At 49.8% G+C, this 135,887-nt stretch overlaps 8 protein-coding genes and 1 long non-coding RNA gene across 20 annotated transcripts in view; 4 read left to right on the plus strand and 5 right to left on the minus strand.

Moving 5' to 3' along the window:
- Positions 1–7,360, plus strand: part of TJP3 (tight junction protein 3) — an 11,309-nt gene extending 3,949 nt beyond the window's left edge. For both annotated transcript variants that reach the window (XM_068661843.1, XM_068661844.1), the window contains 19 exons: positions 432–488; positions 567–691; positions 846–948; positions 1,192–1,660; positions 1,896–1,999; positions 2,635–2,797; positions 2,887–2,977; positions 3,245–3,309; positions 3,417–3,495; positions 3,620–3,776; positions 4,000–4,108; positions 4,567–4,786; positions 5,058–5,254; positions 5,356–5,451; positions 5,736–5,806; positions 5,938–6,249; positions 6,393–6,617; positions 6,841–6,890; positions 7,009–7,360. In XM_068661843.1, the coding sequence (XP_068517944.1) occupies positions 432–488; positions 567–691; positions 846–948; positions 1,192–1,660; positions 1,896–1,999; positions 2,635–2,797; positions 2,887–2,977; positions 3,245–3,309; positions 3,417–3,495; positions 3,620–3,776; positions 4,000–4,108; positions 4,567–4,786; positions 5,058–5,254; positions 5,356–5,451; positions 5,736–5,806; positions 5,938–6,249; positions 6,393–6,617; positions 6,841–6,890; positions 7,009–7,108 (2,793 nt within the window). In that variant the 3' untranslated portion in view covers positions 7,109–7,360. The remainder of the gene's footprint in view (positions 1–431; positions 489–566; positions 692–845; positions 949–1,191; positions 1,661–1,895; positions 2,000–2,634; positions 2,798–2,886; positions 2,978–3,244; positions 3,310–3,416; positions 3,496–3,619; positions 3,777–3,999; positions 4,109–4,566; positions 4,787–5,057; positions 5,255–5,355; positions 5,452–5,735; positions 5,807–5,937; positions 6,250–6,392; positions 6,618–6,840; positions 6,891–7,008) is intronic.
- Positions 7,361–7,584: 224 nt separating this feature from the next.
- On the minus strand, positions 7,585–14,117 carry APBA3 (amyloid beta precursor protein binding family A member 3). The gene is made up of 10 exons (XM_068661850.1): positions 13,080–14,117; positions 12,701–12,740; positions 12,122–12,267; positions 11,922–12,008; positions 11,210–11,368; positions 10,695–10,874; positions 10,254–10,466; positions 9,654–9,773; positions 8,699–8,839; positions 7,585–8,567 (listed from the first exon to the last, which is right to left on the minus strand). The coding sequence occupies exons 1-10, from the start codon at positions 14,115–14,117 to the stop codon at positions 8,496–8,498; spliced, it is 2,196 nt and encodes a 731-aa protein (XP_068517951.1). The 3' UTR covers positions 7,585–8,495.
- On the plus strand, positions 14,092–15,547 carry MRPL54 (mitochondrial ribosomal protein L54). Its single transcript, XM_068661859.1, has 3 exons — positions 14,092–14,217; positions 14,901–15,057; positions 15,279–15,547. The coding sequence occupies exons 1-3, from the start codon at positions 14,142–14,144 to the stop codon at positions 15,409–15,411; spliced, it is 366 nt and encodes a 121-aa protein (XP_068517960.1). The 5' UTR covers positions 14,092–14,141; the 3' UTR covers positions 15,412–15,547.
- Positions 15,548–16,329: 782 nt separating this feature from the next.
- On the plus strand, positions 16,330–25,182 carry LOC137845033 (mucosa-associated lymphoid tissue lymphoma translocation protein 1-like). Of its 4 annotated transcripts, none has more exons than XM_068661847.1 (17): positions 16,330–16,477; positions 17,290–17,434; positions 17,634–17,800; positions 18,379–18,509; positions 18,610–18,763; positions 18,893–19,071; positions 19,426–19,522; positions 19,756–19,803; positions 19,891–19,926; positions 20,143–20,346; positions 20,499–20,676; positions 20,930–21,004; positions 21,421–21,548; positions 21,626–21,772; positions 21,992–22,149; positions 22,247–22,381; positions 24,624–25,182. In XM_068661847.1, exons 2-17 carry the CDS (start codon positions 17,298–17,300, stop codon positions 24,648–24,650), a joined length of 2,001 nt encoding a protein of 666 aa, XP_068517948.1. In that variant the 5' UTR covers positions 16,330–16,477; positions 17,290–17,297; the 3' UTR covers positions 24,651–25,182. The 4 variants fall into 4 exon arrangements, with proteins under 4 accessions (XP_068517948.1, XP_068517946.1, XP_068517947.1 ...); XM_068661845.1 differs by lacking the exon at positions 24,624–25,182 and adding an exon at positions 22,475–23,646; XM_068661846.1 differs by lacking the exon at positions 24,624–25,182 and adding an exon at positions 22,478–23,646.
- A 208-nt stretch (positions 25,183–25,390) lies between these two features.
- Positions 25,391–32,694, minus strand: RAX2 (retina and anterior neural fold homeobox 2). 3 transcript variants are annotated; one of them, XM_068661858.1, is made up of 4 exons: positions 32,609–32,694; positions 29,867–29,893; positions 27,845–28,095; positions 25,391–26,182 (listed from the first exon to the last, which is right to left on the minus strand). In XM_068661858.1, the coding sequence occupies exons 3-4, from the start codon at positions 28,085–28,087 to the stop codon at positions 25,739–25,741; spliced, it is 687 nt and encodes a 228-aa protein (XP_068517959.1). In that variant the 5' UTR covers positions 28,088–28,095; positions 29,867–29,893; positions 32,609–32,694; the 3' UTR covers positions 25,391–25,738. The 3 variants fall into 3 exon arrangements, with proteins under 3 accessions (XP_068517959.1, XP_068517957.1, XP_068517958.1); XM_068661856.1 differs by having other exon boundaries at positions 31,261–32,689; XM_068661857.1 differs by having other exon boundaries at positions 29,867–31,422; positions 32,609–32,680.
- Positions 32,695–35,368: 2,674 nt separating this feature from the next.
- On the minus strand, positions 35,369–36,980 carry LOC137845048 (complexin-3-like). Its single transcript, XM_068661871.1, has 3 exons — positions 36,720–36,980; positions 36,097–36,184; positions 35,369–35,767 (listed from the first exon to the last, which is right to left on the minus strand). Exons 1-3 carry the CDS (start codon positions 36,869–36,871, stop codon positions 35,549–35,551), a joined length of 459 nt encoding a protein of 152 aa, XP_068517972.1. The 5' UTR covers positions 36,872–36,980; the 3' UTR covers positions 35,369–35,548.
- A 718-nt stretch (positions 36,981–37,698) lies between these two features.
- Positions 37,699–46,902, minus strand: MATK (megakaryocyte-associated tyrosine kinase). Of its 5 annotated transcripts, none has more exons than XM_068661536.1 (14): positions 46,753–46,902; positions 44,994–45,224; positions 42,265–42,321; positions 41,939–42,052; positions 41,672–41,787; positions 41,180–41,399; positions 39,989–40,082; positions 39,824–39,889; positions 39,565–39,664; positions 39,371–39,455; positions 39,175–39,248; positions 38,892–39,087; positions 38,409–38,495; positions 37,699–38,301 (listed from the first exon to the last, which is right to left on the minus strand). In XM_068661536.1, the coding sequence occupies exons 3-14, from the start codon at positions 42,271–42,273 to the stop codon at positions 38,119–38,121; spliced, it is 1,344 nt and encodes a 447-aa protein (XP_068517637.1). In that variant the 5' UTR covers positions 42,274–42,321; positions 44,994–45,224; positions 46,753–46,902; the 3' UTR covers positions 37,699–38,118. The 5 variants fall into 5 exon arrangements, with proteins under 5 accessions (XP_068517637.1, XP_068517639.1, XP_068517638.1 ...); XM_068661538.1 differs by having other exon boundaries at positions 42,265–42,345; positions 46,753–46,897; XM_068661537.1 differs by lacking the exon at positions 46,753–46,902 and having other exon boundaries at positions 44,994–45,581.
- Positions 46,903–54,453: 7,551 nt separating this feature from the next.
- LOC137844876 (uncharacterized) lies at positions 54,454–80,475 on the minus strand. The gene is made up of 6 exons (XR_011090035.1): positions 69,718–80,475; positions 69,014–69,155; positions 63,600–63,732; positions 63,050–63,168; positions 61,636–61,741; positions 54,454–59,062 (listed from the first exon to the last, which is right to left on the minus strand). It is a non-coding gene; the product is annotated as an uncharacterized lncRNA (long non-coding RNA).
- A 169-nt stretch (positions 80,476–80,644) lies between these two features.
- Positions 80,645–120,960, plus strand: ELAVL1 (ELAV like RNA binding protein 1). Of its 2 annotated transcripts, XM_068661769.1 has the most exons (7): positions 80,645–80,774; positions 91,683–91,866; positions 107,501–107,604; positions 108,468–108,621; positions 112,078–112,303; positions 117,971–118,084; positions 119,385–120,960. In XM_068661769.1, the coding sequence occupies exons 2-7, from the start codon at positions 91,695–91,697 to the stop codon at positions 119,707–119,709; spliced, it is 1,095 nt and encodes a 364-aa protein (XP_068517870.1). In that variant the 5' UTR covers positions 80,645–80,774; positions 91,683–91,694; the 3' UTR covers positions 119,710–120,960. The 2 variants fall into 2 exon arrangements, with proteins under 2 accessions (XP_068517870.1, XP_068517871.1); XM_068661770.1 differs by lacking the exon at positions 117,971–118,084.
- Positions 120,961–135,887: the final 14,927 nt, after the last annotated feature.

The raw sequence follows: 135,887 nt of genomic DNA on the forward strand, positions 1-135,887 counted from the left end.
CAGCTATGGGGAAGGGTCCCCAACCTACCTGCTCTGCCTAAAACCTCTCTTTCCGTGGCGACACGTCCAAGGGGACAGAGCTGGATGTCCCCGGCGCTCACTGGATGGGGTTTCACTCTGCACAGAGCCAGCTCTGGGTTTTGGGCATGCTCCTGCATGGGGAGTGTCCCAGCCACCGGTCCCAGTGCCCTGGGTGGGTGCCTGGGCACCGCGGGGGGCTCTGTCCCCCTGCGCCCTTGTGGTCCCCGGTGTCTGCAGCTCAGCTGATGCTGCAAGCGCTCGCCTCACCTCTGTTGCAGCCCAAAGTGGGACTCGGGAAGGGGCCGGCGGCTGCGGAGAGGAACTGGAGCCAATCCGAGCCCCCAGCCCCCGGGCAGGAGCAGAGACATCAGTCAGCCTCAGTGCTCACCCCCCCTCATTTGTGTTGGCAGGTGGCCGCCATGGAGGAGATGGTGATCTGGGAGCAGCACACCGTGACGCTCAGCAAGGTGAGCGTGGCCTTGGGACGGCCACGGGACGGTGGCACGGGGTCAGGGTCTGATCCCCTCTCTGCTCATCCCCGCTAGGACCCTCAACGGGGCTTCGGTTTTGCCGTTTCGGGAGGCCGGGACCGTCCCAACAAGGTGACCGGGGACACCGCGGTGATTGTGTCCGATGTGGTGGCTGGGGGACCAGCGTTCGGCCAGCTCCAGTGAGTTCACAGGGACATGGGGACACAGGGCGTCCTCACTGGAGGACTGGAGGATGGGGTCCCCCTGGGGCAAAGCTGTCCTTGCTGCCTTGCCAACGCCCCCCGGGCTGAGGGTTGCAGCTGGGGCAGAGCCGTGGCTGTGTTCCCTTCGCAGGAGGAAGGATCAGATTGTGATGGTCAACGGCCTCTCCATGGACAACGCCTCGTCCTCCTTCGCCATCCAGACGCTTAAGACCTGCGGCAAGATCGCCAACATTGTGAGTGTGCCCTGTGGTGGGACTGCTCCATGCCTGTCCCCACCTTGCTGTGGCTGTGTCTGGGGTGGGTGGTGGTGCTGGGGGTGCTGGGCAAAGCCCTGCTCCTCTTGCAGCCGCTGCAGCACCGTGCTCTGCTCCCCCGGGGTGCCCAGGGCTCCTGTTCTGGGCTGGGACATTGCTGTAGGAGCATGGGGCAGAGACAGCCTCATTCACCATCCCTTCCTTCTCTGTTTCTGCCTGCAGACGCTGAAAAGACAGAAGAAAATTCACCTTCCTGTGAGCAAGAGTGGCCCTGGGTCCCCCGCGGTGCAGCGGCGCTACGACTCGGATGAGGACGACGGGATGCGTGGTGGGGATCTGGCCCTGCGCAGCACCCGGCGGCACCGCTCCCGCGATGACCTGGACCACAGCCGGGGCTATGACGGGGACTCGTCCAGCGAGAGGAGCTCTGGGCACCACCGGGACGACCGCCGCCAGCACAAGTCGGTGTCCCGCAGCCGGAGACGAAGCCAGGACAGCGGCCACTGGAGGCAGAGCCCCGACAGCGGCTCGGATCGCAGGGGCTACAGCCGGCGCCGCTCCGCCAACGGCTTCGGCCACGAAGGGGACACCAACGGGCTGGACCTGGTGTCGGGGTTCAAGCGGCTGCCGCACCAGGATGTGCTGATGAAGCCCATCACGTCAGTCCTGGTGAAGAAGAAGGAGAGTGAAGGTAGGGCCTCCCTGACCCCTCCGTCCCTGGGTCATCACCTGAGCAGTGGTGGCCACATGCTCTGGGGGCACTGAGCCCGCCTGGCCTGCCCCAAAGGGTGGCAGAGCTCAGCTCTGGGGCTTGCAGATGCCCATTGGGAGCTGGGGTGGGCTTGTGGGGATGGTGGCAGGAGGAGCCCCCGGTGGGTCCTGCTTCTGCCCGGCTCCAGCGCTGTCACGGGCTCTCTGTGGTGCAGAGTACGGCCTGAAGCTGGGAAGTCAGCTCTTCATCAAGCACATCGTGGAGAGCGGGCTGGCGGCGAAGGGCAGCTCCTTGCAGGAGGGAGACCTGATCCTGAAGGTGCGGGGTCCCAAGGGGAGCACAGGGACTTGTTTCCCCTGGGTTGGGTGTCTTGTCCCTGAGCAGTGTCTCCGCGGGGGACAAGGTGAGGGCATGCTTCTCCTGGCCAGCTGTGACAGCTCCTGGGCTGGAAGCAGCTCCATCTGGTGCCCACATCCTGCCCCAGTTGTTCCCTAGGGCCAGGTCCCCAGGATGCTGAGGTTGTTTGGTTAAAGCAGTGGTGTTCAGCTGGGGACGGCGGCTCATCCTGCTGCCACAGTGGGGTCACCAGCCTCCTCCTGTCCCCGTGGCGCTGGTCCCGTGCTGCGTGTGGGTGTCCCTGCTGGGAGAGCAGTCAGCAAGCAGCTCGGGTGTTCAGGGCGTGCCAGGTGAAATGGTGCTTAAGGAATTTGGGGAGGATAGAACAGAGGGATGGAGGTGCTTTGTTCGCACACACAGGCCAGGCAAACCAGTGGCCACTGGGAACCAGAGCCAAAGAGACTCTGAAGGAAACAAAAGCTGGGGATGGGTCCAGCAGGGATGGGAAGGGACCTGGGAGTGTGGTGGTGGGAGTGTCCCCATAACAAGCGGGGTTTTCCTGGGAACAGCTTTCCCAGGAGCAAGTGCACTGAGGCCTTCTTGCTCTGCCCCTCCAGATCAACGGGGTGGCCAGCGAGGACATGTCCCTGGCCGACACGCAGCAGCTCATTGAGCGGACGGAGGGGACCCTGACCCTGCTCGTCCTCCGGGACCACCGGCAGTTCCTGGTCAACATCCCTGACATGGAAGACATCCAGAGTGACAGCTCCCGGATGGACGGTAAGGGGACAGGGTGACAACACCAGGGTCCCAATGCTCAGCGTGAGGACCGGATGGTCACCAGTGTGTCTCCCCTTCGGTTGCTGCAGATATCTCTGACATTGAGTCTGACGTGTCCCACCCGCCATCCCCCCAGACCTCCCCACGACTTCCAGCTGCTGCCAGGATGAATTCACCACCGTAAGCTCTGCCTTGCCCCTGTCCCTGCGTCCCCATCAGCCCCTCTTTCCCTCACTGACCACCAGACCCCCCATGCTCTCTGCCCATCTGGAGTGGCTTTTTCTCCTCCATCCTGGAGCCAGCTCACCATGAAGGTGGCACTGCATTTTGGTCCCCAGCTTGCCCCGCTGTCCCTGCTGCCTGCTCGGCACTGCAGGCTCTGCCTGCCTGTGCTGATCCAGCACCCACCTCCGTGGCCACCCTAAATCCTGCCTGACTTTGTTCCAGAGAGAGGAGACGAGCGAGCAAGAACGCTGCAACCAACACGAACACGCACGATGCTCTGGGCCATGGTGGGTGAGCTCGGATCAGGCTGGGGGGAGCTGAGGGCACTGAGCGGGCTCTGGGCTCTCCAAGCACAGCCACCACCACCTCCTGGACGTGTCCTCCTTCCCTGCAGATGTGCTGGAAGCTGTGGAGGGGGACGGCCACCACAGCCCCCGCACCAGCCCTGCTGCCCAAGCTGCCTGCAAGAACGGGTGCGTCTGCAGGGGCTGGTGGGGAAGGGCTGGGCAGATGGGAGCTGCGCCGGGACAGGGTTGGGGTCTTGGAATCAGTGACCACCGGCGTGTCCCTGCCTCACTGCAGCCTCCCCCGTGGCAGGTACAGCCCCGACACCAGGATCGTGCAGTTCGTGAAGGCCAAGAGCGTGGGGCTGCGGCTGGCTGGCGGGAACGACGTGGGCATCTTCGTGTCGGGCGTGCAGGAGGGGAGCCCGGCCGACAGCCAGGGCATCCAGGAAGGGGACCAGATCCTGCAGGTACCCAGTCCTGTCCCCAGCACTGTGCTGGCACCCCGCAGGGTGCAGGTGCCACCCAGAGGGGCTGTCCCCAGGGTCACCCAGGGCTTGTGGCAGGCACTTGGGTGGCACGGAGCAGTTCCCTCTCCCACCCTGCCCTGGGCACTGCAGTCCCCAAGACCTTGCTGGAACCCCATCCCTCTGTCCTACCGGTGGGTCGTGTCTGAGCATTTTTCCACGGCAGGCGAACGACACCAGTTTCCAGAACCTGACCCGCGAGGAGGCCGTGCAGTATCTCTTGAATCTGCCGCCGGGTGAGGACATCACGCTGCGGATCCAGAGCAAGCAGGACAGTGAGTGACAGCTGCTGTCATCCCGGGCTTCTCTCTCTCCATCCTCTGTCTTCTCTCAGCAAGCATCAGAGCTGCTCGATGCCCCACGGCTCTTTCTGCCCCTCAGGGTGGCCCTTTTTCCCCACACCCTTCTCCTCCTTCTGAGAGGTGATGGGAGGGGACTGGGCCATCCTGGTGTGCAGTTTGTGCCTTGGCATCCAGGAGCACGGGGCTTTCTGGCGCCGTGGCTCAGCCCAGAGGGGCCAGTGTGTGCTGGGGGGTCAGGTCCCACTGTCCCCAGCATGCCCAAGAGCACCACACGTAGATAAGGTGCCCCCACTGCCCTCTTTGGCATCAAGGGCTGCTGTGGAGGATCCCGGCCAGCCCAGCTTGTACCTAAATCCCTCTGGCACCTTCCTGTACCCCTAATGCCTCCTCAACCTCCTCTTCCCTGATGGTCCTTTTCACCCGGGCTCCAGTTTTCAGAAAGATGATCTCGTCCAACGTGGGTGACTCGTTCTACATCCGGACACATTTTGACTATGAGAAGGACACGCCGTCAGGGCTCAGCTTTGCCCGTGGGGACATCTTCCACGTGCTGGACACCATATACCGGGGCAAGCTGGGGAACTGGCTGGCCGTGCGCGTGGGCAGGGACCTGCAGGAGCAGGACAAGGGCATCATCCCTAACCAGAGCAGGTAGGCACAGAGCCAGAAACGGGCCCAGGGTGAGCAGGGGGCAGGGGGTGAGGGGAATGTGGATGGTGGGTCCAGTAAGAGGCAGGGCAGGGGCGGATGGAGTGGTGGTGGGAAGCACTAGCTGGTGAAAAACCTTCTTGGTGCCCAGGGCAGGTTGGCGTGGTTGATGCTCTGCTTGTCTGAGGTCCTGGAGGGAAGGGGCCTCCACAGCCCCATGCAGCCAGGCTACCGAGTAAATCCAGTCAGAATTCTGAGCCCTTTCCCCTCCCAGGGCCGAGCAGATTGCCAGCCTGGAGTCAGTGCTGAAAGCCTCATCCGGCAGCAACCCCTCAGGGGCACGGGCCGAGTTCTGGAAGCTACGAGGCCTGCGGGGAGCCAAGAAGATGCTGCGGAAGAGCCGGGAGGATCTGTCTGCCCTCACGAAGCAGGGCCACTACCCCCCGTACGAGAAGGTGGTTCTGAAGGAAGGTGGGCACAGCACTGCGTCAGCCAGACCCTGCCAGGGGTCATCAAACCCGGGGCTGCCCGTGCTCCCAGCCTCCCTGAGCCGCTCTGTGTTTACCCCACAGCCAACTTCAAGCGGCCGGTGGTGATCCTGGGCCCCATCGCGGACATCGCCATGCAGAAGCTGAGCACGGAGCTGCCTGCACTGTTTGAGATTGCCCGTGAGTGCCCCCCACACCGGGGTGAATTGTGCTCAGCAGCTGGGCCCTTGGTGCTGGTGGCCGTGGGAGCTCTTTACTGATTGCTCAGATCCTGCCTCGTTGCCCCCTTGTGACACCCCAACTCCCTCCTGGACTCAAGCACCCTCTCCCCACGCAGTGTGGGGCAAGCCAGCTGCAGACATCCCCCTTGGAGGGTCAGAGCCCCATGGCCAAACCCCGGCTGGGACTGTAGGGGGTGTCACAGCTGCCCCAGCTGCTCTCACGCCTGTCTCCTTGTCCTGCAGCAAGCGTGCCCCGAGACGGGACATCATCCAAGGTCATCAAGTTGGACTCGGTGCGGCAAATCGCAGAAAAGGTGAGAGCCTGGGGGATCTTCCCCACGTCCCCAGGGGCCGGGTGGGCCAGGGCCAGGCAGGGGGAGCCCTCAGGGAGCCCCCTGCCTCCAGCACTGCCCCCAGTGGGCTGAGTGCTGGTGTCCTGCCCCAGGACAAGCACGCCCTGCTGGACATCACCCCCTTGGCTGTGGAGCGCCTCAACTACGTGCAGTACTACCCCGTGGTGGTGTTTTGTGAGCCGGAGAGCCGGCAGGGCATCAAGGCCATGCGCCAGTGGCTGGCGCCCGAATCCAGGAAGAGCTCCCGGCGCCTCTACGCCCAGGCCACCAAGATGAAGAAGTACTGCAGCCACCTCTTCACTGCCACCATCAGCCTCAGCGGCAGCGGCAACGCCTGGTACGAGCAGATCAAGGACATCATCAGGACGCAGCAGAGCCAGCCTGTTTGGACGGCAGCAGAGCAGGTACGGGGCAGGGGGTCCCTCGGGGCAAGACTCAGCCTTGCAGGGGGGCAGGCAGGTGGGTAACAGTGCCAGGGCCCTGTGGGGCTGCGTGTCCGTCCTCTCCATGCCCAGGGTCCCAGGTCTCCTTCATCCCCTCCCCACAGGTGGACGTGGCTCTGGAGGACAGCCTGGACCTGCTGAACCCACCAAGCAGGGCGGCCTCGGGCTACCTGACCTGTGACAGCCACGCCAACAGCGACTACGATGACACGGATGGCGAGGCGGGTGCCTACACCGACGGTGAGGCAGAGGACGCCTACGACCAGCCCGCCCTGGCCCGCTCCTCGGAGCCGGCACAGACGTACCCCAGCCATGGGCTGAGCGAGCAGGTGGGCACCCCAAACCTGCAGCAGGGGCTGGTGGGGCAGGGGGGCCCAGAACCCACCCGTGGGGGTGAATTCCTATCTTACTGCGGTACTGGTGGGAGAAGGGTTGTCACCTCCAGCTCTGCAGGGTGCCTTGGAATGTTTTCCTGTGGGGAAACACAGCCCAGCCCTGGACTGGGCACAAATCATGCCTGGCCACCTCTGATGCCTGTCTCTTTTTACACAGGTGACAGAGCAGCACCCGCAGGGACAGTGGACGCAGCACAGCAGCATCAGGTACCCCACACCCCAGGGGGGGGATCGGTACCAGCTCTGCACAGCCTGGTCCTGCACGGCGGTGACCGTCTCTGCTGACCAAGTCGCAGAGGCATCACTGCAGCCCCTTGTCCCCCAGGGAGTACGAGCACGAGGCTGTGAGGAAGAGATTCACGCGAGCCAGAGATGACTCGGACCAGGACGAAGGCTACGAGTGGGGCCCCGCTACGGACGTGTAGTGGAGCAGGCTCAGCGCCTGCCCGGGACCCCCCCACGCTGCCGGGCCAGCCTCTGCCCTGCTGGGCAGCCAGGGCCCCTTGTGCCAGCCCTGCCACAGCCCCAGGCCACCAGGGCCGGGTGGCAGCCCCAGCAGTGCCACGCAGCATCCTGCAGCTGGGCCAGGTTGCGCCCGCGCCCATCACCAGCCACCACCACCAAGTGCCTCCTTCCCCCTTTCATCCGCAGCTGAAATAAAGGGGACGTTTTGAGTAGGACGGGCTGTTTCTGTGTGTACTGCGTGGCAGCCTGCAGGGGAGGTGTACAGCAGGGCAGCTTTACTGGGATCCGCACACCTCTGTGGTCAGAGCCCCCTCCTGCCCTGATCCCTGTCCCCAGTGGGTGCAGGACCAGCCTGGGGGCAGCGGGCTCACGGCTGCACCCCCCAGCCTGAGCTTCCTCCACTGCAGCCCAGCCACGGCTCCTGAAACACAGCCTCCAACGTGCCCCCAAACTTTTATTTTTACATCAACCAAGCACACAGGCAAAGTCACGTCAGGCTGCCTCAGCCGAAGGATCCCAGCTATCCCCTTGTGAAGGACACGGCCCCACGGAGCACTCAGCTGCAGGCTGGCCCTCGGGGCTCGTGTCCCCACGCTCCCTGGGATGTGGCAGTGCCGTGTTCCCTTTTGCTGTGCCGAGGAGCAGCCCCGAGGCTGGGACCCAGCTGTGCATGCAGAGCAGATAAAGGCAGCACTGGGGAGGCAGAGGTAGTTTCCCAGCTTGGTGCAACAGAGAGGTTGTTTGTGTCCCACCAGGCCCCTCGCAAAGCCCAGGGGGGGCAGTGGGTGCTGAGGGTGCTGCTGCCCTTAAGGCTGAGCCTGGGAGCTGCCGGCTCTCCCTTGGGTGCCGGCGTGAGCCCACACCCTGGTGTGCAGGGGCAGCGCCGCTCAGGGCCCCAAGCTGTGCTCAAATTCCATCCCCAGCTAGGGAAAGGCACCGGCGGCAAGTGTAAGAGCACGATCTGCGGTGACTGGAGGGGGGTGGCCCTTCACAGCGGGTCCCTTCTCCCCTGCCAGCACCGAGCCAAGGCGAGGGACCCCGAGGAGCAGGGGGATGGCGCCGCGCAGGCACTGTGAGGCAGGGAGGGGTGAGCAGAGGCAGAGAGGGAGTCACGGGCCTGAGCTGTGCACCACAGGCCCTAACACTGCTCGAGCTGGGCATCGCCCCCCCGTCTCCCACTGAGTCCTGAGTAAAACCAAAGAGGTGCAGGATTAGGCCCTGCGGGGGGCCAGAGGGTTCTGATGAGAGCCCTGGGGCAGGAGGCAGAGCCTGTCCCACCCCGGAGGCCCCGGGCTTGCTCCTGCCTGGCCCCAGGCACACGCAGCGACAGCTGGGCACGGCCACTGCTCAGAGGAACACGGGCTGCTCCTGCCCCGTCAGCAAGCGGTACGTGGAGGCTGGCATGGTCTTGATGTGGACCTAGGCAGAGACACGTGGATCAGCTGGGAGATGCCAGCCCCAGGCTGCTGGGGCAGAGCCCCGAGCCCAGCCCACAGCGTCTGCAGGGAGCACAGGGACCTCGGTGGTCCCCCAGCCGGGGTCTGCCTTACCTCGCTGACAGCCTGCGTGAGGATCTGGATGATCTTCTCGTGCGGCGTGGCCACCACGCTCTGCCCGTTGATCTCGATGATGCGGTGCCCCACACGGATGCCGCCTTTCTCTGCGATGCCCCCGCGCATCAGGCTGCAGATCTGGGGAGCAGGGAGTGCTGCTGAGATCAGAGCCGTGCTTGTACCCCGGGGAATGCACCACGACCACCCCAAATCCCCTCCTCCAGCAACAGCTCTGGGCTTGGTGCTGTCTCCTCCAGCCCAAGGGTCTGCAAACGAGCATAGGGACGGCCCCTGGCACTGCTGTGGTGGGATTCGTGCTGAGCTGCACGGCAAGAATGCTCCACAGGCTTTTGGCCCCCTGGCCTGCACAGAGCTCCTCTCCCCACATCCACACATTGAACCTCATGCTCCTGTCCCTTCTCCCTGGGGCAGCAGCTCCTGCGTGCTGGTGGGGTGACCATGTCTCAGTACGAGCAGGAGCATGAGCTGGTGGGAAATGCAACCACGTCTCTGCTGCCCACCCACCCCATCCTCTCCTGCTGATCCTGGAAACGCTCCTCTCTGCCTTCCTTCTCTGCCTTCCCGGGGCGTTTCAAACACAGCCACCGTGCAGCTCAGAGCAGGGAGTGGCCAGGGCACCGGGGACGGTGACAAATGTCACAAAGGACACGTCAAGGTAGTCAGGAAGAAACCACCACCCCGAAACCAAACAGCTAAGGAGCTCCAAGGAGACAAACCCAAACAGCAGCACCACAGGAGAGCTACGAGGAGCCTTTCACCTCGGCACTGCAGACACCCTTGAAACCTCAGCCCCAGCAGAGGCCGGGAGCATCGGTGCTGTGTGCTCGTCCACGCAGACACAGCCAGAGCCACGCGTCCCCCTGCCAGATGGGCAGCACAAGCCCTCGGCTGACCCTGGCCTGGCTCGGCTGCTGTCCCTGCCAGCACTCACCACGCCGTTCTCAACGCAGAAGCCCAGCTGGTACTTGGAGTCGGGGCGCCGGATGACAGCCGTGGTGACGGGGGGACAGTGCACTATGTTCAGTGTCACCTCCGTCTGGTGCTTCAGCTCCTGGAAGATGGGATGGGGGCGCGTCAGACTTCAGAAAGCCATTTGGAGGGGCTGAGAGGGGCGACACGGCCACGCTGCTCATGGGGTGCTGAGGATTAGCGCCCTGTTTGCAATGGGGAAACTGAGGCACGCACAAGAATACTGCCGTGCTCAAAAGGGGAGAGGAACTTACAAACCCAGCCCAAGACACCCCACTCTGTCCTTGAGACCACGCTGCTTCCAGCTCAGGAGGCTGAAGGCGCAACAGGATCCCCCCAGGGTATTTGGCCACCTCCCCACCTCCCTGGGCAGGGCCCTGCCCACACCCTGCTGCAGGTTCAGCCCCAGCTTTGTCACCGCCTCGTCACATCTCCACCTGCCAAACGTGCTCCTAACACCCACCCATCCCCTCCCCGGGAGCATTTGGGGGGACACCCAAATATCAGACACCGTGGACGTGTTCAGGGCTCTGCCCTGGCAGCGGGGGCACCCCGGGCTCACCCGGATGATGCTCTGGCAGGTGGTGAGGGGCAGCCCCACCAGGCTCGTCCCGTTGACGGACATGAGGCGGTCCCCGATGCTCAGCTCGCCCGAGCGCTCCGCAGGGCCCCCGTGCATGAGGTTGGCGACCACCACCGTGGGCAGGATGGAGCCCCAGCCCGACTCCACGATGGCGATGCCCAGGATCTCCCCCTTCTGCTTCCGGATGCAGACCTGTGGGGGTGGACACGGGGAGGTGGTGGGCACGAGAAGAGGGGTGCTGGGTCACGGGGCACGTGTCACAGCCCCAGCACGGGGCTCAAAGCAAGCTGCGAGGGGGCCCCGTTCTGTAGGGAACACCTCAGCTGCTCAGGGAGCCACTGTGAGGTGCCACAGAGAGGTGCCAGCAGGCACCGTGCTGATACCCCAACGCTGTCTTCACCCCTCCAAAGCAGCTCTTACATCCTTGCAGTTCTCCTGCCGGGAGAAGTGGGTCAGCTCTGCATTGTACTGCTCCTGGTCCTCAAGGGCACGGCTGTACTGGCGAGGGCTCAGCTCACTCGGGTCGATGCTGTTGGCCTCCAGGAAGCGCTGGTAAGCCACACCAAATGCCTGCCCGATGGCCTGAGCGATGATCTGGGCCTGGGGATAGAGAGGGATCGTTGGTGCCCATAGTTTGGGGCCACAGCCTCATGCCAAACTGGGCCCAGCAGCTGCCAGCACCATTCTGCCCAGCGCAGACGAGGTTTGGGAGCTGCAGAGCATCCTGGCTCCTGCCCCGCACCTTTTCGTGGTGCCAATCCCATTCTTTTCTCACCGGGACCCTCTACATGGGGGTGGTGCCCAGGCTCCCTCCTCCTCTCTCTGACTGCATCAAAAGCCCCCAGCGCAGACACCAAGCACCCGGTCACTACAGCAGGATGGGGACCAGGACCCCAACGCCACCCTGCCCTCCCGAGGGTCTCGCTTCCACTCACATCGGCCGAGTGGAAGACGTGGCAGATCATCTTGTAGAGCCGCTTCTCCTCCGCCGCCTCCGCTCGCCGAGGCAGCTTGCGGCGTGCCATGAGCACCACCAGGGAGCCGATGTCGGCAATGTAGGAGATGGTCTGCAGGGAGTGATCCATCATAGCCTCCTGGCAAGGGGGACACAGCAGAGACCTTCAGCCCACCCCTCCGGGCAGCCCACGGGCCCGCCAGGCACCGCTCCACGTCAGAAGGATTTGGGTGAGGTCTGGTTCAGCCCCCACACTGCTGAAACGTGGCTCAAGAGCCTGGGAGAAATCCACGTATTTGCTAAAAGCTACAAACAGCTCCTTCAATCGAGGGCTCGCTTGGGTCTTCAGGTTTAGTCAGGGGACAACACAGCTTTTTGACCTCCTACTGTAAGGCAGAAAATTATCCTACAGCAAAGAGCTGCAGAGACTTTAAGACCAGCTGCCCTGGAGCTCAGTTTGCTCCCGCGAGGCGTAGTTTGCATGAGAAGCCTCATGCAGCCAGCTGAGGGACGCACGGCACGCGTGTGTGGGATGGCTGTGGAGTGACACGTCTCCTCCCAGCTTCACGGCATCGCCCGTGGGCCATCCCTGTGCATGACCCCACTGCCATGGGCAGGCAGAGGAGATCCCAAAGCGGATGGGAAGGTCTCAGCAGCCCCGGGGCCACGTGGGCATTCCCATTTCTTCTCACCTGTGTGTCAGCCGTGAGCACCTTGATCCTCTGCGTGGAGACAAACAGATCCACCTCTGTCATGGGCTGGGACTCCCCCTCCGGTGCCTGCAAAGTGCCCCAGTGAGGTCCCTGCCCCACAGCCGGGGTTCCCCCTGTGCACAGCCCCGGCCTGAGCATTGCCCCGCACCCACGAGAGGCCAGGCTGTGCCCCCACACACCTTGATCCTGTCCACAGCCTCCTGCGCCTGCGCCATGCGGACGCTGGTGGGGGGGTTCCTCTCGGAGACCAGCTGCGTGGAGCCCAGGTACTTTGCCCCAAAAATCACCCCGTCCAGCAGATCCTCTGGGTCGCAGGGGCCTGGAACTGAGATATTGGGAGGGATAAAGCAGGGGCTGGTTTCCTCCTGACTCTGAAGGCTGGGGGCTGCCAGCTGCTGCTGTGTTTGCTGTGCTCCTACACGCGGCGAGGTGGCTCAGTGCCTGGGAGATGGGCTCCTGGCACCACAGGGGGACCAACGCTGACCCCAGGGCTTCCTCCTCCTTCACTGGGCACCACCCCAGATCCTTGAAGCACCCCACTCACATAGCAGAAGGTGAGCTGTGAGCAAACCAGCCACCCAAAGTCTGCAGCCATATTCTCCAAAATGTAGCAACAGCGCCTCTGCCCAAGGAGCCCCTTCTCCTGGGCGCAGAGCCGAGCGCTCCTTCCCCAGCTGGGACCCCCGGCCACCCCATGTTCGTGTCGGTGCAGGAGGCGATGGCTCAGGACTCCTGGTTCAAGCAGAGCTGCTACTCACCATCTTTGAAGGCTGGACAGGAGGAAGAGGACTCCTTGTTCTGCAAAGCAACGAGAGGGGGGGTGAGACCCTGACTGGGAGCCTGGGGGGCACCAGGAGAGTGTGGGCACAGGGTGCTGGGGCTGAGGGACCCGTTCAGACCCACCGGCCTCCTCCCCAGGGCGTGCACGCCTCAGGCAGGTGTGAACGTCCTGCACATTCAGCAGGAGCCAGAGCTGACACTGAGGGTCTTGTCCAAGCACCTCAGCAACGCATGGCTCCGCAAGCCCCAGGGAAAAGCCCTCCCTTGCTCCCCTCTGCCCCCCCCCAAAACCCCACGAGGAGGCAGAGCCTGGGGGCACATCCCGGCTCGCTGCCACCCCATGGGCCGTGCACTCACAGTGACGCTGCCTTGGGGCAGCCGCTCTTTCTCCGGGGCCGCAGCAGGAGACAGGGCCGCCCAGGTTGGCTCTGGCGAACTGTCCCGGTTGCCCTCGCAGGTGGGGTCAACCTCGCCGAGCCCCTCTCCATAAAACCATCCACCAGCAGGTCCCCCCTGCGAGCCGCCCGGCCCTCCGGGCTCCACCACCGCCGCCACCGCTTCCTCTGGAGCCTGCAGCATCTCCAGGCTGGTCCCGGCCAGCACGTCGGAGCGGGCCAGGGGCGTCTCTTCACCAGCTTCGGGCAATCCCCCCTCGTAGCTCAGGAGGCTCAGCAGATCCTCCCGGTCGGCCTCGGCGAAGAGCAGCCCGTGGCAGGGCCGGGAGCAGGCCGAGTGCTGGGAGCAGCAGGGCCGCGTCGCCAGGCCCCTGCCCGTGGCCACATGCAGCGGGCACGGCCGGCACCCGCCCCGACACCCCGCGGAGCCCCTCGGCTGCCGCTCGCCCACCGCCGGGGCCGTGCCGGGGCTCGAGGCCAACGGCGGCTCCGGGGCATCGCGGAGGCTGGGGTCGAGGGTCTCGAGCTGTGCCAGCAGCCCCTGCATCTCCGCCGCCTCCGCGTCCTCGGGGGCTTCGTCCAGCTCCATGTCCCCGCTGCTGGGGGCGCGGGGCGGCCCCGCTCCCCGAGGGGCTCCCCCCACGCCGGGCTCCTCCACCTCCTCTCCCCCGTCTCGTCCCGAGGCCTCGGCGGTGCCGGTGCCCGGGGCTGCTTCACCCCCTCGCCGACCCCCGGCGGTGCCGGTGCCGGTACCGGGGGGCTCCACGCCGGGCCCCGGGGCTGCGGGCTGCCCCCCCGGCCCTTCCTCCGTGTCCATGGCCGGCGGCTCGGGGGCCGAGGGCTCAGCCTGGAAGTCCATGCTGCTCTCCATGGCGGCTGGGGGGGGGGGGCAGGGGACGGGGAGCGGGGCACGGAGGGGCCCTGGGGGTGGCGCTGCCCCGGGCCCGGAGCGGAACGGAGCGGGCCCGGCCGGGGCGGAGCGGGACGAGGCCGCCGCCATTTCCGGGCCCGCCCCCCCCCCGCCATGGCCGCGCGGCTGCTGCTGAGGGCGGCCAGCGCCGTGCGGCACGGCCCGGCCCGGGGGTACGCCAAGAAACCGGGTGAGGGCCCCGCACCGCGCCCCGGCCCCGGCCCCGGCCCCAAGCCCTGCCCCGGCCCCGTCCTTCTCCTATCCCGGCCCCGTGTCCCAGCCCCGTGTCCCAGCTCTGCCCCATGCCGGCGTCCCAGCCCTGTTCCAGTGTCCTGGCCCCGTGTCCCAGTCCTGTCCTATTCCAGTGTCCCATCCCCATCCCAATGTCCCAGCCCCATGTCCTATCCTCACCCTGTCCTGACCCCATCTCCCAGCCCTGTCCCAATGTCCTGGCCCCGTGTCCCATCCTTGTCCCGTCCTAGCCCCATGTCCCAGCCCCATGTCCCAGCCCCATCCCAGTGTCCCAGCCCCATAACCCATCCCCATCCCAATGGCCTAGCCCCATGTCCCATCCTCATCCCGTCCTGACCCCATCTCCCAGCCCTGTTCCAGTCTCCCGGCCCTGTGTCCCAGCCCCATTTCCCAGCCCCATTGCAATGTCCCACCCCCATATCTGATCCCCATCCCAATGTCCCAGCCCTATATCCCATCCCCATCCCAATATCCCAGCCCCATGTCCTATCCTCATCCCAGTCCCGGCCCCCAGTCCTCCATCCCCTCACCCCGTGGCCTCCTCCTCTTGCTCCTGCCCCAGCCCCGCTCCTCAGCCCCATCCCCGTGTCCCCCTGCCTGACCGTGCCCCCGTCCCTGCAGGCACGAAGGTGAAGGGTAAGAGCGTGCCGAAGGAGGAGCTGAAGGGGCCGGAGGTGTGCACGGACCCCGTCAAGCTGGCCACCTATGCCATGGGTGTCAACTACCACAAGGACAGCCCCGACGTGGCCCTGAAGCCCGACTCCGAGTACCCCGACTGGTAAGTGGGGCCCTCCTGAGGTGCCTGGCCCCAAAAACCCATCCCGAGGACACCATCGGGATGGGAACTGCTCTCCTCCTTGGGGCTGGGGGCTCGGGGACCTGCCCTGGTAGCAGTGGATGGGGTGGGTGAGGGATCCGTGCCCTGATCACACCCTACTGCCCCTCCATCCTCCTTCGTCCTCCTGGTTGCAAACTCACGTCCTCTGCGTTCGCCCCCAGGCTTTTCCAGATCCACCTGGGGCCCCCCAAGAAGCTGGAGGAGATGGACCCCGACTCCATCGAGTACTGGAGGCGCCTGCGGAAGTACAACACGTGGCAGCGCAACCGGCTGAAGAAGGGCAAGAAGCTGTAGGTGCTGCAGACCTCACGGCACCGCAGCTGCCCCGGGTGCCGCACGGACGGCACTGGGACCAGCTCCTGTTGTTGGTCTCTTACTCTTGCTGTGAACTGGGAATAAATCTCTGGCGAGGCTGATGCCTCTTCCTGAAGCTGTGGCAAACCCACGTCCTCCGCAAGCTCAGTGTGGGCCTCCCCTCCTGCCCAGGGTTGGTGGAGGATCGAGGCCCTGAATTCTTGGTGTTTTTGCTGAAGCAGAAGCTCTGTTTATTGTTCACAGAAGGAGCCCAAGCTGCCAAACCCTTCCCGTTCCCTCTGTCAGTGTGCGCTGCAGTGACGGGGAGTACAGGCAGTGCTGGGTGGTGGCATGGGGTGGGAGTGACTCCACCGGTGTCACTGTGTCCCACAGGAGGGAGGTGTCAGGGGGCAGCCAGCACCCCTGGGGACGAGAGGAGGGAGGTCGGGGTCTGGGGGTGCTGGTGGGTGCAGTGAGCAAGTTGAGGGGACACCACAGCCCCTTCTGCAGCAGGAGGGCTCGCAGCGCCATCCCCACCCTGTGTTCTCACCTCCTCCTCTGGCTCAGCATCCCGAGGGAGCGGGCTGGGCTGGGGGGTGCAGCAGAGGGGGGCACGTCTGTCCTGCTCAGCTGAGCCCCTTCCCCTTGGGGAAGTCGTGGCTTCCAGCCTGCCCTTCCAGCAGGGTCTGCAGCCACATCTTCCCTGAGCATGGGGGGCTTTGCTGCCCCCTCCCCACGTGTCCTCAGCCTGGCGGAGTCCAGCATCTCCCCGCGGCCCCGGTCCTGCCTGTTTGGTGCCGTAGGGGCAGGACGGGCAGTGGGGCCGCTGCCACCCCGGTACGGGGCCGTGCCCAGCTCCCTGCAGCTGTGACGCCCACGCTGTGCAGCACAGGAAGCGGTGGAGGAAAGCAGAAGTGCCATGCCGTGGTGCTGGGGGGGGAGCTTTTGTTTTTAACCTTCATTTCCTCTGCGTGGGGCTCGGTGCACGCCGAGCTCAGAGCTGACGGCTCCAGGCAGGCTCCTCCGGCAGGAGCTGCCCCGAGGCTGGGGCCAGGCCGTGCCAGAGGTGAGTGCCCTGCGCCTTCCAGGCCCTGTCCTCTCCGTGCCCACCCCGGTGCTTGTCCCCATGTCCCCCGTGGCCCCGTGCTGAGCCGGGTGGATCATGCACAAGGGGCAGGGCGGTCGGTGCTGCGCTCCCTTCGCTGCCAAAGCCCCGCGTCCCCGTGCACGGTGCCCAATTCCTGCTCCCAGGGCTCAGATTCTGTGCTCCACTCCCCTTGTCGTCCCCCGGGGCTCCTCGTGGTGGCCCAGCAGGGTTCAGGCCACCTCCAGAGCCACCACCACGGGGTGACAGCGAGGGGGCTGCTCCCCACCCCTGAGGTGCAGACGCCACGCGGTGTCTGTGCAGGAAGGAGCGGGGTGCCCAGGCTGTGCCGTGCCTTGTCCCAGCCCTGCTCAGCCTCCCACGATGGGACATCCTCTGTGTCCCCTAAAGGGATGGGAAGGTGGCAGGGGACATTCCCCTTTTCCAGTTCCTTGGACCCCATCCTGCCAAGGTCCCGGGGGCTACCCCACTGCGGCCCTGGCCCCTTGCCCAACACCAGAGGCGGAGCAGGGTCCCGGTGCCACTGTCACAGCTCTCGTCCTCTGGGCTCAGAGGGGGATCTTGGGGCATTCTTGGCTGGTGGCCGGATCCTGCAGACCCCGGGATGGGGCCGGGAGGTGACACAACACCAGCGGGCTGGTGCTGGTGCTCTCCATCCCCGTGCCAGTGTTGCTGCATTGGGCCACCAGCCAGCAGCTCCCGAGGGTGCCCAGTGGGGCACGGGCACCGTCACTTTGTCACCCGCTGATGTCCCATCCCCTCCACACCCCCAGGGGACGGAATGGGGGACTGGAGCTTGCCCATCAGCTCTCTGGGCGAGGAGGTGGTGGCCCGGCTCTGTGAGCTCCTGGACAACGCCAGCCGGGGCTGGCGCAAGCTGGCCGAGGTGGCCGGGGCGGAGAAACGCTTCAAGTGCAGGTAGGAGCAGGATGGACCCTGCGGAGGGCACAGCTGGGCTTCTGTCCCCTGCTGGGTGACAAAACACAGAGACGGGGCAGGAGATGGGGCAGGGCTGAGCGGGGGGCACCCCCCACCCCGCTGTGTCCCCGTTTTCCCGTGTTGAGCCCCGGCCATCCCGGGGGTCCCCATGGTGCTGAGCCCTGCGGGCGCTCCGCAGCGAGGAGGAGCTGGAGGTGTGCTCGCTGAAGGTGCTGGAGCCCCGCGGCAGCCCCACGCAGTGCCTCCTGCAGCTCCTGGCCGAGCGCGACTGCAGCCTCAAGTACCTGCTGGGCTGCCTGGACAGGATGGGGCACACGCAGGCCTGCCAGGTCCTCAGCAGTGCCGGTAGGGACGGGCTGGGGGGCATGGGGAGGGGCACCGGGGGAAGGGGGATCAGCGGGAGGAACGTGGGGAGGTGAGGGGCAGCTCTTCCTGGGGGTGGGGTGGGATGGGATGGGATGGGATGGGATGGGATGGGATGGGATGGGATGGGATGGGATGGGATGGGATGGGATGGGATGGATGCAGCAGGGTGGGATGAGGTGGCATGGGATGGGACGGGGTAGGGAAGGATGGATGGGACCTTGTGTGATGAGGGGGGGCAGGGGGGGCTGGGAGGGGACAGGCTGTGATGGGATGAGGTGTGATGGGTTGGGACGGCACGGGGTGGGCTGGGGTGGAGCAGAGGGGATGGTACGAGGTGCCACAGGGTATGGTGGGACAGGAATGGTGCAGAACGCCAAGTGACAGGACAGGATGGGGTGGCATTGAATGGGACGAGGCAGGATGAGATGGTCGGGGTGGGACGGAGCAGGCTGCAGTGGGATGGGGCACAACGGGACAGGACAGGACAGGGCTGGGTGTGACGGGGTGGTGTGGGATGGGGCTCTCGGCCAGCCCGGGTTCTTCTCCCTCTCCCGCAGTCCATGACATGATCCGCATCACGGTGCAGCCGGAGTCACAGGTGGTGGCAGAGGGGGCACGGGTGTCCCTCAACTGCTGGGCCACCGGCCCGCCGGGGCTCGCCTACCAGTGGTTCTGCGGGAAGCAGGAGGTGAGTCCCACACCGCCACATCAAGCTGGTGCCCCAGGCCCCCTCCCTGGCTGAACCCCCACCCTGAGCCCCTGTCCAAGCCCCCCACCTCCTCCCGTAGGTGCCCGGAGCCACGGCCCCGGAGCTGGTGATCGACACGGCCGCCCCGCCGGGCCCACCCCGGTGGTTCATCTGCCGCGTCAACTGCGGGGCCGCCTTCGCCTTCTCCAGGTGGGCCCAGGTCCAGGTGGAGAGGAGCAGCAGCCCCAGCTCAGGTGGGCCCCCAGCTCCCTGTGCTGGCACCCACGAGGTGTCACTCGCCTGCGGGACCAGGGGGGCTCGCAGAGGGCGTCACTCAGAGCCCGGGGGGCCCCTGTCAGACCTGCTGCCTGTCTGCTCCCCAGCCAGCGGTTACTGCCCCACCATGGCGGGGCTGCAGATCCTGCGGCAGCCGCAGCCGTGCTGCCTGGCTGAGGGGGACACGCTGCTGCTGGAGTGCAGAGCCATCGGCAACCCGCCGCCGCAGTACCAGTGGTTCAGGAACCGGCGTCCCGTGGAGGGTGCACGGGCACCACAGCTCCAGGTACTGGGGGGCCCCCTGCCTGGTGCAGCACGGCACGGCATGGCATGGCATGGCACGGAGCAGTGCAGCATGGCACGGCACAGCATGGTGGCATGGTGCAGTGCAGAATGGTGCAGCACAGCACAGAGCAGCATGGCACAAAGCAGCACTGCATGGCACGGCGTAGTGCAGCATGGCACAGCACAGCATGGTGTGGCACGGCACGGCACGGTGCACTGCAGCCTGGCACAGCATGGCACAGCGTGGTGCAGTGCAGAATGGCACGGCACAGCGTGGTGCAGCACAGCACGGCGTGGTGCAGCATGGCACAGCGTGCCGTGGTGCCCCTAGCTCCTCTCTCCATCCCGCCGCCAGGTGCAGCTGGTGACGACGGCCGAGCGGGGCAGCTACTCCTGCCACGTGTTCAACCTCTTCCACGAGGTGTGGAGCCAGGAGGTGGACGTGGAGATCGGTGAGGGGAGGGGGGCAACCTCCATGTCCCCTGTCCCCCACCCCGTGTCTTTGTCCTGGCTCTTCTCACCCCCACAACCCCCTCCCATGGCCTCTCTACTTCCTCACATTTTGGGGGGCTTCAGCACCGCGCTGTCTGGGCGCTACAAAATGGGGTTCCCTCCAGCCCCATAGCCCCCCTGTGCCCCTGCTCCCCCTCTCCTGACCCCCCACCCCCCCTTTGTGCTGCCCCAGGCCCACGGCTCTTTGCCTCTGGAGGCTCCTGGCAGGATGGGGACAGAGGTAGGTGCAGGTGGCGTGGCTCTGTCCCTGCTGCTCTGCTCAGGGCACCGCACTCAGGGCCATGCCACCACGCTTCTCTCTTTCCAGCCCCCCCAGAGCCCGGCAGTCCTGACCAGCTGTACGGTAAGAGCCCATCCACGAGGGGTTGGGGACCCTGTGGGGCTGTGACCGTCCCCATTGTCACCCCCAAGGCCTGCTTTGCTTGGCCAGGCTCGAGCATGGGTGCAGCACCCTGGGGAGAGAGGCAGGGGCTGGTGTGCGTGGTGACACCGGGAGCATCGGGAGGGGTGGCAGGGACAGCAGGAGCATCCTGAGCGTGCCCCTCTCATGTCCCGGCAGCCACGGACAAGGTGGCCCTGCTGATCGGCAACATGCACTACCTGCACCACAAGCACCTGCGGGCGCCCATGGTGGATGTGCACGCGCTGAGCTCCCTCCTGCGCCAGCTCGACTTCAAGGTGGTCTCGCTGCTGGACCTGGGCAAGGACGAGATGCAGATGGCTGTCAACGAGTTCCTCCTGCTCCTCGACAAGGGCGTCTACGGTGGGGCAGCTTCGGGGGGCACTGGGGAGGGGCTTGCACTGGTGGGGTTTGGGGGTGGCGGGGTGAGAAGCCTGGGGTGAGGACTGGGGAGGGCCCTGAAGCTTGGGGAGGTGCAAGGAGGGACGTGACCCGCTGCTGTCCCCTCCCGCCAGGTTTGCTTTACTACGCCGGGCACGGCTACGAAAATTTTGGCAACAGCTTCATGGTGCCCATCGACGCCCCCAGTTCCTACACCTCCGCCCACTGCCTGTGCGTGCAGCGGGTGCTACGGTGCATGCAGCAGCGGCACACCGGCCTCAACATCTTCCTGCTCGACATGTGCCGCAAGAGGTGACCGAGCCCCCCCGGCACAGAGCAGGGTCCTGGCACCGGGTGCCTGCCACCCATGGGTGCCGGATCCTGGGGGAGCAGAGCGAGGTGTCCCCCGTGCCCCAGCTGTGGCGTTGTGTGGATGCCCCGGGTGTCACTGCTCCAGTTTAACCCCGCTGTGGTCAGGGTCTGGGGTGCCTCGGGTGGATTTGGGGGGGCTGCACCCCCCGAGGGTTCTCACAGCGCCCAGCCCTGCCCAACTGCTCTCTTACAGGAACCTCAACGACGACACCATCCCGCAGGTCGGGGCGCTGCAGGTGACGGCCAACATCGTCTTCGGCTACGCCACGTGGGTCCCCTTCCCACTGCCCTGGTGCTGCCCCCGTCTTCCTCGCTCCAGGGCCAGCGGGACACATCCTGCCTGGGCCTGGAGCGGGGCTGGGGCTCAGCCCCGTTTGAACCACATCTTGATCCGGGCCGCTGGCTCCCCCTGGTCGATGCTGGAGGTGCTGGGTGTCGCAGCCTCCAGTCCCCTACGGGGATGGGGGATGCTCGCAGCCCTGCTCAGCTCTGGGCAGTGCCCAAGGGGGTCAAAGCACCGAGGCTCCTCAGGGATTTGGGCTGAGGATGCTTTAAGCATCCAGGATCTGGCCACAGCGCTGTGGCTGAGCTTCCCCAGGGCTCAGTGGGGGCTGGTTCTTGGAGCGGCCCCCCATGGATGGAGGGGTCCCACGGATGGAGCCCACCCCTGCCCCATCCCCGCAGGTGCGCAGACGCCGAAGCCTACGAGCTGAGCCAGGGCGAGCTCTCCAACGGCGTCTTCGTCAGCTTCCTCAAGCGCTGGCTGCTGGATGACGAGAAGATCACGGTGCTGCTGGACAAGGTGGCCGAGGGTGAGTGGTGAGCAGCGGGGACCCTGGGGACGGGAGCGTCCCCCACTGACCCCCCTGTCCCTCTCGTCCCCCCGCAGACATGGGCACCCTGGAGATCACGCGGGGCCGCCAGGCGCTGGAGCTCCGCAGCAACCTCTCGGAGAGGCGAGCGCTGACGGACCCCATCCGCGCCCCGGGCCGGGACGAGACCTCCGCCAGGAACCTGCAGTGGGCCAAGGCCCATGGTGAGCACCGCGGCCACCGCACCCAGCGCTGGCACCTGAGGGGACGTGGAGGGGACGGCCCCGAGGTGTGGGGCGAGGTGGCAGGCAGCAAATCCAGTGCCCAGTGGGTTTCTCTGGCGCAGCACCACCAGCCCTGGGCTTCGCACCGGGGCTGCCCCGAGGGTCACCGCTGTGGTGGTGACCGAGGAGGTGCCAGCCCCGTGCTCGCTGTCCCGGCAGTGCTCCCGGAGAGCCGCCACCTGCACTTCAGCTGCGGCATCACCGTCCAGCTGGGCTTCGCTGCCGAGTTCTCCAACATCATGATCATCTACACCCGCATCCTGGCCGCCCCCAGGGACATCACCGAGTGCGTGGCCAAGCTCACCGACATCCCCGAGGTGGGGCAGGGCGCTGATGCCCTCGGCAGGGCGGTGACGGGGGGGGGGGTCCCCAGTGGGCTGTGGGTTTTTCAAGGTCGCACATCACCCACGGCAGGAGCTGGACGTGGACCTCAAGTGCACCAACAGGGAGAGCCCCGAGGAGGTGGGCAGCCCCTTGTCACCCTCCTGGAGCCCCGGCTGCCCCTCCTGCTGCCTCTACAGCCGCCTCTGCGGCCTGCAGAAACTGCGGGTAAGGCTCACGATGAATGTTAAGGGGTAGGAGGGGAATGAAGCCACCGTCCCCATGCTGCAGGGTGGGTGCCCACGCTGCCGTGCCCCGCAGCAGGAGCTGGCCTTCACCGTGTGCCTGCAGTACCGCTACCGCGGCATGGACGACTTCGTGGAGGAGCGGCGGGCGGTGAGCGTGGGCAAGCCGCTCATCGCCAAGCTCAACCTGCACCTCGGCCCCGCCGCCGCCTCGCAGCCCCCCTCGCAGAGCTCCCTTAGCCCCCTCTCCAGCTCTCCCCCAGGGAGCTGGGGGGCGGCGGGGGGCTGCTGGGGAAACACCCCCGAGGAGAACCTGAGCCCCAAGGGGCCAGGCTCACACAGCCCGTAGATGGGCGCGCGGCCCCCGCTCTACACCTCGTGCCCCGTCTGGCCTGGAGGGGACAGAGGGGATGGGGACGGAGCTGGGTGCTGAGGGGCTGAGCCCTGTCCTGCCCTGCACCGGGGATGTGGGGCTCGCTGCTTGGCACCTTGGGGGGGGCCAGCACGGTGCAGGGCACTGCCCCCTGCCCCGGACAGGGACAGCCCCACGGATGGCACATCGCCACCCCACAGCTGTACAGGGAATGCCAGCCCCAGCCCCATGGCACTGCCAGCCCCACATCGAGGACACGGCCCCATATAGAGGACACGGCCCCACATCCCCTGCCGTGCCACTGCCACCCCCAGAGACAGGACGCTGTCCCTGGCATGGCAGCGCCACCCCCGTCCCCCCCAGGGCAGTGCCAGCCCCAGGGCTCCCCGTGGCCGTGCCCACTTGGCATGGCGGTGGCATTGCCCCTTGCTCCGTGGGGCAAGGAGGGGATGGAGGCAGGGGACTCAGCGAGGCGTCGCGCCGGGGCAGGGTTGGGCTCGTTCAGGCCTAGGAGAAATAGAGAGAAATAAGCAGATTAGGGGGCAAATCCCAAGGGGAGGATTAGGGGGGAGCAAAGGGCTCCTGCTTGGCTGGGAGGCAGCCCTGGGGCCATGGGAGACCCACCTGGCCCCCCAGTGCTCCCAGTGGGATGCTGAGCGCCAGCGCTGGCCGGGCCTTGGAAGATTTCAGGGTATGGATGAAATCTGGGGGGGAAAATTGCCATCTGCCTTTTTTTTTTTTTTTTTTTTCCATAATGTACGAGATGGGGGCACAGGGCGTACGCGTGCTTTGCTCGGCCCCATGTGCCAGCATCTGCAAATGTCTCCTTTGGGTCTCAAACGGGGGAAAACACCAATAAAACAGTGAAAGCACGATGGCTCAGCACTTCTCATGGCTCTTCGTGTTCAGGAGGCTTTCTTGGCCAGAAACATCGCCCGTTTCTGCACTAATGAGAGCGACGAGGCTCGCCACGGTGCCACCCAGCACCGCCGGGCACCACGCCTGGCCCTGCACAGCATCGCCACCGGCCACGTGCAAATTAGCTCATTTACATAATTTGTATAACGCCCAGCGCCTCGACAGCACGGAGGAGACCTTCCTCACCCGGGCACACCGAGGCCGGCCTCACCCCGATGCGCCCGCGCTTTTGGGTGGCGGTGGGGGCCCCCCTGACCCAATTAGGCTCGGATTTGGGAGGGGGCAGCCCCCTTCCGAGCCCCCTCCCCGCGCCAGCCGGCTTTTGTTGGTGCTCGTAGGGCCGAGGGGAGCCCGGCCGCCCCGGCGGGGCCGGCGCCAGCTTCTGCCATTATGTCATGCGAAAACCGCAGCCCCCATTCAGCGCGACCCGTCCCCCAGATCAAACCCCATTACTTCCGCGGCCGTTGCTTCATTATCTCCCGGGCCCAGTACGCCTCTGCCCGCGGCCGGTTAATCTAAGCCCGGTCCCATTAGCTGGGCTGGGGAAGCCGGGGGAGCATCGATTATGCGTTTAATGGGTTGTTAAAGGTTTAATTATCACTAACGAAGCAGACGAGCAGCAGCAGCCGGGGGACGGGGACAAGGAGCCGGGTCCCCTCGGGGTCAGCGCCTTGCCTGGCCCAGTGTCACCGCCGCTGCTCCCACCTGACCCCAGTGCCACCAGGGCTGTGGGGACGTCAGCGCTGTCCCTGGGGCTCCCGAGGGGCTGGGACCCGCTGGGGCCGGGCTGGGGGTGCTGGTGCTGAGCGGGGTCTGCTCCCTTCTGGGCCTTGGAGGCAAGGTGGGGACATGGGAGACGGTGTGGTGGTGGTTGTTGGTTCTGTAGCAAGAAATATTTCTGGGAAAATGTCCCCTCTCGGTCTTGCTTTCCCAGGAGTGTCCCCTCTGCCTCCATGGGTGACAGCACAATCGTTTGCATGGCCCAGCCCCTGCCTGTCCCAGCCATGAGCCTCCTAAAGCCATCCTGAGCTGCCCGGTGACGGTGACACCGGCCACGCGCCCTCCCCGGTGCCACTGCGGGGCCCGGCTGGGGACACGGCACATGGCCACCCTCCTGTCCCTGCTCCCACCTGGCACCGTGGCCCCCCCAGGGACCCCACGGGGACAGCACAGCCCCGCTGCCCCCCTCCCGGCGGGCCCCACTGGGGGCCGTGGGGCCGCCCCCTCCCCGGCAATTCCGGCAGCTTTGTGCCTCCACCGCCGGCACCGCTGGAGAGCAATTAGGGCGGCGCAGCGTGGAGTGACGGCGGAGCAGATTCCCCCTGACAAGCAGCCGGGACACGGCGGAGCCAGGCGGCGGGGCCGGATCCGGTCAGCCGGTGGGGACCGAGCCCTGCGTGCCATGGCTGGGTGCAGGAGGGAGGATTTTCCCTGCAGATGCCAAGTGTGGGCGAGGGAAAAGCCGATTTCCCTGGGAAGCTCCTTCCCGCATCCCGGCTAGCGGCAGTGCCCGACTGGAGCGCGACGCACCCGTTCAGCTCATCTCTTTACTGGCCATACACCCGTCTCTCGGCGCGCAACCAGCCTTGTGCCCCGACGCAGCTAACCCCCCCCACCCCCCCCCTCAACATTCCCTATGAAACTAGAGCCTTTCTGTTCGTTTGTGTTCAAATCTGCAGCATAAAAAAAAGAAACAACCAACAAACAAACCCAACGTTAACGATAAAGGGCAGGGCTGCGGAGCCCCGGGCTGGGGTCTTCTGTGCGCGGCTGCACGAGGGAGGCTGAGAGGGACGTGGGTGGCTGCTGGGGTGCTCCCCACGTGTGGGGGGGTCCCGCCAGCACCCCGCCTCGCTGCCCTTTGCGTACAGTGTTGGTCTGGGGGTGGCACAGCCACAGCCCAGCATCTCTGCCCCGTCCCTGCCCCGCGCTGGCTTTGGTCCTGCTGAGCACCCCGCCGTCACCCCCGGTGTCACACGGCCTGGGGACAGGAGCCTTGGGGAGGGGGGGTGGGCAGTGGAGGGGCCGGGGAGGCGGGGGGAGCGTTCATCAAATGGGCTGCCAGGTTTTGTCAATGGTCTGAATGTGCTCCTTGGCTTTCATGCGGAGCGAGGCGATGCTGGAGCTCCTCTGGTTGACGTCCTCCAGCGGGTACTTGTCCACAAAGGGGGGGCCGCACTGGTAGGGCGCGGGGGCCATGGGCTGCATGCCTTGCGCCATCCCCGGGGGGGTGTTGAGGAAGGAGTGCCCGCCGTAGGGGGGCTGCAGGGCCTGGGGGGCCCCCATGAAGCCGGGGATGCTGTGCACCGGGGTGGCGCTGGAGATGGGCGACGTCAGCCACGGGTCGAGCGGGAGGGAGTTGCTCATGGGCCCCACGTTGGCTGGCATGGGCGGCCGGTTGAAGGACAGCATGGGGGTGTCGTGGAGCTTCATGGAGCTGGCCTCCATCTTCTCCTGACGCCTCCACTTGGCTCGCCGGTTCTGGAACCAGACCTGCCAGGGGACAGTGAGAGTGACCCCGAGGTGCACGCCCCATGCCCGGCCTGTCCCTCGCAGCGTGCCCCACGGGGAGTGCCCCACGTGCTGTGTCCCTTGTAGGGTGCCCAGAATGCTGTGGCCACGTGTGGGGTGCCCCATGTGGCGTGTCCTATACAAGGTGCCCCATGTAGCATGTCTCATATAGGGTACCCATGTGGCATGCCTCATTTCAGGTGCCCCGTGTCCCACGTCCCATGTCAGGTGCCCCATGTGGCACACCCCATGCCAGGTTCCCCCTGTGCTGTGCCCCCTGTAGGGTGCCCCGTGTGCTCCGTCCTGTGCGAGGTGCCCCCCGTGCTGTGCCCCGTGCGGGGTGCCCCATGCAGGGTGCCCCGTTGTGCCGTATCCCACGCGGGGTGCCCCATGCAGGGTGCCCCACACAGGGTGCTCCAGGTGGGACGCCCCCACGTGCCGTGTCCCATGCGGGGTGTCCCCGGCAGGGTGCCCTCGTGCTGTGTCCCCGTGGCTCCAGCAGTCCCTGTCACACCACGCACTTCTGCTAAACCTCTCCTGCAAACCCCAGGAACCGAACCCATGGGACGGGAGCGGTGGCACCGTGCAGCCCCTGCTCTTGCTGCTCTGTGGGGGTGCTCCCGTTGGCCCTGCAGCACTGCACAGTGCCGGTACAACGCTGCGTGGTGTTCAAAAGCCACTCGGTAAAAGCTTTTAGAAGCTGAATTGCACTAAAACCCATCCGGGCCTGGGAGGAGCTTCTGCTTAGAGCACTGGTCCCCTCTTCCTGAGCCCCCAGCAGCATGGGGTGCAGCCCATCCTGCCTCGTAGTGCAAAGAGGCAGCAGGTGCCAGCCCCTGGGCTGAGAAGGGGATGGCTCCTACTGGGATATACTGGTGCAAACTGGTCGCTGCTCAGGCAGCTCAGCAGAGGCGTCCCCGTGGTGCGGAGCTCCAAGGAAAAGGCCACATTGTCTTGGATTTGCTTGATGTGCAAAAAGGAATGGAGCTGAGGCCTGGAAAACTCAGTTCACGTGTCAGTGGATTGCTCTCCTGGCCATCTCACAGTTTTTCTGTCACTTCTGATCGTTTTGGTTTCCTCTGCCCTTTCTCGTGCTTTCAGGCGCAGAGGCAGGAGGCAGCGCACCACACTCACAACCCGGCTGCTCCAGGCTGAGCCCCCCCCCACCCAGGGCAGGGTTTTGTGCTGCAGCCTGAGAAGCCAGAACTTCCTATGCCCTATGCTCTGAAAAGCCTAAAACCCCCAAATCGATGAGAATTTTGAACTTTCCCTGGCTCTGAGGAGCTGCAAGTGGTTACAAGTTGCTGAGGGTTTTCTCCTTGCCCATGGGACCAGCTGGACCCTCACCTCCCTGTGCAGCGGGGGAAAATCTCCAAAACCCATCTCCCTGCCCCAAACTGAGCGTGGGGACACACTGGTTGAACTGGAGAGCCCCTGGGGAGCAGGATGCAGCCAAACCCCCCAGCCCTGAGACCTGACACTTGGAGCAACGCAGGACAAGTGGCACAGCCCCATGCGCCCACCCTGCGGCTGTGCCACGGCCCCTGCCTTGAGCAACGGGGAAACTGAGGCACGGAGCTGGGCACCGAGCAAAGCCCTGCGGCACCCAGGGGACACGTCAGGGCCAGCAGCTGCTTTCCCTACCTGCACGCGGACCTCCGGCAGGTTGACCTTCATGGCCAGCTCCTCGCGGCTGTAGACGTCGGGGTAGTGGGACTTCTCGAAGGCGCGCTCCAGCTCGTGCAGCTGGTAGGTGGTGAAGGTGGTGCGGTTCCGCCGGTGCTTCTTCTTGGGCTGCTCCTCCTCGGCGGCAGCCGGAGGGGTCCCCTCGCCGTCCCCCGGCTTTCGCAGCTCGCCCAGGTCCCCTTCGCACTTATTCAGGAACATCTCGGCGCCTGCGAGGGGACGGAGGGGTTGGGGAGGGTGGGGACATGGCAACCCCCCCTCCATGCACCCCAGCTGGGACAGAGGGACAAGCGGATGGACAGGAGGATGGGCCAGCCCCGTGATACCTGCGTGGGGATTTTATGGAGCCCCCTCCCTGTCTGGCCTGGAGGTGACCGGAGCTGGCCAGGTCCCCCTGCCAGCCCCGCTCCTCTGCTCTGTCCCTCGAGACCAGCCCCACATCACTGCAGGAACCCGTTCTAGACCCCAAACAGCGCAAGAGCGGCCCAGCACCGTCCCCCAGCTAATAGCCTTTTTTCTGCATGTTTATAAGCGTTTTCAACCCTTACAATATCGCATCTTTAAGCTTTTTATCCAGCTTCTGAAATCTTCCTGTGGTATTCACCAGGGATTAAGGGCCCCTTTCCACCGCAGGGATGTGGTCAGACATGGGAATCAGGCAAAAAGCCATAATCCCGGGGTGTTTCTGTGAGGGGAAGGTGTTCGGCCCTGCATCACCCCAAAAATTCAGCAAACACCCAAGCGGGCACAGGGAAGGAGGGGGAAAATCAATTAATTCCCTAAGGGAATAACTGGGGTCCTGGGTGGGCAGCTGGTGGAAGGAGCTGGGGGCTGCAGGCACTATGCACATGCAGGGGGTCTGCGTGCACCGTGCATGGTTTGTGTGTGTGTGTGTGTGTGTGTTTGTGTGTGTGTGTGTGTGCAGCCTGCAGCGAGGCTGCAGCGTGCAGTGCATTGGCAGCACGCACTGCATGCAGGTGTAGATGCTGGGGGGGGGGGTGCAGGGTGTGTGTGCATGTGTTGGGGGGGGTTGTGCTGCACACACACTGCATGCAGAGTGCACCGCATGTGCCCAGTGTGCAGTGTCCACGTGCCACGGGTGCAGCGTGCAAAGGCTGCACGTGCAGTGCGCAGCTCACAGGGTGTGCAAGGAGCGCAGTGCATGCACGTGTGGGCACAGCACGAACCAGTGCACACTGCATGCACGCAGCGCATGCAGTGTCTGTGCGCAGTGCTTGCAGTGCCTTTGTGCTCAGTGCACACAGTGCATGCAGTGAGCACACACGCAGAGCATGCAGCACGTGCTGTGCAGTGCACACCATGCACACAGGTGTGCAGCAAGTGCAGTGTCAGTGTGTGCAGCACGTGCAGCATATCCAACGTGTGCCGTGCATGCCCAGGGTCTGTGTGCGCTGCCCAGTGCACACCATGCTCAGAGCACACACTGTGCACGTGTAGCGTTTGCACTGCACAATGTGGGCAGTGCCCCTCTATGCAGTGTGTGTAACACATGCAGCACGCTCACAGGGGCTGCGTGCACTGCCCAAGGCATTTGCAGCATGCTCAGAGCATGCAGCGTGTGTGTGCAATGTGCACACTGTGTGCAGCACCTGTGTCCACAGCACATGTAAGGCGTGCAGTGCATGCACAGGGGCTGTGTGTGCAGTGTGTGCTGTGCACAGCATTGCCAGTGTGTTGCATGTGCAGTGTATGCAGTAAATGCACAGGGTCTGCATGCAGCACATGCCACATGGGGTGAGACCCCACGGCCCCACACAGGGTGCCCCATCACCCCGAGGTCTCTGGCTGGGTCTGGGTCTGGCCATGCTGCCCCAGGAAGCACCGCCTTCATGGGACCCAGGCCGCTGGGTGCTGGGATGAGCGGGGCCCCAATGTCACCGTGCAAGGGTTGTGGAGTGTCCTGGGGCTGGGGACACAGGGAGGGGACAGGACCCCCGCCGCCATCCCGCTCATGCTCACCCGCTTCTCATTTGCGCAGCTCCGCACCTGCAAGGAGAGGGGAGAGGGGTGAGCACCTGCAGCCCCCCCAGGACCCCACAGAGAGGTGCAGGGTTGGGGTGAGCTGGGCAATGGGGGCTGGGGACAGCTGAGATGGGGCCGCGGGGGACACAGAGATGAGCTGCATGGTGGCAGCAAAGGGGGCTTTGCCTTTTTTTGTTTGAGGCTGGGGGCAGCCCCAAACACCCCCTAACCCCACCCAAAAGCAAAGGAGGCCACGGAGGAAGAAGAAAAAAAAAAAAAAAAAAAAAAAAACAGGAAGAAGAGGAAAACAAATCCTTGGAGTGGGAGCAGGAATCAAGGGCGATAAGAGAAGACTGGAAAAAATAACAGAGCCAAACAAAAGCAGGAGTGACAAATACGGGAATTACAGAAAATCACAACCCGCCGAGGGGGGTGCCCCGTGGCTGCCCCTGCCCCGCCTCATCCTTGTTGGTATCACACCACGGCCCCCCAGCACCGCTCCCCGGCTGTGTCACTCTCATGGGTGCCTGATGTCCCTGCCGAAAGAGCAGGTGTCCCCCCCCCCCCAGTCCATGTGCCCCCATGGCCAAGCCAGAAGTCCCGGGTGTCGCTGCCAGCCCCAAAACCCAGCAGCTAAAGGGGGACCCCACAGCCCCCGTCCCCCAGGTGCACACCCAGCTGGGCGGCAGGGCGGCTCATCCAGGATTTTGGGGACCAGAGGGCTTCCTGCAGCCATGGTCCCAGCGGCAGCAGTTTGGGGGTTTTCAGCTGTAAAAAATTGCACTGGGCAGTGCCAAGGCGGCGTTTCTCTGCTTTCTGCCCGCACCCGCCGTGGCCTCCAGCCGGAGCGGAGCTGTCTGCTCCTCACCACAGACACCAGAAAAGCAAACAGCAACGGCAACAAGCCCCGAACCGGGCAGTAATGAGCCCAAACTGGGCAAACCCCGGCTCTCCCAGTGCCAGAAAGACTCAGGGAGATAAATAAAGCACCAAATAAAGCACCAAACCCCTCCGTTCAGGTGGTGCCGGGGGCCGTGGGTGCTGCAGCCTGCCTGAGGCCACCCCGCTTTGCCCCGGCTCCCGTTCCCCTTCCGAGCCCCTTTGGGTGCCGGTGGGCACCGGGGCCGGGGCCGGACCCTGAGGGCAGCCGGCACAGAGCAGGCCGGCAGCGTGAAGCCCACCAGGAGCGGTGGCACTCGGTGCCCTGACACCGAAGAGCAACCAGGGGGGTGCAAGGAGGCGGTTTGGGGGCACCCAGCGCCCACCCCCACACCCCCGGGGCAGGGCCCAGGATCCGGCCCTGGCTGTGGGCGCACCCCAGAGCCGGCCCGGTCCTCTGTGGAGCATCTTCCCCTGGCGCTTTCTCCCGAATTCGAATAAAACGGTGTTACCTGCTGGGCCCAACTTGGCTTTTCCAGGAGTATTTAACTTTGTCAGCCCCTCCTGGGAACCAAACAAGCGGCTCAACCTCACCAATCTTGCAGCTTGGCAGCCAAAGTTGCCTCTAGTCTTCTTATTTGTCACAGAACCGCCGTGCTAAGGCTCGGGAGAATCTTTATTTAGTGTTGCAGATGTCACCAAGGCCCCGCAGATTGGAAATGAGTCCAAAGGATTAAGACGAGGTTATTAATTGGAGGCCTTCCCCTCTAAGAATGATTGACAGTTACTTTCTGGACAAGTAATTGCTCTAAATGTCCCCCCAGCGCCCGGCGGGCCGGGGGGGCCGCGGGCGCACAAAGCCCCGCGCTGCCTTCCCCGCTCGGATTGTCTCCCCACAAAGGCGTCCTGCTGGAGTTTTCCTTGTAATCCCCTCATTATGGGAGAGGAAAAAGAATTAGAAACACGGGGCGAGGAGAAGAAAGGCAGAGGATGGGGGGGGGGAGGAGGGAGAGAAACAATTTCCTTTGGCTCTGCCAGCGCCGCGGCCCAGGGATGGGCCTGGGGGCCGCAGCCCGCGCCCGGCCCTGCTGTGGTGGGGACGCTCCGGTGGCCGTGTCCCCCCGGGAGGGGACAGAGACACAAGGGAGGCCCTGGGGGCCGTGTGTGTGGCCCCCATGGGTTCCTTGGGATGCTGCGTGCTTGGGTCCTGGGTGGGGATGGGCGATGGGGACCAGGCATGGGGACAGGTGTGACATCCAGCAGTGGCACCGGGAGTGGGGAGAGGTGTGTGGGGACCAGCACTGGGGGGCGAGCACCATGGGCAGCCACGGGGAGTGGGCGTGGGGGCCAGGGGGAGGCCAGGTGTGGGGACCAGCTACAGGGACCACCATGAATGTCACAACAGCCATGGGGCAGCTATGGGCACCAGCAGTGGGACTGTCCATGAATGTCACACCAGCTATGGGACTTTCCATGGATGTCACACCAGCCATGGGGACCAAGCACAGGGACAAGCCATGGACGTGGGGCAGTGCACAGGGACTGGCTGTGGGGACCAGGCATGGGGACAGGGCGTGGGGACCCACTCTGGGGCTATCCGTGGGGTTTGGCCACGGTCTGGGGGGGGGGGGGGGCAGAAACACCATCCCTCAGTGTCCCCCTGCGTCCCCTGGGGATGCCAATCAGGCTGTGAGACCCCAATTGAGGTCCCCAATCAGGCTGTGAGCATTGTGACCAGGTCCCCTCCCTGCCACCCAGGTCCTCGGGGTGCCCGGGGCTCAGTGCTGCCTGAGCTCAGCCCCTTCCCCGTGCTGCCCACCCGGCCTCTGCAGGGTTTTGCCCTTCTCGTCCTCCGCAGACTTTTACTTTCTCCCAACAGCCTCTTCCTTCCAGCTGCGAGCACTGCAGCTCTCGGCCGCCGTCTCGGCTTCCTCCCACTCCCTTCCTCTCCTCGGCCCAGTTCCCCTTTCGGATGCCAAATGTAACCACAAGCTTTTCAGTCAGCCCTGGTGCTGGTCCCGCGTGCCCCCCCTGTGCCAGCCCATGGAGCTGCCCCCAGTGGGACACTGCCACCACCATTGCGTCCAGGCTTGGACCCTAAAACCATCTCTGTGCCACCTCCCTTCACCCTCCTGCCCTGTCTGACAGCATCTGGGGACAGCGTGACACTCTTTTTGGGACAGCGTGCTACCAGTGTGGGGACAGCGTGCCACCACCATGGGGACAGGCTGACAGCACCACGGGGACAGCGTGGCACTGCACTGGGGACATGTGGCCCCCTGGGGACAGGGTGACACTGCCGCACTGGGCGGTGCCACGAGGACCCCTCTGCTGCCTGCTCCTGCATGGGGGGTTCCAGCTCCAGGAGCGCCCCTGGGTGCTGCTGGAGGGTGGTGGGGACGTCCCCAGGCCATGGGGACATGGGTGCAAAGGGGCCCCTTTAGCCCCTTGTGCCAGTGTGCCCTCGCGTGGGCCACCATGGTGGCAGCGAAAGGACCTCAGTCCCCTGCTTTGGTGGCCCACGGTGGCTTCCTGGCACAGACATGGGGACACGACATGCAGAGCTGTCCCAGGAGCACCCCACCAGGGTGACCTGCACGTGCGGACCCGCATGGAGCTTCTCAGAGATACCCAACGCTCCGAAAGCCCCAAAGTGACCCAAAGTGCGCCAAGCCCCCCGAGCCCCCTGTGCCCCACCAGGACCACCCGTGGGCTGGGTGGAGGCGCGGGCACAGCCGCCCCAGCTGCCCGGATTTGGATTTACCCACCAGGGCCGTGTGCGCGGAGCCGGCCCCGCTAAACCGCCTTAAGGTGTTGGCTCACACGGGCGGGGGAGGCCAGCAGGCTGATTTGACAAATGATTATAATTGCCTTTTAGGAGCAGATAGCAAATTGATTTGCTTCCTCGTCCAAGGCCCGTAATCGCTTCATCACTTTAAAATATTAATGCTATACTTCTTTGCTAGTTTCCCAATTACCCTAATTGAAGGCAAATTGGTTAAGAAGGTGCAATGCAGAGTATCAGGGGGTTTAGTTCACTCAAATGACAGTTTTAAACCTCCCTAATCCTATTAGCGGGCAAAGCTGCTAACGCTTAGAGACGCTGCGTCAGCTTACCGGGGCGGTGGGGCCGGGGCGGGGGTCGGGGCCGGGGGCCGCCGGCCGCACGTGACCAGCTCTGCCGGGGATTTGTCACTTTTTTAGTTCATTAAGAGGCCTGGGGCGGGCGGGTGGGCGGCAGGGGTGACCCAAAAGGGTGCCGAGGCACAGGTGGCGGTGTGGGGACAGCGGGGGGGCAGGACGATTAGCCGGGGAGACCTGGCGGAGGGTCCTGACCCGGATCCCAGCCGGCACTGGGAGCCCTGTGCAGCCCCGCTGGGAGCACTGGGAGCTGGGCTGGGGACGGGGCCAGGCTGCCTGGGGACCTTGGTGCCGCCGTCCCAGAGGGAGCGGGGACATGGGGTGGGAACAGGAGCTGGCTGGGGGCTGCTGGGGAGACATGGCCCTGTCCCAATCAACACGAGTTGATTTTTATGCCTGAATGGGAGATGCTGCGAGTCCTGCAGAGTGGCTGGATGGTGGGGACAACAGGGACAGGAGGGGTGGCGGGGACAGTGGTGACAACAGGATGGTGGGGACAGCAGGGACAGCAGTGCCACGGCCATGCCTGGATGCTCCAGCAGACACCAGCCCCTCACACCAGGACCCGAGGGGCCGAGCACCACGCGCCCGGGGACCCCCACGCCACCGGGGCGGCCGAGACCCGCGGCACTCGCAGCCACCGGGCTCCGCGCCGCCCACCCCACCGGCACCGGATTCGGCCCCGCCACTGTGGGCAGCCCGCGGCAGCGCCGTCCCCATGGGCCTTTCCGGAGCAGATGGCCCCAGCGTGGGGAGGACGGAGGCAGCTCAGCGCGTCCTTTCTTTTCATGCACACACAGCGTGACTCCCGGGCCGGCTCCGGCAGGGCGGTGGCGTTCGGGGCCAGTGCTGGTGGTACATTTTGCGAGGGTTCAGCTAGCTTAGTCCTCGGGGACAGGCGATTCAGGCAGATTAGACCTCACTAAAATAGGCAGGTATTAGTGATCTCAGCAGCCTGCAGCCTTCCGGCGCGGGTGCCCGCGTGGCGGCGTTTAAGCCCGCGCTGCTGCTGAGCCCGGCAGTGGGGAGCCCCTGGGGTGGGCAGGAGGCAGCGGGGACCCTGTCCCCGGGGATGCCCTGGTGGGGACACCGGGTCCTGCTGGTTCCTGCTGGGGGCAGCTGTGCCTGGGGGCTGCTGCAGGAGCTGGGGGCAGATCCTGCAGGTTGGGGTTGTGGAGACCAAGGGTAATGATGTGCTGGGCACATGGGGCTGTGTCCGGCATGGGGACACAGGGGGCTGCAGGGGTGTCCCTGTCCCCGCCCTGCCCACCTATGGGGTAGCCCTGGGGACGGTGACACTCTGCAGGTGGGGGTCATGCAGACAGCATTGTATGGCACAAGCACCAGCCCGGTCCTGCAAAATACCACTTTTATTGATCCAAACAGTGTGGGCAACCCCAGGGCTGGTGAAAGATGTGGCAGGAGCGTTGGGGACCACTGCCTGCCCCAGCTGGGGGGTGGCACCTGGGACGCTGGAGCTTGGCCAGTGTGGCAGGAGGGGACCCAGGTGTCCCTGCCCAGTGCCCCAAAAAGCCCCAGGGAATGATTTGGGGGAGGAAAACCCCAAACGCAGGCAGCACAGTGGGGCACATGGCACACAGCACTGGGCACCCACAATGCCCACATCCCGCCCGCTCCCCAATTCTGCCAGTGCCGGCGCTACATCAGGGAGCACTTCTCCTTCACCTCGTCCACGGTGCCCAGCGCCCGGCCCCGCAGCGCCGGCAGATCGATCTCCCGCAGCTTGGTCAGGAAGGCGAAGGCTCCCTCCTCTTCCTCCTCCTCCTCCTCCTCCTCGCTGCGCACCATGGCGGCCAGCTCCTGCGGCACCTCCACCGCGCCGCCCGCCACGTGCAGCTGGGCATCGTCCCGCTCGTCCTGCACACGGGTGGGAGAGGTTGGGGCCGAGGATGGACCGGGTGCCACCGGCCTCGGGGGGGGACAGGGAGGAGCAGGGTCCCTTCGGGATACCCAGGAGTGGGGATGCTGGGGGACACCGGGGGCTGCCCAGTCCCACACTGGGACTGCTGGGCACACACGTGTGCGGGCGGACGGGTGGATGGATGGAGACAGCAGCTGTTTGCTGCCCTCTTCAGGAATCATCTCCCATCCCAGGGGACCAGGGCGGTGGGGGAGGACAGCAGCCACCCAGCTCAGGGCTATCGGGGAGGGTAGGGGGGCTCAGGGCACCCTGCATGTGTCCCTACCTGGGCCAGGTGGTACTTGTCCCGCAGGTGCATGCGCACGGCCGCCCGTTCTGCCTTCTTGTGTGCGAAGGCCTTGTCCCGCTCAATCCTGCACGGTGGATGCCACGCTGTCACCCCTGCCCCAGCCAAATCCCCCCCATCACCCTGCACCCCGGCCCTGCGGCATCGCTGCACCCATCCAAAAGCACAAAGGTCCATGCAAGGCAGACATCAGGGGCCGCATCCTGCCCCTCCAGCCCGGTGGTGACACTTGTGGCAGGGACTTGCTGCCCCTGTGGCCTCTCGCTTCCCTGATGCTGTCCCAATTGAGGCCCCCAAATCACCCAGATCTGGGGAGGGGGTCCGTGCTGTGCCCATTGTCCCGTGGTGCCATGGGTGCTGGGGTGAGGGTGGCACCAGGCACCTGCCCCTGGTCACCTGCAGCGTGCCGAGCCCCTGTGCCAGCACCCATGGGGACTTCCTGCACCACTGGGACCTGTCGTACTGCAGGGATCGCTGAGCACCCACTCTGCTCCCATCCCCTGCCTCCCTGTCCCCGTCCCATCCACGCAGGGGACAACCCATGGTGGGTGACACCCTGGTCCCAGCGCGTGGGGGACCCCACAGCCCCAGCAAAGCCTTACTTCTCCTCCAGCAGCTGCCGCTGGTACTCCTCAAACTCCTCGCGGGACATGCCATTGGGCAGAGTGGCCGCCTTGGTGTCCTTGGGGGGTGCCTGGGGCTCCTCCTCGCCCCCCCGCAGGTTCTTCAGGGCTGTTGTGAAGAAGGAGGCCATGGGTGGGAGGCTGCGGTGCCCTGTGCCCCGTGGTGCCCAGCCGGGTCCTGCCCGGGGCCGGTGTCTGCAAGGTCAGCAGGACCCAGGGGCGCTGCGGATCAGGGCTGGATTAAGGCATTAGGAGGGGAAGGCACAGCCACCGGGGTGGGAAGACCTTTTTGTGCCTCTCGCTGCACCCAAGGGTGCTGGGGACCCGTACCTCACTGAGATACCCCATTGCACGGGCTCTGATGGAAGGTTCAGACCCTGCCTGGCACCGTGGGCACCCGGAGCCACCCAGCTCAGCGGGGTGAGAGGTGCAAGAAGTCGGCGCAGAGGACACAGAAGAGGATTAGCCGAAAAACTCAATCAAGGGTTGAAGGACTGGGAGGAAAACGAGGAAGCAGGCGGGTGCACACATACCCGCAGCCCCGCGGCCCCGTTAATCCCTGCTCCACCAAGGCATCGAGATTGCCTGCGAGCCAGCGCGGCTGGGGGCTTCCCACCACTGGAGGACGAGTCCAGCTCCCGTAATCTATACGCAGCAATTCCCATACAGACTCTGATTAAAAGAATAATCCCTGGCTGCGTGCAGAGCCCCGAGCAGAGCGGGGCCGGGCTGCACGTGGGGGTCTCCGAGGGCCGAAGCTCCAGCTCACCCCTCCCCATGCTTTGGTGCACTCAGCCCCATGTAAGAGAGAGCACTAATTTGAGACTGGAGACTTAAAGATGCTGTTGAACTAATTTCTTTGGTTTAATCAAAACAAAACAAAACAAAACAAAAAAACAAAAACACACACACAAAAAAAACCAAAAACATATCCAGGCGGTTGAGCTGGCTGTGTTTGGGGCCTTCATTTTGTGCCAGTGCTGGGCTCTGCTGGGGTTGGAGTTTCATTTTCCAGCAGGCTGGGATGCCCCGTCCTGTCCCATCACCTGAGGGGTGGGGGTATCAAAGGGACCCCAGAGGGGGCCATGCACACAGCACCCCCGTGGGGCCGCTCTCTGCAGCCTGGCGGGTCGGGGTCCCTGCCGCCTCTCCAGGTGGCCCCAAGTGTGGCTGGGTGAAAGACCCATACGGGGACGGTGGGAGGTTGTTGCATCCTCTTCGGCCACCCCAGGGGAGGAGGGCACCCTGCCACTCCACTGTCCCATCTTCTCTGGGAGAAAGCAGCACGCAGGTTGCCTGGCTGCTCATTTCCATGCTGCTCCCTACCCTGATGGGTCTGGGGGGCGTCTGGCCATGGGTTCTAGGACCAGGACGCAGGTTAAACGTCCCTTAGGTGCTTCAGCTCCTTCTGCAGCTTCTCTGTGAGTTTCTTGAAGGACGGCCGCTTGCCCGGTTCCATCTCCCAGCAGCTCTTCATCAGCGCGTAGATGGCAGGCGGGCAGCCCTCGGGGGGGTCCATGCGGTACCCCTCCTCCAGCAGCTCTGTCACCTCCTTCAGGCTCTAGGGATGAAGGAGGGAGCTGGGACCCCAGTGGCCAGGGGGAGCTGGGATGTCCCCTTCCCATCCATCCCCTGGGGACACGACCCAGAGTGTCCCCTGGCACTCACCAGCTTGGGGTAGGGTGCTCGGCCGAAGGAGAACACTTCCCACAGGAGGATCCCGTAGCTCCACACGTCCGACTTGGAGGAGAATTTCTGCCATGGCACGAGGGGGGGAGGCTGCAGCTGGGTGGGGGCTGTGCTGGGCTCCCCAGGGCTGTGCCTTCACCTCCTGCTGCACCCGGGGCTGTCCTCCCCTCATCAGGCTGTGACCTCCCGGCCTGGCCCTCCTTCACCACCAGGACTCCAGCTCCAACCCGGCTGTCCCAGCCCGTCACATCCCATAGCAGATGCCCTAAATCCTCCCCACGCCCCAGGATCAGGACAAAAGCCAAATTTTGGGAGACATGGGGCTGGTGGCACCAGGAGCTGCTGTGGGGCAGGGATGAGTCGGTGGGAGACGGTGGGTGGGTATGGGAAGGGGGACCCAATGGGATGAGCTGCTTTAGGACACCCCACCCCCAGACCCTTTCCCTTCCCTCCATCACTCACATTGTGCTTCAGGGCCTCGGGAGCCGTCCACTTCACGGGCAGCACCGTGTTGTCCGTGCCCTTGGGATTGACCCGGGCTAAGCCGAAATCGCTCACTTTGGCCACGTGCTCCTCGGAGATGAGGATGTTGCGGGCAGCCAGGTCCCTGTGCACCAGCTTCTTGGACTCCAGGTAGTCCATGCCTTGGGCCACGTCCCTGTGGTGGCGAGGCAGGGTCACCGCGTGCCTCCCAGCGGGATGCAGAGCGCTGGTCCCAGTGGTGGGGAGGGCAGGGGGCACTTACAGAGAGAACTGGAGGAGCTGCTGGGGAGTGACTTGTGCGCGGCCCCGTGTGCGCAAGAAGTTCACCAGGTTGCCCTGACGGAGGAGGAGAAGCATCTAAGAGCTGCCCGGTATCCACCCAGTGCAGCCCCAGACCAGGGATTTTGTCCAAAAAACTGAGCAGCGATGAGTCCCGCTGGCTGAGGACACGCTCTCACCTTGCTCATGAACTCCATGACGATGTAGAGGCCGTTGTGTAGGATGACGCCGAGCAAACGCACCAGGTTTTTGTGCCGGACCTTCCTGAAAGGAGGCGACCGTGGTCAAGGGGGTGCTTGTTTGTGCCTGGGTTGTGGGGCAGGGCCTGGCCATACCCCCGCAGTGTCCCCTCAGTGTCCCCCCAGGCACTCACGTCATGGCAGCAGTTTCAGCGAGGAAGGCCTGGGCGGTCACATCACACTTGATGTTCTTCACAGCCACCTTCTGCCCCATGTACTCGCCCTCCAGGACATCTGGGAGGGGGCATGGGGCATGTGTCATGGGGCTGAGCCCTTGGCCGCACATCCCGCTCCCCACATCCCAGGCTGAGACCCCAAAAGCCCCAGGACAGTGCCCAGGAAGGACACTGGGGGATGTCCTTCAGGGATCTCTGTCTCCATCTCCTCACCTACCTCCGAACTCGCCTTGCCCGATGCGGTCTCCCAGCGTGAGGTGCTGCAGGTTCAGCAACCAGCCGGCTGAGAACAGGCGCAAGGACAGGTCAACAAGGCCACCAGTGGGGCCGTGCCACCTCCTTCCCCAAAGCCCAGACCTGATCTTCTCCCACCATCCCCTACCTTTGGCCAGCTCCTCCTCGGCTGACTTCATCCCCGTCTTTGGTTTGGGCTTCACCAGCTTGGTGCAGATAGCTCCCTGCTCCTTCGTGTAGTGCTGCAGAGGGAGGGACAGACGGGGCTGGGGCAGGTGGTGGGTGCAGAGCCAGGAAATGGCTTTGGGGTGCTCCATGGGCCCCTGCCTCCAAAGCTACCACCTCCATCTGGCCCTGAGGTGCCCACAGCCCCTCCTGCTCGGGCTGCATGAAATCCTGCTTTTCCCCCAGCACTGCAGTTCCCAGCCTGCATCTCAGCCCTGGTCTTCATGGGGAGACACCATGACCAGGAGAGGATTTGGGATGCTACCGGCGAGCCGGGCAGCAGATGATGGGGCTGAACCCTGCGGGAGCTATGGCCTGGCCCTGGGGGGAGCAACACGTCCGAGTTGGGTTTGCAGAGGTGAAGCGGAAACAGCAGCACGGCCGTAGTGGTTACAGAGCGGGGCTGGGGCAGCTGGGCGGGGAAAGGGCTGGTCTGAAAGCAGAAGTTGTGTCTAAATGAGGAAAATATATGGCAGTACAAAACCCCAGAAATGAGGCATGGAACAGTTATGAGACAGGGCAGAGGCAGATCTTGAGGAAGAGCCTGCTGAAAGCATGAGCTGGTGATAAACTCAGTGACAGCAGGAAGCCTGGGAGTCCCACAGGGCGAGCGGGTGAAGGGAGAGCTCAGGGGAGAGAACTGCAGCAAAACGCCTCTGAGCCTCAGCACTGCTCAGGCCTCAGCCAGAGCGCGGGGGCAGAGGCTGTCAGGAGCTTTGTTTTCCAAAATGCCCCAAGCTCCACTGCTGCACGAAGCACCAGAGGAGCAGGGACAGGGGACACACCACCCTGGGCAGGGCACGTTGTGGGCACAGCTGGTTTGTGGCCCCCAGGGCATCCCAGATCCGTCCATTGCACCCCAAACTGAGCGGGGAACTGGAAGAACTTCCCAGGGTGGAGAGCTGCACCGAACAAAACCCAGCAAAGAACACAGGCAGCAGCAGTGAGCTCCCAAGTACCACGGGACGAGGTGACCACGCTGTCACATGGATGGCAGCGCTGGCACGAGGTGGGTCAGGGATCACCCCACAGGTTCTCCATCACCACGTGCTGGGCTGGCTGGACCGGCCCTGGAGCCCCCCAGTGCAGCTCACTGACTGGGGGGGGCTCTCACCTCGATCATGTCGATGAGATTGTAGAAGCGCTGCTGGCTGTCGATGCTCAGCATGTTCTCCTCGTGCACCACGCGGTAGTGCATCACCTCCTTGCCAAAGCTCACGCACAGCACGTAGTCGCCGGGGTGCCGGATGGACTCGCGCACCAGGAAGAGCCCGTCCTCAGCAGGCTGCAGCTCCTGCACCGCCTCCACCCCTGAGATCTTCCCGTGGAACCAGCTGGGGACAGGGGATGTGGGGACAGAGACCATGGGAACAGGGGACGTGGGGACACCAGCAGCAAGACAGGAAGAGCAGAGACCCCACCAAGGCTGTGCCAAGCCCATTGCACAACCCCCCTCCCCATCAGGCCCACCCGTGCTGGGTGTGCACACCTCTGTGAAGCCAGCTGTTGCCCCAGCAAATCCCCCCACGGCCAGGGCTGGGGGCTGCTCTGCCCCCACGCACATCAGAGCCCTCTCTGCCGCCCCCGGGCCCCTCGCTGTACTCACGGCATGAGGCTGAGCTTGTGGTCGGCGCGGATGGCGCCGCGCTCCCGCAGCACGCTGCCCGCCAGCAGCCCCTCCTGCCCGCTCTCGTTGTGCCTGGCACGGTACCAGCCCTTGCCCTGGGGAGGAGAGGGTCTCAGGGCATGGGGGGGGGGCAGGGGGCACCCTGGGGAAGGTGGTGCCGGCTCCGGCAGCTCAGCCGATGGCCCTGGGGTCCCCTCCCCTCCGTCGCATGGCCACGGCTGGCCCCCACGTGCCCCTCGGGTTCACCTCCACGGCCTCGATGATGGTGACCACATCCCCCTTGCGGAAGGCCAGCTCGCCGGCCTTGGGCTTGTTATGGTCGTGCTTGGTGACGCACTGCGTCCCTGGGGGCCAGTGTTTCTGCAGGGGAGGAAGCGGCATCAGCAAGGGCAGCGAGGGCAGGGGCAGCGAGGCCTCGAGGCCTGTCCCCCTCCACCTCCCATGGACATCGGGGCCAGCCCTGGGGACCCCCTGCTCCCTGGCCAGAATGACTGCACCGGGGACGCAGGGCCTTGGTGCCCCAAGGTCCCCACAGTCAGGAGCTGTCCCCTGCAGCTGGCAGCCCCACTCACCCCAGACATGCTCGGCCGTCAGTGCATCAGGGACTCCCCGTCCTCTGCCGCTGTCACCTGTGGAGAGGAAACCAAGCAGGGCTGTGGAGGGATAGGGCCGAGCCCATAGCCTGCACTGTACCAGGCCACCGCCGCAGTCCCCACCTCCACCAAGGGCCTTTATGGCCCAGGGCAGCCCTGCACCATGGGAGTGGGCTGCAAAACCACAGCGTGTGCTCTGGGGACTCTCCTGCCCCAAACCCAGGTGGGAACAGGAGGCAGGTGTCCTGCTCCCTGCCCCTTCTCCCTGCCTCGCGACGCAGAGAGGTGCTTCACCGCCCACCGGCGCTGTGAGGCCACCAGAGCGACAGCAGGAAGATGCGGTTTTACCAGAAACTGGCAATTTCACCTCCTGTTTCTGCAGCTCCTACTCATCGGGGCCACGAGATCCGGGGCTGGGAGAGGCACAGGGGCCCCACAGACATGGGATGTGGCGGCACTGATGCAGGGGCTGCCTGCCTGAGGGGTGAGGCTGATGGACAAGGCTGGGATGAGGTGGGACTGTCACATCTGCTGGCCCCGGGGTGATCACACAAGGTCCCCATGGTCCCCTGCCACCAAGCTGTCCCCCTGGGAGCCCCTAGTGCCTGTGGGCACACTGGGCAGAGACCCTCGGTCGTGTCCAGTCCCCAGGGAAAGCCCCAGGCAGTGAAAGCAGAGCCTGGAGGCAGCACGGATGGCTGAAGGGGACAGAGCAGTGCCACAGGACAGCCCATGGCACTGGTTTGTGACACTGAGCCTGCATCCTGGGTGGCATGACCCAAGCTGCCATGTGTCCCCAGACCATAGCATCATCCCTCAACCCATCAGGGTCCTCATAATAAAGCGTAGTAAAGCGCCCTTCCTCCAGATCCATCATGCTGGTAGAAATTTCTCTCCATCGCTGCATGGCAGATGTTTTCATTCCTTTTCTAAGAGAAGGTGGGATTCCTCAGCACACAAATGACTCACATGCTTCAGGCTCTACCAAGAATGCCACCTGATAAGACCACATCCCACGTAGGCAAAGCTGCTTCATGCCCACCTTGCTCCTTCCTACCCAAGAACCAGAAAGCACGAAGCTGTCCCAGCAGCGCCGCGCTTCTCTGCTTCCAAGACCTCAGAGGAGCCAGAGAGGTGTTGGCTTCCCGAAAAGAGAAATATCTGAGGAGGGGGAAGAGATTTTTGTGGTGCTCACCTGACATGAGAGCACGGGCAAGGGGGGTCTGGGACCAGCAGCACCTGCACCTCCTGAGCAAACCCAGAGCTGGCCCTGTGGGAACCTCCAGCCAGGGCAGGACGATGCCTCCTCAGCTCTGCCTGGCTGGGGGAGGCGTGGGGCTCGCTCAGCGCCTTGCAGCAGCGATGTCACCCTCCGCTCTATTCCTCTTTTGGAGGGTGAGTCATGGTCACTCCTCTGCACCACCAGTGGCAATCCCCAGCCTGATGCTGTGACAACAAGGATCTGAGGACTCGCTGTGCCCGTCCCCATCCCGAACAACAAAAGAAGGGGACAGCTGCAGCTGTGGCAAGCCTAATATTAGCAGGCAGCAGTTTTATCTGCCCCAGAAGCCATCTTTAGCTAGCACAGACCTCCCCTTGTCCTGCCCATCCATGCCACACATTATTATCCTGCTGGACTAAAGCCTTTGAGCAGAGGTGCAAAGAAGGTGGCTGCTCCCTGGCGGGCTTAGCCAAAGCCCGAGGTGCTGGGATGTAGCTGAGCTCAAGTGTAACACGTCCAGGGTGGGTGAGGACCTCCTGGGCACGGAGCTGAAGGACGGGCTCCACTCCATACCCCTTGCCACAATGCAACCGGCACAGGGACGTGCCAGCAGGGATGACAGCGGCTCTGACAGTTGTCCCTCATTTTCTGCTGCTCCAGGACAGCCCCACCTGGTGCAGCCCTGCCCATGGCTGCAGATGGTGCTTGAAGGGTGGGGTGCTCTGCTCGGGGCTCCCGAGGGCTCCACTTCTCCTCTCCCCCACTGGCACTGGGCAGCCTGTGAGGCTCGGGGTGCCCAACCCATCCCAGCCAGCACCTCCACCCAGCAACCTGGGGCACGCCGGTGAGTCACGATCCTCTGGTGCCACTCACACGCCTCATACTGGAGCAACTGTTTGTTCGTGGAGATGTCCGGCCCGTCAAGTTCCCACCACCGGAATGAGCATTCCCACAAGCAGGGTGCATGGGCAGAAAGCCTAGGAGAATACGTTTGCCCCCCTCTATTTTTTTTTTCTTGTTGTTCTACGCTTTTTTTAACCAGTTAACCTAAGCATTTGCAACAAAGATGAGAAACACAAAAGCCCAGTGGGGTTCCTGACCCCAAAACAGATTTCAAGCTTGTTTCCAGTGCTCAGAGTTACTCTAGCTGGAGGAAGAGCTGCCACAATGCAACAGCACAGAGGTGGAACGGGCGACATACACGCTGGCAGATTGCACCTCTGCACTGCAATGTGAGCCGGACATATTGCACACACCCCTCTGAAACACGGGCTGGAGAGGTTCCATTTTACCAACACCCGGCTGCACTAAGGGTCACCAAGACAAGTGGTAGATGTAGACCACCTGTTGAAAAACAGGCGACACATGGCCATTTTCCCCACCGACTGCAGTCCTTGTAACACGACATCCATCCCTCCCCACCGGCAGAGCAGACACGGCGATGCATCACCTGCTCTCAGCAACTCCAGCAGTCCCTTGCACTTACCTCCCAGCCACGTCCATGCAGGGCCTTGGTGGCAGCGATGCCTTGGAGCTGCTCGCAGCTAAGTCTGGACTCAAATTCCCAAATTCCTGGAGAATAAACTCCCTTTCACATGGAGCAGCAAAGCTTTATTTTCAAGGGCATAGTCCCAGAAAGAGACACTGCGTTATTTCCTGATTTCTCTTCTGGTTAGGGCTGCAGAAGTAACATCCTGGAGGTCCTAGTGCCTGCCTCCTGCACAGTCAAACATTAATCAGAGCTGACTCATTATTTGACAATGCTTAAAACAACTTTTATCCTTTGATGGCACAAATCCACACCCTTGTTAGAAATGATCATCAGAACTTATACCCTGCAGCACTGCGTAGCTCTCACAGAAAATTAATGTTCCACTATGCAAATGAGAGACCTGCTGCTACTGCTGGAAGCTGCCACCAGTGCATCCACCCGAGCTGCAGGTGCTTGTGCTGCCAGCAGCTCTCCGGGGAGACTCAGGAGTGGACGTGGTGGGACCAGGGACCCTGGAGCCTAATTCTGTCTCAGTACCAATTTCCGTCAGATTTAGGGGAGGCTGCTCCAGGAGAATGACTGTGCCTTGTTGCTCTACTAGGGATAAAAGTGCACAGACACGTGGCAGGCTGGGAGGGGCAGTTGTACAACCCAGAAGGAGCTTTAAATGAACACCACTGTCAAAGGGCAGTGGCTTATCTATATCCTCCAGCATCCACAACTAGGGGAGAGGAAGCAATTGCCTCTGTAGCTAATCAGAGAGACCAGTTTCATACTTATGTTAAACATTTCTAATTTTCAGGGCCAAATGGTGAGAAAGAAGAAAATGCAGTTTCAGGCAAGCACATTCCATTCAAGTTTTTATTTAATTTTTATTTATTTTTTTAATAAAAATTATGCTTACGCCTTTAAATATACTGGCAGTTCAAGGAAAAAGGCAGTGTAGAAGTAAGAAAACTATTTGTTTAAAGAATGACCCCAAGGAATTTAATTTCTTTGGGTACAACTCCCAGTACAGCTGAGAAGTCCTTCCAAACAGGCCAACAGTTTAAGCTCCTGGTTACATTTTTCCATCAACAAACTGCTTCCTCAAACCACTGGGACAGATGTGTTCATAGGACTCTTAGGGTGTGTTTCCCAAGAAACACTCCTTGCACTCCCAAGGAGTGTTTCCCAGGAAGCACTCCTTGCATTATTCTCTGGAGTTGTATGGATGGATCCTTAGATGCCAGGTCTGTTCAAGCTAGAGAGTAAACGTGTGCATCCTCACCATCCCTGTGTCACACTGAGGGGTCTCAGTGTCAGATATCCTGGGGTCTAAGCACTACTCTTGGCAACAAACAGAGATGTTTTGTACTTCTGTTTTTTGTCACATCCAGTCATTGTTACAGATGTGACCACAGACCAAGAACTCAGCATCACACAGAGGGAACAACGTGATCAGACGTAATAAATGGGCCCTCCCTGTCCTGCTGTGTGGGCCACAAAAACTCCCACTGCTTCTGCTGGAGCTGGACTCATCTCCCATTTTCTTTCTCAGGTATCTACCAGCCAAGAAGTGCCTCAGTCTTTAATACTAATCCTCAAAACCACCTTTCTCCCTTCTCTGATGCAGCAGTTCAGTAATCTGTGCTGCACAGCCCTGTTTAGTCCCATACAGCTGAATCCCTGGTGTTCCCAGGTACCCCTAACACAGCCAACAGCAAGCCAAAGCAGAAAGATTGTGTTAAAACTTCCAGAGCTGCTGAGTTACCTTGCAACAGTGTGGGAAAAAGTTCTTCTCACATGCTGGGCTGAGGCTTTAACCACTTCTCAGTCTTCCTCTTGGTATCCTTTCTGTGGGTGAGTCCCACACGCGATGTCCTGCACAACAAGCTGCTGAGCGGTGTCGTTCCTGGCAGGACTGAAGGAGCAGCAATACAAAGGGCAAACGTTATCCGAGGAAGCAGAGGAAGGACATGCAGCCAGATTTGTTAGGAACAGCAACGCATTTTATGCAGAAAAAGCAACTGCTTTCCCAGCACAGATTTGGACATTAGCAGACTGCAGCCTGTGGGCTCTTCTTTGCCTGTCCATCTATCCTCAGTTCGTGCTGAAAATACAGTTGAATTCACCAGAAATGTGACGTAGCCTGAGAAATCTGCCCTGCACTTGAAGCCTTTAAGAATGAAGTTGGAAAATGGCAGCACATGTGACAAAAACAGATAACTCTTCCCAACCTGACCTCTGTGACAATTCAGGGGGATTCATTTTACCTCTCCTCGCAGTGTCTAAAGCCAAACATCCCAGTACCCTTTGTCTCCTTCCACAGCCAAAGGAAAATGGGCACCTCCAGAGTGTAATTCAGCTGACCTGGTTTCCCGTGCGGACCTTGAGTAAGCCAAGTGTGTCGGGCTTACATGGCAGGGGGCTGGTGAGGGGGGCTGCAGGGTGGCCTCTGTGAGCAGAGCCCAGCACCTGCCCAAGGTCAGCTCAGAGCCAGCTCCTGCCAGCTCCAAAAGGGACCTGGTGCTGGACAGAGTCAAGCCACGAGCAATGCTGGTTGTGCCTCTGGGAGAGCACATTGCAGAAAGGGGAAAAATGCTTAACAGCAGCTGGGAGAGAGGTGTGAGAAATGAGAGCGGAATTCGCAGCCACCGAGGCCAGTGGAGGGGAGCAGGAGGTGCTCCAGGCAGGCAGCAGCAGCTCCCCAGCAGCCTGTGGAGAGGCCCCTGGTGGAGCCGGCTGTCCCCCTGCACCTATGGGTCCCTCATGGAGCAGATCTCCACGCTGCAGCCCCCCCATGGGTGGAGGAGCCCCCGGTGGAGCAGGTGGATGTGGCCTGGAGGAGGCTGCGGCCTGTGGAGAGCCCCCGCAGGAGCAGGCCCCGGGCCGGAGCTGCAGCCTGTGAAGAGGAGCCCACGCAGGAGCAGGGGTCTAGGGGGAGCTGCTGGCCGTGGGGGACCTGTGCTGGAGCAGTTTGCTCCTGATGGATGGCCCCCGTGGGACGGAGCCGTGTGGGAGCAGTTCTTGAAGAGCTGCTGCCTGTGGGCAGCCCCCGCAGGCTCCATTAGGGAAGGAGGCATCCCGTGGGAGGGACCCCATGTGGAGCAGGGGCAGGGAATGACCATGAAGGAGAGGCAGAGATGAAACATTATGGACTGACCACAGCCCCCGTTCCCCTGTGCCACTTGGGGGGAGGATGTAGAAGTGTGTGGACGGGGGAAGTTGTCTTTAGTTTGCTTTTAATTCTTACTGCTCTAGCCAGTTAGCAACAGGCAATAAGTTACAATGATCTCCCTGATGCTGAGTCTGTTTTGCCCCTGACAGTAATAGTTGAGTCCTTACCTCAAACCATGTTTTTTTTTCCATCACATTTTCTCCCTATTTTTTTGAGGAGAAGGAGTGAGAGTGCAGCATGATGGTGCTGAGCTGCCCCTCAGTGTTAAACCACCACACCAAGACATTGAGGAAGGCTGCTTGTTCATAAGGGCAGCATAGAATGCTGTCAGGGTCTTTGAGATTCAACCTCCAGCATTTAGAGACAACACCACTGAGATCAAATGCCTCTTTTCGTAGCTAAGATTTCTGTTCAGCACAATGGTGCTGTTGGGTCAGCTGTACGGAGGATCATTTGGAAGGCTATTTCACCCTGGCTGTCAGCAGGAGCTTTGCATCATTCCTCACCCTGCTCCAAGCAGCTGCAGAGAACGTGGGATCCAGGTGCTGCAATGCACCCGAACTCCCCTCACTGCATCACCAGGAGCCAGAATGACGCTTCCACGAGGGATGCCCCTTCTTGCCCAGCAGCCCCAAGGAACAGCATGGACGGCAGAGATGTGGCCACTAAACCGTTACAGGGCAAAGTCTTTTGCACAAATCTGTGTCCCAGTGAGAAAGCAGATTCAACGTGCTCAAGGGACAAGTGTAAGTTATGTTGCTACAGCTGCCACCTCCGTCCGTTAACCCAAACCACGCTGTGGTGGCAGCTGTTACACACAGCAGGCTTCAGTCCACACTTATTGTGATTGTTGTGGGACACAACAAACAACACTTACAAAGATCACCCACAGCTGAGTTCTTGGTCTTTGCAGGAATCCATGCCACACTGGATCAGGACTGTCACGTCTATTAAACCTTGGCAATTTGGTATCATAGTGTGGCTTTCAACTCTGGCAGCACTTGTAGCAGTGTCTGATTGATGGTTTTACTTTCTAATTTCTAATGAGTGAAGGTTTTTTGGAGTGGAAGCTTTTGGGATGGGCTGGACTGTGTGGAACTTCAGGTTGGTGATGGCAAAGTTGAGAGGCTCTGGGTAAGGATTAAGGGATGAACAAATAAAGGGGATGTCGTTGTGGGAGTCTATTACAGACCACTCGGCCAGGATGACAACGCTGATGAATTATTCTTTGCAGAACTAAGAGATGCCTCAAGATCAACTCCCCTTGTCCTTATGGGGGACTTCAACTTGCCAGACGTCAACTGGGATCACCACCAGCAAGTCCATGAGGTTCATAAAACACCTAGATGATAACTTCTTGGTGCAGGTGCTAAGGAAGCCAACTAGGAAAGGTGCCCTCCTAGATCTGTTGCTGAAGAACAGAGAGGATCATGTGTGGGATGTGGCAATTGGCAGCCATAGTGACCACAAAATGATTGAGTTTAAAATTTTTGGTGACAGAAGTAAAACTGCCACCAAAACTTCATCCCTGGATATGGGGAAAGCAGATTTCAGGCTGCTCAGGGAACTAGTTAGCAAGGTCCCCCGAGAAACTGCTTTTGAAGGCACTGGACATACAAGTCCATGGGTCCAGATGCGATTCATCCCAGCGCGCTTAAAGAGCTGGCTGACATCACTGCGGGACCTCTCTCAATTGTTTTACAATGATCTTGGGAATCTGGAGAGGTCCCAGTAGACTGGAAGCTGGCAAATGTTGTGCCAATTTTCAAGAAAGGCAATAAAGAAGACTCTGGCAATTACAGGCCTGTCAGTCTCATATCAGTGCCTGGTAAAATTACGGAGATTATCCCTGAAGTTATTGAAACGCACCTGGGGGACAATGCAGTCATTGGTCCCAGCCAATGTGGGTGCATGAGGGGTAGGTCCTGTTTAACACATTTGATTTTCTTTGATAAGATCACCCATCTAGTTGATCAAGGGAAACCAGCTGATGTGAGCTTTTTAGGTTTCAGTAAAGCTTTTGACACAGTTTAAATAGTCACATGATCTAAAATTTTGTGTAGACCTGTGTGGTGCCAGGGGTTGGAGTTGATGGTCCTTATGGGTCCCTTCCAGCTCAGGATATTCTATGAACCGTTTCATCCTCTCTTGATTAGACTTATATCTGACTAAGGTCAGATTGCTCTAGATAAAAGGCTAAAAATCACTCACATTTCAACACCTGAAACTCCTTCCGATTACCAGAAGTAGACAAGATACCCGTACAGCAAAAGGAAGATAAGAACTTCAGCGTGAGGTCACAGCAACACTAACCGCACGGCAGGATGGCAACAGCTGCAGCACAGCCAGGTAGCTGCGAGCAGTTTTCATTTCAGAACACGCTGCGCTGTACTAGTGACATACAACAACGCCTCTAGTTCAAACATCTGTGGAAGTACTGAAAACGCATCCCTCTTCAAACATATGTTTTAAAATTGCTTATAACTGTTACCCAGGATATTTAAATGGTGCCTGCTTTACACCCAAAACAAAGATACCTAAGAAACAGGTTTATTTGACAATAAACAATCCAGATTTTTTTCCAAGAAGTCTTAAAAAGCAGAGGTCCAAAATACTCTAAAAAATCTGAAAGAGTGTGAAAATCAATTTGAAAGCAGAGTTTAAGTGATGAATGTGCGACACTTCAGACCAGGCTAGAAACTGCCTCCAGTTTGAGGCTTGAAATCTACAGTAATAAAGTAAATGCACAAAGAACCCACAACAGCCTTGTACTTCCTTTTGTATGCCACACCGCATACTGGGTCTGGCTGGGATGTTAACGTTCCCTGCAGCAGCCCACACAGGGCTGTGCTCTGCACCTGTAGCTAGCACAGCAGTGGTCTCACCCCAGTGTTGGGTCTGCTGCTGAGCAGTGCTGGCACAGCGTTAGGACTCTCTCCAACCCTCCCGGAGTCAGCAGGCTGGGGGTTGGCAAAAGGTGAGAAAGGAACATCCCCAGGGCAGCTGACCTAACCCAACCAAAGGGATATTCCACACCATATGATGTCACACTCAGCAGTAAAAGGTGGAAAAAGGAAGAAGAGGGGAGGGTGGGCTCTCGTGAAAACGTCAGTCCTCCCAAACACCGGCTACGTGCATTGAGGCCCTGCTTCAAGGACGTGGTCAAGCATTGCTCATTTGTGGAAAGTAGAGAATAATTTATTTCCTCTGCACTTCCACACAGCCTTTATTTGTTGTGTGGTGTTTGTTGTTTTTTTTTTTTTTTTTTTTTTTCTTTCTTTTTTTTTATCCTTCCCTTTAGTTAAATTGTTTAATTAATAATAATTTTTCCTTAATAATTATTTTTCCCTTTAATTATATTATCCTTATCTCAACCCACAAGTTGTTCTTTCATTTACTTCTTCCCCTCCTCTTTTGAGGGTAGGGTGAGAAAGTGGTTGTGGTGGAGTTCAGCTGCCTAGCAAGGTAAAACCACCATACACTGATAAAGATGAATACCCCCTTCCCCCTCCCCCTTATTTATTTATTTTAAAGTATGTGCCTGTTTACCTATTTTGCTATGGGAAGTTTCTGGTGTGAGGGAGGGGGAGGAGAAGGAGACATAACAGAAGGCAAGGAACTGTTGCTATAGGCAACTTCACTATTATAGCATAGTGCAATTTCTGTAGTGATTGTAGTACAATTTAAAATTATCTACAGTATATGATTTCAACAAAAAGTTATCAAAATTATCCAATATGACACTAAAACAGGACCTCTTCATATAGAAAAATTGGAACTACATGAGCACTTCTATATGTGCAGTAGCATTATTAGGCAGCTTCTTCCTCTTTTTGGTCCTTTTTTGCACTTCCGTCACCGTCTGTTGCTTTTGATGTCTGTTCTTTTATTGCACGCAATAAATGTACTTATGGGAGATAGCAAGAAGTTCATTCCAAGTACTTTTCACTACCCTTCCCCCCCCCCCTTTTTTTTTTTTCCTGCAAGGCAGCATTTTTAAAACATGTTAGGAGAAGAAGAGATAAAATGGTAACAACCCAAATGGAATAAAGACAGTTGTATGAAGAAAATACACGGAAATATGCAGTTCTCCACACACACACTGGAAGCTAGAATTTTAAGTTATTTAGAAGATCATCATCATCCACGGCAATTAGGCTTATATTGCTTATATTGTAAAAAGCTACTCAATACTCACCTGAAGCTAAGGTAGCCAGCTACTTTGAAAACAAGAAATTAAAAATTTGGTGTCGGAGCTGAAGTCGCTGAAGTTCTATTGAGAATATAACAAGCTTTTGACAAAAATGTTATAGCCAGAAATTGATGTTTCAAATGAGGTTTCCTTTTGTTTGTTTGCTTTAGGGGGTGGGGGTAGGTTAAAACAATGAGTTTGATTGTAAGCTGTAGTTTTCTACAGAAACAGTTTCCTTTATGCCATGAGGAGAAAAGTAAGTTTAATTGCCTCCAACCTCTTGAGTTTCTTCATTTTGTAGAAGTAGTTAGGAATGAAGTAGGAAATGCTGTAACAGACCACAGCAAACAAGTAACAGAGCTAAGGAATAGGTAGGACAGAGAGATGCAAGTTCAGAGTGACTGTACTGGTAAAACAGTTCCACATGCTATCCAGTAATGCAAATTTTTTATTCACACTTCTGTAACAAGCCACGGAAGTTTCAGGCAAGGCTCACTACAGAAACTAAACTAGTCTAGTACTCAAATCTCTTCCACTACATTTAACATGAATAACTGTAGGATCTTAATGTTTGCTTATTCCATCTTGGTCAAGAAAATAAATGCTTTCACTGCAAAGAAACAGCATGATCAGGCAAATTTTAAATGTTAATGAAAAAGTAATTATATGTAAATGATCCACCTATCTACCAAACCGAGAATAACTGAGTAGACAGAATGGAAGAGGGCTTGAGTTACACACTGCACGATCCCACGTGTTACATTAAGTTCTATGGTTTTCTACACATGGAACACAAATTGTGATAGAGGATAGAATGGCAGATAGGAACACTTAAAACAAGTAACGTATTTAAAGACAACTGGATCCTCATTTGAAGTACTCGTTCACAAATATATTCATAAATAAAATGCAGATCACATCTCTCAGTACTTTGAAAAAGTTATTTGCAGTTGTGGTCTCCAGTATACCACTGCCAGGTACCTTGGCTCAGGTGTCCCCCTCAACTGTTATTAACTGCTCTTCTTTTCTACTGATGCACAGGCTGTAACATCATCTTACTGCCAACTGGTCATATTCTTCAAAGCATCCAACTTATCTGTTTAAGGGACATGCTGCAGCCCAGGTTCATCTGACAGTGTAAGATATGAGGAAAAAAAGACATCACAAAAGTAAACATGTTGCACTCAGGTTTTTAACAGCAAAGCTGAAGGAACAAAGAAGTTTTAAAACAGTTTAATTACTTCTGGCATTTTGCTTTACCCTTAGGTAAGACAACATGACAAACTGATGAAGCTTTAGCTTCTCTGGAATGAGCACAGTTACAGCATTGGAGACTTCCCTTAAAAAGCTTTTCTATAAATAACGATGCAAGTATTCAGAAAATCAGGATGAGCTTTGTAAAAGCCAAGTGCAAACGCCTGGGGGCCTGAAATACATCTCTGACAAATTCAGGTATTTGTCTTTGCTTATGAATCAGTAAGTGAAGACAGGTCTCTCCTTCCTGAAGAAAGCGTTGCTTTCAGTATTATTTCAATAGAGCAACTCAGCAATGCAGCAGACACAAACTGTGGCACTTAGCAACACTGCTGTAAGAGAACAAACAAGAGGAGGCAGAACTGAGGAACAACGTTCATGGCACAAGCTGCTTTGCCAAAGGTTCCCGTGAGTCTTCTGGGTACTGACGTGATGACACCATGTGATTACACGGATTAGTGGTAGACTCGGCAGTGCTCAGTTGACAGTTGGAATTGATGATGTTAGAGGTCTTTTCCAAGCTAAATGATTCTATACCCACCATCCAACGGCATTCCTGACACACCTTCAAGAAGATGCTGCATGGCATTGCCAAGATTTAACAGGCTCAGTGCCCTGTTTAAAGCTTTTTTTTTTTTTCTTTTTGTAAAAAGTCCTACTGCCTACGGAGAGGATAAATGCGATCCATTAGAGGGAATAAAAGCAAGCAAAAATAGCCTTTAACCAAACCTTACTGCCTCTCTAGACACACACCCTTTCTCAGGACAGCAGTGATTATTTCAGCTCTTTGAAATCAGTTTCTATGTTGCATTGTAAGAGACCTGTAAAACCACCAGAAACATATCAACTTCTGTGATTATTTTTATTGTGCAAATACCCCAGTAAGAAGTTATTTTGTTACTTTATCATCAAAACAACCAAACAAAAACAAATATTATGAAATGCAGTAATGACAAATAGAGCTTCTTATGGATGAATCTCAAGTGAATGAAGAGCTCAGTTCAGGGCTTCTTTCTAAAAATGTTAAAAGATCTGAGATAACCGAATGTATGCAGAATTTTACGTCTGCCTGGTAATCTTAACTGCTGTAAATGCACAAGATGTTTTCCCTCATAAGCACAAAGAACAGCAGAATATATCACCTCTGTCATTTAGATTTGGGTTTAGGTGGTCTCCATGGATATTTCTGTTATTTACTGGCATTTTTCCATCATTTATATGTGAGACTATTTCAGTTGTATGGGTCTACGCAAGAATAGATCTTTTTCCCCACCTCCTATGCCATTTTTTATTTTTGTGGTAGGGTTCTAACACTACTGTCTGAATACTATTAACTAAATGCTGAATGCTATTAATAAAAGCTTTACAGAAGTTATTCTAGGGATTGCCAATTTTCAAACTTCCAGTGTAGCATGAGCATGGCTTAGCCATTCCGAACAAGAGAAAACTTGAGCTTAATGAATGAAACCACCATAACTGATACTGGAGGTTCAGTTTGACTGGAAAAAAATATATATATATATATTTGTTACATGTTTAGTAGCCATTTTGGCCATCCACAAGACTACAGACATTGTATTATAACCAGTTACCCAAAGCGGTAGTTCCCATATCTCTGTGCTGTAGCAAAGTCACTGTGTTAACACAGTGTGAGAAGTACCTGTATAACTCAATGCAGAAGTGGAAAATTCTGATTTAACATTATTTCTGTTAGCTCGTCACATGGACTAGCTATTCTTCTCTATAATACTCTATTCTTTACACTTTCTACACAGGAAGGCTCTCTCATCTTGAGATCTAACTAACTAGCCAAAGTTAGAGCAGATACACCCCACTGTGTGAAGGGGGGCACCTCACCTAATTTTACTTATTTACATACCTTTCTCCTTTACAGTTGAAGAGGAAGACTTGCAATTCAGTAGGTCTGCTCTTGAAGTCAACCTTAGAAAGAAATTAACTACATCCCAGAAATGGTGACTTTTATCCATAGACTATGAGTTCCTGAAACAGCCTGCTCACATTTTGAATTTCATACCATCCTTCTAAGCAAGATACTTTATCTAGGGCTACAAAAAAGAAAAAAGCAAGGATAGATGTATAATAGATCTTGCATCCTACTGAAGTCTGTGATCTTTAGCTTGGATTTACTACTATTTCCAATTTACTAGTGCGATTTACTAACTGATTTTGTACTTCACTACAGCCCCTCAGATAATGAGCATTGCTGCTCCTTAATGCTACATCACATCTTTCTTTTAACTGCTGTTATGACACGACAGAGAAGGTTTATGTCTTCACACCGTCCAGAAGAGCCCCTCAGGTGGGTACATGCTAGCAAAGGTCTTTGCAGAACTTTGATGACAATCACATTTAACTGCAGACCTTTAGCCTTTATGGGGAAAAGAGAAAAGTCACCAGTAAATATAAAAACAAAACATAAACAAATAAGTTGTTTTGCAAGCACAAAGCCCACAGATGTTAATAATGACTTTGATCTTAAGCAACTATAATATTATATGAACAGCTTTTCATGGAATTTTTCTTCAATGAGAAAAAAGATGCAATACAGCACTGTTCCTTGGTGACAGAAAATACGAAGGGGATAAAACAACTGATCTACACAGTCACCCTGATTTGCACGGTGAAGTGATGGCTACTCAATTACGCTCAGTATCTGAGCAGCTGCAGAATAAGCAGAAATATTTATGGATTCAGGGATAGCAGAAGTACATACTGTCTCAATAGTCTGTTCAAGCCCATTTGTTTTTGCTGAGACTGAATTCGTATGGTAAGTACTTACAACTTTCTTAAGAAATTACCACCTGACTTGAAAACCTGCGTTTGAAAGTTCTTTTTTTGGATTATCAAAGGAGAGTTCTTGTTAGCCATTTTCTGAGAAACAGAAAAACAGCTACACAATCTTCACAGCCTGAAAGACAAAAAAAAAGATCTTTTGGACTTCAAAGACAGCTTTAGGAAAACTTGAGAAAAATAGTAACAAAACAAACAAAAACAATGGCCCTGATTGTGTCCTAGAAATATTCTGGCCACAGTATAGTAGCTTCAGGCCAGATTGTGCGGGAACAAGATACAACTACTGAAAGCTCAGAAAAAAAATAATAATCCCCCACACCACAGAACACTCAGTGACAAGAGTTACACTTTAACAAGCACGGTCAATTTGGCAGTATAAAGCCATATCTTCTTTTGTCCTGCTCTGGCATGTTTTCCTTCAACAGCAAGACAGATCAATGCTGAAGAATAAATGCTTCAACTAAATGCACTGGCTTGGAAGTCCTTCACACTGCAAACATTTAAGACAATGAATAGCAGCCTGCAAGTCGAAGTGTTTCTGCTAATTTGAAGTATCACTCAGATCAGGCTGAAAGACTTTTGCTACCTCTAGGAAAAACACAATTTTCTTTGCATCTTTATTTAATTTTTATGATCCAAAATAGTACAGGAAATAGCCTAAGCATACACTTAAAATTTTGTTTATGATATAACAGTTGCTACCAAACTAGCACCAAATTGATCTATGAGATCTGCAGTCATGGAGTACAGATGCTGTGAGCGCTGTGATCACTGACAGTATCTCTCACTAAGTCAGCAACACAGCTTTTCAAAAGTCATTGGCCCTTGAACTATGGCATCAGAATCCCTATTTAACAGATTGTTAATAATTAAGATTGCTTTAAAACGTCCCATGGAGGAAGCTGTTAGGGTGAAAGTATTAGGCCACAAGTTTTAGGAGTATTTTAGGTTTGAGATGCAGTCACTGTGACAAGTATTTTCACATAAGCATCCAGATAACATCCATTTCTATCAACACAGCAACTTTTAATGTATACCAACTATCAAATTTATTTGTCATATTAATGCTTTTTGTCTACTCTGAACAATAATTTCCTTACTTCTGTTAGGAGTTAGGAGTAGTATTTTCTTGCACAGGAGCAGAGGTCACTGAAACACTGACCTGCATTGTTGGCTCATTACAAGAAGAGGTAACTATACTTGCTCCTTCAGCATCAGATGAAATTTCATATTTGTCCTCTGTTAGTAACCGGAAAGTAACCATTAAAAAAAAAAAAATCAGCCTGTTTCTCTCATGCTTATGCATCAAAACCCATCTTCAAAAAAACTACCTACAACATGCTCTTGCTCTCCAGCATGTCATTCCTTTAATTGGAAAATTTCCTGTTCAAGAAGGGATTGCTTAATCCACATGAATGCAGTGGCACTTATTTTCCACTTTCTACTTCTGATGTATTGGCCTGTATGAGCCATGTCGAAAGGGCAGAGACCTTACTTTTCATTACATTTCTGTACACAGCCTAGCAAAACTATATTTTAAAGAGGAAAGCATAACTCGTTCTATGCTCTAGATGACCATTTTTCCTATTTTAGGATAATGAAAAACTGAACCTGAACAAAACTGCTCCATAGGCAGCCTGAGATACCCTGTTAAGAGGAAAGTTCACATTTCTGGGCAGATAACAGGATAATAGGAACATCCCTGTGTCCTCAGAGGAAAAAAAAAAACAAGATACTCTTGCAATTTACAACTTTCAGAATTCAGGGCTCAGTTTCTACATTTCTTTGAAGATAAGCCATGGGAAAAACCCTTCCTGGCAGCCCTGAATCTACTTTGTATCAAATCACAAGCAACTCCAAGCCATCTGAAAAACAAAACAAAACTTATCTATTATTAATGTGCTTAAGTGAGACTGGGCTGTATTTCTGATGACAGGAGGACAATGAAACCTCCATATGGTGTCCCGAGTCTGCATTATTCATTTGAAGAATGTAATGACAATTGCCATCTAGGTAACGTGCTATGAAGACAACTACGAAGCTTACACTTTGTTTGTCCTTTTAAATGTTTCTACTCAATATAAAAGCATAGTTTTCAGTCACAGCTAATGCTGTTCTATGGACTATTTTCATAGGAATTGAAGAGACAAGTTTAATACTTCCCTGTGGAAATGGACAGATGTTGCATCATTTTCTTTACAAATCAGACATTTTAAGTCTGTATACCTAGCATCAGCAATACAGCGAAGTGTTAAGAACTATGAATATAAATACAGTTTTTCCTGAAGTTGTACACAAAAGCACACCAGGAAAAATAAAAGACCTTAGCTACCTAACGTTATTTTTTTCCTTCCTTTTAGTGGTGTAGCACCACTCCTCATTCCCTTGTGTGCTCTACATATAGCCTGACACTGCAGCTTTTCCACCAGTCTCACTTTGCCATTACCTCATGGTAACTTTATAAAGAAGTTAACAAAAACGCATTACCTTTTGTCTTCATTTTCTTCCTCTTTCTCCAAATATTGCAAAAGTGCACATTCCAAATGAGGAATGTATCTGGACTGACTACAGTTCTGTAGAGTGGGTGCTACAGCGGTTTGTCATATGACATGAGTCATCAGATGAGTAGATTTATCTTGTAGACTGAGGGAAAAAAAGAAATGTAATGGGTATCAAAGGTATCCTAGCAGGTGTGGTATCTGTGATAGTTCTACGTCATAAGGTTTGCATGAATACAACTGTGGTAAAGCAATTTCAGCAAGGAAGTTTGAGCAAGCAATGGAGATTTTTTTTTGCATGTCTCGTTACAGATTACCTAGGCTGCATGAAGAGGAAAAAGGAAGTGGAGTTCAGCAGTTACGTAATCACTAATTTCTACAAAACTTTGTATCCTATATGTCTTAAAAATTGTTTGAAGGTAATGTCTTGAGTCACAGTACTACCATCAACATATAGATGTTGCACAGTCTGGAAGGAAGGTTTTGCAATCAGTTTAAGTTGGCAGTGTGCCATATATTCTGTAATCCAGCTTTCAACAAAGGCCTACGAAAGCTGCAGCAAGTAGACAGACAGGCAGCACTGCTTCATTCAGCAGTACCTTATGACAGTTCAAGTTGCTTATGAAAATACAGCAAAAAAGTTCATAAAAATCTACAAATAAGACTTTGATATTATGATAGAGTTGTGTACTGCAACAAAAGCAGCCTTCAAATATAAACTTGGTCTATCTTATTGACTGCTTGTTGAGTATTCTCTTTTACAAAAAGCACTGATCTCTAGGGAAAGACCCAGCATAGACACATGCAAGAGCTTCATTTCTCTAAATGTCTTTCTCAAGAAATGAAGAAGAAAAAACTTCCCAGGCAGACTGAAACAAACCGAAAAACCACTCAAGTTCCCTGGGAAAACCATACTGCTGTATATTGTACACCAGCTGTCTGAGCTGATTGTACTGCCCAGCTGTAGAATTGATCATGCCAAAGAAATCACACTTGGAGAAAGGGGTTTAAAACTGCTCTTTGATGATACTCTATCCTGGGAGTGCTTGGCAGCAAGTGTCATGCATGCTGCAGTGCCAAGAGATGAAGGAGCAGGTGAATGCCTCAGGCAAGCCTGCTGATTAGAAGTCAGGGACTGCTTGGTTCCAATGCAGCCAAAGCCACCACTTCCCAAACCAGTTCCAGCAGGGAGCCAGAACACACAACTTTGCAACACTTCTGATGCAGTCAGAGGTGGTGGCATTAGCAAGGATATTCTCAATGCTACAAGACCTATCTTGCCACTAACATCATATGCTGATTATAAAGGCCTAGGGCTTCCCGATCGGTATGACATGATCTACAGGAGGCAAAAGAGAAGACAATTACTTTCTACAGGCTGTCCTGGTTTTGCTGGGGAGAGAGTTAATTTTCTTCCTAGTAGCTGGTATGGTGCTGTGTTTTGGATTTAAGATGAGAATAATGCTGGTAATACGCTGATGTTTTAGAACCATTAAGGTTGGAAAAGACCTCCAAAATCACCTAGTCCACCTGTCCACCTACTAAATCAGGTCCCTAAGCACCACATCCGACCTTTCCTTAAAGCTGTTGCATTTCAGCACTTACACAGAAGCAAAGACTTCTCAGCTTCTCATGCTGCCTTGCCAGTGAGAAGTCTAGGGGAGCACAAGAGTCTGGGAGGGGACACAGCCAGGACAGCTGACCCCAACTGGGCAGAGGGATATCCCATACCATGTGGCATTATGCTCAGCAATAAAATCACGGGGAGTTTACTGGGAGGCTGCCATTGCTTAGGAACTGGCTAGGCATTGCTCAGCTGGTGGTGAGCAACTGCATTTTGTATCACTTGTTTGTTAGGAAAACAAAACCAAAACTTTATTACACTGTACTTATCTCAATCCTTAAGTTCTTGCACTTTTACCTTTTTCAATTCCCTCCCTCATACCACTGTGGGGGTGTGAACAAGTGCCTGTGTGGTAATTAATTGATGGGTTAAATGATAACATAGGCCTTCAAGCAACTCCGGAGTATGAAGAACTATTACTTCTGTCCGAAACTTGAAAAAACCATCAGTGGTGCCAGTATTGTGCTGGAACACCTCTTTAAGAGGCTACTATATCTGAAATCCATTTGGGAAGACAGAACATAAATCTCATGGGTTGTACAGGGTCAAAAAGAAGCATCACAACCCAGAAGTAAGTAACACATGGGTATGTAGAAAGCCATTACCTCGTCTAGCACTAAGAACTAGGCTGTTACAATTAACTGAAACTGCAGAGGACACAACATGTACATTCTAAAATGCTACTCAAGATGGAGGACATGTTTTGCCCACACTGTAAAGACATAAGCCTTTTGTCTTGTGTCACAACAAAGACACCTAGTGTCAAAACGCATATGAAGACTCATACTCCAGAGGGCTATATGAAATAAGGATCTCATTAGTACAGGGAATATTTATTACTCATACCCTACCAAGCAGTCCAGCACTTCAAAATATATACAAGATGAAAAAGTAACTAGTATTACATAAAATCAAGACAGAATAGACCTCTGTACTTTTTTCACTCTAACGTCCTGGTGACAATTCTGTATAGATGGAGAAATACAAAGTTAAACTTTTCAGTAGCTAGGAAAATTGGTATATTCTGTTCTTGAAAACTGTAAGTAGTACTAGTACAGATACATTTTTAAGAAAGACAGTCAAAGGTCACCCACCAGGAAAGGTAACAGCATGTCAGGTCTGCCCATGGGAAGCCACTGCCCTTCCCATCGTAACTCTCTTCTCCACCTCTATCTGCAGTACAGGTCTTCTTTGAAGAACCTAATAGACGTACAAAAAAAGTAAAAGTTACACAGTTCCGTTAAATCCAGTTTGAAAAATGTAAAGCTAGTCCCAGTCTCAAAGGAGCTGTCCTCTGGTCAGCTAAACACCAGACTGTTTGCAAACAACATTTAATCGCTATTCATGCTCTGGTCAACAAGAAAGCAGAGGAAGATGTAGGAACACACCTAAACTATGCACGCTGATTTCCAGCCTGAAGTAGCTGTGTACTACACAGTCAAGTGCCAAGCGTGGTAACAGAAGTGACTATTGATCAGAGTACAGCACTGTGATTCATAAGTCAAACTTGAGCGGAAAGTAAACACAAACTTTCCTCTTTTGATTGCTGTACACAAAATGACTCACATTGAAACTGGTGCCCTTAGTGATTTCTCAGGATAATCATTTGCTGTTCTGCCACTAGAACTCATCTTTGGACTCATCTGCCATCATCTTACTGGCACTTTTGGAAAATGTATGGAAAGCATTTGTTCCTTTGCTGCATTACAGCTCGTGATTTAACCCAGCAGGTAGCTAAGCACCATGCAGACATTCACTGACCTCCCATTCCCTGTGGGACAGGGGAGAGAATTTAAAAGAAAAATGTGAGAATTCATGGGCTGAGGTAAGGACAGTTTAATAAGAAAAAGGGAAAGGAAGACAAACAAAAAAAATACACAACCCAAGCGATGCAAAATGCAACTGCTCACCATCACTGACTGATACACCGCCAGACCCTAAGCAGCCACACCGTTCACCCCATCCAGCCATCCCATATTGTTCAACATGACACCACATGGTGTGGGATATCCCTTTGGCCTATTGGGGTCTGCTGTCCTGGCTATGTCCCCTCCTCTTGTGCCCATAAAAAGTGGCACATATATCTTGTGAGATAAAAAGAGTTCAAAGTTGTTTTGAAGATCTCTAAGACATTTCATTTCAGTTTTTGAAACAAGACAATATTTACCAGTTAAGCATTGACAAAATGCAGAAAATCCACTTGAGACACCCACTAAATATTCATAGAATGCTAAAATTCTCTCATTCTCCTCATCAAATTAAATCAGATAGATAAAAGTCTTGATAATATGAACTATCAAGTGCACAAAACACAGGATTTTATTTTTTTTTTGACAACAAGGGAAAGAATTGCTATCCGATAATTTACCCCACTCTTTTCTACATTTGATAAAACATTACATTTTACATTCAAGAAGTAATGCATTGGCTAGTGGTCTCCTTTGGTATTCTGGGCACTGCTAACCAGAATCACTTTGGCTCAGCATAACAAGACATCTCCATTCATACCTGGTATTGCAGTCTGTTCCTCTCCACTGCTTAACATGCACATCCTCAGTACTGAAGCCATCAAAACTGCACTCGGAGCTCACAATGAAGTCAAATATTTTTCCTTCATTATTTCCTGTCTGAGAGGTAAAACATGTTGTTCAGGGTCTCTACCCAGGACACTAAGAACTATTTTGCATTTAGGAGTTTTTCAGCAGAATGTATTTTTAAAAGATACACGTACTTATTCTGTATTAAAATTGTGCCAACCCACTGCGTAATTTACAGCAGCTACTTCAATAGCATTGTTACATTGCTATTTAAGACAGGAAAGGAACACAATATCCCTTTAACTTGCAAAGGGCTCTAGAAGGACTGAAAACCTCACATGGAAATTTAACTAGAGTATGGTCAGTTCACATGCAGTGACAAGACAGTACCTGTCACCGTAATGAAATTAAATAGCATGGAATAAATGCAACAAGCAATGGTCATGTGTTGCTGAGAAAGCAATGTTGAAAATACATTAAAATAGTATGTCTGAAATTAAAAACCTCACATAGCAATTTACCTTGAGAGAAAAGATGTTAACATCTTCTACATGGTCTTGTAAAACAGGTTGTGAATCCAGCAGCTCTCCAGGTACATCTTCAGAAACAACTGTAGCCCTGCTTCTGGTTTCATCATCTTCTGTTTCTTGTTCCCTGTATTTCAGCAGTGCATGAAGAAAATGGATTAGTAGTCCACTTTGTTACTATTTAGGAAGACATTCTTAACAGCATTTAAGTTAAAAATTCATCATGCTATTGTCAGTTACTTGTCCCCAACACAACCTCCCCCAATTTGTCACTGTAGCAATTATTATAGTATCTGACTGTAGTGGATTAAATTTATCACTGAGCTTTACACTCCTAATGCAACACAAAACCAACATTTATGCTAAAAGATTTGCATCCTTACTTAAATACAGACAACTCTGAATGACCGACCACATGAGCCACTCATAAGTATGCAATCTTGTCTCCCCAGGCCAGGTGAAAAACTTGAAAACACTCAGATATTTTCATAGTCATAGCTTAGATGAGACAAAGAACTAACACCGAAGATGGCTGAACACTTGAAGGAGGTTTTTAGAGGTATTAGCTTAAACAGTGATAAACAAGTTTTGATTCTGCTATGTTTAGTTGTTCTTTTGTGTGCATGTTTTTGTTTTTAAGTGATAGAGTTATTTCCCTGTTAACTGTAAAATCACTTCAATATGAGTTTAGAGAAAAAATGATATAGAAACATTTTATTTATTTATTTATTTTACAACAGTTAAGCTTTCTCTGTGTACCTTTAAGTTTTAGACTAGGGATGTTTGGCAAAGCTGAGCAACACACATGCTCAGATCACATTTGGTTATCCCAAGAGTTCATTCAGTGCAGCAAACTGACTTAAAGCACATCTGTATCACAATTTCTCTTTCAGAAATATTTCTTAAAGATCTTTTACTTGCTATACGCATGCTCTGTTGCATTCTTAACATCAAAACCTATCTTGCGTTCTGAAGGTTCCCCGGATATGTGCTACACATGCACCTGCTCCTGTGCAAGGGACATCACAGAGCTCACATTGAAGCTGTTTTTGAACCCTGCAGGGGCTCCTGTTTCCTTGGTTTCCTGTCTTCTGAACAGCTTCTTTCTTTCTGTGCTTTTGTCATTCTAAGCGCTCCCGGTAAGTCTGCAATCAAACAGGGCAACACTTTCATTTTGCTTTCAAAGGCAGTACTGTTTTTTCCTACAGATACACTAAATGTCTTCTGAAAATAAATGGAAAATTTCCAGAAAGTCAAATTTAAAAAAAGAATAAAAAAAAACCTCACTTCAGAGTCCCATCCAAACCCACAATATATAAAATGCTCACAAGTGCTAACAGCTTGATGAATCGCCCTTTACTGACTCACACTGCAATAGGAACTCACATGCAACCTAATCATCTCAGGCTCCTTAAACAATCAGTCAGCTTGGGTGTAAGACTTAAATACAACTAAACATATCTGTCTAGTTCAATTAAAATGATTAGCTTTTTGTTGACTGTGGAGCACATCTAACACAGCTGATTTAGATTCAGGTTACTATACTGTAGGCATGTGCACTTGGTTAGATGCGTGTCACCTCACCAAATACAGAGAGCAAAGGTCCCTTTTGGAAGGCACTGACTAAGAATCATAACTGCTGTGGACAAAAGTTCAAAGAAGCCAGGCAGTTACAGGCATATCACATGCTTGCTTCTGAAAATCTGTAGGAGTTTTAAGTGTGGTAACTTCTTGGTTGGTACGTATACTCTTTGTAAGACATTACAGTACTATGCAAGAATTTGTTTCACTTCACTAAACAAAAGTAAAGTAAGAGACCACAGCTGTTCTCAGAAGTCCAGTGGTGACATCACCTTAAATAACCTTGGACATCGTGCCACTGACTAATAAGCTAGTGAATTAATAAAAAACATGATCTTGACCACCAGATTAGATCTTTAAAAAAATCCACACAACTACTCAGCAAATTTTCTCACTTATTCAAAATTCAATTCATCTGAATTTAGAAAAAACAACAACAACAAAAAAAAAAACAGTTGGGCTTAACTGGATAAACCTTAACCTTGGAAAAACATCAACATTCTTCACATTAGCAAACAGTGAGATGGGACGGACACTTCATCCTGCTAAGGGTGGAGTAGGGAGGGAGGTGGTTTCCCAGGTTTTATTAAGGTTAAAATTTAGTGCTAACCACTGATCCACCATAAGATCCACACATTCTTCAATGGGAACAGCTAGCTCTGATTTCAGGCATTAAACTGACATATTCGTAACCATCTGCAGGACAGAAAGCAACCTAAAACCCCAGACTTTCATATAAATTAGTCAGGAAAAGATGTTTAGCATACCAATAAAACACACTTTCTTCTTAAAACAGTAAAAGGTTGTCTAAGAAACAAAATCCAAACAGGTATGACAAATCTGGATGAATTTTTAAGAGAGGCTCAAACTAACCTCTCTAGCTCTTCTGAGGATAAATGATGGCACATGTCATGATTCTGATTGATAAATGGTAAAAGGTGAAAGCTTCTGGAATACATCCTGCATCCTTCTTTACCTTCATAAGCTCAAGATAATGTCTTTAGTTAATCATCTGCCAAATCACCAAAACATCAGATACATCGATGAGATTGCATTGCAATGAGAGCCACATAGACTTGTACTTGTTTAGTTTCATCAGGTGGTCTCAGACCTGCTCTTCACTTACAGCAGTGGGACTTTGCTCCCCCAGCCTCCATCTGCAGGTTCAGGGAAACAAGAGACTTAGGAAGCCTGACTGGCAGTGAAGACTGAGGCAAAGAAGTTGTTGAGTATCTCAGCCTTCTCCATGTCTGTCATCACCAGTTCACCCTCCTCATCCAGCAGAGGGGGTACATTCTCCTTGGCCTTTCTTTCTGAGCAATGTATCTAACCAATCCCTTCCTCTTCCTCTTTGCATCCCTTGCCAAGCTCAGTTTCATCCACGTCATGACTTTCCTTATCCCACCCCTGCACATCCAGACTGCATCCCTGTATTCTTCCCAGACCATATGTCCCTGCTTCCACTGCCTGTGCCTGATCACTGAGTATAACTCCTGGCTCACACAGGACCACCTAAAAATCAGACCATGTGTCTGAGAGAATAGTCCAAATGCTTCCTGAACTCCAGCAGGCTCGGTGCTGTGACCACTGCCCTGGGGAGCCTGCTCAGTGCCTGACCACCCTCTGGGTGTAGAACCTTTCCCTAACCCCCAGCCGGACCCTGCCCTGTCCCAGCTCCATGCCGTTCCCTCGGCTCCTGTTGCTGTCCCCAGAGAGCAGAGCTCAGCGCCTGCCCCTCTGGTCCCTTTGTGAGGGAGCTGCAGGCCGCCATGAGGCCTCCCCTCAGCCTCCTGTTCTTTGGGCTGAACCAAGGGACCTCAGCTGCTCCTCATACATCTTGCCCCACACATCTTGCCCTGCAGACCCTTCACGCTCTTTGTAGCCCTCCTTTGGGCACTCTCTAGTAGTTTTATGTCCTTCTTATATTATGGCACCCAAACCTGCCACAAAAGTACTCAAGATGAGCCTGCACCAGTGCAGAGCAGAGCTTTTTCCTCCTAAACTGATTTTGATCGTTATCATTTTGCAAATTTTCCAGGTTATGATTTTGTTCAATTTCATAGTTAAGCGAACAGAATAAGGAAAAGTTGTTTTGCTTTTTCTGCTTCCACTTTCCCAGTACTAAGCAGACCAGGAACAGCCACTGCCAAGTACAGTACTGTGGCCACAGCTCCTTTGGTGCTGAACCAGCTTACCACAGGCAAGCACATCCACTGAGGCACCATTTCAACACACCAGGTATTTCTTCCATGGCATAAAAATCAGGCTGCAGATTAGAGTAAAAAGGCTTGAGAACTGAACAAGGTTAACCAGCACCAGGAACAAACCTGGACAAGCTGAGGAAAAAAGCACTGCTTCAGAAAAAGGGGAGCTGAGTACAAGATCTGGATAGAGAGGCTGCTCTACTGCATTTTATATTTGAACATCATCCTCTTATTAAAATTCAAGGTAGCTGCTTCTATAGATGAGAGGGACCTACTTAGCAATAAGTCTTCTGAAGTCCAGAAGTGAGAAGTGCTTCTTCAAGCAGCATGTAGTTAACCCGCAAAATTTGCTGCCAGAGGAGGTCAGAAAGATAAGTGTGGAATCAGATAATTCAGCCAATAGTAAGTTTGTATTTCAGCAAATACAACTAAATGCAATTACTTTCAACTGTCAAGTATCGCCGCTGAAGCCAAGAATAAACCCTCCCCTCACACCATGACCACCAAATGATTAAGCTAAAGTCTGTGTGACTTCAAGCTTGTCGTAAAGCTTCCAATATCATTGCTGGAAGCAGGGCACCTAATGTGATGCCTCATTAAGGCTGAACAACTTATATTTTAAAATGCTTGATGTAAGAATCCCTGCTGTATTCTTTCCTAGGGGCTAAATTTTAAACATTACTTCCTGTACAGTCACTGTAATTTATTTTATTATTTCATATTTCATCAATATTAAGGGAAAATGTTTGTCAGAAAATAAAGTTTCAGAACACACTCTCTTCACCTCCAATTACCTGCAACATCTGTTTTCAAGTTTACAGATTTCTAGCAATCTTGACTTAAAAAATCTGAAAAGCTGAGTGAAACTTCATTAAAAATTACTTATTTTTATCCATTTGTTCTCTGAAGAGTTAAGTAGATTTGTAAAACATGGGAAAATTGAGTCAAAGATAAGCAACTAAAAAAACAGATGCTCTTCTCTCAGATAAATTTGACACACACCATACTTTGAGAAAAGTATGATGCATTTATCATCAAAATATTTACATTTTATCTGGAGAAGAAAGCTTTTATCTGCACTTAAATATCAGAAGAAAAAAAAATAAGGATTAGCAAAATATAAGCCAGTTTTCAGCACTCCTTGCTTCCTCAACAAGATAATGTTACCCAACAATTTCAGATATGAATACACAGCTCAATATTTTAAGTTTCTAAATATATAAATATGTCCAGGAGGTTGAGGAATATGTTTCACAGCCTCACAAACTGTTTACCTATTCCACCCCCCCAAAGAAAAAAGAAATTGATGATGGAGTCACCCATTGAAAAGGTGAAATACTGATTCTGTGATAGTTTCATTTTGATTTCTCACATGCAATGCTGTAAAAATATCACTTTATCTAGCATAGTTTCAAGGAATTCATGAAGAATGTTTATGATGATACGAACTGTAGATTATACTTTCTCAACAGATAAATAAATATTACTTATGCACTCAAACTACTTCAACAGCTACAAGTAGTGGCCTCAGTTGTTTTTTGTTTGTTTGTTTTAACTCTTGTATTTGAAAACAAATTCTAAATCTACCTATACTACAAGAACTTTAAAATAAAACATACATACAGAAGACACGACTGCTGGATTCCAGAAGCACTCACTTGGTGGGAGTATGAATCTCTGGCAGGATGTTGCAGCTGAACAGGCAGGTGCTGGCTGGTAGTACTGCTTGCTCTCACAGTTGCTTGCAGATGTTTGTTGTTCGTAACTGTAATTATAATGCATATGGAATTCCAACAGAGCAAAAAGATTAAGAAAACACTGTGGAAAAATAATTTATAAATAACTGATTTGACAGACGGCAGACAATTCACATATTTGATATCTTAATAGTAGATAATGAGGTTATTTATAGAAAAAAACATTTAAGGGCATTTTGATGGTATTGGCAGGGAATGATGTGGGAGCAGGAAGCAGGCTAATTGTGCTTTCTCTAGGAGAGCTCAGCTGGAGGTGCAGGGGAAACAGCAGGAATCACTGACAGTAACTCACTACAAGAAGGCAGTTTTAATTCACTCCTTTGAGAGGTTTCATTCCAATTACAACACAGTGCTCAGTTTGAGTCACACCAAGATTAGGGTATGCTGCAAATTTCTAAAGCAAGATACAAGACCTCATTAAAAAAAAACACAAAATCCCATGCTCTTGCTAGTATGACAAATACACATTCAAGCTGTATATTCATGCAATGGGGAAGAAAAGAGTAAGATTTAATTATTTTGACACTCTATAAATATCTAGAAAAGTGATAAATAAGAAACATCTCTTACCGTTCAAAAGGAGCAGATGACATGCTAAAGTCTAGAAGCATTTATCTGAAATTCACCAGAAAGTCAAAGCTGATTCATTAATAGCAATATCCAGAAATACTCGTTAAGGACTGGGACACATTGTATAGGGGAAAAAATCATGTCCCTCAAGAAATAAGTCTTAGGTCAGTACAATGTGCAATAACTTCTTTAGTCATCCATTTACCCTGACAGATGCCTGCGGTATGCAGGCTTCCCACCAGTGGCAGGTCAAAACAAAGTCCCTGGTACTGTGACTGTCTGTTGGCCACCATCCAGAGGACATGCAAGCTATCAAGCCTGTCTGTTCTCACTGGTCAGAGAGAAACAGGCACCTTCAAAAGATAACTCGTCACAGCTATTGCTTTCTGTTGCCTACAGAGGGAGTCTAGACCAGTTTACACAGAAGGCAGAGACAACTTCTGGAAAATGAATCCCATACAGAAAAGAAAATCAGGCAACAGCGATAAAGCAACTGCGTTAAATCTATCATAAAGGTACTATCTGGCAATAAGACCATTCAGGATTATATAGTGCATTTTCCTGTCTCCAGTGGTGCCCACAAGCAAATGCCAAGGGAGAGGTAGTACAGAATACTCCCTTGCAACTCTTTCTGCTTCAATTATCAGCTTTGTGAACATCCCAAGCCTGACATAACTTGTCCTTTGGTTACTCTCAAAACACCTTTCAGATATTTGCTCAGTCTCCTTTTTTTTCCCCCCTTTATCTTTTTGCAGACACAACATCCTTGAGCAAGAACTTTCCCTGACCTAACATGCACTGCAAGAACCATCACCTCCTTTTGTTTGCTTTGAAGCTAACTCCTAACAGCTTCAATTGTAAACCTGAGCTTGCATAGCACTGAAAGAGACAGTGAACAGTCAGTTCCTATCCAGCTGCTTCATTCCACTTCAGATCCAGTAAACATCTAGTATCCGCTTTAAATCGTCTCTCCCAGGCTGAGGAGTCCCAGCCCACTCAGTCATTCTTGCTATGGAAGCTATGCCATGCTTTAGATCACCTCTGTCACTAGCCTCAGGCCCTTTCCAAGTCCTACCATATCCTTTCCAAGACAATAGGAACAGAGAATTGCATGTAATCAGTATCCAAGCAAAGGGCAAAGCCACTGCCATTATTTGAAACAGGAGCATAAAGTTGTCTTCTGTTTGCTATTTTTGTTCTTACTCTTTAATATTTAATAAACTCCTGCTGAATACTATAAAACTCCAAATTTTTGCTCCTGAGTAGCCGTCACAGTCTATTACATTGTGGAAAAGCAAGAACAATTTACAAAAGTAAAAACTGGGGGAAAACTAGCTATTCAGTCGTGTACTGGGGCTTCCTATAATTCCTCATTGTTCTGCCCTACCTAACTTAAACCCTTCCCAACTTTTTGGGGTGCCTCAGACCTAGCACCGCCAGCTAGGCAAAGGAAGATGTCAGTAGATGGTCTCAAGGATCCTTGTAGATTCCTTCCAACTCCGGGTATTCAGTGCTTCTTTTTCAGTTCAGAAACTTAGTTTTCCTTTTATTCTACTTGTTATAACTCAGCTTTGCATTCCTCACAGCAAAAGTTGAACTAGATAATAAATAAGTATATCAAATGCTAACGATAGAATGGGTTGAAGATGTTAACACATGGTCTGTGTTGATGCTCAGCCTAGGAAGTTTGCTATACTCTCAAAGCTTCAGAAGTTGACCTTTCTTCTTCAAGATGCCCAGTCTACTACTCCATCAGAGCAACCAACCTGCATACCATGCAGATAAGTCTTTTTCAGGAGGAAAATAGAACCACTGACATATCTACATAGATTAAAAGGTGTTGATGAATCTATTCTTCCTTGATGCCAAAGCACTATACCTATAAAAATAAATCACCAAAAAGCTCCTGTGAGCTCCATTGTCTGCTGAAGTGTGTTCAGTATATAGATTAAAAAAATAAATCAAAGCAACTCCCTAGTTAAGCAAACTCTCAACCAGCCTACTAGTTCAAAGCCACCAGTCTGAACAAAAGATGTTTTTTTTTTTTCTCAGAAAGCATTAGAGATATATGTCTATAATAAATCACATGAGATGTAAAGACAATGACTCACTTCATTATCTTTAAAGCATGAGAACAGAATACTCTAGTGAGACAAAAGTCCCTACAAAATGCTGATATCAGCTGCACTTTGCTCTCTCGTAGTAGTCTCAGCAAGGTAGGAACAATAAAGAGATTCTGACAAACTACTGCAGAAACAGTACTGCAGAGATTATATGATTTTAGTCTGAATTTCTACATTATACATGCTCCCTTTATAGTTATAAAAAAGCTCCCTTTAAGAAGCAGGTCTGCAAATTCAGCCTATGTCTCAAAATTAAATGTGGTACAGAGTCAAGGAACAAATACTCCAGCAAAACAAATTCTGAGTGCCAAAAAGACAAAAGTAACCTCTTGGGATGTAGTAATAATTTCTGCTGACAAATCATAGCGGTTAGAGTTAAATACATTCCAAAACTGATACTTTACTATGAGTAAGAAAAAAAGTTGTAAGATCTTAATATGTTGATACTGTGCCAAACAGAAAATTCCTATTTTAATTCACCTGGAGCACTCACTGCCTACAGGCCACCTCAAAAATAAGAGGCCATATCCCTTTTTTCTTGATGCAGCCTGAATTTTCATTGCGAACAGGTATGTTTTATCTGCTCTATCTGGCCGTCTAATAGCCACTGATGACTACAACCAACTCCTCCTAAAAGGATCAAAAATCCTGACTTGAATCCAGGAAATAAGTGCAGGTGATGAAAGCTCAGAAACACATCCATAATTTGATACGCACACACACTGTGCAGTCACTGACTGAGATCCAGTGCTGTTGGCAAGACTTGAGAATTATTTGCATGAGCATAGACCCAAAGCTCAGCTTTATTAGTCCTGATGCACTGCCTAGTACTTCCAGTTACCTGAGGAATATTCAGAGGTAAAATTAAAGTTCCATTAAACTCCTGTGTGGCAGAAGACGCTCAAGAACTGGGTTTTCTTTTCATTACCCTGTTACCTGAAATCAATATTTAAGTGCTGAAATGAAGTGTGTGGGCATGAAGAAAACTGAGGGTAGTGATGACCAAGTCTTTTCAATTAGAGACTAGACACACGGAGAATAAAGAATCTTAAACATTACTGTCTCGACTGTGCAATTTCGATAAATAAATACTGTGAATACAAGTTGCCAACTAAAGACTCCCAGGTACTAAATCATGGCCCCTTCCTGAAAGCTTGGTGTTTTGACAGGCTGGGGAATGATTTTCTACTAAGCACATCCTCGACCATAGTCCTGCCCTGACTGTGTCTGATAGAGTCCAGAGGCAAAGGCTGCAAGCGGCCTGTCAGCCTGTGCTATGAGTATGAGAGATGCCAATGCAGGACTTTGCTGCGCACCATAGCTCACTCCACTGGTTGCATGTGATTCAAGTGTGGCTGGCTGAGCACTGTAAAACAACAAAACCCCTAAAGTTTTATTTAGCAGACCCAGCTTCCATGCACAGAATTTACTGATACCACATTTTAACACCGCCCGTCAGGTCAGTCTGCTTATGAAGACCGAGTAATGCTGCACTTCAGGTCTGTGTTATAAAATTAAGGCCATGACTGATTAGAAGCCGAGCGAAGATATAGTCACATGAAAAATGTGAATATGCCAATCAGTAAACAAACAGCTGTTGACTTCGTAGTAACTAAGGATTAATGTCACTCAAAACTGCCAAAGGGCTTCTGCCCGGTATGACAAGCCCAACACTATTTTATTAGTTAACAAATCAACGCGGAATTCCTATAGGTATTTCAATCACAATAAAAGCTGCTCCTTTCCTTTGTCTATGTGGTCAAAGCAGCAGTAGCTCAGGCCCCGTGAGTTACCATGGCTGATGCTGTTCTCTCATGAAAAAAAAGAAAAAGCCGGATCTACATCATGGCCTTTATTTCAGTTTATTATCAGATTGAGCTCTTGAAACAAGCTACAACACTGAAGTGGAGGCACCTTCTGGACTACAGGTGAACACTTAAAAGTTTAAAAAAATGAAGTAATGCATAGGTGAACATGTCGTAACTTTTATCAAACATAAATTATTTAGTCACAGACTTTGTTTTCGGTCATACCTGAGTGCTTGTACATGATGGCAGATATGCCTGAACCGAAACCACATATGAATTTTCCCCAGTTCAGTTTTGACTCCAGTACTTTTCATCTTTAAGATGTTCCTGGGAAATTTTTTTTGAAAGATAAGGCTTGGGTTGTTGCTATGCCTACAATACATGTCGTACTAGAAAACGAATAAACAACTGTCAGACACACAACTGGATAGCCACACATCTGCTGGCACTTTGATCAGTTAGCTGACAGACAATCTCCACAGACAGATCTTGCACGTCACTCTATAACGCATTAAGTGAAAGGATTATCTAAAGCACTTATCTCCTTTTGCATTTTCAAGATATGTTCAGGGATAAAAGCCGATCAAGACTACAGGTTGCTTTGCCAAGTATTTGTCGCAGACTGGTGTGCTTAGTTCAACAATTACCTTGTTCTTCTTAGCTAGGATTCTGATCTAATTTGTTGCTTAAGCTTCCTCCAAACTTGGTCCCCGTAGCAACTCGTGTTACTACCACACCAAATCCAACCAGGCTTTGATGTTTCGAACTTTCACTTACAAGAACAGGTACAAGCAAGCCTTCCTCCATAAAACCCTGTCTCTTTACAGTCTCTCCGAGAATTCTGAAATATATCCTTGAAGTACAAAGACACTCAAAGTCTGATAACACAGTAATTCTGTAGTGCTTTATTGCTTCCATGGTGGTGATAAGAGACAGTGCCATAAATGTTCAAGTCAACCAATTACTTCAGAAGACCTGGGAGATGCCTTAGCCATTATGGTGTTCATATCACCACATTTTCCATATTAAGACCATCAGGAATACATGCTCTGGAAATTATAAACTTCTGTCAGCGAAGGGAAACATTCATGTCAAACATTAAAAGCACAGCATGCTATGTTATTATTGTTGGTGCTAGTCCAAATAGTTTTAGTTTGGCAGGCGTATCAACGGGTTTTCCATTGCTGATGTGTGCAAACCAAACTTATGGTTTCAGTAAGGCAGTTATATCACTGTACACATCTGAACAGGTCAGTACATCTATCCCTATGTGTTTGTTTTTGTGGCAACAAATACTTAATCTCAGGGATAAGAAGCTATTCTCAAATAACCATTCTTAAAGCACCTATCGAGCTCTTCATAATTCCCTACTACAAGTTCACACACAGCCACTTGAGCAGTATGTTTTGCTAAACGCTTCAAAATACACAAAAAATGGGTGTCTTTGGGGAAATAAAAACAATGCACACAGAATGTTTACCGTGCATTTATTATTTCTTATCATCATCACGAAGTTTCAAGGACTGGAAGATAAGAAACGTAGTTAATATTGTCTTAATGACAAATTTAAAGTCTTCACACCAGCTGAGACTACAGAACGTGGTCGGTAAGCTCAGCCTAACTTTCTGGGCTAAGCAAGGTTACAGGATGCAATGAGGTCAGGCACGGGCCATGGCTAGTAAGCAACATGCAGTGGTGATATATTCTACTACAAAAACACTTCATCCATTACTCCTGTACACCAGAAATTGAGCACATGGAAGCATGCTACCAGCAAGTTACTGTGACTTAAGAAGGGATCTGAAGTGCCAATATTTAAACACATAAACAGATTTGTCAAAAAGTATTCCATGTACTTCCCAGACACAAGCTTCTCTGTTTAGTCTGATATATGCAGTATGATTAACGATAAAAACTGTTATGCTTTTAGATTTGAATTGCAATAGAAAATTAACAGATCACTACACAAACAGAAGTATGCTACAGATAAGCACTGCATCGGCTTAAATAATTTCAATATTCACAACCAGTACGAACCTATACGCAACCACAAGCTTCATAAATAATGAGCAAAGAATAAAGATGATTACTGGCAACCTGAAAGCTTCCATTTAGCTTCCCTCCACTTTATTTCACTGTGGAAGGATCTTATTGTCTACTAAGCTTTATAGGACAAGAGTTCAACAGCTAGGCTAATAAATAGTGTGACTACTGTTCAACAAATGAGGGGGGGGCCTTACAAAGGCTATTCATGCATACATGAAAATTAGAGTGGCAGAGAAAAATCAGCTTCATTAAGAGTTTATAACAGCATTTATTTTAAGTTATATTGTAACTTAAAATGAGACATCACAATTAACCACAAGGAAGGTAACTGCTATGGGAACGAAACACTGGATACAACTTCATCCTTCTGCAAGCAACCAGCAGAAGGAGCTTCTGAAGAGGATGAAGCACTATGAACAACTGATATTACTAGGCCAGATCCCTGGGGAGGAAATTACCCTCAAGAGCAAAGCTGAAAGCACAGAGCTCATCAGAGCCCCAGCATACCAAAAATAGTGAGCACAGAGAAACGCCACAAACAAAACCCAAAAGGTATTCCTGGGAAGGATGCTGACAGCAGAGCAGCACAGGAGCCCTCAAGCGTGCCTGATGAGATCACCGTGCTGGACCACAAACCAAAAGGAGAGTAAAGCAGGGCGTTAGGTAACCCACACCTTGGGGCGTTTGCTGGAAGGGGGAGCAAGGAGAGAGCACGATGCTGGTGGCTGAAACCTGAGGAAAGAAAGCAACAGGAAAGAGCAAAGGCGGCAGTGTGAACAGCAGGCAGAAATCAGAAAGCAACGCGAGACCCTACAGGAAGGGAAGGAACACGAAAAATGAAGACACCAGGAGAAGCACAGCAGGACGCCTTTCACCTCGACACCACTTCACGAGGGAAGGGCAGAACCCCAGGGCAGCTGGAGCGCCCCTGCGGGGGGACAAAGCCCTGCGGGGGGACAAAGCCCTGCAGAGCCCCGAGGCCAGAGCAGGAGCAGCAGATGCAGGAGGAGGAGGAGGAACCCAGCCCCCTGCGGGCCGCCCAGCCCCGGGCCGCGCCGCCGCCATTTTACCCACCCCGAGGGCCGGGCCGGGGGCGCCGCGGCCGGGCGGGGCCGTCCCCGGAGGCGGAGAGGGGCGGGCGGCAGCAGCGGGGCGGCGGGGCCGGGGCTGTGCCCGCAGCCCGTTACCTGGCGGCCGCCGCCGAGCCCCGCCAGGCCCCGCAGCGCTGCCGGCCGCCATTTTAGGCGAGGAGCCGGGGCTGCAGCGCTGGTGGCTCCTCGGAGCGAGCCCCGAGCGGGGCGGGGGTCACAGGCGGCGGATCCAGCCCGTGGCTGTGACCATAGTGTACTGGAAGCAAACCCTCGTGCAGTCAGGGAGAAGATAAGCCAGCTTTGTGAAAATCGTGTTGTTTTTATTTTTTTCACGGCACTGAAAACATTAAAAAGAGGAGTTAAAGAGCTGCCTAAAAAGAGTCTGTAGAGGCTGACGGAGAAGCCTGTCAGAGCCTTTCACTGGTAACGGCTGGTCTGGAGCTACCTTCCAGGTCACAGAATCACAGAATGGTTTTGGGCCTCTTGTCCCCCAGTCTGTACAAATCCCGGATATAGAATCCGTCACTTGTTCTTCTTAAATTTTATACTGTTGCTGATTGCCCAGCCCTCTGGTTTATCAAGATCTTTCTGCAAGGCCTTTCTACCGTTGCAGTCAACAGTGCCTCCTAACTTCATGTCAGAACCATGGAGTGGTTTGGGTTGGAAGGGACCTCGAAGCCCACCCTGTCCCACCCCTGCCGTGGGCACGGCCCCCCCAGCAGCCCAGGCTGCCCCCAGCCCCATCCAGCCTGGCCTTGGGCACTGCCAGGGATGGGGCACCCACAGCTCCTTGGGGCAGCCTCAGCCAGGGCCTCACCGCCCTCAGGGGGAAGAATTTCTTCCTAACAGCTCATCTGAACCTACCCTCTTTTAGTTTAAATCCCTTACCCCTTCTCCTATCACCACATCCCCTGTCAAAAGAGTCCCTCCCCAGCTTTCCTGCAGCCCCTTCAGGTACTGGCAGGCCGCTGTAAGTTCTCCCTGAAGCCTTTTCTTCTCCAGGCTGAACACCCCCAGGTCTCCCAGCCTGTCCTCATAGCAGAGCTGCTCCAGCCCCTGAGTATCCCTGTGGCCTCCTCTGGACTCGCTCTAATACGTCCACATCCTTGTGCTGGGGCTCCAGAGCTGCACACAGTGCTCCAGATGGGCTCTCATGAGCACAAGGTCACAATGTCATGAAGTCCTTACAATGCTGGCAACTGAAAGAGTGTGCCAGGACAGCTGCTGCTTCTCAGACATCTTCCGTGTACGGCTGCTGATCACTGGTTTTAAATTAGGAGAGCATACTTGAGTTCAGTTGGCCTGCTGCTCCCACCTGTTAAGCATTCTTACCTTCCATAATACATTCACATCGTCAGATGGCTCTGCAACTATCTTTCTCCTTCCATAACCTGAAGTTTCTAGCAGGTTGTAATATGGCCAGTTATAATAATCATTTGTCCTTTTGGCAGCCAATTCAGTAACTCACTTTGCACTGATCATTTTCCTGCCATATGTAAGAAATGTATTGACAAATGGCTTCCAGTATTACCATTTGCATTGAACTTTTTTCAAGTTTCATATATCAACAAGCAGCATGACTCAACATACCTGTGAGGAGCCTGCTGTCACTTATGTTGCATCATCATAAGATGATTTCACCAGGACACCTAGCCTCACATTTCTAAAATTCTAAATTAACATGAAGCCTTCTGTTTCTGACTGATGTGTTTTCACATGAGCTGAAACACTGCAATGGAAATTAATATATATCAGTAAAATGAGATAATTCCTTTAAAAATTGGCTTACAGTTTAGTGGGATAACACCTTTTAATTGTCATCACAGTTTTAATAACAAAATGTTTATATTGATAAATCAAATGATGAGATTGAAATGTGCTGTTGTGAAATAGAGGCATCAAAGCTCTGTGCAGCAACATCTTGTGCCCATGGCCCTATTTTTTAGAGATCTGAGACCCATCTTAGGCCCAAGAATGAGTTTGCTTAATTAAAACCTGTGTGATAGAAGAAAAAATATATAATTTGCAGTAACTGAAAGCTGCCGTTGATGTGAATGACAAAATTGAGATATTGTGGCTGGCATACATAGCAGCATGAGCAAATAACAGATGTACAAACATCTTTAATGTTTTATGGGGCCTTGAAGGATATTTCCAGACCTGTCAGGCTTGGAGTTTACATGTGAGGATTCCCCATCTGGCACTGAAAGCTACGAAAAAGAAAAAAAAAAAAAAGAAAATGGCAACGTCTCTAACATCTTTTAGTCATTAACCTCCTTGATGGACTCTTGATGCTGAATGTTACCTTCTGTTTGATACCGTGCTGTTCAGGTCATACTGTATGGAAGATGAGGAGCCTATATATAATGGCCAATATAACAAGACCACTTGAAAGTGAAATCCAATCTGAAATGGATTTCTGGGCAGATAAAACAGATACCATCAGTACAGCACTGTTGGGAATTTACTATAAGGGGCCTTGCAGAGGCCAAGTCAAGGTAGGTGGAGGAAATATATTTGTATTTTTATTATGTAAATTTCCATGTGTCCCAATGTAATTATTACTTTTCTACTCAGGCTTTGCTGCTATATTGCAAGTTTCTGTCCTCCAGGTGGATCTTATTGCTCTTACACTGTAGGAAAAGGTTCATTAACGTGTTTTTTAGAGTTATACTACTCAACTAAATAAAGCTCAAATGATGAGTTGTCTATGAATGGCAAATAACATCACCTATTTTAATGTAGCAATGTTCTGATGTTACTTTTTGAATTTTTTTTTTTGGCCAAAGCCAAGTATCTTGATATATATACAGGATTTTCTAAGTCTTGCAAGCTTACAAGTATGTCACACACAAAATATACTGCTTTGTACTATGGATATTATTGCACAATGCTGTGTTACTGACAAAAGACATTTGTTTCCTGCAGAATGGTCAAATTTTACACTTACAGACTCCAGCGCAGTAGAAAAGGGTAGATATAAAGGGATGCCCTTTCCTATCAAAAATACGCTGGCAGTGGATGGATGGAAAATTTGTGACATGTGGGGGCCCCTAAGGCCACTGCAGGACTTAGAGCATGGAAAAGAGCTGACCATCGTAGCTCCTGCTGCAGACCATCACTAGCATTTCACTTGCACAGGCACAGCTCGCATCTGAGCTGCTCACAGACGCTCCTTTGTGCTCCTGCTCAGCGCAGCTCTCCCATGTGTCTGCGCTACAGCTGGCTCCCCACGTCTGTGCGGCGGAAGCCTTCAGCTGACCACAAGCACCACAGCGCCTGGGGCTGTCCTGCTGGAGCTTCTCAAGCCCTTGCGCTTCCCCGTGGACACGAGCGGTGCGGAAGGCCTCGTCCCCAGACCACAACGGGGACAAGACCCCCTCGCTGCTCCTAGGCCCATTCCAGCTCCTAGGCCCATTTTCTGCCCCTGGCTCCCCGCTCTGCCTCCGAAGGCCCCAGCCCAGCAGGCCCCAGCCCAGCAGGCCGCGGCCCAGCTCCGCTCCCGGCCCTTTCCGGAGCCATCCCCGCGGGGCCCCGCCGCCCTCCCGCGGCCCCACCGCTCCCCTCAGGATCCTATCGGAGCGGGCCGAGCCCCCTCCCCACCGCCCAAGGAGGCTTCCTGGAGCCCCCCAACCCCAGAACCGGGACGAGGAAGACCCCCCGGGTGCCCACCGCCCCGCACCCCCCACCGCAGCCGGCCAGGCCCCAGCCCCGCTCCCCACCACAGGCCGCGGCCGCCTCACGCGTAGCGCCCCCCCCCCCCCCCCCCCATAGCCCGCCGCGAGCGGCCGCCCCCGGCCGAGCTCTTGACGGACGTCCCAAGGAGCCAATGAGAGGCGGGGCACGTGCGCCAGGCAGCCAATGGGGCTCGGCGGGCGGGACTTGGCGGCTCGCAGGGGGGCGTGGCCGGCGGCGCTGCGAGCGGCTCTCGTTGTGCGCGCTGCGGAGCCGTTACCCCCGCCGCTGCACGGCCCTGCCGAGCCCCGCAGGTGAGGCCGGAGCTCGGCCGAGGGGCAGCGGCCGCGGGGCTGCCCGTGGGGGGGGGTTCGGGGGAGAAAGCGGAGCGGGCCGGGCCCGGTCGGGAGAGAGCGCGGGGCGGCGGGGAGGAGAAGGCCGCGGCGGCGAGGCCTGGGCCTGCAGGGGGAGAGCTGAGGCCTGCGGGAGGCAGGGAGGGGCCCGGCCGCGGGGGGGCGCGGGGCTGCGGCCGGCGGGGGAGGAGCGGGAGGGCCGCGGGGCCGCCGCGGGGGGAGCCGGCCCCGGGCTGAGCCGAGCCCCCCCCACACCCCCTCAGGGGGTTCCGTTTCCCACCTCGGCCGTGAGCGGCGCGGCCCCGCCGAGCGGGGGGAGGGGAAGGGGGGGGGGGGGGTTCCCGGGGGGGGGCCTCGGCGCCGTGCCGCTGGGGGAGGCCGCGGGGAGCTCGGGGCCGGAAGAAGTCGGGGCCGGAGCGGCGGCCCCGCTATTGTTAGCGCCCGGGGAGGCTGCCCCGCGCTGCGGCGCTGGGAAGAGGCAGGAGCGCGGCGGGGGAGGAACGGGCGGAGGGGAGGTCCCGGGGAAAGGGGGAAGGGGCGGCCCCGGGGGAGCGGTCCGTGGGGCAGCGGGTGCTGGGGGACGCGGTGCGCAGCGCTGGGGAGCGGGGGGGGCACTGCCAGGAGCCAGGCAGGGGCCTTGGGCCGAGGCGTGCTGAGGAAGGGAGCGGAGCTGGGGGCACAGAGTGCGGCTGCTCGGCTCCTGTAGCCCGCGCGATGGGGCAGCTGTGGAACAACAAAGGTGGGAAGAAGTGGGGAAGGTGGAGACTCGTCGCGATTACGAATTCTGGTTGGTTTTCTTGGCGTAACTGGTTACTTCTCAGGGTTTCTGCGTTTCTGTTCCTTTTTCCTGGTATGCCATGAAAGTGGATGTTGACTGCTCGTATCGCTCTGCTCTTACCTTTTCGAGTTCAAGGACTGTTCCCATGTACTCATGTTTTTAAGCACTTGTTTTTCCAGGTCTTTGTGAACAGTTCAGAGGCTTATGTCTCTCTCTGTAAAACTGGGGCCCTGCATCTGTTCCAAAGGCTTTATCAAGCTCTTGAGATCGATGTGCTTCCTTAGATTCCCAGTATCTCCAGGGGTACATCTGTTTTGCGTGATAAAGTCTAGGTTCCTGAGCTTGAGTCTGCAGCGTGATCCATTGCTCTGTGACCGGCCTAGTTTCTGTTCTGAAGCAGTATAACTGTATTTATTTGTACGATGATGTGGATGAGTCTGTGGTTTAATGATTCGTCGTGTTCGATGCTCCTGACTTACAGAACTCTGACCTGCCCCAGCAGCAGGCTCAGCACTTGGTTTGGTTGGAATGAGAGCAGGAAGTCTTAAGCTGATACTGGTATTAAATATGTTGCGTAGTGAGTTTACGGCCTTAACTTATTCAGCCCTGGTGTGAGTGGTTCTGCAGCACCAGATAAAGGTGGTTATATGTGGCTTTCCTATGGGAGCTGTCCTAGGCAGTGCCAGGTTTGTGGGAGCAGCGCTAGTTCTGAGCAGGCTAAAGGGAAGTGCAAATGTTCTGTGAGGCATCTTTCTGAGCTTTAATCACTTCTGTTGACTGCAGCCAGTGTTCAGTGCTGACATTAGCTTACCGTGAAACGGGATCTGAGCCATTAATTCAAGTACTTTTTCTCTTTGCTGGTTTGTGCGTGTTCTGACAATTTTTCCCGCTGGAAAAACTCCTTGTCTTGACCCATCGGGGCATATCATTATGTTTTCCGAATCCATTTTTTTTTTTTTTAAGCTGTTACGCCTGCCTGTTTTCTTTCCTGAAACACTGGTCTCTGCCACACTTCTTATTTGTTACGAGCACTCTGTGAACAGTAAAATGTTAAATTGTAAAACAAAAATAACAAAAACAAAACAAAACAAAAAAACCAAAAACAAAACAAAAAGCTAACAGTAAAACATTATTAGATGTTGCACAGAGCATGTGTCTTATGGATCAGCCACCTGTAAGGATGGCAGATTCAGTTGCAGAAAACTCAAGCCTGCTGTATTTGCAGACTTAAGAAAGAGATGCTCAGGGGAGCTGCTCTTTTTGTGCTTCCAAGTACTTTCTCTAAAGCACGGAAGGCAGCTGTGGGAGATTCCCATCGATGTAAACGTTTAGGAAGAGTGATGTAGTCCCAGCATAGGAGAGGTGTTAATTCTGCCTTCTGCTTAGGATGGGTAAGGGCACTTCTACTTTTTCATGTGCGTCTCTGTGATCTAGGCACCTGCAAGCTTCATACTGCTGGCCTAAATGATCCATGTGATTATACAACATTGTTTTATGTAGGTGATGTGTGCAAAAATAGACTGTAAGCTTCTTTTGGTTGGTTTTTTGGGGCGTAGGGTGGAAATAAACTATGCTTAGAAGGCAGACATTCTTTGTGTATGTGATTTTTGCTTTTTTGTTTGTTTTTCAGTGTTAGTAGCAGTGGCATAGTAAGTATAAATTACAATGTTCCTCTCGCCCACTGCTTCCATTGCTGCCTTGTAGGAGTGCAGCAGCGAGTTCTGGTGTCTCATCAAGCCTTCAGAGATGGATTTCCAGCTGCTTGTGTTGTGCTGGTGAGCCAGCAGGATGCCATCTCCTCCTCTTGGTACTTCATTTGCCATCCTATCCCATCAAAGTGAAAGTACCAGCTGCTAATCCAAGGATGGATCAGTGTAGGAGACAGCTGTTCTCAAAATGTGTCTGGAATCTGTAGTTTTTATGTCCTCCCCTCACCTACTGCAAATGTCCTGTGCATAGGGAAGGAGTTGTTTACGAATGTTTTCTCTACAGCACAGTTCTTGTCTCTAGATGATTTTGGACAGTCAAACAACTTGGCAGCATCTGTAACAAGGAAGATGGCAGCATATTTTTATTTTTTCCTATGTTTGTAGTAAACAGGTAAGATCATCTCAGCTAGAAAAAATTGTCCAGTTGAGTCTCAGTTCCCTGCTGAGGAACTCCGTTATGTTGACTGTCAGCATCTCTGTCCCAGTGACAACATCCGTGGAAGGTGTTGACGTGAAGCCCTGAGCAGAGCTCTGAGCCTGCTCTCTCTGGCAAGGCTTACTGTTAACCTTGAAAGACGGGAAACTCTCAGATTGAGCTGCAGTTGTTTCATATCTGAGCTGCAAAATTTCCAACTGGCCCTTGTTTGTACATATCAAGCAGAGATGATGTCGGGAGGCCCCAGTCCTCCCTTTCATGTTAAAGCAGCAGAGAGTGGTAATTATGGCCAGTCCTTATGTGATTTCTGACAGCATCCTAACTATGATTAATTTTACTCCTGTGAATTGAGTTAGTTCATCAGATTGGTGGCAAAATGAGGTCACTCCTCAGAAGAATGTAGCTTATTTTTTGTCCTCAAATGCGTACGTCTCTGGATGTCACTCAAAACACTGCCAAAAACATTTAACAGTCAGTGTATGGACACGAATAAAAAAACTTACAAGCTTTTTTTAGGCAAATCTGATTGTCAAAGAATATGCAAAACTATTTTTTTAATATTTAAATTATGATAGTTGGGATTTGTTACCTGGTAATACACTTGTAATAAGACAAGTGTATGTCCAAACTTGCAAAAAAGAGCTTAAAATATGTTGTATTAGAAACCATTGATAGAGCAAATGGAAATGTAGACTGTTGAAATGCAGTAATAGATTTTGGTAATAGCCACTTCAGCTTGTGTAGAGAGAATATTTTGTCAGAACTGAGAAAAATGTTGGAATTTTAAAAACAGTCAAGCTAAGAGGGGGAAGGAAGTGTCTTCATTCCAAGATCGAGAAGGGGGTGAGAAATCAGTAAAAGAGATCTATTAACAGTGAGAAATCTGCAGGACTGGCAAGCAGACGCAGTTCAATTGCCAGATTAACAAAAAGAGCTTACATGTTAGTGTGAAAGGAACAAAAGGAAGATACCCCGACAAGTTCAATTTATGCGGCTTAACACTCGGAGTTTTGGTGTAAAAGAACCTTCCTGGATAGATTAAAAGGCAAACTTTCTTTAAAAAAAAAAAAAAAGTGAGCTGCACTAGCATGTCTCAGTAGGCTGTGTGGGTTTTCTTCTGGGGAGAAGAGAAATGAAGTACAAATGCCGAGTAATTCAAACTGAAAACAAAATTTAAATTTGTCCTGTTTCCCAGTTTGAAGTATTAGCCATGGGGGAGAGGAATTCAGAGACAGCTACGCAGGGGAGAGCAGTATGGACAAGAAAGAGAAATAGGGTAACAGTACGGTTTGTGGGAAGGACGGACACCTCGCTTTCTGCTTTTGAGTTCTCATGTGCTCTCAGACGCTGTGCCTTGAGGTTCAGGGAAATGGCAGTTCCAAGGCAGTGCGGGACTCGTGCTCAGGAAATGCGGTAGCTGCCAATCGGCCGGAGCACTGCAGGCAAGATGTGACGTCCACGTTCCTCCTTCCTGGCCGTGGACTTGTTTGGGTAACGGCATCGGGCGTCTCTCAAATGTGGGTGCGCTACTCCGTATCTAAATGAATTTATTTGTAAGAAAATTCATCACCTGTCTTTGCAAGTATATTGAAATAATCTGATAAAAGACTTAAGAGAGATTTTGGAGCGTGACCTGTATTGTACATGCACGTACGGGGGTAATCTTTTGTGTTTAGTTACCAGGTTAAATTGAAGCCTTTTCCCCACGTTTTCTTCTTGAAGAGAGAAGCTTGGGCCTTGGCTTTTGGTGTTGAGTCAAGGCTGAAGCCCTCAGCTGTTTGGAGTAATAGCGTGTGAACACCAGGCAGGTGGAACGGCGCTGGCCTGGCGCTGCGCTGCCACTGACGCGCTCAGGTGTCCTGTGGGGTGCAGTGTGGAGAGCTGTTGGGGATAGGAGAGGAATTTGTGTAATGAGTAGAAAAGGGTTTCTTGGAGATTGCGGGTAAAGGATCTGTGGTATTCATAAAACCAAAGGATCTAGATCAAGAAATGGGGAGAGGTATTCTGTCTGTGGAGCACTGAAAACTTTTTTTTTCTTCTGGAGGCGTGTAGGCCTGGAGGAGTTTTTCTATTGGATTTGTTTGGCACTTTCATTGACATAGTAGTGTCCTTTTTGTTATATTTTGGGTGCGATCTCCAAGGAAGACAGTTCAGTGGCTTCAAAATTGAGTGGTAGAGCAGCGTCTAGCCAGATAGCTGAGTTTGTTATCTGCATCTGAGTCACCCATGGCTTACGGGGGGAGGCAAGGCAACAAATACCATCCATGAGCTGAAGAAACATGGGGAAATCTCTTTGTATAGCCCTAATGTTCTCCTTGAAGCACCCGTTCAAGATCCTTGAAGTCAATCAGTATATTTAAGAATAAACCCTTGAGACTGAAGTCTGAGCTCTCAAGACAGCCGACCATCAGACCTCTGCCAGCACCGTTCATCTCGGTGCAGGCACCAGTGTTAACCCCAACAAGAGGCCTGACTTCCCTGCTGCACTGTACCCGCTGGGCTGAGGTGTTGGGTCAGGGACCTGTGTCAGCACCCTCGGATCTGAGTGTCTTTCAGGTGTGTTTTGGGAACTGCTGTGCCTAATGGGGTCCATTCCCAGCTACCTAGGGAAGGTGCCACGAACCCTGTGCCCCGGTACTGTACCGCGTCTGCCTGGCTCCCTTTGGCCAGGTGTCAGATGCTGGTGTAGCCTTCGTGCTTCTGATACCAGAGCCAAGTATGTTCAAAGAGCTCTGACCTTGGGTTCAGCACCGCTGGTGTTAGCTCTCACCTGTGCACCTGCAGTGCTGCACAGCCTTCGCTTTCTGGAGAGCTACGTTGTGGGAGTGAGAATTGCTCGGTTGCTGGAGTGATAAGGCTGCCTGGATTTAATGAAAGTGCCAGCTGCTGGTGTGAAGGAGCACAGAACTCGTTGCTCAGGGGAGAATTTTAGGTCTTCCTATGTTCTGCAGTACCTAATAACATTCACGTTATCATCTGTAATCTGTTGAGGTGTCTGCATTCAGGTTTGTGAGCCCGGTGGTCGTTAAATGCCTTTGCAGACCCATAGACAAAGGGAAGGTACAGTGAGCCTCTCAACTGTGCATCTTCAGGATCAGGCATCTTGAGAATATTCCTACGTAGGCCTTCCTTGTAGGACTGCCTTCTTAGCAAGCATCTTGCAGTGAAAGACTTAATAGCTCTGAATCACAGGATTTTCGGTGCAGACACCGAGTTCCATTTGGAAAAAGCTGCTCTTGGTCTGTTGCCAGAGCTATTTGTGTCACTTTTCTTTTAAACCTTCTGGGATCTTCTGCACCTTTGAGAAGGTGATCGTCAGGGTCATTGCAATGTTTCCAGGAAAAAAAAAAAGAATATTATGCTGGAGAGCTTTTCAGTCTGGTCATGAGAAGGCAGACCTGGCTGTGGATGAATGAGCAGTCTTTGAAGCAGATAATAAAGTGCTGGGCTATGTGAGTTTGAGCACATCCAAAATTAAAGGAAGATTAAGGCATGGTGCATATGGCTCCTGTTGCAACCTTGACCTCCTAAATTTGAGGGAAAACAAGCATTTATAAGGCTGTTATTTTACACAGATTTTAATTTTAGGAACTGCATTACGGTGGAACTTAGTCTTACAGTTTCCTCTTGGGGTGGGGGGGGACATGGTGTTTTTTGGGAAGGCTGCTGGGTGCCTTGGCAGTCTCATCACAGGTAGCCTTCCCAGGGGGAACTGGTAAGCCTGAAGATCCTGAGGTAAGCCTTCTTTCCTCCCTCGTCCCACAGCTGAGCGTGTAAGCGCGTTCACGCTTCTGGCTTGTGTCAACAAGGACTGACAACCATCAGGTAATGGTTACGGGCTGAGGTTGGGCTCTGGGCCTGGTTCTAATCTTACATCTCTGTTGACATTACTTGATTGCTCTTGCTTTGAATAAGAAACATTGGGAGGTTGCCTGTGTTTCTTCTCTCAATGTGAGAAGAAACAAAGAAAAATTTCTTCTTCAGTGGGAGCGGAATTAAAAACTTGGTTTCTGACATAGCATTTCTCATTTCCTCCATACTGACCATTTTATATGGCTTTTTGGGAATTCTTTTCATTATGCAAAGGTAAATAATTCTTCAGGGGCTGTTTGTATTCACACTGACACGAGATCTGTTCACCGCCAGCGCAGGGAGCAATTTCCAGCTGGCTTCCAGGATGGCCAGGAGGTGTTTGGTGAGAGGTTAGGAAGGAAGGAGCATCTCATCAGCCCTCTGCTCCTTCTCCTCTCTACTATGCCGTTATCACTTCTGCATGTTTTGTTCCTGGTATCCCACGAAAACATTTGCCAGGCCTTTATGCAAGGGCTTCCCGGAAGTTTTTTTTTCTGATGTCTGAGGAGCAGCAGATGGAAGGCTTCCTTCCCAGGCCTTACTGCTTCTGAATCGACAATGCTCTGGGTACGCCGTGTTTATCACAGGGCACAGAGCTGCTAAGGATTGCAGGCAGGGAGGTTAGAGGCAGTGGTAAAATGATTTAAAGTTGATAGCCAGTTGCCAAACTCCTGTGAGTTTTGCTTAGTGCCAGAGCATGGTAGCTTGCCTCCGTGGTGTGCTGGGGAGTTCCCTCTGCTCGGTGCCTCCTGCTGTAGGCAGGGTGTACCTGGGAGGATAAGGAAGGTAGATTTAAGTGTCTGCTTTTGGAAATCATTGAAATACACAGCAACTTCGTAAACTTGTCGGGAGGAGAATCTTGGCAGCAGGAAGGATTTGTTGTATCTCGGGCAAATTTGGTGGGGTGTGAAGGAAACCTGAACCTTCATACTCAAAGCTAGAAAAATCTCATCTCTGCTTCTTTATTTATTAAATACTCTTACCTGTAGTGTTTCGCTTTCATATTCAACCTGTTGGTGTGTTGTGTGCCTAGGGCTTGAATTTTGGGCAGGACGAAGGCAAACAAAGTTGCCTCCCATTACAAGAATTTTGAAAAACACTGAAGTCATGTGGTTTTATAGCTCCTGTGGTGGGTGAAGAAGGTTCATGTGTTGGAGTGTCATTTAGCAGAATAGGAAACTGGTTTTGGGGCTTGTGCTCAGGCAGTTCTGGCAGAGCAGGAAGGGAACCTGTATGTAATGATATAATTTCACAGCACAGCTGAGACAACCTGACGGCTAGAAATCATCGGAAGGGGGGAGGCTCTTCCCCTGCCTTTAGCTTTACAGCTCTCCTCCTGCTCTCCTATCCTCTGGCATTAGCTCTGCTGCTTATCTTGTGAGGAAAGCAGATTAAAATTGCTGACGCAGCAGAAATGCTTCCCTCCTGGTGCAGTTTTGCACAGTTTTAGCGATAGGGCTGGGTTGTGCTGTGGGCAGAGGGGCTGCCCTTGCTCACACAGCCCTGGGGGCAGAAGGCTGATCAGCGGGGTGGGCGGCGAGTTTCCGAGCTGCCGGCTGTCAGGTTGCTTCAAACTGTACTGCGAAAAATCAGGGACTCAATTTCAGTGTATACTGTGCTAAATCTCAAATTAACATAACTTTAATAGCGGTTTATTCTAAAAATGGTGCACTCTGTTTTTTCCCATTAAATAGCCTGACTTTTATAAGAAGATAGCATGAAATAAATGCCAGACAGGACTTAACAGCTATTGGAGAAGGGACTGGAAATCCCTACCTAAAGGCAGTATTCCTGATGTGAATTTGGGATTTTTTGCCTCTTTCTGATTCTCCATGATTCTACATGGAGCTGACAGCAGCAGTTCGGGTGCTGGACGTGGTTGAACTTCAGCAGGCCACGATCCGTGAAACAAAGCAGTGCACTGTGTCTGCTCGGGCCCTTAGTGAGCAGGGGCTGGAGCTTCACCGCAATCTGCGAGCCACTAATAAATCCATGGCTGTGTGGCAGCGTTAAGTCACCTTACCTGAGAAGCGTGTGCGTTCATCTGAGCGCTTCTAGCCCAGCTTAATACCTAACTAAGTTGGCAGACACGGCTGGCACTGACACGTGGTGCTGCGAGGCTTGCTGACTCACTGCACCAGGACGGGCCAGGAGCTTTTGCATCCGCTGAGCCGGTGCTTCATGGCGTAAAATGTCCCTTTCAGGTGGGGTTGGCTGTTCCTTGGGTAATGTGAGCGCTACGGAGGGGATGCTTGCCTCAGACGACCTTGTCAGCTGGGTTCTCAAGGAAGCAGTTGCTTTTGTACAGCATCTTGTGTGGTTCTTCTGGCCAACTGAGCACATTGCGGCTCTATTAAGTCAATACAAAGCTCATCTTTGAGCCTGTGGTGATGAATTTCTCTGCAGTAGCGCTGTGAGTTTTGGTGAGCGGCGGATTTTGTGTTGAACTTGGAAGATTTGCGCTAATTCTTCAGGAGGGAGCTACAGTCGTGAGGCTGCTGCCGAGTTCCTGGTGCTGAGATTTGTCATCGGGCTGGCTGCTCACTGTTTCTTTTGGACATTAACGAACTGCTATGCTTAACGCTTGGATCTCTTGGTGTAGCATTCATTTCCTTACATTCTGGAAACACTGTGGTATAAATCTGAATTTACAGAGGTGGAAAACAGAGTATAGCAAGCAGAGGCTATTAGCCAAGCAAGTGCTGCTAATTTGGCGTTGGTATTTTGCTAATGGTGCTCCTGTAGCGAGCACTTGGACTGAATGCCTTTATTGTAAAATCCATATCGCCCTTATTAGCGGAGTCTGGACTGGAAGCATGTTCATACTTCAGCATTATGGCAACTGTGTGGTGTGTGTTGACGTCTGTGTGCTGCTGCTGGGTTTAGGTGTTTGGATTCTGTGGCAGAACGCACAAATGGGGCTGCCCTGAAAGAGGAGCGCTGAGCCGAGCATCAGGAGGCCCTGAATTCACCACGGGTTTCGAGCAGTGCTAGAATTCCACGTGCTTCACAGCTGTCTGTTCTTAAGAGCTGTTAACCAAAACTACGTTGTTTTGGAGCAAGAATTGTGCAGCGCTCTCAGGCAGAGGGGATGGAAAAATGGCTGAGAACCCGAGTCCAGAACCGTCGGGCGACCAAGCTTCCTGGTGCCAGTGCCTTCCAGCACGAACGTGCCTGTCCGGGCTTCCCAAAACTGCCAGGCATCACCTTTTTTCTGCTCCAGGAATAGGGCTTAAGTATCCTGATTTTGAATATTTCAAAGCAGCTGCAAAAGCACTTTTAAATGTCCAGTATTTTGGCAGGCCGTGAAGAACGAGCAGCTGGGCTCTGTTGGGAGTTGGAGCTGTAGATGTTCTGTGGATCCGAAACTTCAGCCTCCAGCCCCTGCTGATGGCTGAGTAAGGCAGGGGCTGTCTTCATGGGATGGAACGTCAGGGTGTTTTTCAAGGCTTTCTTTAAAAAGGTGCAAAAATAGAAACTATGAAATACACAGCATGCACTGGAGTTAATGTTCTGGTACAGATGAGTCTGTTTCATGTGTGCAATTAAGTGCTCACCAAAAGACAGCCATTTAATAATAAGTGTCTTAAAATGCGTGTAAAGGAGAAAACATCTAGAAGACAAACGGCTGCTGGCTGAAATGCTGAACTGCGTCTAGTGGGTCTGGCTGCTGCTCGGCTCCATGTAAGAGTTTTGGGCAGAAAGCTGGAATTAAGGTTGGCGGTTTTAATTCTGTCGAGTCAAGTGCTCTGAAATGGGGAACCTGATTTTGAACTGTTTTGAGTGCTTTGCTGTTTGCAGGAATGTGTACAAAATCTGTCACAGTACTTTCTGTCTACATTAAAAAAAAAAAAAGACTTGAGCTCTTTAATGGTACGTGGCTTTCTAAAATGCCATGCTTGCTAGCTTGAAAGAATGAATTGTTCTGGGGTTTTCAACAGAAAATGTTTTGTTTTACAAGTGGAAAAAATATGTACAATTGAAACAGTTGCTTGTTGTCAGTTTTCTAAAACATTCAAGCTTATTTCAGGTGGAGAAACTTTGGCTTATTCAAACAAAGTTCTGGAACTTATTTGTGATTTTTCTCTTTGCAGATATATTATAAAATGTCTAATGGTTATGAAGATCACATGGCTGAAGATTGCAGGGATGATATTGGTAGAACAAATTTAATTGTGAACTACCTCCCTCAGAACATGACGCAAGATGAGTTGCGGAGTCTATTTAGCAGTATTGGCGAAGTCGAATCTGCAAAACTTATTCGGGACAAAGTTGCAGGTATAATATAAAAATAATGTGTTTTTTTACTTTGTGGTAAAGTGTTTAACCAAATGCCTGAAAGCAGTTTAATGTAGAGTATCTTATTTTTGCAAGTGTGTGTAACTACTGATGTGAAGACATACAACTAGAGTGATGTTATGCATAACACTTACTATCTAGTCTTATTTAGGATACTTCAGGCTAAATCCATAGGTTTTTGTAAAAGGTTAAAGGTTACAATAAAATTCCTACGTTTCAGCATCAGTCTGCATATCTGCAGGCTGAACTTGGTCCCTAACTTACTCGCTTTTCCTACAGTCTGAGCTTTTTTGGCACTAATTTACTTCCTTGCATATCAGAAAAAAATATGCAAGTAAATTGATTCTATTTTGATCAGTAAAAAGATGTGTGGTATGCGTCTGGAATTGTTGTAGGCCTTATCATTCTTCAGGAGTTTAACTCTTAAGTTCTTTAAATAGGATTGTTAGTAGTAGCTTTAGAAAAAAACAAGGAATGAAATATTTAGTTTGTGAAATATGTTTACTTAGAAACAGACAAGTGCTGGCAGAGCAGCTGGTTTCATAAGCTGGATCTGTTTACTTGCAGGAGTTTTTTATCTGCTCTGTCAGGATGTTTTAATCCTTGTCCTGTTCAAATCTGTGTTTACAAATTCTGGTTATTCTCGCTCAGAATTCACGGAATCTTTGATTTAGTGGGAGATAACAATCATTATTGCTGTAAATAAAAGTATTTGTGCTGCTCACTAGTTGTGCATGCTTGTTTGTTCTTGGCACGCAGATGGAATTTTCTGCTGCATATGCTCAATCTTGTATTTCAGATTCTAACAGTACTGATTTAAATCGTTATTTAACTCATGCCAAACAAGCCTGAAACTACTTCACCGTAAAAACTGCAAGAAAGCTGATAAAATGCGTGAAAATTCATTGTGTTATTCTAACTGACATTATTTTATATGTTTCATAGTAGAAATGAGAACTGAATAATGAAAACCTTAGAATGTACTTTCAGCATGGCTTCTCCAGTGTCTGTCTTCTCACCTGAAAGAAATCTCAAGACCTAGCTTCATGTGATAGTGCCCTACCAAAATCTGTACTTATGGACTGCATGAGTAAATTTGTCATGAAATAGTTCCACAAAATAGTGTTTTCTTTGAATACTGAGCTATCCAAGTACTTAGCCTAGATGTTGTCATACAGTTTGCAATGCTTAGATGTAGAGGTTTGCTTTGGAGGCTACTTTTGCAAGGAAATAAGACCATTTGTTTTACTGATAGCAAGTTATTCACTAAATGACATAGGTAATCCACACCACACTGTAGGCTTTTAAATAAGTGCAAAATCTTCTGTATGGGTTGTGAGGATATTTTAAATGGGAAGCAAAGCATGTTAACTGAAGTCTCAGAGTTTATTTAAGACTGTTCCCTGGAGTATCATATACTCTGGTAAAGTCTTATTAACTTTAAATTACCCATAAATTACCATATTCCAAGTTAAAGACCAACATAGGTGCTCCTGTGCTTCAGGTTTTTCTTAACAACCCTTGAAGAATCAGAAGTAAAAGTCTTCTTAGTTTGCATGCAGTCCTTGAGTGCCTGTCATACAAAACCTTCACTCTTTAAAGTGATTGAAAGTGTTTAAGTCTGCATGGCTTATGTTAGTTAGGCCACTTCTTTTGTTGCCTCCCTAATTTTTCATTCACGTGCAACGCTGTTAGCCACAATTCCAAGTCATCTTCATGCTTGTTGATTGTTTTAGAATACCAGTGACTAAGAATCAGCTTCTTCAGGAACCTTCTAAGGATACCACTTCACTTTTTTTTTTCCCCTTCATGTTTGCCTTACAATCTGTATATATCTGTGATGTAAAACTCTACCAATCAGCTCCTGAAAAGAGCAGTCTTGCAGCAAAGTTCTGCTTTCCTCATGCCAACAATTGCATTTGTATGGACCCCACTGAGACTCATGGTAGACAAGCAGGAAATCAGAACCGCAGAAAAATCTGTTTAGCTCCATGGCTCTGTTTTCTCTGAGGGCAGATAAATTGTAATATTGGCACATAAGAGGCAGTGGAGCTGTGTGAGCAAGACAGGAGGGAGGTAACCTCTCTTTTCATGGCAAAGTTTTAAATCGGTTTAGTTGCTTTATTGACTGTATTTGTAGAATTAAAATCAATGTTTGATAACGCTTCTTTTTTCATGCATGAGGTTGTCTTTATAAAATTAAGAGTAACTCTTTGAAATTGCTACAGTTTTTATCCTTTACTTTGCTGTTGATAAACACCAAAGGAATTGAAAGTAGCAGTAAATTTACTAAAATAGTAAATGTAGTAAATTTACTGCAGTAAATTATAGTGTCAATTTACATCCCTTACTATGAATTTCCTGCACTGTGTACACGTGGCTTATAGGAGTTGGCAAAAGTATGACTGTACGCTTGCTTTGTTGTTCACCATAACTTCTTATTTTATTTCTGCAGTGGCAGTAAAGAGATGTTTGTGCACAGTAGATGAATGTTAGACAGGGTGCAAGGCTCCCATTGCAGTTTCAGCTCTTCCTGATCATGCTGGGGAGATAAGGTGCTGGTGTCTACATCCTCCAGTTTGTGTGCTGAGTTCCTCAGCATTTCCAGACATGGCTTTGCTTCAGTTATGAAGAGCCAGTCAGTAATCAGCATCTCTACTCTCAGGTGTAACAAGCAAATCTTGGACTGTAGCTGTGTTGCTCACTGTACTTGTATTTATTGTGATCATCCAGGATTTTCATACAAAGAAGTCTGTAGAACTCATGTTGGATATTGTTCTTTGTCAGGTTTCAAGACTAGCACCAGCTCAGAGCCCTAGGGAAACATTAGAACGTCACTTCTCAACATGGTATTGCACAGTGTCAAGTCTGAGATTTTACTTTTCATCTTTGTTGTGTCTCCTGGCCTTTTTTATTTATTGCTGAGGCTTGTGAGTAGCCATTGGCTCTGTTCAGCTGAAGACCACCCTGTGTGTGGTTCTGGTTCATGAGGCCGCGAGCAAGGAAAAGTGCTGGGGTTTGTCTGATCTTTCTGCACTGACGAGGCTGTAGCCCTCTAGCACTGACTTCAGACATCCTGGTCCCAAACTTGTGCTTGTACTGATCTCCTGCCCAGCAATGTGCAGATCCCTGTGGGATCTGTTTAGTGCTTGTGGCACTCGTGACCCTCCTTCGAGTATCTGGTGACAATTTTGCTGTGTGCACCTCTGTCAGAGCTCTGTCTGATGGCAATGGATCTGGTTAGGAGAGGGAGGCATCCAGGTTCTTGAGGCTTTTTATTTCATCCCTCACATCTCTTAAACTGCTTGAGGAGGAAATAAGATTCCTACTGGAGGAAATACACGACGTGATCCTTAAGAGTGTGCCAGAAACTCCATACCAATCAGCTACCAAAATGCAGCCACCTCTGTGCAGACACTGGAAGGAAACAGTGGGCTTCCTCGTGGCAATCCGTTTGCTTCTACAAGTCTGAGGTCTGATGGAGCTCACTGATGTTGACCTCGATCAGCAGCAATAAAGGATGAAGGCAGCACTCCATCACTGCTGAAAAATGTGGAGTAGATGGGATGTTTTGTGATGACTTGTCATGATTGTGTACAGCAATCTGGAGTCCCTCTCAAAGAAGTCATCATAGCTCACTTGTACTGCAGGTGTACGTGACCTGTTGCTTATAGGATCAAAACAATCACTTGATAGCTGGAATTATAGGAACTGATGTGCATGCATCTTTTCACTGCCTTTTCCCTTTCATAAGATCTTATCTGGAAGACCCTTTCATAGAAAATACGCAACCTAAACCAGAAATAAATGGTGCCCCTAAGCTTTTAAAGCATAAAGGGGAGGAGGGCTTAATTCAACAGCCTTCAGATGCTGAAAGGCGGTAAGTAGCTCCAGCTCACGTGGTGGGGAGATTGCTCATTTTGCTAGTGCAGCGGCTTCCAGTCTACTAACAGAACTCTTAATTATTCTTGTCTTGTGGAAAGTGTTCAAGTATTCTCTTTGGCTGAAATTGTTCTCTTTTGCATGGAAAACAACTCTGGTATTGTGTAGTTTTTGCTGTTAACTGTGGAATTGAAATGCATCGTTATCCTGGATTTCTTTTTTTCTAGCTTTTTAATCACATTTACTGGTATGCAATTTCTTTAAGTGCACATTCCAGAACACCTAGCAACAGCGGTTAACTTAATGAGAAGTGCAAACAGTTTGCAGATAAATAGGCCAAATACTTAAGAAGTTAACACCCTTCTAGTTCTGCCAGCTTCACTTGGTTTCCTTTATCATCAGGTTGGCCATGTAAACTACCTTGGAGGTAATAACTGAGTTCTAGCAAGGGTATGGGGATATCCCGAATACAAACATTGCCTGACTTCAAGTGTGTTCAGAGCACAGCAGAAGCAGCAGCGGGTGCAGCAGTTTCTGGGCTCTGCTTCTGAATGTTCGGGGAACTTTGTGGGTTGTCAGAGGACTGGTGGGAACCCTTTGAGGAACTTGAATGTGTGAAGCTGCCAGGGAAGGAGAGCTGGAGGAGACCTTGGCTTCCAGCAGCTCTGAGCTCTGTCAGCTGTCCCTGATCAGAGGTGTAGGGTTGGAGCTTTTGTTCCAGCTGACCCCTGGTTGGGTCCAGCCCGGAGCACAGCTCCCAGAGCACTGCAGACAGACAAAGCAGCACGGATTGGGGTAGGGACTGTATTGGGACCAACCTGTGTGCTCGGCAGCAGGGTGATGTGCTGTGTGGTCTCCAGCAGTCGCTGGAGCAGCCATCCCTGCAGGTTACAGAGGCCTGGACTGGAGAAGAGCTACAGTGAGGGTACAGCTCAGCAGGTTTTGGGCTGCAGGGGATGCCTGGCACCTCTTACATAGGCTGGCTGGGAGAGATGGTCTTAGAGCTGCTGGAGGACTGGTGTCACCGTGTAAAGGAGCTGTGGGTGGATTGAAATCCAGTCTCTGAGGTCGGTGATCTTCAGCACAAGTCCAGCTGAAGGCCAGTCACTAGCGAAGTACCGAGATGTTCGGTGATGGGGGCAGTCCTGTTAAAAATTTGATAGAGCCCACCCACAGCGTGTCTGCAGGTGGTACAATGCAGGGAGGAGCAGCTGATACTGCACGTGGTTGTGCTGCCATTCAGAGGGACCTTGGTGATGTTTTCTGTAAGCATTATGGCTGAACTGGCATAATGGAGGGTGACTTCTGCTGCCTTAGCGTTATTGGTATCCTTGCTCTCTGGAGAAATTGAGGGGTGTAAATACATTCATGCTCAGTATCCCTCCTCACCTTATGTAGGGTCACCAAGGCCAACACAAGTCAGTTGTGCTCCCCGTTGTATGAAATATTCCGCTTCACAAGAGCAGACATCTTCAATTCGTTTGCTTTTCTTCTTTTCCCCCACCAAACCACAAAAAATAAGCCACATTGCAAAATCTTTAATTGTACTCTAATGTTTCTTAATATGTTTTTATGTGGAGTTACTGTTCTGCATCACATTACAGCACTTGAATTCTCTGCCAGTGGAGAAGCAGTACGTTTCTGCAGAATAAGGATTTAGTTCATCTTAACCTACGATCGTATTGACTCTGAACACTTGGCGGGGTTTTGCACTATAATGTTTACAGGAAAGAAATGTCATTAGAAAAGTTTATTCTTAAATGGATAAGGGGGGCTTTTTTCAGGCCATGGCTTATCGAGTAGTCAGGCTTTCATTCTAACCACTGATGAACAAAATCTGTCCTAAAGTTTTAAAGAAATCAGATTTTACGGTAAGTGGGCAAGGCATTTTTTTTCCCCTAAGACTTCCTCAGGAAATCAGCCTGCGGTGTTCATGCACAATTCTGGGCCTGGTATTTTCTGTGTTCACTTTACAAATCCTTTTCACTTCACAGCATCTTGGATGTGACTGCAGTTCATCTGGAAAAAGAGCCCTGGAGCAACTTAAAATAAATCTCAATAGAAAAATGTCATGGAAATGAGAGAAAGGAGAAAATATAAAAAGAATACATAGAGATGGATGTGTGGAAGGGCTTCATTAAATTAAAGCAACTTCTAATATTAAATCTTCTGTTTTCAGGATTTAAAGCTGGCACTATTACTGCAAATGGTCAAAATTTTAAACATTGTGGTGTTAGTGACATCCCTGGAAGCTGTCTCTTTGTCCCTTTGATCCAGGTGAAGACCAGACTTACGTCGAGTTTGCGTTGTAGTATTTGACTTTTTTGTTTGAAGCGTCTGTTTGTATTGCTTGGAGTCATCTTTGTTTCAAGGCAAATTCCACTTATTTTGCAAATGGAGGAGAGGCCACGTTGCTGTAATTCCAGACGTTATCCTGAGCTGTTTGAAGGTCAGGCTTTTGGAACCTGCTAAACACTGTTTTGCCCCTAGACTCCCATAAATGTGGCTGTTTGTCTTTCAGCCACAGGACAGGCAGTAGCTTTGTGTGCTGCTTTGTGAATCCACACGAAGCAGTGGGGGCACATTTTGTATTTGAAAGTTGTTACCAATAAAACTAGACATTATTTTGTTTCATTCCTAGCTCCTTTCTGTTGCAATCAAAAGCCTTTTCAGTAAGATGCATTGGTTTTAAGTCTTAAGTAGAAGCAGGAATTGACTCAGATAGAAACTATAACGAAGCTGAGGTCGGTCACTGTGGAAGAAAAGTACTGAGCTGTTGCGTTGACACTGACCATAGGAGCTTACAAAGGGTAAACATCTTGGAAATACTTGCATAGAACCTGAGCTTTTGCCTTTGTGCCCTTAGGGGTATGCTTACAGGTAGCATCGATCCAACCACTTCAGTCTTACAACAGGGCAGTGCTTTGCAGATGGCAGAAGTTAGGCACAGCACCAGGCTGTCCGGCTGGCTGGAGCTTTGCCCTCGGCCTGACAACAACCTGATTCCATGGGATTTCTGCAGTGCTCTTGGTGTCTGTATGATCAATGATAGTTTTGGACAGCATTTATGATTAAACTGGAGATGAAGCAGAAGAGTTAAAATTCAGAATGATTAATTGTAGCTTGAAGAAGTTACTCAGGTTAATAAAATACTTATTTCCTTTATCAAAATTCTGAGTACAAGACTAGAATATTTTGTTGGGCAATGTGAACGTGCCCTACAGGAATAAGGTGCTATTCTAGTACCTGTGCTAAAGCTGCTCTACCTCTTAGTTCTGACATGAGCAGCATGTTTTCCAGTTTTCTGGGACTTAATGTGGTCACTGTGGTATAAATGGGCCAGAAGGGGTGCGTTTCAAGCAACTTAGGAGAATCTCTGATGAAGCCAGTTCTAAGGACCTTGCTGAAGAAAGGAAGATGAGACCTGGGGGGACTGGATCAGGTGAAGTTTAGGATCAGGCTGTGGGCTTTTAGCTTCAGATTGATTTTGGAGAGGCTGAGATGCATCATCTGTATCTTTGCTGAAGGTCTGGGGTGTTTGCTGTGTTCTCATGAGTACGCTGTGAGCATGGTGCTGTGGGGAGGCTTGGTCAGCATGGATTTGCAATGGAGAACGATGCCCTTCCAGAAAGGTTTCTGAACGAAACCTTTGTGGTATGGAAAACAAAAACCAAAGCCAAGTCAGGCAGAGCCTGCAGGGCTGGCACGTTCCTTACTGAGGCTGGTATCTTGAATATTAAAATGAGAAAGGAGTTAAAAGCTGGTGCAGAGGTAACTAGGGCTGAAGGACATCAGGAGGAGTTGGAAAGCAGCATAATCTCCTGAGGCTGGGGGACAAAAAAAACCCTTTCATAAATCCATACGTCCCTACTGAGGTGAAGTATGCATGTGGACTGTTGGCACAAAAAGGCCTTTGGTGGAACTGGAAAGGCCCCAAGGCCACGTTAACCTGAGGGTTACTCGTTCTGTCCTTGGCACCATAGCTGGGTGGCCACCTACGTCCAGCGTCCTGCTCGGAGCAGAGTGAGCTGTAAGGTCAGGCCGGGTTACTCTGGGTCTGGCTTTGAATACATCCAAGCTTGGAAATTGTCCCCCTGAGCATCACGGTGGTCCTTAGCTGAACCCGCCTCAGGTCATTGATGTCTTTCCTGTATTTGGGTGCAGGAATTACTGTGAGCAGCATTTCAGATGTTGTCCAGTGAGTGTTGAGTGAGGCGGGATGATCCTTTCCCCTTCCTTCATGCTTCCTTCTGCTTAGCATGATGCAGGGTGCCCTTAACCTTCTGTGTCCTAGTGCACTGCTGGCTCATGCTCGCCGTGCTCTGTACCATGACTCCATGACTCCATCGAGCAGTTTGGAAAGCTTGCTGAAAGATGAAGGGAACGGCAGCCACTGCTCTTCCCTTGTCCACAAATCCAGTCCTTCTGTCCAAAGCCGGTCAGGTTGGGCAGGCATGGTTTGTCCCTGGGAAGTTTGTGCTGACCCAACCATGCTGTCTGCATCTCCTCAGAAACGTGTCCCTGGAGGACTTGCTCCGTGATTTTCCTGGAACTATGGTGAGGCCAACCAGCCTGCGGTGACCTGGGCTGTTCTTTGTGCTCTCTTGAAGGTGGACTTAGCTCTTGTCCATCTGCAGTTGCTGGGGACCTCATCCAGTTCCCATGACCTTTCAAAGTTGCTGTTCCTTCCAATTTTCTTTTCTTTTTTCCTTTTTTTTTTTTTTTTGGTTTTCCTTGCAAGTCTCAACTTCAGTTCAGTTTTGGCTTCCCTGAAACCAAGTGGACTGTTTCTAAATTTCTTTCCTTGCAGGCTGTCTCTTCTTCATCTCCTGCACGCTGCTTGTTTGCCTTGGAGCTCTGCCACGAATTCCCTGCTTAGCCAGGCTCTGCTGACACGTCTGCTTGTTTTCCTGAGTTCTAGGTTGGTCAATTCTGGTAGGTTTGAACCCAACAGCATTCCCAGTCCTTAGCATCCAATACCATCTTCCAGACCCAGTGAGATTAATGGTATGTCTTCAAACACTGGTTTCTGACTAAGCCATCTCTCGTGCTTGGGCTTTGACACCTTCCGTGGCAGCCAGGCTGCATTTCTGCTGGGTGTTTGCCAGCCACGTGGGAGAAATAGTGTTGGGTGATCAAAGGGGTGTGGATGGACTGATGAGGGCAAGTCCTGCAGCCTGAGCTATTTGTGTCTCCCCTGTTTGCTTCAAGACATTATTTGCACCTCAGCATCATGCCCAAGCTGAGGAGTTGAAGAAATGTCTCTGTTGGGTTCCTCAAAGGAGTTCTTAGAAGGGCTGTGGAGCTACCAAATAATGCTCACCGGTAAGTGGCTGGCATCAAATTTGAGTAACGGGGGAAGACGTAGTGGTGAAAAAGATGCAGTAGTTTGTCTGTGCTCGTGTATGGGAACATGTGGTGACCTAGCTCTGAAGTAATTGTCAGCATATCCACTGCCTATGGGCAGCTTTGCATTTCTGGTTTGTGTTGAAGCTGCCGAGGGGTCAGGGATTCCTCCAACAAAAACCAGTAACCCTTATTAGCAGCATCCCTGGCTGGTGAACACTGAAGTTGGAAGACAATGTTTTGCCCTTAGGGATAAGCATTTCTAAAGCAAAAACACTGGTTTTAGTCACCGGCAGGTTATTTCAGGTCTTTTTGGCAGTCCTGTGCTTTGTTCACTCTATAGATGACAGCTTTTAGAATGAGTTGGATGAGGATGAAGCTGTGTAGTGTGTGTTGTGCTGAGGCATGCTTCCACCGAGTCGGCAAATGGTGGCTGGTCAACTCGCACTGCTTGCTTGGGTTTGAATTCCTTTTTTAATTACGAGCTTTTTAATTCTTTAATTAACCAATTTAGTAAGCAGTTACCACAAACACTTGAGGAAATAAAGAAACTCGGTAATTACAGCAGTAATTCCTCCATGTAAAAATCTATGCGTGATTGGGAAGGAGGCTGGAAATGAGGATGAGCAAGGGAGCTCTGCTGTAATGTGAACTTCATGTGCCTTTGTTGCATGCTCTGATGTGGTTTCTCTTCCACTCAAACCATTTCATCAGTGGTGTTGCCAGAACTGCTGTTCAATTAAGCCCCTGATTTGCTAGGCTGGAGAGTAACACACAAGCCATGGCTATTGTTACTCACCGGGGTCAACTGGTATGGACGCTGCAGGAGTTTAAATAAAACTTGGTTGCATGTGGTCAGGTCTGGAGGCTGATGCTTTAACCCTGCCTCAATCTGACATCCAGTTGCTGTTGAAATGACAGCAGCTTTTGACAGAAGGTTATTGAGAGACTGGAAGCTGGTCTGTATCCTTCCCCTTAAATCAGTAGCTCGTTCCATTGGCACCTAAAATGTTGCTTTGCTTTTATTAAGATTTTTTTTCTAGGTATGCTGTAACAGGCTGTGTTTGAAATACTGCATGCATCTTGTAGACAGAAGTCCAAAACCACAGTTACTTCAAATTAGCAGTGCTATACTCTGGGTTGGTTCAGTCTTCCTTCCTCTATTTCAACACCTGACAGGATACTCTCATCTCTATTAATAGCAAGGATAAGAGACAGTAGTCCACCAAAATTTTAATTATCTTTATTTTGCTGTGGATCAGCTTATTAGCACCTTCCATTCTTGAGCTTTGTTCTTGGCTTTCCCATGGAAGTGTTGTTTTTTTTTCCCGTAATGAAAGGGTTGGAAATTCCCAAAGCCTGTTTTATTTTCTTGTTAGCACAGGTGTACATAAAAGTGTCAAAACTGACAGCAGCCTGTTATAACTTAACAGAATCTGTTATAACTTAACACTGTTCAGAAACGGTGGCCTGACTCCAGGTTTAAGCTCCCGTGGCATCAGGCACTTCCTTGTCTCCAGGGCCTTTCCAGGTAGGAGGAAGTAAGGTGCTCGGGTGCAAACCCTGCAAACCATGGCAATACCCTGTGAAGTACAGACGTGTACCTCTTAGCGTCTGTCTTTTAAGTGAATCTTAACAGCAGAAGTCAGCCAAGTAAAAACAAGCACTGCCACGTGAGGTTGTAGCATTTAAGAGCGGCTTCAGGGCTCGTTGTGTTGTGCCGGTGTCCAGCGAGTACCTTTTGTGTGCGAAGGACATGAAACTGGGGGAAGAAGCAGATGGAAGATGTATCGTATCCGATCCCTTTTATATTGAAACCCCTTCTAGTTTCTGCAGTGTACAGAGAGAATCTGTTAGCTTTGTTTTGAAATGGCTTATTTTTAATTTTTAGGAATTGGATTTCTAGAACTGAATGCCTTTTTAGGTTGACCTAACAAAGCAGAGGAATGCACTGCTGCAGAGGGAAGCCCAGCTGCTATTTTCTGTCACCGGATTTCGAGTTGCTAACACATGCTCTTTCACAGCAGGAGCTGGCACGTGGACCTAGTGCAGGGCAGTGCAATGTGCACAGCACCGCTTGTCCTGGGGGTTAGGATAACCTTGTGGTCACCCGCTCTGCCAATCCTACCTTGCTCTACCTCTGCGTTGGCAGGACTTCTTTCCTGAAGCTTGATGCAGGTGTGCTCACGTTTTTCTGTAGTTGATGTGTGTGTAAGTGTACTGAAGCAAGCTCGTGCAGTGCACTTTTAGCTGTTCACATCCTCTGAAGCTGCGGAGCCACCGCTGAGAGTTGTGCATTTCAGCCCACCGATGCCTGCATTCAGACGAGACAGTGCTCGATGCGTTCGTGCATATTTCAGTTTACCACTCACAGCATGTTTTGCAGCAGCAAACAAAAAACCTGACTGTTCCCAAGATACCCCGTGCTCCTCAGTGACGTCTTGGGAGCATCTCTTCCATCCTCCTGCGTTGTTTACTGGGCTTTTTATTTATTTATGTAATCTCACAAGACTGCATGGGTTAGCAAGAGTTTCTCAGTTCAGAAAACAAATTCAGAACTGAAATGCCTTGGTGCCAAGGCGCTCTGGCATAGTGGGGCCAGGTTTATGTCTCGGCTTCCTTGAGGAGGGCAGGATGGGGAGAATCCGGGGCCGCTGCTTTGAGGGGCAGCCACTGTGCAGCGGGGAGGAAGACAAGCACCAGCTCTGTTCTCGTACTGGGCTCCAGTGAAACCGGAGTTGTCAGCCCATAGCAGGAGGGGAATGAGAAATGACCTAGGGACTGAAGGCGTGTGTCTGAGGCAGCAGGGAAAGGAAGCAAGGACATGGACAGAAACCCAAGTGACGCGCAGAAAGAAAATGAGTGCCCTCTTTCATGAAAGGGCTTCTTATCATGGGAACAAAACTAGATTCTTTATCCTGAAGGAGTATGGCAGTTTGTTTAAAACGAGATTTCTTGATCACTTTGTTAATTTATTCATCCAGATAAGGGCCTGCTTGTTTGCTTTTTTTTTTGGTCTCTTGAGTAGATTTACATTTTATGTAAAAGCAAAAGTGTTTTTTTTAATATTACTATCCACTAAAAATAGATTGAGAAATGTTATGGAATTGCTTTCTTTTGCACAATAGGTTTCTAGGAGGCTGTTAATGTTGTGGTAAAGCAAATAACGTCGCCTTGCCTGAGACAAACACTTGACATAAATCATTATGTTGTGTAAATGCCAGTCCCTTATTTTTTCTGGCATACCCAGAAGGAGGCTAGTTCGTGCTCTTAGGAGGTGGGAATGCATTGCACAATTACGAAGCAGACGGTGTTCCTGAGGAGTGATGTGTCGAGGTACGGAACGTGCCCCTCGAGATCTGGAATGTGCCTCTTGGTGTCCTGGGTGAGATCCAGCCTGGTTAGAGATTAAAAGCGAGGCCTGAATGGCAGGGGATGGCTGAGGCTGGTAAGTTGGTAGCTGGAGTCAGTTTTGTGTAGGCTGGCTTTTCTAACGCTTCAGGACTGAAAAATCACAATCCATTGATGTCATTTAAAGGTGGTAAGTATAGAGGAAGAGGGGAGAGTCAGTATCCTAGCCCTTGTAGGGGATGATAGGTAATAGGTGCTTTCTTATCTGGTGACTAAGAAGTTAGTGAGACTGTAACCACTGGGGATATGAGAAACTCTTAGTTGTAATCCTGCCATCTGCTAGATGCCTTCTCAGCCCCTCCTGTTTTATCTACGTTTGTTTGTTAACCCCATTCCATCCCTGCCCTCTTTTCCCAGGGCATCCAAACTCTGATACAAATAGCCACCTGTATAAAATAGCCACCTGTATAAAATGGGAAGTGGAAAAGAACAATTTTGGCTCAGGTGAAACCAAGACAAAAGGTTGAGGGGGTTATGGTCCGAGTGCGTATTTTGGGAACCAGACAGTTGAAAGAGTGAGCATGTGTAAGTGAAAGGATGGTCCTTGCACAAGAACAAGTGGGTATAAGTGAGGTGGGGATAAACTCAGGCCAACTTGTAGAAAAGGAGAGCATTAGAGGAGGGATTTCCAGATCGTGCTTTCAATCAGAGTCCTCGGGACAAAAACCTAACTGCTCACGTGAAGCTCCCTTTTTAGGGAAGGGGAATACGGACAGCGTGTGATTGCAAGGGCTTGACCCAGATCCTGTGGTCCTCTTTCAGTTCTGTGTATCTATGAACACGTATATACGGGATAAAACCAAAACTAAGTAGTTTAATCTTCTGTGTCACTGATCTCAAACGGTGCATAAACATACAGGCTGGCTGAGGCTCTGCACGAGAGGGCCTGCCTGCTCTGTTCTCTGGGGACTTACCCAGGAAAATGGGGAAGGACATTCACTTCTGCTGGCCAGAACACCGAGCCCCTGGGCTCTGTGACCCAGAGCACTAAGGACAGCTTAACAAATCCACGCTGCACAGGCTCCTGCCTTCACCCTGCCAGGAGAGGGTGGCTAGGTCTGCTATCCCTGATCTGTAAGGGCCTGTCTCCAAAATCTTTGCTAGGACCTCACTAGCCAGGCTAACCACACTTTATCTAAATGATTGACGATCTCTGTGGTATTACAGCCGTATCTCTCTTTTACCTACGTGCTTTTTTGTTGTTTTCTTAATAATGTGCATTTTCTGTTCTATTAGCCTCTGTCATCCGCAGCTCTTCAAAAGGTAAGGGTACAGAAGATGTTGTCAAAGATCTTTCATTCTATTCGTTTCCTATGTAGAATTAAATTGTACTTGGCTATCAAAGATTAATTTGCTCTTGCAATTGTACAGAAGTGCCTGGTATTATAAAAGCCTGGTCTGTGCTAGTGGCGATGTTTTAATGCCTTGTCAAAGACCAGGATGTCGTTCCTCTAGGAGGCGTGACCGTGAAGTGGATCTGGCTTCTTTTAAGAGCTTTAGCAGGCGGTAAAAATTAACTGGGACTGTTTATACAACAAGTGTATTAAGAAACAGGCTGCGACATTATTTGGGTTTCGATGAGTTAGTGGCATATTACATTTCACAACAAAGCAGGTGAACTCGGGACGTGCCAGGCAGTTGTGCTGTTCCAGCTGCACTCCGTCTGCCCCGTGTGCTGTTGGTAACAACGTGCAGAAGGTTATTTGGAGCCTCCTTCCGTCCCGTGCTGCATAGAGGCTGGTAGGGCTCAATACCCACAAGGTATCGATAGGCTACTGGGATATTGATTGAGGGCTGATGAGTCTTCTTTCAGAGGGGGTTAATTTTCAGTTACTCTGAGATTTCGTGCTAGGATGTCACCACGACTCATCTTTGTAGATCTGGTGTTCTGAAATGTCTGGAAGGCAAAAGGAAACTGCCTTGGCAGCTGTGACTGTTGTGGAGCCATGCCATGTAATCAAAAAGGGCTGTATTTCAGAAGAGAATGCTTTACTCTAATGTTTAGCCACGTTTTCTACTGTTCTCAAGCCTATCAGTGGAGCTTTAAATAAGATAGCAGTAATATAGTATTACAGTAAAATAGCACGTTCTCCTCTGCACACTTAAAAGTTTTCTCTCGTGCATTCTGTAGGTCGGACTAGGAGGAGTCTGAACAAGGAACATCTCTTGGATGGGAGGTGCCAAGACAGTCTGAAAGGATTTTAGTTATTTTTAGGCCTGCAGTGATAAGATAGCCTCTAACAGTTGGGAAACTGCAACCTGGAGTGACTTTATGTACTGTTATAACTGATAGGAGCATTTGTGGAGGTTGAACATACGGAAGCAGAACAAACAAATATCCAATTAAGTGTCCTTTGCCTTAAATGTTTTAAAGTTGTGCTATTACTATTTATTTTTTTTTTAGTAAGACTTAAGGTAAACTTAAAGTACATGAAGTATCTGCATTGAAGATAATTCTTTCACTTTTCAGCTTTATCCTGTGCGTGGGATCCTTACTGTTTATTAGCTATATGAATGTATGAAGAAATAAAAACCTTGCTGTGGTCTCCAGGAGTTGAAATAGCTACACAGAAATGTGTAGTATGATGACTTCATACCCAGGGGTTCATCAGTTCATATTTTTTGCTTTCTGTTCTTTGTATACAAGAGCTTCTATTTGTGAACTTGGCTTAAATTCATGTCTTTGTTATATCCACGTTAAGTTCATGAGACAAGAGTCAGTACAAGAGTTCAGATCTGATTTTTCTACTGCTGATGTCTGCAGCCATCTGAGATAAAATGTTCTTGAGGATGTTTGAAGTAGCCTTGAGTTGTTTCTCGAGGTTGGCGTGCATCATCTGAAAGTTCTGTGGCATATTAAGTGTCTACTGGATGGATTATGTTGAGTTCATTTTTTTTGCTTTCACTTCCTTCAGTTTTGGTAGTGATAACCTTCTTGTGTAAGGATTAATTTAAAAACTGTTCTTCTGTGTAGGACACAGCTTAGGCTATGGCTTTGTGAACTACGTTACTGCAAAAGATGCTGAACGAGCAATAAACACGCTGAATGGCCTCAGACTTCAGTCAAAAACTATCAAGGTAGGATGTAGAGATTTTTCAGCTTTCTGTGAAAATGACACTGTAATAAACTTATAATCTGTTTAGAGTGCTTGTTCGTTCTGGTGGTGAGTTCTGTGTGCTGTCCAGCTGCAAGACAAGACCGACTGTGGGAACAGAGTAGTGAAATGAGCTGTTAAGTCACTTGGGTTTTGTAACGGCTTGGTATTTAAAGATTGCTTTTTTTGGGTTTTGTGTTTTTTTTTTTTTTTTTTTTTTTTTTGTTGTTGTTGTTCTCACCATTATAATAGAAGTACCCAAGATCAAAAGCCTAACAATGACTTGGAATGAATTCTTATGTCTCAAAGTCGATCTGTTTTAAATTGTTAATACACGTGCACTCCTTCTTGGATATAATGGTACTTTATGCCCAGGAAACGATGCCTGCTTAAATCATTTTTGTAACTTTCTCTATTAGCAGAAATTAAGGTAGAAAGCTGCACTGCAGCTGATAAATTTTCTGACTCAAAAAATAGACTGACTGCACAAGTTCTTGGTGTGAGCTGTGGTAACTGATAGGTCCACTATTGAATTCCGAACTTTGGACAGGGATTCTTCAACATAACGGGTATGTTGGAAACACTGGTCTATTGCTGGCTTTTTATAGCAGTGCTGTTTTTTTGTTTATCTGTCGGATGAACCTAAGAGCAATGGAGTTGTATAGGAGCATGATTTTTCTTTCCCTTCTGGTAACTTTCCTCTACCCATTTACCTCTTCTGAACTACAATAAAAAATGCCTGCGTTGTTTAGTGAGGAATAAATACAAGCGACTTATGACAAAATAAGCTACTCTTTCAATTTAAACCCTGAACGTATCCTCATTTAATTATTAACCTTTTTTAAGGTTTCCTATGCTCGTCCAAGTTCTGAAGTTATCAAGGATGCTAATTTATATATTAGTGGACTACCGAGGTCAATGACGCAAAAAGATGTAGAAGATATGTTTTCACGTTTTGGACGCATCATCAACTCACGTGTGCTTGTGGATCAAACCACAGGTGAGTTCTGTTGCACTAACTAGACAAAACTGTACTGTATGGCATGTTTTGTCTCTCTTCAGGGACTAGCAGCTCTTAAACTAATTTAACTGTCACAAACTAACCATGGCATCCGGTATCAACCACTGAAATAATTTTAATGAGCTGTCCTTTTCTAATGTGGGGTTGGTTTGTTTGTTTTTTTTTTCACACAGAATGACTTCCATTGCTTCCTTTGCTAGGTTACAGTCTAAACCTCATAATGTATTCCATGCTTTTATTATCTGTTCTATCAAGCTAAAATGTTGATTTGCCAAATTTCCTCTTTCTCTGACACTTCATGTGAGTATAGTGCAGTGTGTGCCTGGGCAATCTGCTTGCAATTTGCAGGTATTAAGTTTACTTTACACAAGTGCAGCTGCTACTCACAGGTGAATTCCAGGCTATAGTCAATTATTTAAAAAGAAAAATACCAGTGTGTTTTGTCTTTCACATCAACTTGGAATTCACTCATACAGTTTCTTGATATTTTAAAAATGTTTGAGGTGTCTTATCCTTTGGTTACTGCTAACCAAAAGAATAAGCTTCGTATATGAATTACTACCTTCTTGAATTTTTTGAATGCATTATGCTTTAAAAAAACAAACAAACTCTGAAGTAAAAAGAAGTTGCTTAGTTAAGGACTCACCTCAGGAGAAAACCAGTGTGGTTTTTTGTTTTCTTTGTTTTTCTTTTTTACAAAGGATTTCCTTTATAATGTTAATTCTGACTTGGTGCTACAATGTGTTTTGACAGTTTTAATTTATGTAATTATTTGAAACAGCCATGCCGTGGAGTATGACTTATCCTGCAACCTCAGGTCTTCTGAGTTGTTTTTTTCCAGCAGCTCATTTGTCATGTATGAATTTTGAATTATGAATTATGTATGAATTATGCATGTGCTATATTAGTGCAATGATAAATGTGGAATTACTAGAATTAGATTAATGTTTATACACAGTAGCGTGTACTTTCATGTACATTAGTTGAGCAGCAGCTTTCAAGCTGTGTGAGGAACAGCAGCTTTGATACTCTGAAGAATCCACTGTAATTTAGAGTAGGTCATCAGCAACTTTTGGTGAGATTCATCTGACTAAATGTCAAAGTCTGCAACATAAATATCTCCATTGGAACTGGTTTCCTGTGTAGGCACCTACTTCTTAGTGTTTTGATTTGATCAGGTGGATTGCACTGTAAATGTGGTTGCATGTAAAAGTCTGAGGTGACTAAAGGGGGTCTGGGTACCAACACTGCAGGCACTTCAAGACTGGATGAGGGAATCTGATCCTTCCTATTCTAGAGAACTCATTTTGGGTACCTGGCATCCATATGGCTCTGTCTCTCTGAGCTAGTTACCTGGATTAGAACTACAGGTAGAAGCAAGAAAAGGGCTTTAGGAGCTTATTAACTTGCTCATAAAAGTCTCCAAAAGAGTCACCGTTCTGTGGTTGCCAGTGGAGCGGAGATAGCTAGCGTCTCTGACAGGGCTATAAAATGAGATGACAGAAGTCATACAATCAGAATATTTCCAGGAATAAATACAGCTTTTATTGAGTGTGCTGGGGCATGATGCTGTCTAATTCCCTCAGCTCACAGGGTATGCATCTTGCTTGCAGAACCTTAATTATGTATTGTTTGAAGAACGTTTTCTGTTTACACTGTGAAGCTCAGTTACGCATGCAGAGCCTAGGTTTCCTTTCCCTTCAAGAACAAAACCATGCCTTGGCTTTAAAAATCTGCATTTCATATCTGGAACTGGGCCCAACTGGGACAAAGTTTCCTTTGTGTTTTCAGACATTCCTTCAGTAGAGATTGTCCTCCAGCTTTTGAGACTTAATACTGTATTTTAAATGATAAATCAAGTGAGAAGTGCTAAGATGAACAGCATAGAAGTAACCATCTGCCAGGTTTTGGGGTAGCCCTTGCTGGCTGGGGGTGCTGCTGCCATCCTGTACCTCTGCAGCACAGGGCACAGAAAGACCTGTACTGCAGCTCATCATCTGACCAGCTCTGATTTGAACTGGTCTGGTCCAGTCTCCTGTTTAAAAAGTAATCACCAAGAACTCCAGATCTGGAATAACTTGCTCACAGGTAGACTGCTTTCCAGGTGACGTTAGGAATACCACTTGCACAGGTGGTGCTAGCCACAGGGTGGCTTCTGCAAATGCATCTTCCACCATTGTGCTGCAGATGTTCTCTTCAGAAAGTGCAGTGACGTGGAAGCAGGCTTTTTCTGTGTGACTGCATACCTGATAACATCCAGTAACGAGACGAGCTGTTGTTTATGGAAGTTCTCCCAGTGCCCCCAAAGAAAACACGCCCCTAGAAGGGTCTGTAGGAAGGGCATTGTAGAGGATGGGTTCCCTTCAGCTTGCTTGCCATATGACCAGGGTTTTGTCCTGCTGTATTTCCTTCTCTAAAATTGCAGGAAGTAATGTCCAATTGCCTTGGAAACAACTTTGTAATTTATGAAAAGTTGAAATAACTTGTGAAGCTTTCTTTGAAGATAGCCCTGTGTGAGCCTCTAGTAGAGGCAATATGAAAATATTTGATACAGCCCTTTCTGAAGTACAGCTGGCAAAGTCCTGGAATTATTCTATCTGTAATATCATCTGCTTTGGAATGAAATTTAAACAGAATGTACCCTTTTCACTTCCCTGTGGTAAGCACTATTTCCAGATTAGTCACAGATGAGAAGGGGGAAGTAAGGGGGAAGATTTGATAAGGCGTAACTTCTAACTTGATCAAAAAGATAACAAAATCTAATGGCCAGTGTTGGGAAATAGAAACAAGATGCAGGTGTAATTGCTTCAATATAATTATGGAGGGAATAGGTAGTTCTTACTCAGTACTTAATGAATTAAAAATAAGGTATGTACTAGCTAGCAGTAATGAGTATAATGTAGACAAAATTGTGATCTTTTTGTTACAGAAGGTTAAACTACTTTATTAGTTATACCTTCATGCCATAGTCTGTGAACTGGAGTGCGTGTTAGCCTTGGAAAGCTGAAAATGTTTTGAAAATTTTGTTTGCAAATGCTTTTTAGTGATACAGTAATCAAAGCTAAGGGATTTTGTGATTCATTTTCTTTCAGTGGGATTCTTCTTGAGGGTGTATTAATTTAAAATGTTTTTTGGGGTTAATGGAAATGGCATTTGATGTTGGTTTTCTCGGAATATTACCGTATTGGATTTTTTATTTTAGTACATTATAAGTGTTAGTCACTCTAGTAATTATAGTTGAAATAAATGTGTTAATTTGTCTTTTGTTTCTTAATTTTGTGCTTTATTCTCTAGCTGCTGAAGAACCGTTAGTAAATGCAGAGAACTTGAAAGCTGTGACCGTAGAAACTTTTAACCATTTTGTTTTTACATTCAAAATTATTTTGAGTTTATCCTGAACTTCATTTTTTTTTTTTTTATTGGTTTGGTTAAAAGGTTTGTCCAGAGGGGTCGCATTTATCCGGTTTGACAAAAGGTCAGAAGCAGAAGAGGCAATTACAAATTTCAATGGTCACAAACCCCCAGGTTCCTCCGAACCCATTACAGTGAAGTTTGCAGCCAATCCTAACCAGAACAAAAATGTGGCACTGTTATCGCAGCTGTGTCATTCACCAGCTAGACGGTTTGGAGGGCCAGTTCATCACCAGGCGCAAAGATTCAGGTAGGTTAGGAAGAATAATGCATTTAAGGCTGTACTGCTATTCCCGTGTCCATCTGGGAAACTGTACTCTTGCAGCTGTGCAGTAATCTCTTCGTTGCAGCATGTGTGAATGAATACATAGTGCACTACGTGTCCTGCAGTGTTATGTAAATAAATCGTTGAATTAAAAGATGTTTAAAGTAAAATCTTACTTGTAAAACTTGCATTAAAGCTAATTACATGAAGGTACATACACTAAGGTGTGCATTTCTACAATTCGGTGTGTAGTGAGATAATAAAGTAGCACGTTCCAGATGGGTGTTCACAGATCCTGTCTCAACAGATCCCCATTCTGTAGTCCATCTATCTGAATGTAGATACGATTTGGCAACTTAATTAAAGCTCTGAACCATTGGTTCCAGCAGGGGGGTGTCATACTAAGTAGAGAAAACTTTCTGATTAAGATTCTGTGGGTTTTCTACCTCCATCTTGAGCTGTGTGGTGTTGTTTCCTTAAGTCCTTGTAAGTTCAGGAAGGTTATTAGGTAATTGCAGCATGCTGTCTGCTTCCAGAGCCGTGGAAGATATTGTACATTTTGCCTTAGAGATTTGCCTTAGTTGCTTTGAATTTGACTTGCCTTAGTTGCCTAAAGGAGGATGTTGATAGCCGGACTGTGCTCTGGAATATGCATTATATTTACTCTTTTGCAAACAAGTAATTGGCTTCCTTTAATAATGTGTGTTCATGGAGATTTTCTGAGAGTAGTCTTGCCCTGTTGAGAATTCACACTTTTTTTTTTTCTCCTCAGAGAGACCTGGTTAGCTCAGCAAAATCTGGACTAAAATGCTCAAGAAATCCTCTGCAGTACTTCTGATCCAGTCTTGCTGTGATCACAGCAGAGCTGTGCATTCTAAGAACTGCTAGGCATAATGTGTCTCCAGTGAGAATAGGTACTTCACAGGCAGCTGTTGTCTTACAGGAAAAATAAGAAAAAAAAAAAAAAAAAAAAAAAAACTTTTACTGTAGGGGGTGATTGAACCCTGGTATAGGTTGCCTGGAGAGCCTGGAGTGCATCCTTGGAGATGCTCAAAACCTGTCCAGCACAACCTGCTGTGGGTGCCCCTTGCCTCGAGTTTACCAGGGGACCTCCAGAGGTCCGGGCCCTCTTCAAGCGTTCTGAGATTCTCTTCTACTGTAGCACAAGCAAGTTGAGTGCAGGCAGCTCCTCAAATAAGAGTGTTTTACTGAAGCACTCACCTAGATCTCTGCACTCAAACCTGCCAAGCCACACCAATTAATGAAATTAAGCATTATTGGCAGTTAGGTGAACTGTTCCAAAATTTGCACATCTATCTGTTGTGTTGGCTAGAGGCTTCGTGGTCCTAGGAAAATCTTGAGGTTTGTCTCATGTTTTCAATCCTTACTATAATTGGGATGTATTCATCATCATCCTTCCCCTTAAGTTTTACAGCAGAATTAAGGTGCATCAGGATAAGCAGCGCAGATGGTATCTTTATTTTGAATGTGAATGCTAATAACTTTAATTCTGTCGTGTAATGGTCACTTAGTAAAAATGGCTATTGTTTGGTTATAGTTCAGGTGAAACTAAATTGTAATGACCGAGTTGTTCATCAGTCTTTGTGCCATTAAGAGCAGCATTAATTTTATTAGTGTGCTTTTGATAAGTTTTCACAGGCAAGGGTTTTCACAAGTGTAAAGAAAACATGGTGTTCCTGTTCCATCGCCTCTTTGGTAGCTCAGACTGTTCCCAGGGCTCATCCGTCAACATGTTCTGGTCACCTTCTGCTCCCAGCTGTAAGCTTGCTGGTGGAGATTTTTCAGTACCGCAGGTTGGCAGAGGTAATAGTAGAGCAATTCTGGGTTAAGGAATACATTATGTAGGAGTTATGTAGGAATACATTATGGAGACGAGGTTAAGCTTCAGTAGTTGACTTCAAGACAAGAACTGTCCGTTTCTCTTAATGTCTTGTCACAGACTTGCAAGAACTGAAATGCTTCCTCCCCTCAGACACGTGCCCAACACAGCCACCATTCCACAGCCCTGTTTTTTTCTTCCCACCTTTGGTGCTAACTGCAAGTCTTTTCTAGTGAGCCTTCCTTAAAGGATGCTCAACTTACTGAGTTGTAACTATTCATACTGTGGTAAAACTTAGGAACCTTGCCTTGGGCCAGGGCTCGTTTGTTTTCTGGAGTGAACAAAGTACAGTGAAAGGATAAGCTGCTTCCAGACAGCTCAGTCTGTATAAATTGCACTCGTGTTCACTGCCACTTAGAGGCTGAATACTTTAAACTGGCATTTTGATTACACTCCATCTTGTTCCATCATACCTCTGTAAATCCAGGATTAAGCCTTTTGTATCTCTAACTTGTAATTATTAATTTCCTACAGATATCACTCAGACCCTCTGCTTAATGGTCTCTTAATCCTTTCTAGTTCCTGTAGTATTTATGGCTTATCGCTCACATCAGGAACTGGTCTTAGTGTCCTGTCCCACTGACATGCTGAGTTGGCCTCCTAAGTCTGGTACGTGGTCCAAAAGCCTCTCTGTTTCCATCCAGAACAGATGATGCTGCAACATGGAACTGTGCTTGGAGGGCAGATGAAAACATCTGGGCCAAGGGTTTGAGTCTAATATGATCAATAGGAAATATAATTGATCAATAGGAATATATATATCAATATATTGATCAATATAGTTGATCAATAGGAAATATAATGAGTCTACATTGTTTAGCCCCATATTGTTAGACAATATAGAGGATTTTGTAGGTGTAAAGACCTTAAACCACAGAGGGAGAACAGTTAAGAGTCCTGGTTCTGATGGCTAGGTAGCATTTACATCCAGTTCACAAACTCCTTGAAAACTATTAAGCTGGCATCAGTGCTTGGACGGCTCCCAAGCATCTATTTTGTTTCACTTCAGTGAAGTTATCTTCACATTTTCAATGGTAATCCAATTTGTAGCTTGGATGCATCTTACATGGACTGGGGACCGCACAGAAGAGGACTTTGTCCAGAGTAGTGTTTCATCAAAGCTCTAGAAGAACATGATGCTGAAAGCCCTTATTTCAATTGGTGTTGCTCTTTGAAACTCGGCTGTTGGATTAAATACACGGTTACTTCAGGCTTAAAGTTCGTATCAATTAATTTTCAACAAGACCTGTTTTGTACACAGTAGATCTTCCTATCTGTATTGGGATATAAAAAACAAAGTTGAGGGAAAACAGTGGAAGTGACCGATATCAGTTTGGTTTAACTCCTGTTATTTGTGGAATGATTCAACAGGAAAAAAAAATGCCAAGCTTATGTTAAAGGGCAACTTAGCAGTAATGAAATTTTTAATATTAGCCTAACTACTGTTATATAAGCAGTGGGATTTCTCCCACCTGTGATGCTGTATATAGTTGTTCTCAGACTGCAGTGAGAAGAATTCAGCAAAAAGAATTTATAGGACTTCCGTAGAACTAAAAATAAATTTTTAGTTTAAGAACGTCACTTCTGAGATAATGTGCTCTAGCATGTTTAAAATGATTCCTAAAATGTATTAAATGAGTTAGTCTCTTTCATAAGAGTAGAGCAAAGAGGCATTCATATCAATGAGAAGCTTACAAAGCAAAAGCTTACAAATAAAAAATATTAACACTGTGTTGATGCTTAATGTCTCAAGTTGGTGGAAGTTTGACTTAGAAGAACCGGCCATAGATAACATCTTTTACAGATGCTCTGGGAGGGTTGGAAAAACAATATGAGGGAGATGATATAAAAATATAACAAAAATGAGGATACCAGCAAAAATTGAAAGGCTGAGGTTATCCAAATAACAATATTAATGAAGTATTTTTAATTTTCTTTGAAGCGTCTTGCATCTGTGTGAACTTAAGTATTATCTATTTAAGTCAGGCTTAGTCTTTTCAACATCCTTCATAAGATGACCCTTGGAAAGCTATACTTAAAATTGCTGTGTCAAAAAACCCTCTTCCTGTAGGGCAACGAGGTGCTGTGTGTCCGCTGCTCTTTGCCAGGCTGGGTCCGGGCTGTTATCCCAGGCTGCTGTGAGATCTGGCTCCCGTATTGTCAGGCTGTTAGTCCAGGGTAAGCAGAGACGGAGCAGGTCAGCTGAATCACAGCAGGAGCTCTACTCCTTGTGTGAGTGTTGGCACCAGTGGCAGAGGTCTGTGACACTATGCGATTCTGCTGGCTGGATGCAAGTCTAGAGTTAGACTTCTTTATAGGTCTGGTCCTGCAGCACGCTTACTGACACTTCTGCAAGTTCTTTTGATGGTTGCTTTTTAACCAACTAGAAACTCCTGTGAAAGGCGTTTTTGTTTTTTTTAAGTATATTTGCAAAGTATAGTTTTGTTTTAGAGTCACGTTAGATCTGGTTAAGAGAGATTGTGTTGTGGTATTTCCTGTGGTTGTGTTGTTTGGTGCCGTTTTTTTTTCAAGTGCCTTTTCAAGTCTTTTAGGGGTGTCTCTTGTTGTTTTTTTAATAAACCTGAAACAATTTTGCAAGTCAAAAGCTGAAAGAGGAGAATGTTTGAAAATTAATGGAAAATTAGTGTCTTCAAAGAACAGAGGAACTCGCTATTTTAAATCATTTTGCATGTAGCATGTATTTTAGATTTATTGTCTGCCTGCTTTCTACCCCCAACACTTCTGCTACAGTTGTCTTTAGTTCTTGATGACCTGTTGATCTGGGCTTGTGGGCAGAGCGCGAGGCTTCATAGTGGGCAGGTTCAGCCCTACACTGTCTGCTGGAACCAACATCACGCAGTTCTGAGCTTAGTGATTTTTCTGCTCCCTGTACATGTGAACGAGAACCCAAGATTGGTGATCTGTTGAGATGAACGTTTTGCAGATATGAATTAACATAAATAGATCGTTACTCAAACAGAAAGACGTTACAGAGCTGAAGGTGTCTGGGGAAAAAAAAAAAAAACAAACAAGTGTGTAAAGCATGCAAACACAGGAACATCTTCACATAAAAGCAAAACGAACACTTGGTAGATAAGATGTCACAATCATCAAATCACATGGGTTAGCACATTTCATTCACATTCTGATACTCTTAACTGCTTTTTCAGTTTTACTATAGTACAAGGATTCCCAAACTTGGATTTGCTCGGGGCTGGCCAACAGTGGCAGCAGCAGTGAGTATGTGCAGCATGAGCTCAGGTGTGTCCGCACTGTGCTCTAGAAACACCAGCACCAGGCAGGGAGCTGAGCTGCAGCCTGGCTGAGCCGTGGCAGCTCTCCTGGCCCCAGGCAGCCAGCAGAAGCTACAGTGCAAAAGAGGGGAAGGTGTCTGTACCAGCAGGCTCCCTCTGGGTACAGGAGGGGCTGCTCGCTCAGGTGTCCAAAGAAGTGAGCTCTCCTGGAGCACCGGGGAGCCTGGGCTGGGGGAGACGATGACCTAGTGGTTCTCTTGTATGGGTGCACCCACCTAAGCACCACACTGACCGTGAGCTGACTTCCCTGCCTCTATGTGTGTGCTGCTGCAGCTCTGCTCCCCTTCCTTCTCATTCACGTTGCCTTGAGCCCTCTCCTCTCTGTAAAAGGCAAGAGCAGCTCCTGTCTTTATGCAGGGCAAGAAGAAGTCAGTGGGGAAGTGCTTGGCACTGAAAGTGGTGTTCACTGCCCAGATATCCATTCCCTGTTTTCTCCAGGTCAGCAGAGAATCAGGATCTGCCACCGCCATGTTCTTGGCAGAGAGCAGCACGTGTACCGCATTTAAGTGGTTTGCATATCACGAGTGGTACACCACAGTTTGGGAACCCCTGGTATAGTATAATTATATTTCTACAATCATGTGACCTCACATTTTTAAATAATACACGAGCAAAAGGGATCCAGCTGAGGTTTTCTACTTTAAATTCCACATGATTTTTGTGACCCTTGAGTGCTTAGCTGTGCAACCATAATATTGCATTGAAATGTTCTAAAGCTTTGAATTTCTAGGATGGAGTCCAGGAATAGAAGATGAAAGGAGAATTAGATACGTGGGTTATAGGAGAAAAGAAAAGAACACAAAGCAAGACATAAAAAGGAAAATTATTTGCTTTTTGTTAATCAGAATTACTGCTGGGCTACTAAGCTGGGGGCTAGATTTAGGAAGAGCGGGTAGGTGATTTTAAAAAGTCCAATTCAGTAAAGTCAGATGAGTTTTCAGAGTATGAAGTTGGTGTCAACTGAATAAGAAGAAAACCAGAAATACTTGAATTTTAAAACTGTACACTTTAAAGTGGTTCACTCTTTTTATATTTGAAAGCTACCACAGTTAGATCATCTGCATAACTGGTGTTAAGGAATAATAAACCAAAATTGAAATTCTGTAGCTAGAAATGTGGGGCATCCCAGCTACCGAGAATTGACTGAGGAAGTGCTAATGTCTCCTTGGCTACCTAATAGCTGAGAGTGTGCATGCCTGTGGCTTCCTCGGTAGCCTGCTGGTATTGGGAGTGTTTGCCTGCACCTGCTGCCGTATGGTGGAGAAGGGAGTAGGTTTTCTTCTGTTCCGCAGAAAGAAATTGAAATTAATACACACACAAACTCTATTCCTAAGCGAAACCCAAAGAAAACCCTTAACTTAGGAGTTCCCAATGTGCTATTGTAGAGGCAAGAAAAGGAGGCTTATTGGATGCAACCCCCTTGAGCAAAAGAAATGGGAGAGGGTGGCTTGAAGCAAGCTGGGGCCTCTGGGGAGGTGTTGCCTGTTACTTCACATTTGAGCAATTCTGCATTGATGCCACGGAACGCTCTTAACAGCCTAGCTGAGCTTCAGAGATCAATCCAGGTCCCCTGTGAAGGTGATTACATAAACTTGCCTTGCAACTGTTCTGTGGCCTGCCTATTTCTAATTATAGTTCCCTATTGATAAAGAAAAGTACTTGGAATACTTAACTTTTTTTTTTTCCTGGCAGCTGTCAATTTGGTTTATTGTTAATTTGAATGGGTAAACATTTTTCTGGCAGTTTTGATGTCCATGTAGAAAATATTCATTCTCAGTTGCTTCCCATTCAAGTTAATTTGCTTAATTGAATTGAACTTTTTACATGAAATATTGTGCTTTTTATTTGCTAGGTTCTCTCCTATGGGTGTAGATCACATGAGTGGGCTTTCTGGTGTAAATGTTCCAGGAAACGCATCTTCTGGCTGGTGTATCTTCATCTACAACCTTGGTCAAGATGCTGATGAGGGAATCCTCTGGCAGATGTTTGGCCCCTTTGGTGCGGTTACCAATGTGAAAGTTATTCGAGATTTCAACACCAACAAGTGCAAAGGTTTTGGTTTTGTGACCATGACAAACTATGAAGAAGCTGCAATGGCCATAGCAAGTCTTAATGGCTACCGCCTGGGGGACAAAATCTTACAGGTTTCCTTCAAAACCAACAAGTCCCACAAATAACTTGCTCGTGCTTTTTGTATGGAATAGATAATTGAGTGACAGAAGTTGAAACATTTTTGTTAGTGTAAAACTCATTTTGCGCCAATTTTCACAAGTGTTTGTCTTAGTCTAAATGAGAAGTGAAAAAGGTTTTATATTCTGGGATGCAACTGACATGTTCAAATGTTTGAAATCCCACAATGTTAGACCAATTTTAAGTTACTTTAAGTTATTTCATTTAAAACATGTTAAAAAAAAATCCCCTGAAATCTTAAGTAGATTGCATTTAACTAGACCCTCTGGATGGTGGTAAAATTGAAGCATGCTTTCACTTATGAGACTAACATTTGTTCCATTGAATGTTGTCTGCAAAAACTGGAATCTTTTTAAAGCTATCAGGCTGAATTAATTAATTTTTCTTGTTTTCATGTTGTTGTTTTTCCTACCCGTTCCCCTGACCTTCTTTACCCCAGACTCACTAGTATGGAAGAAAAGTTGAGAAATACTAATGTTTTAGTTGACAGTAAATTTGCTTTATCAATTAATATTCATTGCTACATATAGTTGAGGATTAGGCTTTATAAAGTCAAGGTCTTGTAAGTAGTAGCATGCCAGCATAACTTTTAACACCATTGATGAGGTAAGTTGCACACTGAGCAGTGGCCAAGTTGTCAAATTCAAAGGTTTTAGAAACATTACTTTTAAAGCCCACTTTCTAATAGGAATGGACCAAAGAGTTTCACAGAAACTCCGGGAAGATTTCAGAGTCAAAATGAAACTCCAAAAAAGTGTGAATATATGTTGCTACTTTATCAAACTGAATCTCTTCTGTCCAAATATTTAATGCATGGTGCACTACTTACTGGTACATTATAATGCAGCAAGATACTCATTTTCAAAGATCATTATAGTCTGAATTCCTTTGGTAGTTCTGTTTTGTAAAGAAAAAACATTTATAAACATTTGAGCATTGTATTTCTCGCATCCCTTCTAATGAGTGCTAGATTTTTCTATTTTAATAGGATTTTGTTTTGACAACTAGCTTTACTTATTGAACACTCAGCAGAAAAGTACTTACGACTTGCAAGTTAGATATTAACAAAAAAACCCTTTGATTTGTAGATTTAAAGATTAATCCCCCAAGTTTTCTGCAGACTGCCTTGAAACTTTGAGTTGTTCTGTTTCTGTTAATTTTCTTTTGCTTTTTTGTGTTTTTTGTTTGTTTTTACTTTTGCATTTAAGAACATTAAATTTGATTTTGTTTTGCTCAAATTTTGTTTTGTTTTTTATTTTCTGTTATTTTTTTGCTAAGTATTGCACAAAGTGTCCAGCTTTCAAAGGGTGTTGTTTTAAAGAACTGTAGTTCTTCTTTAAAGAGTCTTAAGTTACTCCTTTGACAGATGAGTAGAAGAAAAAGGTTTGTGAAACGAGAGCACTACAATAAACCTGTCACATAGAAACTACGTGCCACAGGCTGATGTAACCCTACAGGTGTTCTTTGGTAGGAAACCCGAGGAGGATTACTCTATCAGGTAAAGGCTGTGTAAGGATACTGTGCATGACTAGAGACTTAGCTTGGGCAGCTCTCAGGGCTGTGAGTTATGTTCAGTTGCCAAAAACTAGGGCAAATGTGAAAACTGGGTCAGTTCTATTGCAGTGTCTCTTTTTTGTGTGAACCTCTGCCAGTCCCAGAGCTTGTTTTTGCATTCCTGAGGCTGATCCGTGCTGCCTGCTTGTATCGTTTCCATCCCTAGCTGACCTTGCCTTGCAATGGCAATTGCTTCTCCTCTTCCTGCAACAGGACCGGCGGGCTTGTGCAGCCCAAAGAAGTCTGCATCAGCATCTCTGCACACCCCAGCTGGAGAGCAGCTGATTTAGCTGCCCAGCTCTGTTAATTACCTTTAGCACTGTCTAGGAACCACTGCTGCTATGCTTCTGGAACTGTCTGTGGCACGCCTGAAGGAATATGGATAGGCTTTGGCATAGTGCTCAGCCTCCTCCCACTGTTTTTGAGCTTGTATGCAATGAATTTAAGTGTTGTTCTACCATTAACATATTCTGCCTTGCCACTCCTGCCAGTCCTGTTAGCTCTCTCGTCTTCTGAGACACCTGGGCAGCCTGAGATTTGGGACAGTATGGTGGTGGTCTGTAAAACTGCGACCGAATGACTCCTCGCCCCAAGCATGCTGTCTGCCAGCCACTTCTGGGCTGTCTCTTCCAGATGTTTCCACTGATTTATCATTATTTATCACTTCAATGGATCCTTTTCTGGTATACAAGAAGTGATTCAGAAGCATTGTTGGGATTTCTCCCAAGTTCCAACTGGATAGCATAGAGCAGCCTTACTGTGTCCCATCACCTCTTAACCTCAATACTGCGCTGTTCCACCGGAGTGAGTCTGAAATGGTTTCCAATTTCCTGTAATTCTCTCTTGCCTTATTTCATGTGAGATCATTTTTCTAACTAAATGGGAGCTGCTGCTTTATTAGAGGATTTAGATTGAGATCAGACTTGCAACAAATGACACCCTGAATATGACTTTGCATCTACAGTTATTACAGGCATGTATCAGCAGTACGCTACTGTGAGCTCACCAAATGTCACATTCACTTATTTTAACTTTTCTTGGAGGCTTCTAGTGTCATCTGACTGCTTCCCCATCTTTCCATCTCCTATTCCTTTGCTAAATAAGATAGAAATGTGGGATACTGTTAGTAGCAGTATGACAATTTCTCTTTTAGGAAACATCTGATCCCAGACGCCTTTGATAGTTGATCTGAAAGCAGCTGCTAGGCCATTTACCTGAGCAGGGTGCAGCTCCTTGAGTCAGTAAAAAGGGAAATAAATATCCTACTGAAATATCAAGAGCTGATGGTGGAAGAAGTGCATGGTCTGTTCACTGCACCATTCTCACAGTCGATAAATATTTGGCATAAGTAGTAGAAATCAAGAAAAAAGTGAATGTATTTATGATGCTTTTAGACCTAAACAATAACTTACGCATTGGATTAGTAAAGAGCAAAAGGAAACTTCAGGAAGTGGAAACTAAACCCCAGTACCAAGTAATCTGTCAACGATTTTGGTAAGAAGAAAGGTAAGAACAATTGGGTTTTCTTATCATCTGGCATGCCATTCTTTCAAGCTAATGCCTGGTTTTACCCATTTCCAAAGTGATTTTGTCTCCATAATCCTCAGGGAGTAAAGAGTTTAAAGGATGAAAACTGCAAGTTTACTTATTGATTTATTTTGAGATACAGAAGTTCCTTTCAGCTGATAATTCTATCTCTGGCCTTACAAGATCTTTGTCGTACAAAGGGTCAGTCTCAAGCCAGAGTTTTGTTTACCTTTCTCATGAGATGCAGTAGGCTCAACAAGGTGGAGAATACTCAAAAGTCTTGATGACCAGATTAGTACATTATGATCAGATTCTAAGGAACTGGATTTGATGATCCATGCTGGAGATGTGCTACAGGGCACAGCTGCTATGGGAGTGCTCTGTGGGCTTGGAGGAGCATCACAGGGTGCACACAGTTACTTCAGCAGGTTCAGGTATCGTTCCTGGTGACAACACATAGTTGTCCATGCTTCTATTGCAGTGTTTTGTGTGTAGATGTTGAAGAGAATTATGGTGTCTCCGAGGCTGGTGATGTGTTCTTGGTGCCAGGATTTCTGAAGGGCTTAATCTGGATTTCATGCACCTGCATTTTGGATGACACCACTTCCCTGATATGCTTTGATCAGGCTGGTGAATATGACAACAAAGTGAAGTTTATCTGTATCTCTTAAGTATAATAAAAAAAAAAAAAAAAGGAGGGAGCCTTGGGGGCTGGATGTCTTCATCAACGTCATAGTCAGGGTACCCTCAGCTTGAGGATCTCCCAGCTGGGGATACAAGGGGAAGCTCAGTGATGTATTGCCATGCTTCAGCTGGGCTTTATCTTCAAATGGACTTATTTGCTTTGCACGCAAAACTCATTTGCTCTTGTAAAAACTTTTTCTGAATGTGAATGCTTAGCAGTTCAGCAAAAAACAGCCTGTGCTGCTGTAGCTTTTTCCATTTGTCCAGGCGATGAGTCCTGCTGGGGTTTCACTTCGCCGGGCAGCAGCCATCTCATCTGCACTGCGAATCTTCACCTTTGAGCCTTGGCTTGGCCTCTGCAGCAATGAAAAGGCTCACTGAGCGAGGGCAGGATTGTACATCGGGACTTGACCAGGCCTCAGGGCTTTGTTAAGGCAAGCATCTTCAGAACCCCTGGAAATTTTACCAGCTAAATGGCTGGTACTGTTGCTTCGGCACCTTTAACTTTAGAATCTCTTATTTCCCTTTTGAAAGGGAAGCTCTACTTCCCTTCTCTTTCTTTGCATCTATCCATTTCTCCATTTTTTATTTTTTTTCCCTAATTCTTGTATCTGGCAGTGCAGGAACCAGGCCAGAGCATGGCTGCCGAGCTTCTGCTGGGGCTGCCTCCAGAGCCGCGCAGGAGCGGTCTGCATTCCTCGCAGGACTGTGGAGTTTCACTCTAAAATGAGACAATGTCTAGTTCAGAACAGAACTGACCTGATGGTGGTTTAGACCACTTCAAAACTCTAAAGATGTTCGGGGCTTTAGTTGTGTTATGCAGAATAAAAACTAAAAAAAAAAAAATTAAAAAAAAAATATAGAAATATTAAAAAAAAAAGTATCAAAATTAAAATTATTTGAAGGCTTTATTCAGACTAGTCTATTCCAGCCTGTTGATTTATTGATAAATTCTTATTCCTGCTCAGTAACTTACACTTGCTTCCCAGATTTCCACTATGAATGGAATTCAGCCCTGTGCAGAAAGCTAGCCACAAGCCTAATCACTGTTTAAACATTCTGTTAATAATTTGCACATAGGGAAATTTCACAGTAAATACAGAAAAGGAAACTCTGATGTTGCTGTGCAGCTTATGTAAGCTGGAAGAGGCGAATACAATTCCTTCAAAAGAGGGGATGGCAACACCAGAAAAGCTATTAAACATGAGCAGAATCAAAGCAGCATAGAGTTTCTAGTTTTTGTGATTCCATTCTGGACGGTGTCTGTACACTAAAGTGTTGAGCTTTTGTTCTTCGAGCCACGCCATCATAAATTTGGTTTACCTGAGTATCTGTGCTCCACTCTTCTGCATAGAGGGAGGGGACCCGAGCCCCCCGCAGCTGCTGCCTGCTGTGCCCATCCCTTCGCTTCTGCTCTAGGTCTGGGACTGAGAAGGCCTTAAGGATCCGTCCTTTTGGGTGGGAGGAGAAGTCAGGAAACATCACTGTCCAGAGCAGCATCCCCCTAGCAGTGTGTCTGCACAGCCCTTTCCTTCCCTTTGGTTGGTTATGTTTTTTTTTCAGTACACCTGTGTCATAATACGAAAAACACTGAATATTTGGGGGTACACAAGTCGCTAAAATAGGACAAACTTTTCACTGCAGTCAGTTGGCCAGCTTATGGTCGCTTGTGGTGGTCCAAAGGACTGATGGATATCAGCACGGAGAGGACACCAATTTTTGCAGAGGTGTTAAATTCTGTAGTAATACCGTTGATACAAAGCGATTTGGAATCTTGCAATAAACTGGCATACCTACATCTACAGCAAGGATGTTCAGCAGTTACAACTAAGATCGAATATTTTGAATGTTAAGTTTTGGAAATGATTAGTCCTTAGAGTCCTTAAACAGCCATTAAAATTTTACTTTGCTTTAATGTTCTGGGTTAGATCAATAAAACAGAGATTCTTCAAATATTTCAGGAGAGATTTCTTTTTCAGTATATTCTAAACCAGAATAACTAAAGCAACTTCTTGGGTAGTTTGTAGCTGCATTTGTGCTTTTAAAAAACACATTGAGAATATCCCCACATCAACTTTTCTAACAAAGTAAACATGGTAAAAATAAAAGAAACGGCTTCTTGAAACAACGTTCTCTGGAAAAACAAAATCTACCTGAAAAAATGGAAGGACATGTGGGAGGTTTTTAACACATGGCTTTTTGCGAACTACTGATGGTGTTCCCCTGGTTCAGTCACAAAGCTCAAATACGGATCTGTTTGTCCTAGTGCTACCTCTCTCAGAAGGTAACCTACCATATTTTGACTTGCAAACGGAGGAGGTTTGTCCTCTGTAACACTGTCAGCAAAGCACCTTGTGATGACGTTTCGCCTCTTAGGCTCCTAAGAACAGCTTTAGAGTGAAGGGACCAAATCCACATTTAGCATAAGAAAACACTGCTCCCTTTGGCTCTCTTAGTGGAGTTATGTTTGTTTTTTATTTTATTTTTTTTTATTTTTCCCAAAACCCGATATTGTCACCCTAGGTGCTATAATCTTTGTATCTGGAGGCAAAAATTTGTCTTCTGTCCCTTAGGCAAATTCCTCTAATTTCTCTGCACTTCTGAGTGCTGAATACTCGCATAATAAAACGATAAATATGAAAATCAAAAGGCTAGCATTGACTTTATATGTTTATTATACCTTTTTAGTTTTCTATTTTAAAAAAACTGCTGGTCATGAAAGGGGATGCAATCTTACTTGGTAAGAGGTGGTACCCCTGTCATGTGCAACTTCTCTATGACACAGCCAGCAGAAATGAAAATTATAATTAACTCCTGAAAATACATGCTCCCAGGTTAAGCAGTTACAGCACTGGTTTTGTGATTGCTTTTTTGTGATAGTCTTAAGTAGCAAAACTAAACAAAACCATAGGTGTTGTTTTTTCCTTCTGCATGATTTAAAATCCAGCTGAAGCCTTTATGATCTCTAAACAAGACACCATACCCAGTGAGTAGATTTCACTTCAAATCCATTATTGTTTTCTTCAGTCTTGCTGCAGTTATTTATTATATATTACACTTGGTAAAAGATTTCCAAGGTTTTAACTAGAAATATTTTTCTGTTGAGTGGAATTTTCAGCACTAAATTATTTTTGTTGATGATGATGGAAAATCAGTAATAGTAGCACTGCCACCTGAAACCTCAAAAAATTGGTAGCGTTCACATTTTAGAACCTTTATTCTCATATTGTTCCTTATTTTTAAACATTTTTGAGCAACTTTTCAGTGGTACAGCTGAACTTTTTCACTTGGTCATTGAGAAGAAAATGACGTGAGACATTTGAAACATAAGTTGGTATAAACCTTTATTTGACCAGTAACTTTGAATAATACTGTACTTCTAGTCTTTTTATTGATTTCATTTCCCTTAACTTATGTAATCTTTTGTTTATAAATTAATCTGTTTGTGGGACAGAAGGTTTTATCAATTGTTTTCCATACTGTACAGTATATGGTTAAACATTTTGTATATTTAGTGTGTTTTTAAGTTATTGATTTGTTTTATATCAAATAATTTATTTTTCAGGTACCATTTTCATTTAAACTTTGTTTTTACATGGGTTTATTTTAAATAAAGTATGACACTGCTTTCCAAATGTCTAAAATGAAGTTGAATCCCATTGTGTTATTTTGAGAGTATTTATGTAAATTAACTTATTTTAGAATTAATTGCAAAAATGTACCAACTTCATACTTTGGTTGTGCTTTAATTCAAGTGCTTGGAAATTCTCTGCAATGATTTTTAAGTAATTTGAAAAATTGGAATTTTCATATTGAAACGGTTCAAAGATTTGATGAATGAAGCAGCAGTTTTGTAGAATCCTGTGGATGGAATTACAAGTATTGTTTTCTTATAAGGTATTTTCAAAATTAAACAAAACAAAGCCTAGATATTTTACGCTAGTTTTAATATTTAAATGAAATTTTCTGTCAATAGTGCAAAGGATTTTTGTTATTTTTTTGCTACATGTTCATTATTGTTTTTGTTAAGTGCTTATTTAGAACATGTTCATGATATTTCTAAATGATCTATGGTGACAGTTGATGTATTTCAAAATAGTATTAGGCTTTTACTTAATCGTTCGTATTTTGGTTTTTTGTTTTTGTTTTCTGCAGGAATTGGATTATTGTGCAATTTGGAATTTGACATTTTTTCAGAAGAATATGAACTGTGTTCATGACTTAGGCTAATCAAGCTTGCTTCACTAAAGATTTTGTTACTTGTAACCTTATTAGAAAGATGGAATTAAAAGAAGGCACATGATTTACTTTTTATTTTTCAGGAAACAAGTTGTTCTCTCCATCTTAGGATGTTTATCCTTACTGATTTAAAAATAATAATAATAAAATAAAAAAGCAACAACAACGAAAACCAGAACCCAGCTATACTATTACTCAGAAATTTGTTTTGCAACTTTTGAAGAGAGCCCTTGAGAACAAGGAATCCTGCAGGCTTGAGGTCAGGCAGCATATTCTGGTTCCTCTTGTCCAATTTCGGCTCTGGTGCTTCGCGGCCTGGTAGGCCTTGTTCAGAAATGCCCATGGAACCGTGTCACTGAAGTGTAGTATACTGCCGTTGTCTTTAAACAGGCTCTATTTGATAGTACCTTACCATAATACTCCCTTGTTTGACAACACAGAATCTTGTAAAGTTTTCATAAATTTAAATTGGCCCCTACTGAGTTAAAGCAGGTGGTGCCTTGCTTTGTTCTTCAGTTGTGGAAATTATCCTTCCGTTTGGAGGAGCTGCGGTAGTTACCATACCTTTGAGACATTGGCTCTGATTGTTAACTGAACTTTGACTTCCTCCAAAAAGGGATGTAAAATAAGAAGGGAGATGGGGGGAAGTGTCCAGTGCACGGTAAGGGTGAGGCCCTGGCTGAGGCTGCCCCATCCCTGGCAGTGCCCAAGGCCAGGCTGGATGGGGCTGGGGGCAGCCTGGGCTGCTGGGGGGGTCGTGCCCACGGCAGGGGTGGGACAGAGTGGGCTTTGAGGTCCCTTCCAACCCAAACCATTCTGTGACTCTGTGGTAACACGGAATGGATAGCACTGCCAAGTCAGCACAGGCATCTTGATACTGTGGAAAACTGCGTTTCTGGTTGTTCTTGCTATGGGAATTCCTCAGTCCAGCGATCTCGCCAAGTTGAAATTATTCTTTGTTCTGAGTTGGTAAAGAGCAGAAATCAGCATATTTGTATAGTGAGTATACTGTATAACAGTATGCTACCATTAGTATGTGCAACATCCATCTCGAACAGGAATGCTTAGTCAGCAGCACAAAACTGTAGACCTTTCCTGCCACCTTCTTTGGGTGAAGCCAGGGCAACTCTCGTGTAATTCTTCCCGATGCATGTTAGTCCTATGTGATTCACTTCACACAGGTTCATACTGATGACCATTTTATTTTCCAGTTTTAGAGTTTTCTTCAATGAAAAATGAGGGAAAACATACAGAATACTTAGTAAGAAAGCATACCCAAGTGCAGTGTGTGCCTTCTGTCAGAAATGGCTGTTTTTGTAAAGGCAGAAGGAAAAAAAAAGATTAGAGCCCTTAATCCTCAAGGGAGATTCCCTTTTTGCAGAATTCCTTGTGGCCTCCCTGGCTTTGGACTCTCTACCACTTGCTCTGTGGTGGTGGCTCTTGGGGTCCCTTACTGTTGAACTTCACCTCCGTTTCCACAATAAGTAATCCCCCCAAAAAATAGGTATTAGACAATGCTGATTTCCATCTCACTGGTACTTCAGGAAACAAGCTGGAACAAAGTTCATCCTGCCTTTATATTTGTTTCTGTATCTCCCATCGTTTACCAAAAACAAAACAAAACAACAAAAAAAACATAGAGAATATTAGAACAAGGATATTCCTCCCGTGTCATGTTAATGGTGCATCTAGCTCAGGATTCTGACTCCAACAGTTGTGGTAGGAAAAGCTGTTTAAGGAAAGCACTCAAGTCTGGTCCCTGTCCCTTTGTCATTCCCCTCATGCTTCCCCAGCATGCACAGAAGTTGGATGTCAGAGTTTCCTCATTTCCTCTTATTTTGCTTCTTGATTTTGAAGCTTTTTTTTTTTTTTTTTTTTTTTTAAGCTGCCTTATGCTTTCATCACTTTCTGAAAGTAGGAGATTGAAAGGAAGTGTGGGATGTTTGGGGTAGTATTTTTACATGTGTGTGTTACCAATGCAGTTGAATGAAGGTGAATAGCAGGTGCTTCTCTTTGTTTTGTGAAATAAGTTTTTTTTGTTTTGGTTTGTTTTGGTTTTTAAGTATTTACGTATAAAGGCAGGGAACGTAGCAAAATGGGAATCTGAATCTAGTTTGTCAGAACATACTTCTACTAACATTATGTTGTTGAATACCTTCCTTTGCAACAAAATTTATTCAAACTAAATTTGTCACAGTTCAAATACATTTTTTTTTTCATTTGAGTAGTAATATATAGTATAGTATATAACACCATAAATGTTAAATTTTTCAGAATTGATTGATTTTTCTCTGCAGAGCTGCAGCTGGAGCACTTACTAAAGACCATATTCTCAACTTAATCTAGAATTTATGGAGAACTTCACTGAGTTTAATAAAAATAGCTTTGGGACTTCCTGAATTCTTTGAGTAATCAGTGGACTTCTGAAACTTACTTTAACTGAAATTCTGTTTGAATGTGTTGGAACAGATTCTGACCCCAAGTCCAGCCCGTGCATGCTACAAAGAAAGATCAAAATGGAGAGCAAAGCAGAAATTGTTTGGCTTAGGAGCAGTGTTGAGTCAGTGTAAACAATGCTGAGCTGCTTCCTTTGCATAGACTTCAATAGTCTCCAGCTCAGGTATCATGGAAGGAGCGTGCACACGCGCTTTCAGGATTTCGAGGCTGTATTGCAGTTTGCATATGGCTATGGTAAGTAAGCCTGTGTGCTTCTCTATAGAGTCGTGGCACAAATGGTTTTGGTCTCAGTCAAACCAGATTTGTAATTTGAGTGATCTGTTTTTGCGATCCTACCTTACCTCTTTGTCCCAGATTGTTTCTTCTGCTTTGCATCTTTCAAGAGATGCATATTTATATGTGTGTATGCACACACATGCACATAATACATTTGTATGCGTGTATATATATTTATATATAAAGCATCTATCACCATATTGGTAAATACCCTTTGGAACCACTCTGATGGTAGGGGGTAAGAACAGGAGTGGGCCTGTTAGTACCTTGGCACTTCTGTTTCCAACTAATTAAAAAAAAAAAAAAAAGCCACAAGACTTTCCTGCCAGCCTGCCTGGCTGGCTGGTGTTTAATACTGCAACATATTTTAAAATGTTTGTAGACTGTATTTATATATAGTTTGTTTATAATGTGTTTTAATCTCTGTTAACTGTATGTATTAACATGTTGTGTATCTGCTTTATATGCACATGTATTCTGTTCCATATACATACACAGTATAGAAGTAACACAAAGATATATGTCCTTAAAAATCTAAGCTTTTATAAAACTTTATAGTTTTATAAAAAAATTTATAAAATTAAGGTTTATTTTAACAATAGTACAGTAATGGGATGAGCAAGGTAACGGGGTTTAAGAAAATTCATCTCCAGTTGGATAAGAATTTAACATCCAAATTTCTCTAAAACTTCTCCTGAAATAACTTTAGGAAATAGTTGCATTTATATATTGTGTCCTAGTATTTTTCTGCAGTGGTCCTGTAATGGACCCCTTTATTACCCCTTTTCAGGAGCACCTCCCATTCACTTCTCCATGGGATCAAAATGTTGTCACATCTTTGAGTGACTTAGGAAATTATTCTCATTTCTTTTTCGACCAGCTTTTCTATTTTCCCCTTCTGTTTGTACAATATTTCATGGGCCTTAATGTTTTAATCCTTTCTTACTGCAGGAATGGAGAAAGGAAGACAACTCAGCTTCAGGAACGACTGAATTTATTGAAATGGCAGTGAATGACCTCGTTTGCCATGTCACACAACACGATTGCACCATCCGACCCTACTACCCCCACCCCTGTCACTGGATTCCAGGATAGAAATCCAGGCTGCTTGTGCTAGCGTAGATAAAGCATACTGAGCCTTGCCCACATGTCTTAAGTGCTTCTTTTCTGAACAAGGCAAAGTTAAGGCTTGTAGCCAGGTGTTGAGGTATGACGTTCTCTGGTGTCTTTGTGCCTTGTCCTATCACACAGAGGGCTTACAAGGACTTGAACCAGTCCCTTTACTCCTGGGCAGGGGTGTCTCCAGTGCTCTTACAGTTACTAAGGAGTGTTCTGCCTGTCCTGATTCGCATCTTACAGTATTAAAACAGTAATTCTCAAAGGCGGTACAAGTGATGCCATAGCTTGGTTGAATCTTTGAAGCTCTGTGCCTTCCTTCCCGTTTCCTCGGGGTGCAGCTCTCTCGGTGGGGCAGGATAGAGCCTCGCATGCTGTTGGACTGCTGGTGGCCTTGAGGAAAGAATGTCTGGCCTGAAATTGGCCTCTCCACATTCATGTTGCCAATACTGACCTTGGCAGAAGAATACTGACCTTAGCTAGTATCTCCTGCATGGAATCTGATTTCCCAGTTTGTCAATATGCATCATGGTTTTGGGCGAAGGAATAATGCAAGCTGATTCTTTTAAGACCACATCCAAGAAAGAATAAGAAGGGGGAAAGACAGGCTTTGCTGAATTGGTGACATTAAGGCAGCCTGACATAATTTGCCTTCTGCAAAGAATAACTGGGTGACAGTCTCGTAGCTGCTGGGTGTTGGGTGCAGCAAAAGGAAGGTGCCTCTACCTAGGAGCCCTGGCAGCAACACTCTTAGCAGCTGTGGGGTAGGAAGCTGGCTGAATGGGAGGTCTATAATCCATATTGCCCCTTTGCTTGGTGATGAAGGTGTTACCTAATCCTGAGCATCTCACAGGATCCAAAGGAGGAAGACGCAGGTGATGTCCTGTGAATAGGGATGAAATGTTTTTGCTCAGAAATGTTTCAGTGTAGGTGATAGAAGTAGGATCATCTCACCTGCTGCTGGCCACTGCTGCTGTGGCAGCTCAAGCTGGCAGCCCAGGCCTGTCCATCGCCTGCTCCGTATGGAGCTAGCTGAATGAGAAGTTCCCTGCAGCAGCTGCAGTTACCCACTGTTGGCACTAATAGCTGTGGGAAAGCTCAATAAGTTATTAAAATGACATGTTGTCATATTGCCTTTTTTTTTTTTTTTTTTTTTTAAGAAGTAGAAATTCTAGAAACTAAGGCTCTAAGGGTGTGCTTTGTGTATGGTCCTGGTGTACCAGCCCTCCACCCTCACCTTATTTGTGCTGATACAAGTTGATAGGGCTTGTTTAAATGAAAAATAAGCCCAGCTATTGGGGTTACTTTAAACCTGAATCAGTTGCTGGATCTGTTTCCAGTGTTGTCCCCCAGGGATGCACATACACGTGCTACTGATGGGGCAGTTCAAGGGTGGGACCAAGCAGCTGAGCTTGGGGCTGCTTATGGTGGCGTTGGCATCAAAAAAGGTACTCAAACATACTTCAAGTACATAGCGTCAGCTGGGTGGCTTGATTCAGCTATACAGAAACTATTGAGAGAAACCGCCAAGATAAAGGTGAACTGTACAGATGTGAAAGACAATTGGAGTTGCTTCTTCTTTAAAATTCCCAACGCTGTCATCAGTCTCTATTCCTGGCAAAAGCAAAGCAAAATAATGCGCTGGAAAAAAGAGTCACACCAAAACATTAGAGGAGAATAAGAGCAAGTGGAAAGCTAGCATGTGATTGGAGGTGGGGGATGACTGATGAGCCACAAAAGATACATATGAAAAATTAGGAAAGGAAGGGGGTTTATGGTGCTGTGAGGTGGAATAGAGACTTCATTTTAAGCTACTGGGAGAAACGTGGCATGTTCAGCAAAAAGAAATATGGGTGATGAGAATAAGGGCAATTACATGGAGGTGACCACGGTAGCGGGTACAAAGCAGAGAAGACGAACGTGCTCTTTGGTGTAACTGCATAATTAGAATTGGAGTTCTGGTAGGAAATAACCTAACTCATTGGTATGAGTGGAAAATAGCAGTAATAGGCATACGTGTATTAGGGGAATGTGAGACGTGCACCTCTAACCCTGTAGATCTCATCTCCACTACACAATGTGTTTTGTTAGGCAGGACATTTACCCCTGCAAAATGCTGAGGTCGGGAGACTTCAGGCAGCATCAGATCCCATGCAGAAGGCTGAGGCAGCATCTTCCAAGGGGCTGGGCAGCGTGAAGAGCCGTGATGGGCTTTCTGATTGACCCCCATGAGACATAGAACAGAAAGAACTGTTCTTCAGATGTTGAATAGCAAATGTAACGAGCGATATGGAGGTTAATAGAAATGGCTTAAACACATTTTATAACAGATTTATCACAGGGTTTATCATGGGTAGTATCATCAATTGGGTGGGTTTCTTTGATAAGAACAAATGCTTTATAAATAAAATATATGAATGCATGAAAGGCAGTAACTCCCATTCACCTGGGCTTTTCTAAAGCATTTGATGTGGTGTTGCATAACACTAATAAACTTGGGTATTTCTTATAAATACAAGAAATTGAAGGTACAATGTACTTTAAAGAAGAAGAGCCACAGGGAAAGCTGAGCAGGAGATTCTCAACTGTGAGGACACTACAGTTACAGTTTTCTTAGCTTTGTGGGCAGAAGCTTTCGAGAAGATAATAGGAGGGGGTCCATTCACACTTAACTACAGCTGCTGTCAGTCTGTATCCCTTGGCCAGGAGATGTATAAGGCTGGGAACTAGGAACTTATTTATGTGAAGGATGTGATCTAGCAATCTGCATCCTGCCTTGTCTTGTGTCCTTTTATGGGATTGTAGGGGAAGGCTGTTGATAGGAACTTGGAAATCTAGATGGATCCGAGTGATTTCATCCTCAGGGCTTTGTTGCACAGGCAGCAAGAAGGGTCGCTCAGTGATTTCTGTCTTCCTAACAGGCTGGAGTGAGCACTTGCAGAGAAGCATTTTGGATGTCCTGTTCCCAAGTGAAGTCTGTGACGGTGCCATGGAGCTCTTCTTCTTCTCCCTCAAGAGGGACTGTATGGAAAGCACCGTGCTCTTGATTTCGACTGTCAGTGTCATTCTGACAGTGAACCAGTTGTGTAATTCGGTTCCTTTTGTAGCTGGAGAGTGAACAGAAGTGGAAGTGAGGGCATGGTGAGGCTGAGGATGCAGTGACGTGAATGAGTCATGCACACACACAGATGTTTTACACAAAGGTCCAGGCTCAGACATCTGCCAGGTGAAGTTAGGTGATCCCATTGCAGTGATAACAGGCATGGTTGCCTCCTGTCCACAGCTAGGAGCTGTGATGCCCATCACTGAATTTAGCTTTTTGGAATCTTGGTAATATTGGGTTCAAGCAGCTCTTCCTGTGAGACCATTTTCTTTGGGCAGATGAGTGCTGGCATCTCTTATCCCTGCTCCAACCCAGTGCGGAGCAGCTGGAATTGCGTGGCCATTGCACACCTGATGTGTTTGCAGGAGGCTGCTCCTCTTGCAGACTTGCTGCTGGTGGTTATCACTTATCTCTTTGTAGAATGATGGTGAGTGTAGTTGTAAATGCAGCTGCCAGGTCCAGTATGTGTGCTCCGCATTAAATAAAAATGTTTTCTACAGAAGTGTAAATGCTCTGCCATTGAAATTCTGCATTGAGCTGCTCGTTGCACTAGAAAGGGAGCATAGAACCTTCCAGAAAAACTAGAACTTCAAACAGAGCCAAGGCTTGTTTTTTGGATTGCAGCGTTGATTAAAGACTTTGCCACACATACATCTGTATTTGTGAAGTAAGACTGCCTCCGTGTATTTTGCTTCCATTTTCATTAGGTCCTTGGTCAGCTTCCAGAAGCTGATGCTGTAGTTTTGAAAGCCAGAATTGTTGAGTACAAGATTTTGGGATTTTCAGCTATTTTATTAAAACAAGAATACACACAAATTAAGAAATACAAAAGTTATGAAGCTACTGCACATATTTTAAGAAATGGTAGAATTCGCTAGTTGTAAAACTCAACAGCCAAGCACTTCGAATAATTCCACATTGTATAGAACCACAGAACCATGGAGTGGTTTGGGTTGGAAGGGACCTCGAAGCCCACCCTGTCCCACCCCTGCCGTGGGCACAGCCCCCCCAGCAGCCCAGGCTGCCCCCAGCCCCATCCAGCCTGGCCTTGGGCACTGCCAGGGATGGGGCACCCACAGCTCCTCGGGGCAGCCTCAGCCAGGGCCTCACCGCCCTCAGGGGGAAGAATTTCTTCCTAACAGCTCATCTAAACCTACCCTGTTTAATTTAAGTCCATTACCCCTTGTCCTGTTACTACACCTGCCAAGA

The sequence above is a fragment of the Anas acuta genome, chromosome 26 (genome assembly GCF_963932015.1).
Source record: "Anas acuta chromosome 26, bAnaAcu1.1, whole genome shotgun sequence".
NCBI lineage: Eukaryota > Metazoa > Chordata > Aves > Anseriformes > Anatidae > Anas > Anas acuta.

Bases quoted from the DNA above. Each gene is read 5' to 3' on its own strand.
- APBA3 (XM_068661850.1), bottom strand. From the start codon at position 14,117: ATGGCGGCGGCCTCGTCCCGCTCCGCCCCGGCCGGGCCCGCTCCGTTC. The intron at 11,369-11,921 runs GTGAGAAGAAAT...CCCCCTTGCCAG, and splicing joins TGCTCACGGCTGACACACAG to GAGGCTATGATGGATCACTC. The intron at 9,774-10,253 runs GTGAGCCCGGGG...CCCATCTTCCAG, and splicing joins CCTGCCAGAGCATCATCCGG to GAGCTGAAGCACCAGACGGA.
- MRPL54 (XM_068661859.1), top strand. From the start codon at position 14,142: ATGGCCGCGCGGCTGCTGCTGAGGGCGGCCAGCGCCGTGCGGCACGGC. The intron at 14,218-14,900 runs GTGAGGGCCCCG...CCGTCCCTGCAG, and splicing joins GGGGTACGCCAAGAAACCGG to GCACGAAGGTGAAGGGTAAG. The intron at 15,058-15,278 runs GTAAGTGGGGCC...GTTCGCCCCCAG, and splicing joins GACTCCGAGTACCCCGACTG to GCTTTTCCAGATCCACCTGG.
- LOC137845033 (XM_068661845.1), top strand. From the start codon at position 17,298: ATGGGGGACTGGAGCTTGCCCATCAGCTCTCTGGGCGAGGAGGTGGTG. The intron at 18,510-18,609 runs GTGAGTCCCACA...CTCCTCCCGTAG, and splicing joins GGTTCTGCGGGAAGCAGGAG to GTGCCCGGAGCCACGGCCCC. The intron at 19,523-19,755 runs GTGAGGGGAGGG...GTGCTGCCCCAG, and splicing joins GGAGGTGGACGTGGAGATCG to GCCCACGGCTCTTTGCCTCT.
- RAX2 (XM_068661858.1), bottom strand. From the start codon at position 28,087: ATGTTCCTGAATAAGTGCGAAGGGGACCTGGGCGAGCTGCGAAAGCCG. The intron at 26,183-27,844 runs GTAGGGAAAGCA...GTCCCCTGGCAG, and splicing joins TGCCGGAGGTCCGCGTGCAG to GTCTGGTTCCAGAACCGGCG.
- LOC137845048 (XM_068661871.1), bottom strand. From the start codon at position 36,871: ATGGCCTCCTTCTTCACAACAGCCCTGAAGAACCTGCGGGGGGGCGAG. The intron at 36,185-36,719 runs GTAAGGCTTTGC...TCCACCGTGCAG, and splicing joins CGGCAGCTGCTGGAGGAGAA to GATTGAGCGGGACAAGGCCT. The intron at 35,768-36,096 runs GTAGGGACACAT...ACCCGTGTGCAG, and splicing joins ACAAGTACCACCTGGCCCAG to GACGAGCGGGACGATGCCCA.
- MATK (XM_068661536.1), bottom strand. The intron at 39,456-39,564 runs GTGAGTGCCTGG...GCCTCCTTTCAG, and splicing joins GCTGAAACTGCTGCCATGAC to GAAGGTCCGGCACAAAAACC. The intron at 38,496-38,891 runs GTGAGTGATGGA...GTGCCATGGCAG, and splicing joins CCGAGGCCCTGAAGCACAAT to AAATTCTCCTCCAAGTCGGA.
- ELAVL1 (XM_068661769.1), top strand. From the start codon at position 91,695: ATGTCTAATGGTTATGAAGATCACATGGCTGAAGATTGCAGGGATGAT. The intron at 107,605-108,467 runs GTAGGATGTAGA...ACCTTTTTTAAG, and splicing joins TTCAGTCAAAAACTATCAAG to GTTTCCTATGCTCGTCCAAG. The intron at 118,085-119,384 runs GTATAGTATAAT...TTTATTTGCTAG, and splicing joins CCACAGTTTGGGAACCCCTG to GTTCTCTCCTATGGGTGTAG.